Genomic DNA, 101,594 nt, shown 5'->3' on the forward strand with positions numbered 1-101,594 from the left:
GTGGTGTCCTAGGAGTGATTGCGAACAATCCAGGAAATGGGGAAATCTGGTTGCAGTAAACTACACCAGCTGGATTCCCGAGGCTGTGGGTGGGGCGGGGAACTTTCTGGGCCTTGTGCTCGCCCATCAGCCGACCCTAGAAAGAGTACTTCAAGCCCCATCCCAAACTGCAGTGCAGCCGGCACGAACTCTTGATTCATTCCCTTGCAAAAGAGAAACCAAAAAGCCGTAGCAAGGACGTTGGCGCTGGCAGAGCCACACACCTAAGTTCAAATCCCTGCTCTGCCCGTAACCATGAACCTGGGCAAGTTTCTAAGCGTCGTTCCTTCTTGGATAGGATGGGCATAATGACGCCGAACTTGGGGCGTGGTCCGAAGGGTCAAACCCGCGAACTTGGCGATAATAACCTGCCGCGGTGGGCCATTCTTGGACCCCCTCGGTTAACCCTTCTCTTTCCGTGTGACTCACGTAGCTTTCTGCACAGATGACCTTGTGGTAGGGGCCCCGGATCTGGGAGGTGTTTGGGCCACCAGTGTGTGTATTCGTGGTGAAAGGGCGCGCAATTGGGGAACAAAAAGATATTTTAGGATAATCTGGTTTGCTAGGGCACGCCCCTGGCGCGCTCAGGCCCCCAGAGCGGGTGCGGGAGTGTCAGCCCCGCTTCCAGAAGAAGCGCTGGCACAAAAAGAGGGGGGTGGGTCGGAGCCCCAGCCGCGCCAGCGCTCCGGGGAGGCGGAGGAAGGAGGGCCGGCCCCGGGCGGGCGGGAGGGAGGGAGACAGGCGAGAGGAGGAGTTTTCCAGCTTGGCCTCCGCGAGCCGCGCGCAGCCCCTCGGTCGGGTTGGTCTCCTCCCGCCCCCGGGAAGCGCGCCGCGCAGCCGAGCCGAGCGCAGCGCCGGGGGCGCCATGGGGAGCCCCGCACTCCGGCCCGCGCTCCTGCCGCTGCTGCCGCTGCTGCTGCTGCTGCTGCTGCTTCGAGTCCCGCCGAGCCGCGGCTTCCCAGGTAGGGTAGGCGGGCCAGCCTCCCCAGCTGGGCGCCGGGGGGTGGTGCGGGGCGCCCTTTGTTTGCGCGGACTTCGTCTTTCGCCGCCCGGGGGAGCGGGGGACGCGGAACGGGGCTCGCGTCCGGGCACCAGGAGGGGAGAGCCGACTGTCATCCCGTCGCCGGGCGCCGTGAGCTGGAGGACCCTCTGCGCCTGGGGTTCCAGGGGGACCAATCAAACCCCCGTTGGCGCTGGAGGCGACCAGGAGAAGTTTGGCCGCGGGTTACTTTCTCACCCCGCCGGAGTTTTGCCTCTCACACAGTTGCCTGCGGCCAGGGACCAGGTGGCTGGCAGCTCATCCTGGAAGGAGCCCCTACCCCCTCCAACTCGAGGCCCCAGGCCACCCCTTGGGGCTGCAGGGCACGAGCCACAGTAAAAGACTCTCGTGGAAGGCCCGGGCGGAGCCTCTCCCGCATCCCCCAACCCCCCCTGCTGGGGATTCCGAGAAAGTCTGCACCTCCGGGAGAGAGGTGCCAGCTGAGAGCGGTGACATGTGGCAGGCGCTTGGTTAGCCCCAGGGAAAGAGGACTACACACGCGGGCTCTGCTAGACAGGGGGTGTGGCTTCTTGTTGCTGGGGGGCGTGGTCTGTAGCATCTAAGGGGACCCTGGTACTTATTAGAACTCTTCTGGTGTGGACAAAACCTTCTTTGGAGATGCCCTTTAAAAAGGTCCAGCTGACTCTCTCATCCAAGAGTCTTAAGATAGCAAAGAGCTTCGGGGGAGCTGGGGAACATGGATGCACCCCTGTCGCCCCGGAGAGGAAATCCATGGACACATTTTAGTTTAGTGTTAATGGGAAAGTGGGTGACGTGGCGGGCAAATATCTGGCTTTACTTTCAACACTGTGGGTGGTTTAAGTCTGGGGTCTGAGAAACGAACCTACCGAGTTCTGGGTGAAGGATGGAGGGGGGAGGGTTCCCAGATGGCATGCTTGGGAGATGTAGGGATGGCTGCTGGAAATTCCTTGCACATCCCCTTATGAATGAATGAATCAAACGTGTAAAGTGAGGAACATTTGCGTTTTGAACTGTTGTAAGTGTTAAGCTTTTTGGTAGGAACTGATTCAGGGCAAAGTGGAAAGGAGACTTTATCCTCTGTGCCAGGCAAGGGCCAGCCCCCTGTTCCCCGGGCAGGTTAGTGCCCCCACCCCCCAAGCAGGAGTCGGGTTAATATGAAGGTAGAGGGGAGGGGCAAGCCAGTACTGGACAGGGTGCAGGGGGAGAAGTTGAGAAGCTAGAAGCAGCCTTTCCTGCTGAACTGAGAGGCGTCTCTAAGCCGCCTGTACATCTGTCTGGCAGAGCCTTCCTCAGTCAAGGGGCCTCTTCTCTCTTTCCATTTGACCTTCCTCCCTTCCCTCACCCTGCCCTCTGCTCTCCTTCCCTCAGCTTCTACCCTTATACAGCGTAGCTTGCTGCCAGGACCCAGCCACCCACAGAATCGTGGGTTTCCAGCTTGGGCGCTCACTACTTTTGGGAACTGGCCCTGGCTGGCCCAGCTCCCTCTGGCGCCAGCCTGCAGGCTTCCCCCAAGTTGGCACATCCCAATGAGGTCTTTCAGGAAATGTGCTCTGCTGGGGCTGTTGATTCCAACGGAGGGTATTTCAGTCCAAGCCAGAGGTTTCGGAAGGCTGGGGAGGGGAGACTCTCTAGGCCTGTGGGTCCTGAGGCGAATCATGTCAGCTGAGTTCACCCTAAGTGCTGTGTGACAGAGAGATTTTGAAGATCATTTCAGAGGCAGTCTCTCAGCAAGTGGACATTGTGTCTCTGGTAAGAGGCCTGGAATCAGGAACCTCTGAAAGAGGGAGATGGGGATCTAGGGCCCCATTGGCATCTCCCCTCCCCCACTTATATAAACATCTGAGATTTAATAGCAAATCTGTCAGAGAGAGAGTAAATCATTCCCATTCCCACTTCTAGAAGGTCTCTGGAGTTCTTCCATCTTTGAATCTGATGCAGCTTTTCTGGCTCTCTGATTTATTCTTTGTGGCCTAGCAAAGACGCAGTGTCTATAAAAACCCACATGAAATGTATGGAAAATTCATAGCAAAGTTGTCTGTGTTGGATTGCGTTTGTATGCCTATAAGATAGTATTCTTACTCTGTTCTTTGGTTTTGCTTTTATTGAGGTATAATTGACATATAACACATTAGTTTCCCGTGTATAACATAGTGATTCGATATTTGTATGCACTGCACAATGGTGACCACAGTAAGTCTAGTTGCTATCGATCACTGTACGTAGTTACAAAATTCTTTTTTCTTGGGATGACTTTTAAGATCTACTCTCAATACAGTATTATTAACGATAGTTACTATGCTGTACATTACATCCCATGACTTATTTATTTTAAAGCTGGAAGTTTGTACACTTTGATCCCCTTCACCCATTTCGCCCACTCCCCACTCCCCCTCCCCTCTGGCAACCACCAGTCTGTTCTCTGTATCTATGAGCTTAGGTTTTGCTTGTTTGTTTCATTTTTTAGATTCCACAGTATATTAAGTGAGATCATACGGTATTTGTCTTTCTCTGACTTATTTCACTTAGCATAATGCCCTCTAGGTCCATCCATGTTGTCGCAAATGGCAACGTTCCATTCTTTTTTTTATGGCTGGATAATATTCCATTGTATGTGTATACCACATCTTCTTTATCTATTCATCGGTTCATGGACACTTAGACTGTTTCCGTAACTGGGCTCTCGTGAATAATGTTGCAGTAAACATGGGGATGCAGATACCTCTTTGAGATCCTGTTTTCATTTCTTTTGGATAAATACCTAGAGGAGGGATTGCTGGATCATATGGTAGCTGTATTTTTAGTTTCTTGAGGAACCTCCATACTGTTTTCCATAGTGGCTGCACCAATTTACATTCCCACCGACAGTGCACAAGGGTTGCCTTTTTTCCGCATTCTTGCCAACACTTGCTGTTTCTTGTCTTTCGGATAATAGCCATTCTGACAGGTGTGAGGCGCTGCCTCATTGTGGTTTTGCTTTGCATTTCCGTTTTATTATGTTCTTAAATGAACTCTTTTTATTTTATTTATTTTTGGCTGCCTTGGGTCTTCATTGCTGCGCACGGGCTTTCTCTAGTTGCGGCGAGCGGGGGCTACTCTTCGTTGCAGTGTGCGGATTTCTCATTGCAGTGGCTTCTCTTGTTGTGGAGCACAGGCTCTAGGCGTGCAGGCTTCAGTACTTGTGGCACGTGGGCTCAGTAGTTGTGGCTCGCGGGCTGTAGAGTGCAGGCTCAGTAGTTGTGGCACACGGGCTTAGTTGCTCCGCGGCATGTAGGATCTTCCCGGACCAGGACTTGAACCTGTGTCCCCTGCATTGGCAGGCGGATTCTTAACCACTGCACCACCAGGGAAGCCCTGAACTCTTGAAGCCTCATTTACATCTGAGATTTTGGAGGTTCACTGCACCTCCTTCTGCAAGCAAGGCTGAAGATGGAGGATGAACGCTATGGCCAACTAAGAAAGGCTCCATGAATCTGATGCCTGGAGAAAACTGGTAAAGTAGTGTGGTTTCACCAGCCAGGAAAACCGAGTGGGGTTGGCTAAAAGCCAAACCAGAGCACACCAGCCAAAGCAGTCTTTTAAAATGCCACATTTGGAGATAAGTATTAGGAACTGAACACCTGGCTCAGGATATACAATTAAAGTCACATTAGGAGCAGGTTAGGCTAGATATTTCTATTTGGGTTTAAAACATGTAATCAGCTGACAAAATTCCTCTGCATTAAAAAGGAAAATGCTGGGGAGAGCAGGGCATTTTCAACTGGCATTTTCTTATTGATAACACTTTCAGTACGGTATCCTGCTATTACTGTTCCTCATTTCCCAGATTTGTGAGCTGAAAGAGACACCAGAAACCATCGCTAAAGCACCGTCTTCAGACCTTCTTCACACTGTAGTTGAAATATTGCCCTTTTCTTTTTGGTCATTTCTATAACATTCTCACTTTTAGTCTCTCTTATAGCAACTCATTCTACTTTTTATGGCCAGATACTGTTCTTTTAAGTACAGCTTTACTTCAGTACTGTTTTTTTTTAACATTTTATTTCTAATTTTTAAAATTGAGGCAACGTTAGTACTGTTTTGATCGCATTGCTCTACTCAAAAACATAGAGCAGGACTTCCCTGGTGGCGCAGTGGTTAAGAATCTGCCTGCCAATGCAGGGGACACAGGGTTCGAGCCCCGGTCTGGGAAGATCCCACATGCCGCGGAGCAGCTAAGCCCGTGCACCACAGCTACCGAGCCTGCGCTCTAGAGCCCACGAGCCACAACTACTGAGCCTGCGTGCCACAACTACGGAAGCCCACGCGCCTAGAGCCCGTGCTCCGCAACAAGAGAAGCCACGGCAGTGAGAAGCCCACACACCACAACGAAGAGTAGCCCCTGCTCGCCGCAACTAGAGAAAGCCCGTGCGCAGCAACGAAGACCCAACACAGCCAAAAATAAAATAAATAAATAAATTTATAAAAAAAAAACAGGGCAGCTGGCCACAGCCTAATTTTCCAGTCCTTCTCTCCTGGCTTCCTAAAATCTGGCTAAAGTAGACTACCTGTTTTTATGGACCTGGAGTCCCATTTTCCCTCTTTTTGGTGATTACTGCTTTCTGCACCTGGAATGCTTCCCCGCAGCCACATGTGTGTCTAAATTCTGCCCATTGTCCAGCGACACCCCCCAGTTCGATGAAACTTTTACTTGATCCTTTGATTGGGAAGCTTCTGCCTTCCTTTAAACACCCACGGTGTTTCATATCTCTCGTGTGATATTTATCATACATGCCATACCTTACAATGAGCTATGCATTCCTTTACGCTTGTAGATTCTGAGCTCATGAAGGAAGGGCACTGCTCTGTCTTACCCCTCTGTATTTCCCACGGTGCCTAGCCAAGACCCTGGAGCCAAGTGGATATTTGTACTTATCGAGTTAATAGTTCCTGCAATTCGGGTGACAGACCATTGGCCGGAGGAGCTGAGAGAAACACGCGTGCAGGTAAACAGGGCTTGTGCCACCATGAACCTACATACACAGGGACGATGCCTTGCTGGCTGTAGACGTTTGCTTTTAAATCCGTGAACACCCTCCCTTTGAGCAATAACCTTCTCCGCTGGGGTTTGTAAGATGAGAGACACTGCAGCCACAAGCCGGAGTTTGCATTTATTATTTTTGTTGGCCGCTTTGCTAGAGCCCCTTCCAAAGGGGTTGAATGGTTTCCTTAGTCAACGCAAATATGTGTGCTACATCAATTCCCCTTTCAGAGAATGCAACTCAAATGGGTAATTGAAAGTGAAGATCGAGTTTCACGAGAAGAAGGTTGACTTGCCAGGTTGTAACGTAGTCTGAAATTCTAGCAGCCAAATTATGATCAATACCCAGGTTAAGGATTCATTTCCAAATAGCAGTGTGAATAATCGCCTTGCCTGGGTTCCAGTTCATAAGGAATTTCTCAAGCCAGCCCTTCAGTTCTTTTTTTTTTTTAACTTTTATCGGAGTATGGTTGATTTACAATGTTGTATTAGTCCTCAGTTCTTGATTGTGTGATTTCTTGACTGTCGGCTTTTATTGGCCATTGTTTATGGCATCTTTTAAGCCTGGATCTTTCTCTTGGATATATGAATTCTGCCTGCTCTCTTGGAACCTTGGCTCTATCCAGAGACTTTCTTTTTAAAGTGGACATGGAAGGATGGAGTGCATGGGATACTAGGATGAAAACGGTAGGGAATTCCTTCTGTCAATAGCTTTCTGTCTTGTGGGGAAATAGACACCAGGTTATCCATGGGGGTAAATATTATAACACAGATGGGTCCACAAGCCCTGTGAAGCACAGAGAGGAGCCACGCAGGAACCCTGGGCCCGGAGATTGCAGAGTGATGTTGAGCGATGCTGATGCCAGTGGTAGTGACAACTACAGGCCCAAGGAAGGTTAATGCAGGGTGTCTCTGGGCTTCCTTCTCTAAGAACATTTTGAAATTGGAAACAAAAATCTGTGTGGGTGTTCTTTTTCTGGGGAGAAGGCCCTATCCCAATTCAAAATCACTCCTCACCAGATACTTTTGTGAATTCTATGAGAGAATGTGCACTTAATGGGCACAAAAGTCAACATAGAAAGTACGATGAAGTTGCCAGAGTAGGGGAACTTTGAACCAATGATCAGGTGGCCTCCGGAATTATAACCAGCGGTACAATTTCCCATTCTCCTCATTTAAAAATCGACACCAAACAAAACAGTCCTAATCATAGGTGGTAATTACCTGCAGGTCTGGGCTGGCATCTTGGCACAGCACGGTGTCACTTAGCACAGTGTCTGGGACTAGGGGCAGGATCTTTAGTGGATATTTGTGGGTTGATTGAATGATTGAGGTAATTGTGACAGGGAATCAACACATTCTGTTTCAATATCCCTGCAGGATTTAACCAGAATTTCCAAGCTGCTAATCCCCAAAGAGAAAGAAAGGCGAGGTATCAGAGGCAATTGGCAGGACTCTGAACGAAAGATCCATTTGGACAGGCAACAAGTTGGAGCATAGTTAATTGCTGAGGCTCTTGAATTTCAAATCGCCCCAGGACAATCTTCTAGGACACTTAGAAACACCAGGGACTTTGGGGGGAGGGGGCAGGATTTTTCAGATAAAAGATTTAAGGATAAAGCTTCTTTGAGAGAAAAGTCGCTGGTAGCTTTGCTGAGCTCCCAAGTTGCCCAGATGATAATTGGTTGCACGTGGGTCTTACGGGCACACTCTAGGCTCAGAAACTTCTGGAGTCATCATTCCCGAGCTGAGTGATTCACTGCCCCGTAATCCTTAGCTCATACTGCATGCCTCTTTATACGTTGTTCTCCAGGGAGAAGATAAATGGGTTTGGACATAGTGGCTTGGATTATCCCAGAGGTTTGGTGTTGTAAATTGAGTATATTGGTTTTAAAGCTTTTTTTTTTAAATGAGTAATAGATCCAATTATAGAATTTGGGGGTGGACTTTCTGCCTTGGCCTTGGAAGATCCTTGCCCTGTTTCTTCTGCCCTGCTCTTACAGTGACCTGTTGTGTGATGGGTTCCATGCTGTTCCCCCTGTTGTCACTGGCTCTTTGCAGCGTCTGCCCAGTTAGGGCTGATGAACATCTATCTCTTCCATACCGAGCGCAGCCCAGGACCCTCTGCTGAATGCCTCTGGCCTGCCGCTAGCTGTGTGGGTGGCTGAGCTGATGACCCTACCAGTCCCAGGGATTCAAGAATGTTCCAAAACACTGGTTCAATGAGGGCCACGGGGCGAGCGAGAATTGAGCCGAGCTTTGGCAGGCCCCTGGTGGAGGGGTGAGGAAGCGGTGGCCTGGCCACGTCCCCGGCCTTCTGAGACTCTGCCCCCAGTGTGGCCGTTCCCTCTAGGAACTCTGACAGACTTGTTGCCACTGACTCAGCATTTGCCACACAAAGTCTCCGGTTCCTTTAAATATCTGAGGTTGAAATCCTGTTTCCACTTCGACTCGAAGTCCGCTTTTCAAAGAGGAGGGTCATACTATTTCACCAGGAGCTACTCACGGACCCGACGGCCTCAGCCACGTGGGCAGGCACTGGGGTCTTGTTCATTCTGTGCCCTTGTGGCCGAGCAGGGAGCCTGGCCCCCGGGGGACTCTCGGTGGGTCTCGGTGAAATCTGTAAGGGAGCACACCTCTGGCCGGGACTGACCTGCTGATTGGGTGTCTCGGGCTCTATCTAGATGCCCACAGGAGCTTCTCATCCACATCCAGGCTCCCCTGCATGGGCCACCTAATTCATGTGGCATCTCAGCCTGGGAGGGCGCCCGAGACGGAACTCCCCACGTCTCAGTGATGAGTCCCTGAGGTTCAGTGAGTGGAAGGGATTTGTCTGGGGTCACACGGGGAGTTAGAAGCAGAGCTGGCCTTAGAACTCAGTCCCCCGACTCCAGGATTCCCTTTCCTCCACAGGCAGGGACAGAGTTCAGTTTCTGAGCAGCCACTACACATTAGGCATCGGGCCGGGCACCAGGGATAGGCAGGCAAGGATCAGTGGCACCTCGGGCACTCCCAGAGCCGCGCCCTGGTGTATTTCCGCGTGGTTGTTCATACCAACACTTGGCCGCAATCTCAGAGTCTCACACCCGGGGCTGCTTGGGTGTTCCTCAGGGCTCTGAGAAGTTGCTGCCCCAGAGCTAGCCCTTGCCCCGTCTTGTCGAGGTCCCAAAGGATCCCTCTCTATGCCACTTGCTTTGAGCACCCCAGCTGATAGGTCATGCTGTTTTTAACAGCATTATTGTGATATTATCCACATACCATTTCCCCATTTAAACCACTTCAGTGACTTGTAGTATATTCAGAGTTGTGTATCCATCACAGTTTTAGAACATTTTCATTACCCTCCAAAGAAACTCCACACCCTTTAGCCATTGCTCCCCACGCCCTCTCCGTAGCCCTAGGCAACTGCGGAAGTACTTTCCGTCTCTCGATTTTCCTATTTTTAACGTTCCATATAAATGGAATCACACAGTATCCTTTCGTGTCTGGCTTCTTTTGCTTAGCATAATGTTTTTAAGATTGATCCATATTGTAGCAGGTATCAGTACTTGACTCCTTTTTTATGGCTGAATTATATTCCATTGTATGGACAGACCACATTTTATCTGTTCATCAGTTGATGGACATTTGAGTTGCTTCCATTTTTGGGTTATTACGAGTAATGCTGCAGTGAATATTCATATACAAGTTTCTGTGTGGACTATGTTTTCATCTCTCTTGGGTAGATCCTTAGGAGTGGAATGGCTGGGTCATATGGTAACTCTGTGTTTAGCCATTTGGGGACCGGCCAGTCTGTTTTCCAAAGTGACTGTACCCTTTTACATTCCCACCAGCAGTGTGTGATGGTTTTGATTTCTCTACATTTTTATCAGCTCTTGAGATTATCTGTCTTTTTGGTTAAGTGATGTCATGAAAGCTCAGTTCATTAACAGCATCCACTCAAGGGTTGAGTGACAAAGCAGTGTCTGTGCTGCCAGCTGTGGCAGGATATTGGCGAGAGTCATCTAAGGATGCCTGCCACCCTCTCACTGCTGGCTGCAGGGCGCGGCTAGTCCATAAGGTGCCTTTGGGTGGATTAGAAAAAGATGCCTTGTCTAGGCACGTGTAATGCGTGGGCACAGGGCTTGGTCAGGGGACAGACTTTGTGCTGAGTAGGAAAAGGATAGAGAGGCAGGCCCAGAACTCAAGACTTAAAGAGTGGAGGGCAGCACGGTGTGAGACCCCGCCTGCTCTTTGGACGGGTGTGATGGTGGGTGCTGTGGTGTAGACAACTCCCTGGACACCCATCTATGCTGCAGTCCTGGGTGTCCGTAGCTCAGCCCCAGGTGGGAAAGAGCTATGGGCGCCATGTGCTTTGACAGTTTGCTTCTATTAAAAAGAAAAACAAAACAAAAAGCTGTGCTTGTGTGTCAGCGGCATCCTCGCGAGCTTGAATCCTTGGGTCACCTGGGAGCCTAGCAAGCGAGTCAGAAGCTCAGGCCCCACCCGAGACCTAGTGAATCAGCGTATGCATTTCAACAAGGTCCCGCAGATGATTCTTATACACAGTGAAATTTGAGAAGGACTGGTCCGCTGGGTGAATTCAGCCCTTTGCCAAGACGGAGTGGCTGGCCTGTTTATAAGGGCCTCCAAATAGCTGTCCTCCCTCCTCTCTCCCTTCTTCCCTTGGCTTTGCCGTCATCATGGCATCTTCTAGACTTCCTTTCCTAAGTCCCCGACATTCCTGAGATAAGCGTGTACAGACTTTCGTTTTCTGCTCCCTCTTCTAACTCAAAAACAAACCCAACTCTTCGGGGTGCACTCGACTTCATCTCCTTTGAAGTCCTCCTGCCTGGAGTGCGGCCAGCAGTAGCAAAGCACATCTTCGGTGATGGGTAACAGGGTCCTCACGTGCCTTTGCCCAGCAGCTCAGCTGCAGCTTAGAAATAACTGCAGCTCTTTAAGAAAGGCCACACAGGGCTTCCCAGGTGGCACAGTGGTTGAGAGTCCGCCTGCCGATGCAGGGGACGCGGGTTCGTGCCCCGGTCCGGGAAGATCCCACATGCCGCGGAGCGGCTGTGCCCGTGAGCCATGGCCGCTGAGCCTGCGCGTCCGGAGCCTGTGCTCCGCAACGGGAGAGGCCACAGCAGTGAGAGGCCCGCGTACCGCAAAAAAAAAAAAAAAAAGGCCACACGAGTGTGATTAGGGCGGTCCCTGCCTCTCTAGCAAAACCCTGTCCTGGGATTGAGAATTTCTGCAACTGACCAACCCTTAAAGACACAGGGGCTACACATCTTTGTGCCAGAGACCGACGCCGCCGGGCTTAGGGAGAAGGCAGCCCCTTGGAGGATGGGTGAGATTGACACCAATGGGGAAGTCAGGACAGCACACCCCACCCCTCATGTGAAGCCCCCCAACCCCCCCTGAACTGGGCAAGTCAGGAAGGCTGAACTGTTAGCACTAAAAGGGGGGCCCTCCCACCGTTTCAGGGCTTTGAGTGAATAAGTAGTTCCCAGCCCAGCAGTGGTATTGGCTTGGCCCAAAAGTTTGTTCGGGTTTTTCCGTAAGATGGTATGGAATAACCCAAACGAACTTTTGGGCCAACCCAATATCTGGACAGGCTTCATCGGGATTACCCAGGGAGTCTGGTGAGATGAGGTTTCCCTGATCCCCCCTCCTCTGTGTGTCTTGCTTTGGCAGACCTGGGGTGGGGAGAGTCTGCAAACTAAGTCTTGCCAAGCCACAGCACCCCAACTCCTGGCTTTGTATGACCAGTGAGCTAAGAATGGTGTTAAAATTTTCAAGTGGTTGAAAAAAATCAAAAGGAGCCTACTTCGTAACACGTGACAGTTATCTGAAATTTAGATATCAGTGCCACTGGAACCCAGCCACACTCATTTGTTTGGGTGTTGTCTGTGGCTACTTGGTGATAAGTGGCTGAGTTGAGTAGTTGTGACAGAGAACATATGGCCTGCAAAGCTGAAAGTATCTGCTCTCTGGCTCTTGACAGAAATAGTTTGCCAACCCCTTAATTAGGGCCTTGCTACTCAGAGTATAGACTGAGACCTGCTTGGCCAGGGAGCTCTACAGTCATGTAGAAACCAGACCTATGAAATCAGAGCCTCCCTTTAACAAGATCCCTAAGTGTTTGTGGCTCCTGCGCCTTCACCATGATGCTCAGCTCAGGACTCGTCTCGGCCTTAGTCAGGGGGTCTTTTAAGATGCCTAGGCCCGCATGCTATAACTAACCCTGAACACATTTATCTGACAGATAACTGGGTGTTTCATTCTCTCTGTTTGAGGCTTGGTAACCTCCTGATAGCCTCTAGAAACTGGGACCGTTTATTCTCACCAATTCTTGGCCAAGGCCTAGGGTCCTGATCCAAAGCTGTAGGCAGACTGGCCTTGGCTACCTCCTGAGACGTCCTGGATGCTGCATGGGTTTCTGGACCGCAGGCTCGGGGCTCTCCAGACCTGCTGCCCTGCCACAGTCCTGCTCTATGGTGTGGCCTGAAGCCCTTCACTGCCCCTTACCCCGATCGCTGCTGAGGCTTTGACTTGGCCGTCTGCCTCTTGCTGGTGGCTGTTCCTTCAGGAGCCTGTGATCTTTCTGCTGGTCAGGACCATCCCTAGTAGAACATTTTCCCAAAGTGGCTTCCTTGAAGCGCTGCTTCCCAGAGAGATTCCTAGATGTTCTATGGGCAGCAGAATGCATGGTAAATAAGTTCCGTAGGTTTCTTTACTGCAGGATGGCTCCGGGTCATCGATATGCTAACGTAATTGTTCCCCTCTGGGAGAGAACAAATAACAAGGACCACAGAATCTGAAAGTGTGGTCCTCAGACCACCGGCAACAGCAGTACCTACAAACTTAATAGATGCATAAATTCTCATGCCCCACCCCAGAGCTGTTGAATCAGAAGCTGGGCCTGGGGGAAGGTAGGCCAGCAACCGTGTTGTAACAAACTCTCTAGGTGCTTTTGATGCCCGCTCGAGTGTGAGAACCACTGGTGTGGACATTTCCAAGTTATTTTCTCACAGCATCTTAATAGACTAGTGTTTCTTATTTGTTGTTTTTAAAGGGAACTGTGTTTTGGGTTTCAGCACAGGTCCTTTGGGAAGATGACATTGAATTGCCTGGAGCATTTACTGGTGGCAGTGAGCACTGCAGGCTATAAAGAGGGGAAAGAACGAAAAAAAAAAAATCTTTGGGTAACACCATCTGTCCCACTTCTGGCCTGCTAGGCAGTTCTGTGCCTACTTGGTTAACAGAAGTTTACTCCAGTTGAAAGCTGCCAACGTTTGGCTGTTGTAAACGTTGTGTTCTTTGCAACATTTTTGTGTATTAAAATGTGAAGAAAGCTGGGAGCAGCCATTGGGATGTATTTCTCTCCTCCTCTAAACATTGTCTCCTTTCAGAATACTCTTCTTTCCTCTTCTGCAGAATTTCCTCGTGCAAATCCCAAACCCATCTTTCCAAGTCAGTGAGGTCCAAGTGGCTTTTGCTGGTGCCCTTGCCCACAGTGAGTGGCCCTCTTTCTGTCCATGGAAAGTCTCAGGAAGCTTTCAGATCTGAGGAAGTGGTTTGTCCCCAGACAGAGCCTCTTAGCCCAGGGTAGCTGTGCGTTCCTTCTCAGAGCTCAGCTCCCTCCCTTTCATTCTAGAACTTTCTCCGTTGCTATCAGGGCCAGTGGTGTTACAGCCTTGGACCTGCAGGTGAACGCTTTTCATTTCTTTGCCATCAGAGAGTTTGTCAATGCTGTACTGTCACTTAGTTTGAAAATCCCAGTGGCAGTGAGGCTCGAGCTTGAAGGTGAGAGGAATCCCCCGAGTTCTGCTGCCCAGATCTTTTCTGTATCTTTGTTTAAATGGAGGTGAGGCAGCTTCTCGATGTGGTTTCGCCTTCTGAGCAGAATTGTAAAGAAGCAGAAGCACCACGTTTGCCAGGAAACAGAGGTGATGTGATGGCCCCCCCAGTGTGAATATGGAGCAAGAGAGAGCTCGAATCCAGCCTCAGAGTCTCCCTCAGCCAGTGCCTCGATCAGGAACCTTCTGCTGAAGGCCTCGCTGCAGCCTCGCTCCCTTCTTGGATTTTGACTGTGTCTCAGTTGACCTCTGTGGAGGACAGTTGAGCCTTTGGAAGACCACATACGCTGTTGCTTTTGTTCCGCTGTCTGGTTTTACTTTAAAGGCTAGACCTTTTTTGGTTCTGACTGTGTTGAATGCCAACAGTCAGCCTCCAGGGCTTCGGGAATGCCCTTGGTGGGAACCGGAGTTGGCATTTGCTGAGGGCCTTTGCTTTGTGCTGATCTCCACAGAGTTAGGTGCCTTTTTCCTGTTTTGCCTCTTTTCCAGCTTTAGACAATGAGCCGAAAATTAAATAATAGAAGGAGACTAAACTGGGAAAAAAAAAATTTCCCTTGGACAAGGGTAATGCCTTCATTTATAAAAGTTATCCTTTTAACTTTCTTTTTGTTAGCCGTGTAAAATATGACCAAAATTAAAATGGCGCAAGCCACATGCTGTCTTAATTGTCTCTGCTAATTCAAGGCGGAGGGCCTGGGGACGGTGGGTACCACCAACTCTGCCTAAAGTTGTCCCTATGGGGTCTTGTGCAAAAGAGCTTGAATGGAGGATGGAGCATCCTCTCAGGTGAAGCAGCTGTAGAAGCAGGGACATCTCTGAGACCTCATGCCTGGCGGGGGTCACTCTCTTACCAGTCCCCCACCTTACCACTATTATTTTCTTTTCCTGGATGAAATAAAGTTAAAAGTGGAGGAGTAGCCTTAATGGGGAAAGAAATTACATAAAGCTGAGGTTTGGATGCAAAAGAGGGAGGAAGAGTCCCCAGTAGGATGGAGCCACGGTTGCCCAGCCAGCGGTACGTTTATTGAGTTTCCTCCCTTCCCTGCCTCTCTTCCCCAGTCTGTCATTGTGAGTGTGCCTCCCGGGATGCCTCCCAAATGAACCACCTGCACCTTATCTTAGAGTCTTCTGGGGGCATTCACACAAATAATGGCTCAGCTGGAACTTAACCCAAGATTCAGAGTTCTTTCTACTGCTGAATTGATGCCTGCTGAATAGAGCTGTCTAGGTTAGGAAGCGAACTGTAAGGCAGACTTCTACGAGGAAGCTTGAGGAGTGTTTCAGTTAGCTATTGCTGTGTAAGAAACCATCCTAAAACTTAGTGACTTATAACAGCAACCACCATTTATTTGTCCATGGTTCTGCAGTTTGGGCAGGGCTCAGTGGGGATGGTTCATCTCTGCTTAATGTGATGTTGGCCGGGCCAGCTCATATGGGGCTGGCAAATCCAAGATGGCTCCCCTCCCGTGTCTGGCTCTTCATCTGGGATGACCGGAATGGCTGGGCCGGCTGGGCCTCTCTCTCTACCTCTTTACAGTCTCCTATTCTCTATGTTCTCTCTCTCTCTTCCCCCCCCACAGTTGCCTTTCTCCCCAGCAGAGTAAATGGACTTTTTAACATGCAGATGGCTTCCCAGGGGATGAAAGCCAAAGCTGCCAGGACACTTAAGGCCTAGGCACGTCAGTCACTCCCGTCACGTTCTATTCATCAAAGCAAATTGCTAAGCACAGCTGCTTTCAGGGTGGTGGTGGTAGTGCATAGATTCCACCTCTTAAGATGGGAAGAGTGGTATACATGTGCAGGGTGGGAGGAATTGTTGGTGGCCAACCTTGCAAGCAATCTACTACAGAGCTGGTTTGGAAGAGTGTATTGGAAATGTGAGCTTAATTTCCCAGGATGTTTCCTGGGAGCATTCTGATTAATTGCTGGACCCCAGGTTAGCTATCCAAATGTATTAGGCTGTTTAGCTACAGAATGTGGCATGCCCAGATTCATTGCAGGTCCATAGAACGGAATAAATGCGGAGTCCTGGGAATATCCAAGGTCCATTTCCCAATGCTGACTGGTACTGGCGTCACCTTTGTTCTTTACTCCCTAGTACTTCTCTCCTTTATTTTCATCAAAGGCACACTTTATTAAAGAAGAGGTAACTCAAAATAGGTCATAGATTTAAATATAACACTACAGCTATAAAACTTCTTGATGATAATGTGGGAGAAAATCCTTACAAACTTGAGTTAGACAAGGCTTTCTTAGTTATGACACCAAAAGCATGAGCTATAAAAAGTAAAAAAAAAAAAGAAAAAGGGGGGCTTCCCTGGTGGCGCAGTGGTTGAGGGTCCGCCTGCCGATGCAGGGGACGTGGGTTTGTGCCCCGGTCCGGGAAGATCCCACATGCCACGGAGCGGCTGGGCCCGTGAGCCATGGCCGCTGAGCCTGCGCGTCCGGAGCCTGTGCTCTGCAACGGGAGAGGCCACAGCAGTGAGAGGCCCGTGTACTGCAAAAAAAAAAAAGTACTTCATCCAAATTTAAAACTTCTGTTCTTTGATAGACAAAGTTAAGAGAATGAAAAGACAAGCCACAGACTGGAGAAAATATTTGCAAAGACATATCTGATAAAGAATTTTTATCCAGAATATATAAAGAGCTCTCTAAACTCAATAAGAAAACAGGTAACCCAGTTTAAAGAGTGGGGGAAATATTTTAACAGACACTTCACCAAAGAAGATATATGAAAAGATGCTCAACATCATTATTCACCTACTAGCTGGATAAACTTGACCAACCCCGTTCCTGCTTTTATCTGCCAAATGTGAACAATGCCACCTGCTCTCCTAGGGGAGTGATCTGTAATGCACTGTGCAAATATAAGTTATGGTTAGAACTCCCAAAAAACAACTTGCATACATTTCTGTTCCTTGTAGAGGGCTGACTAGCCATTTTCTCTCTCTCCCTCACTGGACTTTATGTGACAGACACCCACAGATTGCTGACCATGACTGTTAGGTAACCACTGGCCACTAGCAATTTGAGGCAGGTCATTTACTGTAAGCTCAAGTGGACGTGGGTGTCTCCCACCATGCTTTTCCAAGCCAGCCTGGTTTTTAGGTCTCCCTAAAAAATCTCCCACTACCTACTTTTTTCTGCCCTCAAGTGTTCTTATGTCCTTTCATTTCAAGGAACTTGCATCATTTGTGCCCCTTAACAAAGAGCTTTAGTTGTTCCTTGGCACTATCAATATCTAAGAGATTTACTTTGACCTTAATTTTTTCTTTGAATTCATTTGTAATCTGAAATGGATTATTTTACATTTTCATATATTATTTTTTCTCCAGGACCTAATGTTAAATTCAATGCTGAATGCTTAATAAGGACACTGATTACATAAGGAGTAAGTAACAGAATATTTTTCACCTAGTTTCTAAATTTGGATAAAGAAGCTTGGATGAACAGCTGCAGTATCAAAAATAATTTTCCATTTCTATGAATCCCAAAGGCCCCCTTCATGCATTTAACATTCCTGAAATTCCTAAAATGAAAAAAAAAAAACAGTGAGAGGAATACACAGGTTTGGTTTTGTTTGAATTTATTTATTTATTTATTTGGCTGCGCCGGGTCTCAGTTGCAGCACGCGGGATCTTCGTTGCCGTGTACGGGATCTTTGTGGCGTGCGGGATCTTTAGTTGCAGCATGCAGGATCTTTAGTTGCGGCATGCAGGACTGGATCTAGTTCCGAGACCAGGGATCAAACCTGGGGCCCCTGCATTGGGAGCGCAGAGTCTTAGCCACTGAACCACCAGGGAAGTCCCTACACAGGTTGTTTTTTTTTGTTTGTTTGTTTTTTTAAAGCAGCTTTATTGAGGTATACTTGACATATAATAAATTCCATTGAATTCACTTTGCACATTTTTCAAAAATTAATTGGCAGGTTTTTTGCTGATTGTTTGTTCTTTATTCTGGTCCATTGATCTGTGTGCCTATTGCTTCAGCAATACCACGTTATTTTGATTACTGTAGCTTCGTAAATAGTCTTAAAATTGGGTAGTGTGCTTCCTCCAGCTTTATTCTTCTTTTTCAAAATTGTTTTGGTTAAAAATTCCATATAAACTTTAGAATAAGCTTGTCTACATCTACCCAAAAAGCCCACTGGGATTCTGATTGGAATTATGTTAAATCTATTAATCAGTTTGGGGAGATATAACATCCTTACTATTTTGAATCTTCTAATCCACCAACACGGTTATCTCTCCATTTATATAGATCATTTTTTATTTCTTTCATCAGCATTTTGAGGTTTTTTGTATACAGGTCTGGCATATGCTTTTTTAGATTTATATAGTCATCCTTTGGTATCTGCAAGGGATTAGTTTCTAGGACCTGCCGCTGATACCAAAATCTGTGGATGCTCAGGTCCCATAGTAGGCCCTCCATATCCACAGAATCCGTATCCATAGATTAAACCAACCACAGTTCAGAAACATAGTACATGATATGGAGTTGGTTGAATCAGCCAATGCGGAACCTACAGATATGGAGGGCTGACCATATATTTATTGAAAACAATCTGCATAAGTGGACCCACACAGTTCAAACCCGTGTTGTTTAAGAGTCAACTATACTTAAGTATTTTGTTTTCTGGAGCTATTGGAAATGATATTTTTAAAAAATTCATTTTCTAACTATTCTTTGTTAGTATATAGAAATACAAGTGATTTTTGTGTTTTGACTTTGTATACTGCAACCTTGCTAACCTCAGGAGTTATTTCATAGATTCTTTAGGATTTTCTTTATAAATAATCATGCCACCTGTGGATAGGGACAAGTTTACTTCTTCCTTTCCAATCTATGTGCCTGCCTGCCTGCCTGCCTGCCTTCCTTCCTTCCTTCCTTCCTTCCTTCCTTCCTTCCTTCCTTCCTCTTGTTGCACTGGCTAGGACAACCAATATAATGTTAAATAAGAGTGGTGAGGGTGGATTATTATTTGCATTTATTTTTGCATTATTCCCAGTCACAGGGGGAAAGCACTCAATCTTTCACCATGAAGTATAATGTTAATTGTAGGCTTTTTGTAGATTTTCTTCATCAGGTTGAGGAAGTTCTCATCTCTTCCTGGTTTGCTGGGAGTTTTTGTCATGATGTTAAAATTTGACAGATGTTTCTTCTGTGTCAATTATATGATCATGTGAATTTTCTTCTTTAGTCTGTTAATGTGGTAGATTACATTGATTGATTTCTTTTATTGTTTGATTTTTTTTTTTTAATTTTGCGGTACGCGGGCCTCTCCTGCTGTGGCCTCTCCCGTTGCGGAGCACAGGCTCCGGATGCGCAGGCTCAGCGGCCATGGCTCACGGGCCCAGCCGCTCCGTGGCATGTGGGATCTTCCCGGACCAGTACACGAACCCGCGTCCCCTGCATCGGCAGGCGGACTCTCAACCACTGCGCCACCAGGAAAGCCCATGATTGATTTTTTTAAACTATTAAGCCAGCCTTACGTTCACAGTGTATATGACACTTGATGTTGGTATATTATCCTTTTTATGTACTGCTGAGTTTTATCTGGTAATATTATATTGGGGACTTTTGTATCTATGTTGATGACAGATATTGTCCTGTAGTTTTATTTTCTTGTAATTTCTTTATCTGGTTTTGGCATCAGAATAATGCTGGCCTTGTAAAATGAATTTGGACATGTTTTCTCCTCTTCTACTTTCTGGAAGAGATTCTGCAGAATTGGTGTTATTTCTTCTATACGTGTTTGGTAGAATTCACCAGTGAAATCACCTGGACCTGGAGACTTCAACTACAAATTTAATTTCTTTAATATTTGGAGACTATTCAGGTTATTGATTTCATCCTGGGTGATTCGTGGTAGTTGGTGATTTCCGAGGAATTGGTCCACTTCATCTAAGTTGTCAAAGTTATGTGTAGAGTTGTACATAGTATCTGAAGTGATATCCCCTGCTTTATTCCTGATATTGGTAATTTCTTTCTTTCTTTTTCTTTGTCAGTCTTGCTAGAGTTGTATCAATTATATGAATATTTTCAAAGGATCGACTTTTGGTTTGATTGATTTTTCTCTATTGTGTTCATTGATTTCTGCTTTTACCTTTATTATTTCCTTCTTCCTTTGTATTTATTTTGTTCTTCTTTATCTAATTTGTTAAGGTGGAAGCTGCGATTATTGTTTTGAGACCTTTCCTTTTTTCTAATATGAGTGCCTAGTGCTCTAAATTTCCCTCTAAGTACCGCTTTAGCTGCATCCTACTGCACTTTCTTCTCTCCTTCTTGAACTCTGATGCCTTGAATGTTAGACCTTTTGATCTTGTCCTACAGTCCCCTGAACAATAGAGAAAAAAGCTTGAGAAAAATAAACCAAGCAAGGGGAAGACAGAGAAGGGCAAAAAGCCATGGGTGATCTCCCCACCCTCTTGAGACCACAGCTTCTCCAATAAGAAAAGTTCCCCTTACCCAGAGTCTTAGGTGCCTACAGATCTATGTTGCTATTGCTATAGCTGCCCATTGCCACCACAAGATTACCTGGGGACTGGGACACAAGAAAACAAAGACAGCAAACAAGCAAAAACTGGAGAATTTTCCCCACTTTCTCTGAGCATTAGGAATCCTCTTTCCCACTCTTTGAACCAGAGCTAGAGAGATTCTTCTGGAACCCTCTCAGCATCCAGTGTCTACTTCTGTATTTGGGCTGACTTGAGTTCTTCCCAGGGGAACGTCACCACCAATTCAGTGGTACTTCAAATTCTGCCTTCTTCTCCACGTTTACTTTTCAGAGTCCTCAGATAGCTGTTCAATGCACTTTGTTCAGGTTTTTTAGTTGCATTTGGTAGGAAGGACGAGTTGGAGTGTGATTACTCCATCTTACCCGAAATTGGAATCTTGTGACCTGTTTTTCTAAAGTTACATGATCATTTTCATGGTGGTCAAATAGATCATTTCCTTCCTTCTTTCTGTCTCTCTTTTGTTTCTTCTTTTCTTTCTTTCCTACATTTTCTTGACTGTGGTACCAAGTAGATTATTAGACCGTGATAAATAACTTTTGATTCGACTTTGTTGCAGATGGTGAAAATTCTTTTGCATGAGGTTTTATAAATATTACGATTTAGAGAAATGATTGGAATGCTTATCACTGGAAAACACTTTCTGCTTTCCAAAGATATATCTACTAGGATGAGAGAATAAAAGAATCATAATTTAAAAAGTGGAGAATACTGCTCTTATGGAGTCACACTGAAAGTGCAAAAGGATCATGTATCTGTATCTGACACAGGTATAAGTTACTTTTGTTCCTTTAAGCAAACCCAGTTCCATCCAAAGCTTTTTTTCTCATGAGGTAATGCCAACAAATATATGTTAATAATTAAAGGAACATAACCATGCAGACTGATTATGCATCCAATGCTGTGTGTCCTATAGTAGCGATTGAACAATCCTGCCTTCAGTCTGAGAAATGGAAATTGTGGAATTGGGAGAGAGTCAGTAAAACATAATCTTTCATGCAGATGAGGCTTCGGGTAAACTTTTCAATTAATTGCTTTTCTTTGGGCACTAGTATTGGTAAGCAGCTTTAAAACACAACTGAAAGTATAGACACTTATCTATAAGAGTGACGTATGAGGAAGGGTGTGGCTTCTCTGCGCAGGTCATGTACGAGGTGGCCCTAGCACAGTAATTAGCTCAGCTTCCTACACCACCCAAGCTATTTCTAATCACAGATGAACCAGTCACACATCCTTATTTTGAGCAGATGTCTGAAAATGACTGTAGCATAATTCCTCAGTGATAGCTGAGGTTCAGAAAACAACATTAGTGTTAACATCCAAGTTCTGTTGAAAACATCCACAAAGCCAAATCCCCCAATTTAATAGGCTCTTTTGAAGTCTTGTCTTGTGAACCAACAATGTTGACATGTAATTCATCATTAGCTTAGAAAAACACTTTCGGACTATAAATCAGGCTTGAAGTCTAAGATGGAACGATGCTCCTTTCAACTAGAGCATCCAACACTGTTATCTGAGACCCTCTCTCCTTTTCTCCAGCAACTGTCATTTATCAGTCCCATCTCCCTCTTCATCTGTATCCTTTTGCCCACACTCTTTTTTTGTTTTCTTTTTAAAAATTTATTTATTTTTGGCTGCATTGGGTCTTTGTTGCTGCGCACGGGCTTTCTCTAGTTGCGGCGAGCGGTGGCTCCTCTTCGTTGCAGTGCGCGGCCTTCTCACTGTGGTGGCTTCTCTTGTTGCAGAGCACGGGCTCTAGGCGTGCAGGCTTCAGTAGTTGTGGCACGCAGGCTCATTAGTTGTGGCACATGGGCTCAGTAGTTGTGGCTCACGGGCTCTAGAGCGCAGGCTCCGTAGCTGTGGCGCACGGGCTTAGTGGCTCCGTGGCATGTGGGATCTTCCCGGACCAGAGCTCAAACCCATGTCCCCTGCATTGGCAGGCGGATTCTTAACCACTGTGCCACCAGGGAAGTCATGCCCACACTCTTGAAATCAAGTCTTTCCCTCTGATACAATGCCTGTGTCTTACTTTGAAAATCTTCAATAGAACGCACCGACCCCACGTTTAAACAGGAAGAACCCAAAGCTCTGAGGGGTGGTGGGGCTGGCCACAGGCACACAACTGGGTGGTCGCAGAGGTGGATGAGGCTTCCTAACATCCCACTCCATTGTTTTACTCCAAGTCTTCTAGAAAGGCACTGTGCTGTTCGCAGAACCTCACCTCTCAGGACACCACATTGGATTTTTAATCCACTCACAACCAAAGATACCACACTGAGTTTTTCGTCTGCTCTCAACTTTCTTTCCACACTTTTCTTTTTTTTCTTTTTTCTTTGTTGGCCGCGCCACATGGCTTGCAGGATCTTTTTTTTTTAATTAATTAATTAATTTATTTTTGGCTGCATTGGGTCTTTGTTGCTGCACGCGGGCTTTCTCTAGTTGCGGTGAGCGGGGGCTACTCTTCGTTGCGGTGCGTGGGCTTCTCATTGCGGTGGCTTCTCGTTGTGGAGCACGGGCTCTAGGGGTGCGGGCTTCCGTAGTTGTGGCTCGCGGGCTCTAGAGCGCAGGCTCAGTAGTTGTGGCGCATGGGCATAGTTGCTCCGCGGCCTGTGGGATCTTCCCGGACCAGGGCTCGAACCTGTGTCCCCTGCATTGGCGGGCGGATTCTTAACCACTGCGCCACCAGGGAAGTCAGGCTTGCAGAATCTTAGTTCCCCAACCAGGGATCGAGCCCATGCCCTCTGCAGTGGAAGTGCGGAGTCCTAACCACTGGACCACCAAGGAAGTCCCTCTTTTCTGCACTTTTTAAGTATATGAAAGGAAGTCACCTTGTAATGGTGTCAGAAGTTAGGACAGTGGCGTGATCCATTCCTTGATCTGAGCGCTTTGACCTGGGTGTGTTCAGTTTGGGACAAGTCATTGAACTATGCGCTTTTCTTTAAATAAAACATTTATAAAAAGTCTACAGAATAGGGATGACTGGTGGTGGACAGGTTGGGAAAAGCATAAGAGGAGACCAGTAGCATAGGGCATGAGCCCTGATTTCGTGCCTGGGCTTCCAAACTTAATATTCTACTAATACCCTTTATTGTGCAACAAGTCACCTCTCTCATCCATCTTAAAAATTCATTTCCCTGGGCTTCCCTGGTGGCGCAGTGGTTGAGAGTCCGCCTGCCGATGCAGGGGACACGGGTTCGTGCCCTGGTCCGGGAAGATCCCACATGCCGCGGAGCGGCTGGGCCCGTGAGCCATGGCCGCTGAGCCTGCGCGTCCGGAGCCTGTGCTCCGCAACGGGAGAGGCCACAACAGTGAGAGGCCCGCATACCGCAAAAAAAAAAAAAAATTCATTTCCCTCTTAAAGCCCTTTTATCCTGTTCTCCAGGGTACTTTTGCTTCCTGGCACCTGCATAATCTTTGTACCATCAGCGCTGCTGAATCCTACTTAAAAAGAGGCATTTGCTGTAGCCAAAAATCAGACCGATAATCATGCAGGGATCTTAGCCCCACCCTGGGGTTCTTGCTTGTTTAATATTTGCTGTGCACGCTGCTAACAAGCCAGGGCACATCTGGATTTATAGTTTTCCTGCACATTGTGCTCTGAGGCTCCAACAATATAATATGTGTGAGAGGCTGTAGCTTATTTTTAAAATGGCAGCGCTGACACCTCTTGTTTCTCTGCTTTTACTTTGAATCTGAGGTATAGGAAATGCTTACTTGTTGAGGCTTCTGTCTCCCCCCCTTCCCCACCTTTCTTTTACAGGAGCAGGAGCCCAAGTGTGTAACCAACGGTGGATTGAAAGCCATAGATCTATCCCTCCTCCCCAGAGCTGATGGAATGATCTTTTGTAGGTGTTCAGCACTCTGCCTTTTAGTATTCCTCTCTCTTATGTTTAGAGTCTTTTTTTGTCCCTTCCTCCATCTTTCTGCCCATCCCTCCCTCCCCAAAGGTTGTTCTTCAATGACATAGGTTGGTCCGGGGATCTGTGTGGGAGACATCATTGCTGCGCGTGGGCTTTCTCTAGTTGCGGCGAGCGGGGGCTACTCTTCGTTGCGGTGCTCGGGCTTCTCAATGCGGTGGCTTCTTTTGTTGCAGAGCACAGGCTCTAGGCGCGCGGGCTTCAGTAGTTGTGGCACGTGGGCTCAGTAGTTGTGGCTCGCGGGCTCTAGAGCGCAGACTCAGTAGTTGTGGCGCACGGGCTTAGTTGCTCTGCGGCATGTGCGATCCTCCCGGACCGGGGCTTGAAGCCGTGTCCCCTGCATTGGCAGGCGGATTCTTAACCACTGCGCCACCCGGGAAGCCCAGAGAACCATAGACTTTAACCTTGGAAAGGGCCTTAGACCTCCAGCCTAATCCCCAGAGTAGGAACCCCCATCTCACTTGCCCCCCCAGCATCCTCCAGCTTTGTGGGAACATGTCCAGGCTCAGTGAGCTTTGACGGTGTCCCAAGATGGTCTCGAAGCCTTAGAAAGTCCTGCCTCAAATGGAGGTGAAACCAGCCTCTGGATAACTTCCAGACACTGTCCCTGGTTTGCACTTTTGGAATTATACAGAGTGAGTCTCCTTGTCTCTATTTTTATCCAGGAGAAATCAAATCAAAACACAAGGATTCTATTTCCCTTAAGTTTAATTTTCTTCAGGCTATAAATCTAAAGTTTCCTCACCATTCAACAAACTTTATTCCTTTTTTTTTTCTTCTTTTTTTACTTATTTACTTGCTATGAAAGGTAGCCCACCTTGGTCATTTTTTCGGTTCTTCTTTCTAGCATCTTCCAGCACATCTGTGTCATTCTCAAGTGGCCCCAAGAGTGAACCTAATTGGTATTCCCAGTGCAGTTGGTTCGGTGTAGGATAAACTAGTCTTTTGTGGTTTAGTGTCTGTCTTCTTCCTGGTCACTGTTGCTTTCTCTTTTGTTTTAGAAGCGGCTTCACCTGCTAGCTCACAATCTGGGCAACTAGCTGACCATTCTCTCCCAAGTCTGCCAGTTCCCCCCATACTGGGTATGTAGAGCTTAAAGTGGGAAGAGGAATACAAGACTTCATGTTTATAATCTCCTTGTAGGTGTCCAACCGGCTACTGCCTCTGATGATGTCTTCATCTGTCCTTTTTGCCCACCCGTATCCAATGCACCACCACCCCCGCCCCGCTCAGCCCACCTGTCTGTCTTCCTGCAGCCCAGGTGGACGGTTCCCACTCTTGGGGACGGCTCTTCGCCTCAGATGTCCTTGTGTCTGAGAGGCTCTGCCTGCATGCTTTCTCCAGGGTTGTGGGAACTGGCTCAGCAGGAGGTTCTGGAAGAGTAGGAGGTTTAACAGCCCTGGGGCCAGCCCTCAGTCAAGGCAGGGCAGGAGTCAGTGGATAAGTGCCCGAGCTGCCAAGTCCCATTGGTTGCAGTTCCCCAGAGGGTCCCCCATGGGAATGCATCCCGGTTGTCCCCGGAAACAGCCTGCTCTGTAACGCATCATCATGGACTTTTCTCTTTTATTCTCCTTTGTCACTTTCCCTGCTTCTGCATCGGGCTTCCTGGGATCACCTCCCCAGTGACCTACCCACGTCCTTGTCTTAGGGCCTGTTTTGGGGGGAACACAACTAAGATCCTGTCCTCTGCAGCTTTGTATCTTCTCCAAACTGTTGACTGAAAAAAAGTGCACAACCTAAAAGTTGAGAATTATGTTTTATTTGGCCGATTTTTTTGAGGAGTTAAGCCCCGAAGACAGCCTATTAGATCGCTCTGAGGGACTGTTTCCAAGAGGTAAGGGAGCAACAAGGATATACAGGAGTTTTGCAACAAAAACCAGGTAGTTTGAACATCAACATTAACATTACTGTTAATGAAGGAAAACGAGACATCTCAAGTTACTGAATTTAGCGCTTTTCTATGTATGGGAAGATGCAAGGGTCTAGGCTCATGGAAATCATTCCTTAGATATGCACCTTAACTATCTAGGGCCAGTATCCTGCTTTTCTCCATCCTGAGGACCCTCAGGGTGCACCATTGGGGGCGGCTGCAGTGGCTGAGGGCTTGAGGGCTGCACCATCCTTTGTTTACTGATATGGCAGGTGACATTTTTCATCCACAAAATCTATTCTTCTTAATTCTTCTTTCCCTCGTAGTCTACACAGAGCCCTACAGCACATCTCCTGAGTGTTACGCATTTGTGGCTTATGAAGTCCATTTAGTGGGTCATGCCAGCACTTTTGCAAAACTTAAATGGAATAGAGTAGAAAATACAAGAGGGCATCACACCTTAAGCATTGCTCTGAAGAACTTATTTTTCAGTCATACGAATGTATGTGTGTACTGACATAACATTTATTTCTTACTGTGGGTTGTGGTCAAAAAAGCTGAAAAGTCCCTGCTTTTACAAACACAGTTTATAAATGAATATTTCTTTAGGGTATTTACAGCCACTGAACATATTACCATCCAGTCACAGGGATGTAAAATGAGGGTGTATGTGTCTTGATGCAAATGAGATGCCTTATATCAGAGGAGACATTCTCTTGAGTAAACGAAGGAAATGAGGCTAACCAAACCTCATTCCAAAGTATCACCATTTAAAAGAATTTAAGAAGATACATGCACCCCAGTGTTCATAGCAGCACTATTTACAGTAGCCAAGACATGGAAGCTACGTAAGTGTCCATCAACAGAGGAGTGGTTAAAGAAGATGTGGTACGTATATACAGTGGAATATTACTCAGCCATAAAAAAGAAGGAAATAATGCCATTTGCAGCAAGATGGATGGACCTAGAGATTATCATACTAGGTGAAGTAAGACAGAGAAAGACAAATATCATATGATATCATTTATATGTGGAATCTAAAAAAAAGATACAAATGTACTTACTTACAAAACAGAAATAGACCCACAGGCATAGAAAACAAGCATATGGTTACCAAAGAGGAAAGGGGAGGGGAGGGGTGAATTAGGAGTTTGGGATTAGCAGATACAAACTATTATATATAAAATAGATAAACAAAAAGGACCTACTGTATAGCACTCAGTCTTTTGTAATAACCTATAAGGGAAAAGAATCTGAAAAAGAAAAAAATATGTATGTGTGTGTATATATATACACACACACACACACACACACACATATATATATTATATAACTGAACCACTGTGCTGTACATCTGAAACTAACACAACGTTGTAAATCAAGTATACTTCAATAAAAAAAACAAAAACAAAAACCCCAAAAAATTCTTCCTATTTTTCTGTTTAGTAATATGTTCTAAAATAAAGCCTAGGGTAGAATTGAAATTTTTCATGCCTATAGTTTCCACACTCCATATTTTTACCTGTTTGAAAATTGCCCATCCTTAGTTTTTGATACTTCTTTGGTTTTCTTTATTATTTCTGTGATTGTGAGGGATAATTCCAGTCTGTCCACTACATTCTTTCAGGCCCTGAGATGTAGTTTCCCTGGATCGGGACATTTGAGTTCAGGTAAAGCACCAGTTGGGGTCTCACTGCTCTTGTTTCAAGACCCTCGTCCTAATGTGGGGCTTTTCCTAGTCTGGCGATGGTTCATCTGCATAGAGGTGACATGCACAGCAGGAGTTGAGAATATCTGGTTTTAGTCTGCTAATCAGTACATGTTTCCACCGCTTCTCAAGTAGTGTCAAATTCATCTTGATATTCTCATCACTTTAAAACTCCTCATTTGCACGAAAATATATGGAATCTGGGCAGTTTGCGTCCTAACAGGATGAACAAGATATTGCCCTGGTCTCGTGACTCATTCGGCAATTCTGTCACATGGCTGTGGGAATCGCAGGAGAGGTGGGAAGCTGCCAGATTCCTTGGAGGCGTGACTGCGTTTAGGACTGGGGTCCTGAGAGCGCCTCAGCATCAGCAGAGGGTCCGGACCACCCACCTGGGCTCTGGGCTTGCTTGCTCTCTGCCTCACTCCCAAACTAATCCCCTTCCTGCCTTCCATTCTTGATACTCTCTAGTTCTTTTCTCTATTGTTTTTTTTGGAAATAACTTTATGAAATAATTGTAAAAGTAATACTGGGCCATAGAAAAACATCTGAAAAGACTGAAAAGCATAAAATACAAAAAGAAAAGCTGATCGCCTTAATCTACCACGTGAAGATAACCACTTTTGTTTGTTTTGTTTTTGTTTGTTTTTTTGGCCGCCTGGCCTGTGGGATCTTAGCTCCCTGACCAGGGATTGAACCCACACCCCCTGCAGTGGAAGTGGGGAGTCTTAACCCCTGGACCACCATTGAAGTCCCAGAAGATAACCACTTTGAATATAGTTGTTTATAGGCTCTTCCACATACACGTTCACACAATTAAAATGATGTTATTTATCCATCTATTTTGGAGTCTTTTTGTAAACTTAAAATTCTTGGTGGACATCTTTTCATTCCAATTAATAGTGTCAACAAAATTTATTGACAGAAATTTCAAACACACTGAGAAGTTGAAAGCATTTTTATGGTGAACCATCATATGGTACCAACTAGATTCTACAGAGAACATTTTACTGTACACGCTGCGTTGCATATGTATCTATCCCTCCACCCATCTAGTCTTTTTTTTTTTGCTTTGCTTTTTTTTTTTTTTTTGGCCACACCGCATGGCTTTCAGGATCTTAGTTCCCTGACCAGGGATCGAACCTATACCCCCGGCAGTGAAAGCACCGAGTCCTAACCACTGGACCGCCAGGGAATTCCCTCAATACATCTAGTTTTTAAATACACTTCAAACTTATAGACATTAGCACCCCCATGCTTTAGTCTGCAGACCAGTATCATCTCAATTACTATTTGTGTCATTGCTTTTAATAGCTATATCACAATTTATTTAACTAGTCCCCTTTTAATGGACTAGTACAGTATTTTCAACATTTTGTTAGTATTAAACACCATCACAACAAGCATCCTTGTTTATGCACACTCACCTGATTGTCTCCTTAGGATGAATTCTGGAAGTGGCTGCCTTAAGGTACATGTGTATTTTTAAGGATTTTCACGTGTATTGCCAGTTTGCTTTCCGGAAAGACCATTCCCAATTGTCCATCTGTAAGCAATATATGAGACTATGTCCCCATACTCTAACGGACACTAGATATTACGAATCTTTTAAAGTTTTCCTAATCTCTTTGGGAAAATATAGTTTCTGGATTTAATTTGTTCTTTCCCAGACTTCAAATCCCTTCTCATCCGGCTGTGGCGGTCAGTGCTTGTTGGTCCTCCTCCCTTGGTCAGTCTAGACTCAGAGGCCCGTCTTCCCATTGCAGAGATGGGAAGTTCCATTGTCTGCTTGGGTGACTTTATGGATTAGACCCTGCCTCCATCTGACTCAGTTTTGTTGCCTGAGCCCCAAGAGGGCCGTTCTTTCCACTCTGATATAGTGTCATCCCCCCTTTCCCAGGTTTATCTGACCCACACAGAAAGCTTCTCCTGAGCTCTGATCGTGGCAATGGTAGGATATTGGCATACGTAGCAAAGCAAGAAAAATTTTAAGTGGACTTTAAGGAAGAACTTTAGACCATCATAGAGATAAAAGTTGAGAGCTTCTTGATACTAGGCTGGGATGTCTACGTCTCTGAACTTTGAGTTTTCATTGGGACGCTATCAGTCCTTGAGGCTGCTCTCTGCATCAGATTGTCTTCCGAGGGCATTTCCAGATCTAAGGTTCTCTAATTTTATTGGCAAAGCATGCCTTTTAGTTGAGGCCGAAACAGTCATTCTTAACTTCAAGGACAGACAAGTTCTTATCATTGCAAACAAATGAGAAGCCAATGTAATAGAACAAACTTTTTACATCATAGACATTATAATTGCTCTGGTTTAAAAAATGTTTTAAAAATTAAACATTGAGTAGAACAAAAGAATATTTATATAATATAGATAAAGTAATAAAAAACCAAATACTTCTGTGCTTACCAGCCAGTTAAATAAGAAGAACATTACCAAAAAAGAATATAAGGGGACTTCCCTTGTGGCCCAGTGGTTAAGACTCTAGGCTCCCAATGCAGGGGGCCCAGGTTCCATCCCTGGTCAGGGAACTAAATCCTGTATGCCGCAACTAAGAGTCCACATGCCGCAACTAAAAGATCCCACATGCGGCAACGAAGATCCCATGTGTTGCAACTAAGACCTGGCATAGCCAAACAAACAAACTAACAAATTAATTAATTATAAAAAACCAAAAAACATAAGTGTTACCTTGAAGTCCTTGTTATGCTACTCCTGGATTCTAACCCTCCTATCTCTTCAAAGTAACCAATATCCTAACTTTGGGTTTATCATTCCTCTGGTGTTCTTTATAGTATTACTGGAATATGTTTGTATCTATAAAATATATTATTTACATTTGCATGGTTTTGACCTTTGTACAAATGGACTCATACTGAATGTATTCTTCTGTAACTTGCTTTTTTCACTCAATATTAGATTCTTGAGATTTGTTCGTGTTGTTGCATGTAGTTATAGTTTAGTCACATTACTATATGAAATCCCATTATATAAATATGCCATAGTTTATTGATGCTACTTTTTTTTTTTTTGCGTGGTACGCGGGCCTCTCACTGTTGTGGCCTCTCCCGCCGCGGAGCACAGGCTCTGGACGCGCAGGCCCAGCGGCCATGGCCCACGAGCCCAGCCGCACCGCGGCACGTGAGATCCCCCCGGACCGGGGCACGAACCCACGTCCCCTGCATCGGCAGGCGGACTCTCAACCACTGCGCCACCAGGGAAGCCCTGATGCTACTCTTGATGTGCATTTGGGTTATTGCTAGTTTTATGTTATAAGAAACAGTGCTGTTGGGACGATCCTTGTTCATTTCTCTGGAGCGATGTGCAGGAATTTCTCTAGGATAAATACTTAGGAGTGGAATGGCTGGATCATAGTACATATATAACTTTGACTTTCTTCAGTAATACCAAATGATTTACTAAAGAGATTGTACCCATTTAAAGCACCAATGTGTGTTTCTACTGCTCAACACCCTTATCAGCACTTGATCTTGTCAGATTTTCAAATGTTTGCCAACTTGGTTTGGTGTGAAATGGTTATCACTGTGGTTTTCACCATTATTATTGAGATTTTAGTAATAATATAATAGTCATCATAATGTGGCTATGAATTCTCATGGGAAAGTTTTTTCTTCCTCCACTCAGTGCCCATGTACAAGACAAGAACTTATCTTTGTAACCCTGGTACACAGGATGGATTTATTTCTAGTTCATTATTTACACTGAGTGTGTAGACATTTGGAATATCAGCTTTGTGTAGGGAGATGGTGAGGGGAGTTGGGACATCTTTTTTTTTTTTTTTTAAGAAGACAATCATAGCCGCCATTTATTGAGAACTCTTTAAGAGGAGGTCTTGGCAGTCTCTCTATATAAATAAGTTTAGTTTTCATAGTTTTTATTTCTTTTAATTTTTTCTTTTATTTATTTCTTTTATACAGCAGGTTCTTATTCGTTATCTATTTTATACATATTAGTGTATACATGTCAATCCCAATCTCCCAATTCATCACACCACCCCCACCCCCGACCCCTGCTTTCCCTCCTTGGTGTCCATACGTTTGTTCTCTACATCTGTGTCTCTACTTCTGCCCTGAAAACTGCTTCATCTGTACCATTTGTCTAGGTTCCACATATATGCGTTAACATACGATATTTGTTTGTCTCTTTCTGACTTACTTCACTCTGTATGACAGTCTCTAGGTCTATCCACGTCTCTACAAGTGACCCAATTTCGTTCCTTTTTATGGCTGAGTAATATTCCATTGTATATATGTACCACATCTTCTTTATCCATTCATCTGTCGATGGACACTTAGGTTGCTTCCATGACCTGGCTATTGTAAATAGTGCTGCAATGAACATTGGGGTGCATGTGTCTTTTTGAATTATGGTTTTCTCTGGGAATATACCCAGGAGTGGGATTGCTGGGTCATATGGTAATTCTATTTTTAGTTTTTTAAGGAACCTCCATACTGTTCTCCATAGTGGCTGTATCAATTTACATTCCCACCAACAGTGCAAGAGTGTTCCCTTTTCTCCGCACCCTCTCCAGCATTTATTGTTTGTAGATTTTTTGATGATGGCCATTCTGACCAGTGTGAGGTGATACCTTATTGTAGTTTCGATTTGCATTTCTCTAATTATTAGTGATGTTGAGCTAACGACTCTCTGCGGCCTGGGGGTTGGGGACCCCTGTGTTAAGGCATTATGTAAGTATGAGAGTGGATAAATGCCTTAGTTGATAGGTATTACTTTATCAAAGATTACTTTAGCAAAGATTACTTTATCAATTTTTAAAAAAATTCCTTTATTAAATCAAAGTTGATTATCAATTTGGAATCCCTAGGTAAGTCATGTAATGCACTTATTTTCAAATTCTTTCTATTGCTACCAGCAGTAAGAAATATATTTTACATCACAGTCCAGAGCACACAGTTGCATGTGCACACACACTAACACACACACACAGTATGTCATCACACCTAAGACTCCAGTGGTTGTCAAAGGCATCGTTATTTTAAATACCACTAAGAAAGAAAGAAGTGATGCCAATTAAATTACGCCATTCCATCGATTATAAAGGTCATCGTGAGTTCAGAGAAATTAAAATGTAAAAAAATGCTTTTTTAGAATCAGTGAAATATTATATATATAATATACATAATTATATTACTGAGCCAGAAGTTTCATAAACCTTTAGTATATATAGTGACTGTTTATCCTCATTCTGATCTAATGTATTTTATTAAAAATAAAGCTGATCTCCCATAAAAAGGAATGAAATAATGTCATTTGCAGCAACATGGTTGGACCTAGAGATTGTCATACTGAGTGAAGTAAGTCAGACAGAGAAAGACAAGTATCATATGATGTCACTTATATGTGGAATCTAAAAAAAAAAAGGATACAGGGACTTCCCTGGTGGTCCAGTGGTTAAGAATCCTCCTTCCAATGCAGGGGACACGGGTTTGATCCCTGGTCGGGGAACTAAGATCCCACATGCCGCGGGGCAACTAAGCCTGTGCGCCACAGCTACTGAGCCCGTGTGCTGCAAACTACAGAGCCCGTGTGCCACAAAACACAGAGCCTACAGGCTCTGGAGCCCACCCGCAGCAACTAGAGAGAAGCCCGCACGCCGCAACGAAAGAGCCCACATGCTGCAACGAAGATCCCGCAGCTAAGACCTGATGCAGCCAAAAATGAAATGAAAAATTTTTTTTAAAAAAAGGATACAAATGAACTTATCTACAAAAGAGAAATGAGAGTTACAGATGTAGAAAACAAACTTATGGTTACCAGGGGGTAAGGGGGGTAAGGGATAAATTAGGAGATTGGGAGTGACATATACACACTACTATATATAAAATAGATAATTAGTAAGGACCTACTGTTATAGCACAGGGAACTTTACTCAATACTCTGTAATGGCCTATGTGGGAAAAGAACCTAAAAAAGAGTGGATATATGTATACGTATAACTGATTCACTTTGCTGTACACCTGAAACTAACACATTATAAATCAACTATACTCCAATAAAAATTTAAAAAAAAAGCTGATCCCACTAAATTTGTTGAACAGCACACGAAGCTGTTTTAAATATGAGCTACACTATTGTTTTGAAATAAGGAATTGGAGGTTATGTTCTGAGACTGATTTCTTATCCCAAATCAGAGGTCGTACCATATCCTTTGGTCATTCATTTCATTCAAATGTGAACCGATGGCCTGCTATTTAAGTCAGACCTCTTGATGGTAAGTGACAGAAACCCATCTTGAACCAGCTTTGGCCAAAGGGAGGTTTTGTTTTCTGTAAGGGCAGGGGTATGCTGGTGGGCCCAAGGCATAATGGAACCAAGGGCTCAAATACCGTGAGATCGCTCTTTCTCTCCCTCTATCTCTGTTTTGTCCCTGCTTTTCTGCGATGATTTCATTCTCTTGGATTCGCATTCTCTACGAGACTTAACCTTTGTCATTGGCATATACAGGGATCATAGCTTCTTTTTACCACTGTATTTTCCTTTTACCATATTTTACGACCAGAGAAAAATCCTCTGAAGGATCTGATCGTTCCAGCTTGATTCCCGTGATTGTCCGTGTGGTCAGGGGTTAGGAAAAAGCCATCTCCGCTAGAAGCATGTGGGTAGCATGGGGGAATGGTACAGTTCTCGAGAAGGAGGGGTCCTGTTTCCCTCAGAAGAACACAGTGGATGCCCAGCACACCTAGAAAGGGGTGGCATCAGGCATTGTGCATTGGCGTTTAGCCACTCCCACGAGGTAGTACACGAGGCTTGCTGATTAGCATGTTGAAACCCAGAATTGCCATCAGTTCAGGTCCACCTTCTTTTCTCCCCAGAGTTTGAGCCTCCCAGTGAAGGTAATAATAACTGACAGCAGCCAGTGTGTGACTGTCAGTTCAAGGACACTGGGTGGAAAATCATGCTTTCAAAATCCAAGAGAGAAACTACCCGGGAAAGAAACCATTCTACTTCTCATCACAGCAGAGCACGAAAGGCTTCAAGTGAAGTCCAGGTTTTCATCCTTGGGTGATGGTGTTCCATCCTCTGTCAGGGAGCCAGAGAATGTTCCAGAAGGATGAAGCCTCAGGTTTCAGCTGAACAGGCTGCAGCCTGTCACAGACAATCCTATGATGTTTATTTAAGGGATGTTTTCTGGCAGTGTCTTTCCTCACTTCTCTCTTTCTCTCTCTCTCCCTACCCCCGTCCAGTCTGTCTGCCTGTCTCTCTCCCTTTAATCTACATTTTGTCATTCTACAGCCATGCAGTTAGATGCTTGCCCTACTGCCCTCAGTACACACTGCTGCAGTTTTATTTTATTTTCTTAGTATCTCTCTTTCCTGAATCCTGTTCTTCTCAGTTTTGCTACAATGTTCCAGAATTTTGTAAATTATACCACTGGTTTACTGCCAAGAACGATGTGCCAATTGCAGCTTTATTTGGGCAGCTTTTTTGAATCTTAAATACGGTATCTGTTTCTGTAAGTATAGCCTTCACTCGGGGAGATGGTGTCTCGCTTTGATGCTGGTGGAACAGCTCCAGCAGATCAGGGGTATGTAGACGAAAGTCTCGAGGGGAAGAAGCCTTTTGAGGAACTCTGGGTGGAGCGGTGCTTTGTTCACTGAAGCTCTAAGAGAGCAAGGATGTGTCTCCCAGATCCTCTCGATCAAACAACAGACAAGAGTTTATGAGATTTGTGGATGTGGCTTTTGTCTAATGGAGTGAACTCCAAGAGATTCACAGGAGACCCACAAAGCTCTTAATGAGTTATATATTCAGAAATATTATCAACATAACTTCCCTGAGAAGTTTTCTGTCTACCTGGGAAGACAGAACCTACACACATCTGAAACAACTTCTGAAAAATCCAAACCCGTATAAGATCAGTGCTAATCCAAAAATAGGACAGAGCATGTGATTGTGAATAGACTTTAAAGTGAAGATTAGAAAAGACCAACTTAGAGGAGCTAGGCTTTGAAATAGCTTTTAAATCAGCAAAGGGGCTGAGAGGAGGGGAAGGGCTTTTCAGGTGGGTTGTGTAAAGGCAGAGAGACAGAAACAAGAAGTTGTGAAACGGCACAGGATTTATGATCAGAAGAGTTCAATCCTTGTTTGCCTTGTACTTGATATTCATTTCATTCTCTGAGCTGACATCAGAGCATGAACAAGGTTGCAAAGGGTTGCTGCCCTCCCCACCTATACATGCTAGTCCCTGAATGATACCTCCCTCATGGGATTGCCCTAGGCCTTACTTATAGAGGCAATGAAAATGAAGGAATCTGGTGAAGGTGTCATGCACCATGCTCATGGTTTATTACCAGTTGGAGGAGAACTACCATGATCCCAACTAGAGGTTGACTATAGCAATGTTCAGAGGGGACATAATTTGAAAACATGTACTGCACTCTTCTCCCCGTTACTGTCACTCCCTTTTACAGATGAGCAAACTGAGGCTCAGGAAAGGAAAGTGGCTTCCTCAGTCAATACCATAGAATTAGTGGAGGAGCTGGAACTTAATCCCAGGTCTCTTTCAATTGCATCCTACCAGAGAGGATGGCCAAGCGCGACTGAGGAAGCTCAGTCCCTGCTTGGCGTCTCATGGGCTATAGAACATCCAGGTCCTGAACAAATCAGGGTGAAGCAAAGGCTTCCCTTACTGCCCCCAGAAGCCTTTCTCGGATAGTCAGGTATCTTCCTTTGGAGGGAAGAAACAGAATTAACTAGACAAGGCTCTTATTACCTATGGGTGTTTCAAAATATTCTAAATCACTGTTTTTCCAATTATTTTGACTAAGACCCATAAGAAGAAATATATACCGTGACCTATTATTTGGGTTAATATAGTATTTATTGTCCAATCAGAACACTTTTGAGTGTGAGGGCGTGCTAGTGATAATAATGCCGGGACAACAGACACAAAATCAGACTGTCTCATGCAAACTGGGGATGCCCTACTGCACGTGCACCTATATAATTAAAACATAAGTTGCACAAAGTAGTATTTATCTTTAATATGTGCAATGAACCCTGACATTTTCAATTCTGTTCTATTTCCCTCTGAAAATACTAGTTACGACATTAAATTGGGTCAAAAGTTTGAAACGCTACTCTAGTTGATTGTTGGTACATGTGAGGGCTTTGGGATGGTGATGGGGAGGGGAAAAGAGGAGGGTGTATAGTGAAGTGAATGTCCGAGATGTACTGTAAACTTGTCCCATCTGAATATTTTCGTGGATGTTCTCCTCCAAGAAAAATACTGGTAATAAACATTGCCTTCAGTCTACTCCCCACGATTAGCAAAAGGTTTATTTAGATCCATCTTTCTGGATCCCCTTGTTCCACTTGGGACGGGCATCGTCTCTGTGTACTTCCGCCACCCCCTTTTCTTACCCTTGGGCTTTTATCTGTTAGTCTGCCCCTGATTTAGAGGTGTAAAGCTTCCAAGGAAGAGGGTCTCATTTACAGTATCTGGCCCTCTGTGTACTCGCTCCTATATCTTGGAGTTGAAGCGGATGCTCTTGAAAAGCTAAATTGTCTTCTCTGCTCCACTCCTTCAAACACACACATTTATACACAACTCCTGGACACCTCTCCTCTGTCTCAAAACTTTGCCAAGACATAACAGAGCAAGTCTTGCCTGCCAGTCGGGCACGTGAGACTCACATCTGGGCTTCTTCAATCAATGGTCCCCCGTATATTAGGACTAGCTAAGAAGCCCTTGCAAATTTACCCACGGAGGAGAGAAGGGTTACCACTCTACCCTCTGTCCACCCTTCCTCAGGCTCTCCCAAAATGTTGGAACGCTTGTAAGTGTTAGCAAAAGCCACAGAATGCGAGAGACTCAGAAGTAATGCTTCACAGCAGTAAAATAAGGCTCCCATTTTGTAAAGATCTTTAGGACGTGAAGACATATAGAGAAACACAGGGGTTTTCCTGCCTCAAAGGATAAACTATGTAATATCTTGAGACTGAAAGTCACTTATTCCTAAAGCAGATTTTATCACCCAGTCATACGAATTCACGGACTAAACTTGACAACAGTTCATTTTACTAGAGAGGATTGAGTATGTGGCTTTTCCTGGTGGTTATTAAATTGAATGTATATATATATTTTTTCCTAAATCGTAACTCATACAAGATGGTTTAGACAGAGGAATTTAAAAACACACAGAGAAAAATTTGGTGGCACTAAGATTCCTGACTATGCTTAATGGTTTAATGCTGTTCCCTAGAAGCAGAGTCTGTGATTTGCAGGGGGACTGCTCTCAGGGAAAAGATGTCAGTGAAGAGGGGAAGGGAAAAAGACCCAAGGAAGGATACAGTCTCAGGTAAAATCTATCACCGTAAGGTCCTCAGCCACATAAATCCTGCAGGCTTGTACTTCCACCCACACCCCCTTTTTTGTTTTTAAAACAAATGCTGCTTCTTATATCAGAATTTGTGTACATTACAGTCTGGTCATGGCTTAGCTGGCTCAGGGTTTCTCATGAGGTTGCAGTCAAGTTGTTGCCTTGGCCTGAGGTTTAATCTGAAGGCTCGACGTGTGTGTATGTGTGTGTGTGTAGATCTTCTTCCAACCTTATTCACATGATTATTGGCAGGCTTTGGTTCCTCACCACATGCGCTTCTCCATATGGGACTCCATCAAGACTTGGCAGTTGGCATGCCCCAGGATGCGTGATCCAAGAAAGACAGTGAGAGAATGTCCAAGATGGAAACCACAGTCCTTTTATATCTCAGAAGAGATATAACATCCCTTCTGCTATATTCTTTTCATTAGAAGCAAAGTCAATAAGTCCATCCCAATACGGGAGAGTTATACAAAGGTATGAATTCTGGGAGAAAGGGATCACGGGGGGCTGCGTATCACAGTCTACCCTCTGGCACCCAGTGATCCATGTCCTTCCCACATGCAAAATACACTCATGCCCTCCCAAGGTCCCTAAAAGTCTTATCCCATTGTAGCATCAGCTGGAAGTCCAGAATCTCATCATCTCAATCAGGGCCAGGCGGGGATGAGGCGCCTTCTATGTACTTCCTTAACTGTAACTGCTTGAATACAGTTCTCCTCTATCTGTAGACTTGTAAAACCAAAGAGGTATCTTCTCCCCACATACCCAACCTACGATGGTTGAATAGCCGTAATATAACTGCTGTAGAGATTCCTGTTAAAAATGGGGTTAAATGGGAGGCATAAAGGAGTCACTGTTCCATAGAAGTCCTGAAATCTAGCTGGCCAAGTTTTGGTAGTTCTTTCTTCAGGCCTCACAGTCTGGAAAGAATTCTTTATGGTTCTCTGCTCTATTCTCTACGCTCTTGATTCCACCCTCTAAGCAATCTTTCCTTTTCCAGGAAGGGTAACACCTATTTACAGCTAAGCAGCTCTATGAGCCTGTTTCCTGACAGTAGAATTCTGGGAGTTCAAAGGGCTCTCCTCACTCTATAATGTCTCTGTCCCCCTCAGTCATGTTGGTAATATTTCTGAATATATACCTCATTAAGCACTTTGTGGGTCTCCTGTCCATTAGACATTCTGTCCATTAGACAGAAGCCACGTCCACAAATCTCACAGACAAACTCTTCTCCGTTGTTTCTTTGAGAGGATCTGGGAGACACACCTTTACTCTCTAAAGGGACTCTTGTATGGCTGAAAGTACTCTGAAGCACCACCTTGACTTAACAAAGGATTTGACGGTCATATCCTTGGCTTTATCTGTAGGCTGTGTTTTCCTGGCAGTGCCCTGGATTTGATCTTTGTTCAGAAGCCATTCAAATGTCCTTTTGACTTTACTACAGTTGCGGTGTAGCCCCTTTGGCAAATCATTTGCTAGCACTAAATCATCTGGTTCCCGTAAATGAATACCCTGTGGCTTCCAACAGTGCAAAATACCTTTTCCTTTTTCTTAAAATTTATTTATTTATTTTAATTTATTTATTTTTGGCTGTGTTGGGTCTTCATTGCTGCGTGCAGGCGTTCTCTAGTTGCGGCCAGCTGAGCTGGGGCTACTCTTCATTGCAGTGCGTGGCCTTCTCATTGCGGTGGCTTCTCTTGTTGCGGAGCACAGGTTCTAGGCACGTGGGCTTCAGTAGTTGTGGCACGCAGGCTCAGTAGTTGTGGCTCGCGGGCTTAGTTGCTCCGCAGCATGTGGGATCTTCCCAGACCAGGGATCGAACCCGTGTCCCCTGCATTGGCAGGCGGATTCTTAACCACTGTGCTGCCAGGGAAGTGCGCAAAATACCTTTTTCTAAACATCCAAATCTCCAGTATTGTCACCGTTCAAATTTATATCCTGAAGCTATACTGTGTGGGATAAAACCATTCCAGACATACGAGCATAATGGCACATGATTTATATGTCATAAGAAACATGAGGCAGATTTTTCTCTTTTTTTCCAACATTTGTCAGCTACCAATTCTGAATCATATGCTAGGTATACAAGGCAAATTAGACATGGTTCTCACCATTGAGCAATTTAGAGACATGATTTATCTCCACAAAATATATATTTTTAAATTAAGTCTAGACCTATGCTGTCTAGTATGGTAACCACTAGCCACATGGCTGTAAAAATTTAAATTAATTAAAGTTCAATGAAATAAAAAATGTATCCCCCCAGTTGTACTAGCCATATTTCAAGTGCTTAATGATCACACGTGGCTAGTGGCTATCCTATTGTACGGCATAGATATAGAGCATGTCCATCATTGCAGAAAGTTCCATTGGATAACAATAAACTAGAGAAGAAAGCAGTAAGATCTAATAAAGATAAGCACTCATCCTTGTTTTAAATATATTTGTCCCTCCTCTCCCATACTAAAAAGTTTCAGATGTCAAGGAGATACTGCATACTTCTTTAGTAAATACTCTAACATGCTTCATAATAAAGAATGCTGTAAAACCATGATTCTTAATAATTTTTTGGATCACAGACCCTTATTAAAATCTACTAAAAGTTAGCAAGTTTTTCCCCAGGAAAGTATATTCATGTACCAAAAAGCATGTCCAATTGCAAGGGGTTCATGGACTCCCCCAAAGCGCTTCCATTGTTCCTCTAGGAGGCCAGGGACTCAAGTTAAGAATCTTTACTGCGAAGTGAGTTTGATTTTCCCATTGACTTTCAGTATAAAATTGATGATGCAGTTTACTATTAAATATGATGACTCCTGATAGTAATAAAATTATTATTAGAATAAGGATGATGAGGGGGAAAAACAAAAATTTCTGACAAAAGTTAAGAATGTATAGCTATCTTCAGAATAATTAAAAAATAAACCCAACCCTTTGAGCTAAAACTTTAACACAGAACCAGCAAACCTGTCAACTTGCATCATGTATCACAGTCAATACAGGAATGTAGTTTAGCAAATTGGCTACATCTTCCATTAGTTTCAAATGCTCCCTCTACCCACCACCGTCACAATGAAAAAACTTTTAGGGTGATGAAAAGAGCAGTCTAGCCTTCTAAATCTAAATCCCTGGTGTAATTCTAATACATTTAATAGATATTTCTTAAGAGTGTGTTGGTTGCCTCAATGGTGTTAACTACCTGGACATACTGGATGAAAGGGTGGGATTCAATGGACCAGGAAGACCCTTCTTTGAACTTTGGAAAAAAAGGAGTGACTATTTCTTTGCAAATCTGTTGATTTAGATGAAGTTTCTGCAAGGAGAGCAGAATTATAAATGGAATTGGCTCCAGGTATGGCTGAGGGACAGAATCCTACATGGCACTGAGTTTCTGATTTCTGAGCCAATGTAGAATTTGTATTTGTGTAGAAGAAGCACTGAAGCATTCTTTCCAAAGAGTGGTAATCTGAACCACATGAGGACTGATTAATTGTTTTCATGATAAAACCTCAATTAACCAGAATTCTAAAGGGACAGCCTTTTGTAAATAAAGAAGAGTTTGTTAGGAAACCTCCCTCTCTCCTTCCCTGCCAACTTCTCTCTCTCTTTTTATTCCTTTCTTTCTATTTTAACCCTGTGGAAAATCTTCCTCTAATATGTGTGAATTTCCTTTGCTGCTTTAGTGAGCTTTAATACGTACAGTCTGCTGAACATAAGTTAGTCAGTGGTCTTTGATCTTATTGTATCCTTCATGATGTCCATTTTGTAGACTAGTCATCATTTTTTATAGAAGTGGATATATGAGTTTAGGCTGAATATAAACTGGGATTCTGGGGGAAGGGGTAGCTAATATCCGTTTATTTTGTATTCTCTTATCTCCTGTCAGTAATAGGCAGTAAATTTCCTGTTCATTTGTGAATCAGTTTGAATGCATTAAGCTGCAAGTGACAGTGCTATTCACAATGGCTTAAATTGAAAGGACATTTATTATTGACCTAGCAAGAAGTATGGAGGTAGGATGTCTAGGGTTGATTTAGTAGCCCAATAAAGTCATCACAGACCCCAGGTTCTTTTAATAGTTCCACTCTACCATCCTCAGCCAAAAACCTTTTGTCCTGAGACATCTTACCTCATGGTTGCAAAATGGCTGCTGTAGCTTCAGGCATTTATCCTTACACCATAGCTTCCAAAGCAGGAAGGGAGAAAAGAGGGCAAAAGAGTTTTCTTGTGCACTTTTCTCTTTTATCAGGGGGAAAGTCTTTTCCATAAGCCCTGTTCCCCCAAAGCAGACATATTTTTCCTTGTCACTGGCCAATACTGGGTTTCATGCCTACCCCTGGAACAATCATTGGCAAAGGGGAATTTATGACTTAGAGTCATCACAGTGCAAGATAGGCAGAGAGAGATAATGAGTGGTTGTGATCTAAGTGGAGGTGGATGGACCAATATAAGTGTGCTACTAATCAAGTTGCTAATCAAGGTAACCTCTTGAGATCATCTGAACTGTCTGCCTTGCAGGCTCTAATTTAAGTAAAGGCAGTAGTGAGAATGCCTGGTTTGGGGTTTCAATGGGCTTTCCAAAGAAACAACTGAGGGCTTCCCTGGTGGCACAGTGGTTGAGAATCCGCCTGCCAATGCAGGGGACACGGGTTTGAGCCCTGGTCCGGGAAGGTCCCACCTGCCGCGGAGCAACTAAGCCTGTGCTCCACAACTACTGAGCCTGTGCTCTAGAGCCCGTGAGCCACAACTACTGAGCCCATGTGCCACAACTACTGAAGCCCGCACGCCTAGAGCCCATGCTCCGCAACAAGAGAAGCCACCGCAGTGAGAAGCCCGCGCACCACAACAAAGAGTAGCTCCCGCTCGCCTCAACTAGAGAAACCCACGCGCAGCAACAAAGACCCAACACAGCCAAAAATAAAAAAAACAAAGAACTGAGCAAGCCAAAACAAGATGGAGCAATAGTTAAAAAAAAAAAAGAAACAAATGAACAGAAGAGCTGCTTTACTCTGCCAGGGACGCTGCTACCTTGGGGGTGGTGACGCGAACCATCTTTATATCTCCTTTTGACTCATTGTAAAGACTTGTCTCATGGTGTAACCAGGAGGGTTCCTCTCTTTAGGCAAACATTTACCACTCTTCAAATGACACCAGAGTTGAGCTTGTGGTCTTGAATCTGTGGTTTAACAATGCATGTAGTTTATTCCTGACGTGCCTGGTGAAGGCAAATGGAGAAAACTCAGAACCCAGAGTATAGAAATCCAGTTTCTGACAGTCGGCCCTGAACTTGTTTGTGTAACAATCCTCTTAGATGTGTAACAAGGCTTTGGCATGTGAGGACTTGCAATAACCTCGTAAAAGAGAATGTTCTTATCTGTGATGGTTGCGGTCCCTGCTGGTAAATGTGTGATCAAGATGGTGTTAACTCAACAGTCAGTGATCAGACTAGGAAGCCTAGGAGGAAAGATCTCTAAATGTAAGATTATCGCTTTGAAGTTTGGGGCCTGGTACTGCTTTAAAGATTAAGTATCTACCATTTACTGGAATTCAATATTTAACAGGTTAAAAATGAGTCAGTTCCAACTTCCAAATGAGTTTAAATTTTGAAATTAAGCACAGACTTTCTCTATGAGGCTGTTGTTTTCAAGGGTAGCAAGACTCATCACGCAATTTGACTTTAGCCATGCCTCGGTGAGAGGTTTTGAATAAACAGCCACATCATCAGTTTCAACACTCATCTCCTACAGATATACCAAGACAGCTTTATATTTCTTTGTCATTAAGATAAGACATTTGATTTTCCTCCTTATCCTCCACCCAAGTTCATTTCATACAATGGACTGATTCTCAGGTAACATAAACGCCCACTTCTACCAGGTTTTCCTTGATTGCTGGAGAAAGTCTGGGCCGTATCTGAGTTATACACATTTTACTGCGTCTCCTCTGGCATGAGACTCATAGCCATCGGCCTCTTCTCAGAGTGAAGTTGACTTTCTTTCAATTCCGAGTCGAGAATTTCAGTTGGCACGTGGTGATTCCAAAACCATTTGAGGCTCATCTTGATTGGCTCTGGTGATCTCAGCCCAGCCAGGTTCACTCTGAGAGGTCCCCTGTCCCTTCACGAATGGCCACAAAAGCTTTTACTCTTGGCTGTGCGTTCTAATAGCCCCTCTTGCATGGACTGTGCCAAAGCAGTGCTTCAAAAATATTCGTCCGTATCATGTGGCTTTTCTTGCTGCAGTTTCTGTTCTTTTTTATTGTAGGATCTGGAGACTCACCACTAGAAGACGATGAAGTCGCGTATTCACACGCTAGATATAAAGGTGAATGCTTTGCTTATGTGCTAATGAAGACCTGCTGATGCCAGGAGGACTTTCCTTTTTGCCCTGCAGAGCAGACTATAATAAAGTGACCAGACAACACATTTTAAGTTCTAATTACCTGTCGAGAAAACAAAATGTTTTAAAATTAATATGCATACGCTCCCATTTGAAAGAAAATACAGAAAAACAAATGAAAGAAAACAAAAAGCATTTGGAAATATCTGAAGTGCTGTCCTTCAGCACCCCAGTGGTCATTTTATTCTCATCAGTGTCTTTACTGTCCTTACTTCTGCAAAGCCAAGCTCTAGCTGATTAAAGTGAAAATCAAGCCATGAGTTCTACCTGATTCATACATTACAGCCAGAATCGTCCAGAGTAAACCATCCAAGGTCAAATCTGGACCCAGTGCTGCTAATGTACTGAGATGAATGAGGAATGAGAAAACTTGATTTTCATAAGCTCATTTCATTGTGCTCTTTCTGAGTCTGGCTTGGCTCCTGAAATGATGAGTAAAGTGTGTTGCCCAATGAAACTTTAATGATAAAGAACTCCACCTGTACACATTTCCAGCAATCCACCCCCTCCAGCAGGTGTAAAAAGCCTAAACAAGAACCTTCTATGCAGGCTCAGGTAAGTATGTCCATAAATATTTTCTAATGGTGAGTCGTTTCTCTGAAGCTTTGGGAGCCCTGAGAAAAGTGAGGGTAAATTTAGATGATTTCTCTCTGAATTCAGTTCCTTTTACAGTTGAGAAATAATTTGAAGACCATTGATTAATAAAGTTCTATTGTGGCATTTTGCCCAGGAAATGTATCTGCGTTCCGGCAGGAGGACACTCCCCTGCTCTGTCGTGATATGTCTGAGTTATAAGAGAATCAGGGTAGTACTGGTCAGCCTTTGGTTGGAGAGAGTCCGTTGTTTTCCACACAAGTGAACAACCTTTGCTAATATAATGACTGGTGTCTATGTCCAGGTGTTTCCCACCATGTTCCACGCTTGCTTATGACCTGTGAATACAGATACTCATTCCTATCCACAGCTCCTATATTACTGCCTCAGGAATTAACCAATCCAGCAAAGCACAAACTTGGTAATTAGATGTTTGGGGTAAGGTGGTAGTCTGATTCCTAACACTTTTTTTTTTAACATCTTTATTGGAGTATAATTGCTTTGCAACGGCGTGTTAGTTTCTGCTTTATAACAAAGTGAATCAGCTATACATATACATACCTAACACTTCTTAATTGAGAGTTTTGAAAAATCTTTTTTTTTTCGAGTCCCTTATTGAAAAATCTTCCTAAAACACACGCGTGCACGTGTGACCCTTCACATGTCCAAGAGGGGTTATATAGTGCCCTCAGATTATTGTTCTCAATGTTCATCCTTGCTTCGCAGCACTGCAAGTGTGGAAGGTAAACCAGATGTAGGAAAATATGTGCCTGGCCTAGAGCTTACCTGGAATGTTTAAGAATAAATACTTCTTAGGAAATTGTTTTCATTGTCATTTTTTTTTAGTTTTAAAACTTAGAGGCAAACCATTGTCCGTTGGGAGATTAGTTCTAGATCCTTAGGCCCCTATACAGTGTCTGGCACATACTCAGTAAATGTTTTTTTTGAATTAAATTGATAATTTATAAAATTTATCAAAGAAAAAAGAAAGTGAAGTGTAACCAACATTTAATGTGGCAAGCATTGCTTTTGATTCTTTTACTTGGAATGCCATCCTGTCTTCACACTAATTGAGGGAAGGAGGAAGGAGCGTAGAGATATGTTGTTATTATTTACAGATGAAGGAACCGCAGAGTAGAGAGGGGAGGTGACTTGCGCAGACTCACACAGCTAGCAAACGTTATGTTTGAGTCTGAAATCCAGATGTTTTAGCTCAACATTTAGAGTTCACTCCTTGGTCTGCTACGTGACACTGCTTACCCCAGGAGCTCCACAATGGCCCAGGGAGATGAAAAATTTTTCCTGAATAATCGATTTAGATGTCTCCCTAAATAAACCCTGTCTTAATTAAAGCAGCATAAGAGCTTCCTTTCTCTAAACCTCTATGTTAAATGTTTCGCTAATTCACTTTTAACTCATGCTATTTGCATGCACTTCAAATTCAAGTCACTCACTGAATTTTTAATTCTTATCACTGCAGAGCTGTTAAAATGTCAAAATATCTTCCAAAGGTTTGTCTTGGAAAGTAATCCAAAAGAAATTCCTTTTGCAAATAAATAAAAACAAGATTTTTTTCCCTCCACATGTTGACAACAGCACAGCTCTTGGATGCGTAGGCAGCTCCGCTGGAAGGATTTGAAGACTCAAAATAGCTGAGTAAAAAAAGTCTGCTAATTGCATGGTTGTACTGAAATATGCGAATTTGTAATATATGTATATGCAGGTCATTCTCTAATGGACCTGCTGCCTTAAATATTTGTCCTGGGCACATTTGTGGAAAAGACAACCATAATGTGTGTGTGCTAAGAATCGCAGGTCTGCTGCCTCATATTAGTTTACTCTAAAATCGTGCCCCTCGGGCTTCCCTGGTGGCACAGTGGTTAAGAATCCGCCTGCCAATGCTGGGGACACAGGTTCGAGCCCTGGTCCAGGAAGATCCCACATGCCGCAGAGCAACTAAGCCCGTGCACCACAACTACTGAGCCTGTGCTCTAGAGCCCGCAAGCCACAACTGCTGAGCCCGTGTGCCACAACTACTGAAGCCCGCGCACCTAGAGCCCGTGCTCCGCAACAAGAGAAGCCACCGCACTGAGAAGCCTGCGCACCCCAACGAAGACCCAACGCAGCCAAAAATAAATAAATTTAAAAATGAAAAAATAAAATCGTGCCCCTCCTAAACTCACGCCAAAGTCCAGAAGCTGGAGGATGTGTTTTCAACATTTGAGCGAAAAACAAGTAGAGAATTGGACGCTCTTCCAGTTTGTACATCTGTGGAATTGTGATCAGGACCCAGAATGTAAAAAGGATTTGCCTTTAGCTGAAAGGTTTACAAGAGACTATCCAAAGTTATCAGTCAGAAGAAGGATTAAGGAAGTAGGCATGGGTGTGAGAGGGGTAGGAGATCAGAGAGGAATAAGAATTTGAATCATACAACTTCAAAGCTAGATGGGACCTTTTTTATTTTGACATTTTAGCACCTATATAAATATAAAATTTAATCAGAATAAAAATAACCATTGTAGATGGGACTTTGAAAATAATCTCATCCATTCCTCTCTTGTATAGACTATGAATATGGGTCCCTGAAAATTTTTTTGAATTGTCCAGGTTACTAGGAGATGATAGATAATATCTGCCCAGGCCTCTTGACTCTGCCCAGTATCCACCATACTCCGCTAGCTCACTGTTTTCATTGTCTCCCTCTGGGTCTCCCATATTCATTCTCACCTCATCACCCTTCTGCCCTCTCCAATGGGGATTTCATTTTCTCTCTCTGGAGCCCAGTTCTCAATCAAGGATTTCACAGTTTGGCCTGTGAGATGGTGACAAAAGGGTAGTGAAGGGGACCAGTTGGCAAGAGAAGAAGAGGCTAGAGCTGGGGAAGCACAGAAGCCTTGCAGTCCAGCAGGGGAATAGGGCAGACAGGGAAACTAAGAGGAAGTGAGGCAGTGGGGAAGTTAGGAGGAAGGGGTGGGGGAGAGGACAAAGACAAAGAGGTCAGGCGACAGATGACTTTTAAGATTTAACACCGTGAGGGCTTCCCTGGTGGCGCAGTGGTTGAGAGTCCGCCTGCCGATGCAGGGGACGCGGGTTCGTGCCCCGGTCCGGGAAGATCCCACATGCCGCGGAGCGGCTGGGCCCGTGAGCCATGGCCGCTGAGCCTGTGCGTCCGGAGCCTGTGCTCCGCAGCGGGGGAGGCCACAGTGGTGAGAGGCCCTCGTACCGCAAAAAAAAAAAAAAAAAAAAAAAAAGTGCTTCTTTGAGCTTGAAAACACCAAGTGCATTTTGGAGTTTCCTTGTGGGTGGTCTTTCCTATTACAGTTGGAAAAGAGGCAGAAAGAGAGAGGGGGAGAGAAATATACCTCACTTCTAGTAGTCATAGAAGCCAGTAGGTTCCAAATGTTAGTCTAATTTGAGTGGTAGGCATCTATGGATTTTTCCAGAATTTATCTTAAGGACTTTTGATTATAGAAGAAATATCCACAACTTGGCAGTGCTAAGCAAACATACCCCAAACTGTGATCTTGAAATCTCTTAGCTTCATGGCTTACCTGGAGCCATCACCAAAGAAAGAACTGAAACATTTAAAATTAGTTCAATAATTCTTTATAGGACTTCCCTGGTGGCGCAGTGGTTAAGAATCCGCCTGCCAATGCAGGGGACACAGGTTCGAGCCCTGCTCCGGGAAGATCCCACATGCCCGGAGCAACTAAGCCCGTGCGCCACAACTACTGAGCCTGTGCTCTAGAGCCCGTGAGCCACAATTACTGAAACCCGCGAGCCACAACTACTGAAGCCCGTGCGCCTAGAGCCCTTGCTCCGCAACAAGAGAAACCACCGCAATGAGAAGCCCGCGCACCGCAACGAAGAGTAGCCCCCGCTTGCCACAACTAGAGAAAGCCCGCGTGTAGCAACGAAGACCCAACACAGCCAAAAATAAATAAATAAATTTTAAAAAATTCTTTTATACTTAGAGGAAAATAATGGAGATATGTATGCTGTTTTGTACTTTACTTCAGGGTCCAGATTTTTTCTCATTTAAAAATGTTAGCATATACAGACTAGATGTATAAACCCAAGAGGAAGGAAACTTTGTTCAAGGAAGGCCTGGAGGCTTAGCGTAAGCTCTTGCAAGACTGCATCCAAGAGATCAAACTTAATCAGCTGTAGGCTAAGCGTGGGGCATCACTTCTCCCCAGAAAGTCCAGGAAATACTGCTTGAGTCCTGACGGTAGCACCCACTTGAAGCTGTCTGCAAAACATTATATGATGAAAATATTAGGCAAAGGAGATGTCAAAGCACATAAGTAAAAAAAAAAAAAAAAAAAAACAGTCCATGCACGAGACCTGGACAGAACTGTTGGTTTTCATGGCTGAGAAGCAGCCAGAAACACATCATCAGAAGAGAATTCCTGGCAAAGTCAAACAGGGGATTTCCTCCTTCTTGGCCACATGATGGCGCACGAACTTCACTCACTGTCAGCTCAGGTGCTGGGGTGCAGGGAGAAGCTGGCAGCCCTAGGGAGGGGGCTCCTGTTCAAGGCGTGGAGAGCCTGACGGGCTTGAGGGAGCCAGTCTCTGTTCCCCATTGACTGTACGGTGGCCACTGTGGGAGCTTTCGAGGAGCTAGTCTTGCCCTACTAATTTTATGGCCCTCAGCGACACCTTCCAAAGGCCCAGGGGAGAGGTTCTGCTTTAATAGTGTCATCCTAAGCTGTGCTCTGGGCAACTACGAGACCAAAATCAAAACACCCTGGAACTTTGCCATTGGAGAAGGGTGTCATCTCTTACCTAAATGGGGCTTAACTGGGGACATCTGAAAAAGGAGGTCGCTTCCCAATGGGGAGAAATTGTTCTGTGACGTTAAGCCCAAATTATATCCTGTGGCAAAACCCTGGAAATTGTTGCTTCGTTCACATTGATTAGGATCGTATTAAATGCTTTTACAGTGAATATGATACAGACTTGGAAAAAAATCTAAATTAACCAATTATTGACTCCCCCGCCACTCTGTATGGATGGCTGGGGTTAAGGTTCACAATGGTAACAGTTGCTCTCAAGGGAATTACGTATCTAGTTAAGGGAAATATTCAAAAGAACAAGCATTCATTGAACGTTCACTATGTGCTAGGCACTCTGCTAGATGCTTGATATGCATTGTTTTTTCAGTCCTTGTAAGAGGACTTGTAAGAGTCCTATGACATAGGTAGAGGTATTGACTCAGAGAGGTTAAGTAACTTGTCCAAGATCACACAGCTACTAATGGAGGAACCTGGACCCATATTCGTATATGTCTGACACCTACTCCCATGATCATAACCTCCCCACCCAGAGACAACTTAAAAGACATGGGGCACTATTTGGAGGTCCAAAATCTGGAATGCAGCCAGCCAGGGGCTTCGAGAGTGAAGAGACACATTTTCTGAAGATGTCACTTGCTAGTTCTCCTCTCCTTTGTTTCTGCTACCTGTAGATACCCCGTGGTGCTCCCCCATCAAGGTGAAGTACGGGGATGTGTACTGCAGGGCCCCTCAGGGAGGATACTACAAAACAGCCCTGGGAACCAGGTGTGACATTCGCTGCCAGAAGGGCTACGAGCTGCATGGCTCTTCCCAGCTGATCTGCCAGTCAAACAGACGGTGGTCGGACAAGGTCATCTGCAAGCGTGAGTAGCCCGGCCCCATGTTGGGGCCTCGGGGCCATTCGGGGCCAAAGTTCTTTTGCTCTGAGATCAGGGATTTTTACTGAATGCTTTGTGGTCTTTGATGAGAAAAACTCCCCTTGTGAGCAGAAGCCATGCGTTAGTTCCTAAGATATGGCGGAAGTAAGATGACACATTTCAGACAGAGGGGTGCGATCAGCTGTTTGGAAAGGGGGAGAGAACAGAGGTCTGTTTAGCAAAGTGCTGGCCCCAGCAAAGGGTTTGGGGATTGAAAAACAAACAAGACACACAGGTAAAGACACACTCTGCCATCAGGGGTCCCACAGAATAGCATTAGAGACAGACGTGTAAAACCGACCATAAGAATGGTGCTCTGCCATGGACTCCTGGTAGTAGACACAAGCGTCCTCCCAAGGAGTGGAACTTAGGGAGGCAAGGAGAGAATTACCGCGGAAGGATGCTGATTCCATGAAAGGCGCTGTGCCTCGGGGGAGAAGGTTGGAAGCACATTTCAGGGGCTGACTTTTAGCTTCCTGGAAAGTCATCTCATGTGGGAAACTGCAAGTGACACAGCATCGTTGAAGTGCATTTTAGAGGCCATTGCCGTTCAAAAACGCTATGATGGAGCGCCTGCTGCGTGCCAAGCGTTTCACATATGTGCAATTTTTGCAACAGTGCTGTTGATATGGGTGCCATTACTTTATTGTTGGGAAACTGAGGTTGGGGTCTGCAGCCGTGTGATCCAGTCTAGGCAGACTACGCCTCTGGGTGACTATAGTGAACACTTTCAGTGCTTCCCCCACATGTCCCTGGATGCCCTGCTACCAGTTCCGTGTGTCCATCCCCCAGCTTCTGGGCGCTTTGCTCTTAATGACTTGCACCTTCGGTTGATCTTCTACCAAGGAAGAAGAGGCTCTGCGCCTTCAGAGGACTGCTTTCTTCGTTCTGACAGGGAGAGCATTCCCCATGGGCAGCCTGTAGCTGCCCAGTACTGACTGGTAAAGGATTAGGAAAGCCCAGCTGCCCTGCCTGGAGGCAGGGCAGACTCAGGCATCACTCACGCTCCAGATCTTCCCTGCGGAATCAGGCTGAGGCTGACTTTGCCTGAGTTGCTACCTTGCCCCGCTACCTCCCCTCCCCCGTCCTGCCTCCCCCACCCTTCACTGGTCTCCCCTGGGAGCACTTTCTTAATCACTTGCACACAAATCCTGGTCTCAGCGTCTCTTTCTGAGGAGCCCAGCATAAGACCGTGGTTTAGCTGGGATGCCAACCCAAGCCAGTCTGGTGTAAAACTTTGTGTCCCTTCTGTGTGACATGCAACCATTGTTACCAAATGCAAGTTCATGTGCCTGTTGCACAGTGAGGCCAAACAAATCGAAACATCGGAGTTTGGAGCAGAGAAAGGTTATTGCAGGACCAAGCAAGGAGAACGAGTGGCTCGAGCCCAAACCCACCGCCCCACCAACTCCTTGAAAGGGTTCAGCACAGCATTTTTAAAGGCCAGGTGAGGGAGGGGTGTTGCAGGGTCCACAATTCAGCTTGTACACAATTCTCTGATTGGCTGACGGTGAGGAAACGGAGGTTAACATTCTAGGCGCCAGAAGGTCTGGGGGCTACGTGCTCATGATCATCAAGTAGTTAATTCCTTCCATTTGGTGGTGGTTTTAGCATCTGAAAAACTCAGGGAATATGCATCAGATGCTATTATCTGGGTCTTCAGAGAGGAGCTACAGCAGAGGGTATGGGGGAGGGGTCTGCCCCAGGAAGGGCCCATAGGGTCCCGCTCGGTTACACTATCTATCATTTCTCTACTTCTATCAGTTATATTTCAATTAACTTCACCCTATGCTTTCAGAGCTTCCGGACTCTGAAACTCCATGAACAAAATCTAAGTAATGCTGAATCTCTGGTTTTCTCTTTCTCAGAAAAGCGATGTCCTACCCTTGCCATGCCAGCAAATGGAGGGTTTAAGTGCGTCGACGGTGCCTACTTTAACTCCCGGTGTGAGTACTATTGCTCGCCAGGATACACATTGAAAGGGGAGCAGACAGTCACGTGTATGGACAACAAGGCGTGGAGTGGCCGACCAGCCTCCTGTGTTGGTAAGAGAATATCGCCAGCCCTCAGGAGGCGCCTGCTTTGGGAGGAGCAGGGGGTGTCCGTACAGTGGATTTTTAAGGAAGCATCCGTGTCCCGAATGTAAAGCATAAGCACCCCGTTTTGCTTTCAGTGGTTCTCTTCATCCCTATTTCTCTGGCTCATTGCAGACCTAGCCTCAGTCTCTACGCTAGAGTTGACTTCACGGCTCATGGCTTTCCTCTGACTTTTGTCTCTCTCTTGGATTGCCGTTGAGGCAGCTGGAGGCTGGCAGAGGTACGGGGTAATCCCGCTGCTTTAGTTCAGGGATCTGCCCTGTAGCACTGAGCAGAGTTTTTGACATTGGCCGGACATTCCCGCAGAGAGCATCTCTGTGTCTTTCAGCGGGCAGACGTAGTTCCGTTGTCATCGACTCCGGTAGTCAGCAAACACTCAGTTTGTAAACTGGAAAGGATTTGGCTATTTTACCTTAGTCTGGATTTGTTGGGCAAATAGTAGTTCTTAGTTCTTTTTTTTTTTTAACATCTTTATTGGGGTACAATTGCTTTACAATGGTGTGTCAGTTTCTGCTCTACAACAAAGTGAATCAGTTATACATATACACATGTTCCCATATCCCCTCCCTCTTGCGTCTCCCTCCCTCCCACCCTCCCTATCCCACCCCTCTAGGTGGTCACAAAGCACGGAGCTGATCTCCCTGTGCTATGCGGCTGCTTCCCACTAGCTGTCTACCTTACGTTTGGTAGTGTATATATGTTCTTAGTTCTTAGTTGTGGTTCGGGGAGCTGGAAATCTTTACAAATGCAGATTCATGGCTCCACCCCAGACCTGCTGAATCAGAAACTCTGGGGATGGGCCCCAGCACTTGGTGCTTTCATGAGCCTCGCAGGGCATTTCAAAGTGCTTTAAGAGAGAGCCGCTGATCTGAGGCAGTGCTTCTCCAACTTGGGAATCACCTGGGAAACTTGGTAAAAATGCAGCTTCTGATTCAGTAGATCTGGGGTGTAGCCTGGGATTCTCTAGGGCAAGGTTTCTGAATCTTGAAACAAGGGACATTTGGGGTCAGATAATTATCCGTCCTGGGGTCCCGTCTTTTGTACTCCAGGATGCTTAGCAGAGCCGTGGCTTTTACCCACTAGATGCCAGTAACATCTCCCCCCAACTCCCACTTGTGACAACCAAAAATGTCTTCAGACGTTGTCAAATGTCCCCTGGAGAGAGGAGAGGAAGGAGAAAAATCACTCCCCCCAACTCCTTGAGAATCACCCATCTAGGGGCAGTGGGTCCCTTCTCCCCACCCCCGCCCCTGCTACTTATTAGAATCACCTGAGTATCTTTTCGAACCTAGCCATGCCTTGGTCCAACCCTAGAGATTCTGATTCAATTAGTCTGATGTGGGACAGCTGGAGGAGGTGAGGGGCATTCTAAAAGCTTCCCAGGTGGTTTTCATATGCAGCCAGGCTCCAGGACCATTGTCTGAGAGCAGTAGATCTGGTCCCCTGATCAGAAACATCAACATCAGAAATGCAGATTTCTGGACATGCAGGATTGCTGGATTCTGATGCTCTAAAGGTTGAGAACCTGCCTTAGAAGATCAAATTTGGGAAGAACTTTAGTACCTTTTTACTCAAAATAGTGCCCAGCAGTTTCAGCACCAGCAGGAAGCCTGTTGGAAATGGAGAATCTTGGGACCCATCCGAAGCTGGCAGGTCAAAATCCATATTTTAAGAAGATCCCCAGGGGATTCCTATGTCCTTTAAACGTTGGGGCAGACTGCTCTGGGACAGTGGTTTTCAACTTTGGCTGCCATTTAAATCTGAATATCTGGGGCCCTGGTATTTTTCCAAAACTCCCCCAAGTAGTTGAAAACCGCTGTCCCAGGAGACTATTTACTCATAAAGCGTTAGAGCTGCCAGGACCCACCGCAGCAGAACATTCTAGTCCAATCCCCCGTCTACGGATGAGGCCTGAGAGGTCACCTGACTGGCTTGACGTTGTGTAGAGCCAAGCCTATGTCTCCAGGCTTTCAGGCTCAAAGTCCCTGGATCCGGAGACAGCTCTGGCACTGAGGTGCCGAGGCAGCTGGCCACAGGAGCCTGGCTCCTGCCCTGCTTGGGTCTGCCCATCCTCCAGAGAGTCCTTCAGCTCAGTCTGCCCGTGTGCTTTACCCCAAGGACTCCTTCCTGACTGCTCAGAGCCTGGAGCAGATACTTCAGGAATGAGACTGAAACTGGATGCTACCCTCTGGGGGCAGTTGTACACCAACTCCTCTGGCCTTGGTCCCCAGGGTGTGTTCATGATGGTACCACTGTCCACTGTATCCCCTGGCAGCATCAGCCGTTCTTACTCTGCAGTTATGTGGTTAATGAGCTATAGCCAGGGGACCTGGCCAAGATATTCTTGCAGGAAGGGGGACCCCTTCCAGGGCCCGAGCGTGGGCTCTTGTCTAACACCCGGAAATGAGTTGTCCGAGGAGATACACGTGCTGACAAAGCAGAAGAATTTATTGGGAAGGGGCGCCTGGGAGGAGAGCAGGAGGGTAAAGGAACCCAGGAGAACGGCTCTGCCACGTGGCTCGCAGTCTCAGGTTTCATGGTGGTGATGTTAGCTTTCTGGGTTGTCTCTGGCCAATCATCTTGCTCGTGCTTGGTCTGACTCAGGGTCCTGCCTGGTGGCGCACGCATCTCTCAGCCAAGATGGATTCCAGCGTGAGGGTTTCTGGGAGGTTAGGGCAGGACATATCGTCTCCTCCCTCCTCCTTTCAGCCCCTCCCGAATTCTTCCAGGTTAGTTGTTTTTTTTTTTTTTTTGGCTGCGTTTGGGTCTTTGTTGCTGCGCGTGGGCTTTCTCTAGTTGTGGCAAGCGGGGCTACTCTTCGTTGTGGTGTGCAGGCTTCTCATTGTGGTGGCTTCTCTTGTTGTGGAGCACGGGCTCTAGGCTCGAGGGCTTCAGTAGTTGTGGCACGTGGGCTCAGTAGTTGTGGCTCCTGAGCTCTAGAGCGCAGGCTCAGTAGTTGTGGTGCACGGGCTTCATTGCTCGGCGGCATGCGGGATCTTCCCGGACCAGGGCTCGAACCCACGTCCCCTACGTTGGCAGATGGATTCCTAACCACTGTACCACCAGGGAAGTACCCAGTTTAGTTTTACAAACATACTATGGGCTGGCATGTCTTGTCCTCCCTCCTTTTGGCCCCTCCCGAATTCGCCCGGTTAGTTTTCAGCAGCAGCGCTGCGTTCTTTGTCGGGACCTCCTGCTGTGAGACAACCCAGGCAAGCGGTTGTCATCGTGCCTGGCCAAGGCAGGCAGTTTTGGTCAATGGTTCCCTACCAATGCGAGCAAAAACCTTCTACATCAGAATCACAGCCTGGACCTTACCTTGTATCCATCTGACAAGAGCACCAGGTCCAGATAATTACTCAGATAACCGACTCAGATTTATTCCGAGCTTCTCTTTTTCTAGGATTTAGGTAGGAGTTTGAATTGATCGGTAACTGGGAAGACAGAAACCATTCTAGGTATTTCCAGCAGAGGAGAATTTAATAAGGGGCATTGGTTACAAAAACATAGGAAGAGCTGGAGGAGCAAAAGAGGAAAAACATTGTTACGAGGGATTAGTTACAGCAGAAACCCATAGCAACCGAGGGCTAGGGGAGCAAAAGTGGCCTGGTAGTGTTACCCCAAATCCAGAAGCTCATGCTGATGTTGACATGTCTGTACCTGACACCATCATGGATGGGAATGAAGCCAGGGGCCCAGGAAGCCCTCACTGAAGCCCCTACCAGAGCATAATGGCTTCCATCTTCTTCCTGCCTTCTATTCTCATGAGAGTGCCTCCCATTGGCAAACCTAGCTGGTACCCAGCTGGCAGAAGGAGTCCAAGAAATGTCATTTCGTGACTTTTAGCACAGGCAGTAAAAGGGAGATGATAGAAACACTGAGCACCAACAGAATCTTCGGCACAGCAACCATTTGCTGAGGTCTTAGACATCTCCCCGTGAATCGCTGTACTTCTCGGCAAGGAGAAGAACGCAGAGCAGCCCCGCTCAGCCAGTGCAGGTAGGATAGCGCCCAGGCTGTGAGCTCTGGACACGCTCCTTTGGAAGGACATGACTTCAGGCCAGATGTTCAGGTCAGAAGAGCCCATCGCAGATGTTGCTTTCACTCTCTCCCCTATGACTTGGTATGTGCAAGCTAGCTCTTCGAAACAAGCCCTCCCCCCCATTTTGGACTCTCTCTTTCCTCACATTGGAAGGGCCAGAGGTGATGGGATGGGAGGAGATACACATCTTCATGCTGAGCAAGCTTTGGCAGAATCTTCTAGGGATCACACTGTTCAGATGTCCAGATTGTGTGCAACAGTGCAAAGAAAATGCTGATTATTCGCAAAAAGCAACAAGCATGTCTTAAGCCAGACCAGATGTGCCTGGAACCTTCCCAGAGGGAGAGAGAAAGAACTAAGAAATGAACCGCAGTTTCAGGGCATTTATCTTAGAGCGGGCCGGGGCAAGGTTCAGGCATCTTTGGGGGAAGGGGAATTTGTGCGTGCAGTGAGGGGGGGGTGGGTAATGGTGAAAAGGGGACCCGTGAGCCACAAGAGAGCAATGAGCTCCCAGGAAAAGGAGAGAAATGGACAAAGCAAGCAGGCAATTCTTTCTTAGATTTTGTGACAGATAAGCTGGAGCTTGTCCCCGGTGAATTTTACTGCAGGGCTGTCATGGATACTTTTGGCTTTAAATGTATTATTAAATTCGTTTAATGACTTTGTTTGTGTGTTGGCAAGGCTCAGGGGTCCTTGAGCACAGCTCAGAGCCTCAGCCTAGTTTAGGAGCTGACACATGGTGGCCGAGCGTTTCCCAGATTTCCACACAGCCTTGAACAGTGCCTCTGGGCCAGAGCTGTACTGAGTGCTGAGGAAATCGTCTCAGTTCTCCTCCAGATCTGGAGGGAAGAGAGAACACTGGGCTTCCTTTTCACTCTGAGGTGGTGGTCTTTTCACTTTTCACTCTGTGGTCTGGCTAATTTGAAAGGACCGCAAGTTAAAACTCATTCTCTTAGGCAGCCCACACTCTGGCAGTGGGCTCAAATCCATGGTTATTTCAGAAACAGATATAGATAGAAAGCAGTCAGTGTGGGAGAGACAACATACTGCAAATTGCAGGAGGGTAAAATATTTAGAGAGCCGCAACTTCCATTGATATAAAAAAAAGTAAACCATAGAATGTAATAACTATTGTTTGGGGGGATTTTTTTTTCTTTTTTCCATTTTTAGTTCATTTCGGTTACATTGGCATTTAGATAGAACAATGGACAGTTAGAATTACAAGGCCCCATCTAGAGACCAGATTTTGAGTAGACACACGATTTCTCCTTTAGACCAACGGTTTTTCCTAGGCCAAAAGAGAAAGAGACCAAAATTCAAGTAAGTTTAAAATCCATGGGCAATGAAAACCGAGCAGGTATCTTTGGACGTGAAGGGAGCCCCATTTCGTTTTTTTAACAGAGGTCCACATACAAACCAACTTGGTTTTTGGAATTACTCTTTGCTTGTTTTATATTTCCTACAGAATAGAATAGTTGGAGAGTTAACACAAATGGAAGTCTGGAATAAAAAAAAATCGGTGATTTTAGTTATGAAAATTGATGGAATACGTTTCTGGCCTCCCAATCATCTGACAGCTGGGTTGACCCAGTGACCCACAAGGAAGTTTGCTGGGCTGAATGGTATTATTTCCCGAGATTCAGTTGAGGATACAGATATCATGGGGCTAAGAATAAATGTGTCAGTGCGTTGTTGTAGATGCTCTTAACTCATATGGAATTTTTCCTGGGTTGACAAATACACATTTTCTTGCAAACTTTCAGGAAGCTAGTTTCAGCTTTGCAACAAGTTGCAATTTTTAGTTTGGTATCTTGCTTCTGGTGATAGTGACTTCTAATTGTGGAGTTCTTTGCTTCTCTTCTAGACTCTTCTGTCCATTGGGGAAAGTTTTCTAATACCTCATGGTGCCAAAGAAATGGAACCACATTCCAGAGACATCCGCAAGGATCACACTCTAGCTGGGGGAGGCAAGCAATGGGGCAAGTTTTCCGTGTGCAGGTTTGTTCTGCCTCTGCTCTTTCTTCCTGTGCCCCAGGAAATGACCGCCTCCTTCCTCCATCACCAACCTGCCAAAATTCCCCATCCAAACAACCGTGAAGAATACTTGTTTGAAACCACTAAGTTTTGTGTGGTCAGTTGTTTGGATGGGGAATTTCGGCAGGGCTCGGTGGCTCACCTCTGTTCCACATAGTAATGGCTGAAGTGCCTGACTGGGGCTGGAGGATCCAAGTTGGCTTCACTCCCATGTCTGGCATCTCACTCAGAGGCGGCTGGACTGGCTGGCATTTGACTGAGTCTCTTTCTCTCTCCCTTCATAATTTCTCAGTTTCTCCACATGGCCTGTCCAGTCAGATAGTTGGACTTCCTTAGATGGCAGCTGGCTTCTGAGATAGTGAACAGCCGAAGGTGCCAGACTCTTTAAGGGCCTACACCTGGGACTGGCGTACGGTCACTTTCCCTGCATTCTATTAGTCAAAGCAAGTCACAAGCCTGGCACAGATTCAGAGGGAGGGGAAACAGACTCCACCTCTTGCTAGGAGGAGCTGCATGGATATAAGGGGATTATGGGTGGCCATCTTTGCAGGAAATTCACCAGAGTATCCTTTGTTAGAAATCAGAGCTTAGAAATCATTAGTGATATACATCTTGGAAGATGCTATACCAAATTTGAAAAAAAAAAAGTGTGATTTCTTGTATCCCAGTTCACGTACTGTTAACAAGGCCAAAGTCATAATGCCTTAAACAAGATAGAAGTTCTGTTCTCGTATAAATGTTTGTCCGGGGCAGCGTCCTAGACCCAAACTCCTTCTCATTTGTCCTTCCATCCTCAACTTGCAGCTTTCATCCTACAGTCGAAGATGCTGTCCCGGCTCCCCACCCCATGGACATTCAAACCAGGGTGGAAGCGGGGGTAGCCACACATACTTTTTGAAAAGCACATCACTTCTTCTGACGACCCACTGGTGGAAGCCATCCCATGGCCACACCTAACTTCAGACAAGCCTGGGAAATATAGTCTTTATTCTGGAGGGCCACAGGCCCGGGGAAACTTCTTTTGTGCTAAAAAAGGAAGGGAGATGGGAGAGCAGGTGAACACATCGACTGTACAGATTGAGAAGAAGTTGGTGTAAAAGATCAAGGGAGAAAAGAAGGGAGAAAAAGATTAGTTAAAAAGCCAGTTGGTGTAAATCAACTATACTTCAATAAAATAAAATTTAAAATTCAACAAAAAATCATATTATATACCGTAGAGGTAAAAGTATTTATAGAAACAATTTGCATAAAAATTGAGGTTCTCATTGCAATAATCAGTTGTATTTAATAAAGAAAATGTATAAGATAGTTCCCAAACGTAAATCCAGTTGGAATGAGTTATGGAGGACATCAGAGAGGAAAGGAGCATTAAATGGAGTCTGCTTGCTGTGAGCAGCTGTGATGATCCTTTACATTCTTGAGATAAGAATATCACCTTGGGCTTCCCTGGTGGTGCAGTGGTTGAGAGTCTGCCTGCCGATGCAGGGGACACGGGTTCGTGCCCCGGTCCGGGAAGATCCCATGTGCCGCGGAGCGGCTGGGCCCGTGAGCCATGGCCGCTGAGCCTGCACGTCCTGAGCCTGTGCTCCGCAGCGGGAGAGGCCACAATAGTGAGGAAAAAAAAAAAAAAGAATATCACCTTGCCTTAGAATGAGGTGGAGGGAGTGAAGAACGCGCATCCCCACCCCAGGTCAGGCAGTCCCAGACACAAGTTACTGTTATGTTCTGAAGCACCTATTCTTCATACCTCTAACAGTCATGTTCAAACACAGGTCTCCACTGGAAAACATTATTTAAGCAAACATTTTAGGATGCAGTTAATTTATAACCTTAGTTTAAAGGGGTTTTTTCCCTTGTTATCTGTTGGCCAGAACATTGCCCTTTTCACCCTCTTTCTTATTTCCACTACCTACCACCTACCACCTACCTGGTTAGACGTGTTCAATATTCCCAGGTATATAGTTAAGCTTCTCAGATAAACAGTAGTTGATAGAGTGCAGTATATTTGTTTCTGATATTTTTGTATGCAGAGAAGAAACTAGAGCACAGAGGAGGGAGACAGTTTGTCAAATGTCTCCAGTGAGTGGGGCAGAGGCCAGGCTTTTCTGTGCAGAGTTGCACAGTTGCCACACAATAACTGGCTCTGTGGGCATCCTGACTCAACAAGGAATCATGATTATGTTTCTATAGTAACTTCGTTTATTTCATTCATGGAAATTTATAATAACTTAGAAAAAGCAATGATGGCCATGGCTGTATAATAATAGGCTTCAGTCCTGGAGCATCTGGGGAAGGGCAGGCCAGCTGGTCTCTTGAGCTGAAAGAGAGGCCATGACGCTGGAGGATGCAACAGAGTTCAGTCCTGCTGCCGCTCTTAAAGGATGTAAGGGGAAGCTGGAGCCGGCAACCGTGGAAGAATGTGTGTGCAGAGGATGGAGGAAAACGCTAGGTCAGCAGCAGGCAGACATACAGAAGTGTTCGGCTGATTAAAATAATTGAAAAAGATGCGATCATGGCTTAGAATCTCAGACCACAAAGAAATTCCAAAAGAGAGGAGATGCTTCCCAGTCTATAAATGGGGATGATAATAACAGTACTTAGTCTAGTAGGTGGTGGCGAGAATTCAATGAAATAATGCAGGGATAGTACTCCGCCTGGGGTGGACAGGTAGGAGGGTTCAGTAAATATTAGCTATTATTTTTAGTGCTTTATTTCTTCTTGTTTCTGGCTTGGAGGAACACCACTTCTGAAAAATTAGGCCAGTTTCAGCAGATCATTGTTAGCTGTCAGAAGCTGGCTTTCAGAAGCTCTGAGACTCTTTACCCAGATAACCTAATTTGGGGTGCTGTTTGCTCAGTGACAATGTCAAGTTTATAGGGAAAACAACCCAGCCTATCATCTAGCTGTTTAGTTTACATGACACAGAGGGTAAGAGTATCTCTTCACTCTGACAATGTCACTCCAAGAAAATCTGGTAACACTAAGTAATTTTACAGTGAAATCTATCTCCTCTCCTCAGGCCCTCCCTTTCGGCTTTAAATTTTTAAAAAATAAGTATGCCTTCTATTATGAGGTTGCCAACTGTATTTGGCCAGCAGGGGGCAGGTATTGTACACTTGTCTTCCTGATTCAGCCAAAGCTGTGAAATGTTCATCTGAATTGTAAAGTATGTCTTCTATTACCTATCATAGTAAAACCAGAAAAAGGGGGATTATTTTTAAAAACGTATCAACTGAAAATAGACACCTCTAATGTATTTAAAGCAGCTTCCATTGCACCATCACATTTATAAACTTTATCAATTCTAAGAAGCATATTTCTTTTTCACATTTTACTATCCCTGAAATTAGGATGCATCTCACAATCGATAGTGACTTAGATTCAGTAAAATATGGTTGTTATTCAATTTAGGATTAGTGTATTAGGGCTGTAAATTCACACTCCATTGAAGCATGCCATAGAATGAAAATGAATTTGGATAGCTGAAGGCAAAATTGTTTAATGAATTATTCATAATTTCTTACCCTAAATAAAATGAGAAGTTATTGGACAAGACACAGGAGAAAGTATATGAAGACTTTACTTGGTGCATTTAGTCTCTCAAAGATGTTTGTAATTCAGAATCGAATGACATTTCATTTTCATTCAGGCTGTAGTAGCATGTAAATAATTACCAGCTGACATGTAAAGCAATGCAAATCTACATGTCGTTAATTTACTCTGCCCTCTTTAAATACATTTCTCTACCTGTTCAGAATCATCCAGTAGAATTTGCCAAAGTTTGAATTCCCCCTTCTTCTGATTTCACTTTAGCTATAATAAGATGAAATCTAAGGGAGTAAGAAATTGACATCTCATTTATTTCTAGCCCTCATTATCAACACAGCCTTGATAGTGAGGGGGCAGAAATTCTATTACCAGGTAGGGAAACTATTTGGGAGGTCTTTGGAGGGTCAGAACCAAGGTAAAACTGCTGTCCCGAAATACAAAACCATAGGTGTGGTCCAGTGGCCGTTGGAGGGGAGAGTGGACCCAGACAGATCATTGTTTAAGATATTGAGGAGTATGTTGGGGATAGACATAGCCAGGAGAGAGAGAGCTGGTTCCAGGGGTAAGTGCTCTAATTTGGGCTATAATTCACATTATCATTATTTACATGCCTGGCCTTAAATAAATCGCTCTGAGCCTCAGTTTCCATATCTGTAAAATGAGAGCATTGGGTAATTCTTTTAAGCCTCCATAGCATTTACTTTTTTTTAAATAAGTAAATAAATAAATTTATTTATTTTTTGGCTGCGTTGGGTCTTCGTTGCTGTGCACAGGCTTTCTCTAGTTGCGGTGAGCGGGGGCTACTTTTCATTGTGGTGCGTGGGCTTCTCATTGCGGTGGCTTCTCTTGTTGTGGAGCACGGGCTCTAGGCGCGCGGGCTTCAGTAGTTGTGGCGCATGGGCTTCAGTAGTTGTGGCGCATGGGCTTAGTTGCTCTGCAGCATGTGGGATCTTCCCCGACTAGGGCTCGAACCCGTGTCTCCTGCATTGGCAGGCGGATTCTTAACCACTGCGCCACCAGAGAAGTCCCTATAGCATTTACTTTTATGTAGCCTGGGGCAGTGTCATTTTATACCTCGTGTCATATTTCACATATGGTAACATAATCCCCCAACAGACTGTAGACTCTGAGAAGTACATGGTTCTCTTGCCTTTGTGCCTGCCCAAACCCAGCAGTTGGAATGATGCCTTGGGGAAGGCAGGTACTCACTAAAGATTTGTTGCCTTGAATTGAATGGAACTAGATGATACCTAAGGCACCTTTCTCTAGTCTCTTATGACGCTGTCTTTAAAGCGGGAGGGACTCACAATGGCTGAATGACTTCTAGTTGAGTAACTGCCATATTGCCAAGTCAGCAGGCAGAGTTTGGAAGTCTGGGGAAGAAGTTGCTGTAGCTAATAAATTACCCCACGAGACACCTAGCAAGGCCAGCTGATTGCAGGTTTAGCAGTGCACAGGTGAGTACTCAATCTTTAAAACTCAGCAGGCAAGAAGGGGCAAGATGAAGGGAGGGAAGAGAAATACAGAGGGGTGAAGAAACCCTTCAAAAGTGGGGAGCACCTAGACCTTTGGGCATGTCAAATGCTGGGTGTTGAACCCCAGGTTGATGAGATATTCCCTGCTGATGGCGAGAATATTCTGGTTCTGTTTGCAGATATAGAACCTCCTAGAATCAAGTGCCCAAGTGTGAAGGAACGCATTGCGGAACCCAATAAATTGACAGTCCGGGTGTCCTGGGAGACCCCTGAGGGAAGAGACACAGCAGATGGCATTCTCACTGAGTAAGTGCAACTTGGCAGCTGGAATGATGCGGCCTCTTTTATGTGAGACATTCACTACCCAGAGTCAGGAAGTGTATCTATGCTGGTCAATTTATGCTTTCAGACTCAGTACAGCACTCTTTCAGCCATTCCTCATTCATTTCTTTATTTTTCTTCACCGTCCGACATACTATATTTTTCACTTTCGTATTTGTTTATTGCCTGTCTCCACTACAATATGTTCGCTGCCATATCCCTAATGCCCAGAACCATGCCTAGCACATAGTTGGTACTCAGTAAATATCTGTTAAAGGAAAGAAAGGAAGTAAGACGATGGGGTGGTGGGAAGAAGGGAGGAGAAGAGACGGAAGGAGGAAGAGGAAGCCAACTGGTAAATTCAGGGATAGACTCACCCCCATTGCCTGCCAGGGGCCCCTCCCCAGACCTTCCTAAGCCACCACCTCACTGGGAACCTCTGTGTCTCCCAGGTGGAGCCCGATTTTGCCCCCCTTGTGCTCTGTGAGTCTATCCCTTGTGTTTTGGCACCTGCTTCTTTCAAAACATTTGATTTTTATTTTTTAAAACTTGCAACCACATTAAACACTTAAAGAAGCAGCTTAAAAAAAAAAAAGAGACGGGGGCTTCCCTGGTGGCGCAGTGGTTGAGAGTCCACCTGCCGATGCAGGGGACACAGGTTCGTGTCCCGGTCTGGGAGGATCCCACATGCCGCGGAGCGGCTGGGCCCGTGGGCCATGGCCGCTGAGCCTGCACGTCCGGAGCCTGTGCTCCGCAACGGGAGAGGCCACAACAGTGAGAGGCCCGCGTACTGCAAAAAAAAGAAAGAAAGAAAGAAAAAAGAGACGGGGTCTTCTGCCTTCTTCCTTTCCCCCATTCTCCAGGACCAACTGCATGAGTAGTTTGAGATACATCCCAAATGTTTTTAAAAATGGGTGGTTCCCTTCGGTGAAGTTCAGCCACATGTTGTTCTAATCTAGCATATGGGCCTATGCCCCTGCGGCTATTTGCTGGGCCCCCACCTTCCCTGAAGGCCACTACTTCATGTCAGCACGTTCACATCCATGCTTTAAAGTTCACCGTCCTGCTAGACCTCCTTACCGAGTTTCCATCTGTGGGCAAAGAATACCTCTGACTTACCCCCTGGTGAGCCATACAGCAGGGAAAGACTTTCTAGAATCCTGTCAACCCAGGCTGGGCAAGAGGAAATGTTTTAAAGCAATTATTAGCCATAATAGAACATCTTCTACTAGCAAGAGCCTGAGTCTCTCACCCGTAGCAGGACATTTTGTTCCTGCAGCCTGATAATGATCTCCCTGTGCACCATCTAGCTTAGATCATAATTGTTATGTTTCCCCTTGTAACTCCTCAAAGATAAACTTTGAGTATTAAGAAAAGTATTTATTTGTTGTTGTATACACATGTCACAAACCCCTAAGGAGAAACTTTAGGCAATTGGGATGAAAAAATAAATCACAGTTGATAGAATCAGGGATTGGGTTTTAACTATTGTTGAATCTTTTGGGACCCAGCACAATGCCTGGCTAACCCCTAGCCCATAATAGGTTCTTACATTTTTTTCACAACTGTGATCGCTATTGAAATCTGGTATAATAAACACACAATATCAGGTCATCAGATGACTCTATCAAACAAGGATATTCACCTTGGCATGTCTGTGGGTAACCTGTGTGTTATGGTTAGAAATGTGACTTTTTTTTTTTTGCGGTACACGGGCCTCTCACTGTTGTGGCCTCTCCCGTTGCGGAGCACAGGCTCCGGACGCGCAGGCTCAGCGGCCATGGCTCACGAGCCCAGCCGCTCTGCGGCATGTGGGATCTTCCCGGACCGGGGCACGAACCCAGGTCCCCTGCATCGGCAGGCAGACTCTCAACCACTGCACCACCAGGGAAGCCCAGAAATGTGACATTTTGAAGGCGCGTCTTAGTAGCCCCGACGCCTCTGTTCAGAGCAGCTGTCGGCTTCCTGAGCTCTACAGCTCAGAGCCGGCGGAGGCGTGGAGCAGGACGCTTCCTTGGGCAGAAGGAGGGGTTCAGAGAAGGCCGTCTTGTCCCCTTTTCAGCTCTTGCTTGGCCTCCTTGCTTCTCTGACATTTCTCTTCCCCATGTGTTTTGGAAGCTCCTGTTATATAGTCCCCTTCTAGGAGGGAAGGTTCTAGTGTCAGGCACTGAGACAAGTGCTTCCTGTGAGCTCCCTTAGTTACTCCTTATGACTGTTATTTGCATGTCAGATGAAAGAGTGTCTCTAAGAGGTGAGCAGCCACTCACATTGGAAGTCTGATTCCTTTCAGGTTCATCTGCTTTTAAATTGTGCTTCTTGAGGACCTTAAAGCATCTAAGGTTCAAAGTGACGCGTCTCTAATGGTGGGATTTCTGGCACTTTCCTAACACCCCTCACTTCACCCTTTTACAAGTAAACAGCTACCTTGTCCACCTATGTGGAAGGTTCTCCTCAATGGTGACAGTGATAATTTCACATGCCTGTTATTAGCCAATATTTCTCATTATTTCTAAGAAGTATAGAGAGAAGGGAAATTATCTATTGAAAAACAAACAAAACCTGGCATTTGATCATGTTGTACCTACTGATGTTCTTATCAGACAACCAAGAAGAAAGATGCAGGAGTCACCCATGCTGTGTGACCTTGGGCAAGTTCCTTGATCTTTTGGTGCCTCAATTTCCTCATCTGTGAAATGGGGATAATAATGCCTACCTCATGGGGTTGTTGTGAGGATTAAATAAACTAATATATGTAAAATGCCTAGAACCATGCCTGACATGTATAAGGTTTATGTACGTGCAAAGAACAATAATAATAATAACTTATTATTAATAATAATAACTTAAGTTATTATTATTATTAGGATCACCAAGGAATCACAGTGAACTTGCCTTTTGCTCAGGAAAGGTCTCCACCCAGATAGAAAAAGCAGAGAAAGTTCTAGCGCCCCCTGCAGGCCCAAGTTGCCAATGAGTGCTTGGACTTCCCTCTCAAATGATTTTCCTCACAGAAAATTCCTTCATTCTCCCAACAGGGAGGCAATGCAGGTCCCCCTTGGAACAAAGGAAGGAAGAGTTGGGCCCTGGGTTCTGAGCATCCCCCATCCTCTGTTCTACATTCCAACGAGAAAAATAAATCTGAACTTCCCAGGAATTGGGGACTTCCATTTTTCTGGTCTCAAACCGCTCTTCCAAAACAGAGTAAAGCTCAGGAAATTCTATTCTTTGAGAATTCAAATAGTAAAACTGGTCTAATGGCTGTCCCTTGGAGTCTCTGTATCTTGGGCAGAATGGGTACTCAACAAATGCCCGTGATGCCCCTCTTTGATCATTACGCCCATCACGGCCCAGTTGTTGTTAGGCCTACAATGATCATCTTTGGTGTTTCTGATTTTTTTTCCCCCTTTAAGTGTTATCCTAAAAGGCCTACCCCCAGGCTCACATTTTCCAGAAGGAGACCACAAGATACAATACACAGTGTATGACAGAGCTGAGAACAAGGGCATTTGCAAATTTCGAGTTAAAGTAAGAGGTAAGATGACTGGTTCTTGGCTTTTTTCTCTCTTTATAAGAACAAAGGGAAACAGAGCCTTAAGCAAGAACCCTCTGTGAGTGGCCACTGCCAGAGGGAGACTAGCCAGCTCTGGATTCGCCTCTGATCATGAGGCTAGGGGAAGGGTGCTATCTTAATGCCTGAATTTCACAATTCCGATCCGGATGAGGTCCAGTGCTGGCAGATTGAAGGAGTCCGAGAGAGCAGTGAGTTTGTCTCACGTGAGCCCACAGCTGGCTGTCCCAGAAGAGTATTATTCAATAACTTTTCCACCCCTGGGCTTCGGTGACCAGCTAAAGCCTGTAAGTCCTTCTACTGATATGAAGGACGTTAGGAGAACCCCCCGCCCCAGCTGGGGTCACCAGGAGACCATGTTCTTGGTGTTCTAGAACTCTTGGTCTACCTGAAAAAAAAGGTTTATTTTATGCCTCAATGGGCAGTTACTTAACTAACCATCCTTCCTCCTTATTCTTCTGAGTTCAACCTCCTCATCTGGAACACAGGGGGCTAAATCAGTTCATCTCAGTGGTCTTGTTAGTATGAACAATGACCATCCCAAGGCCCACCCACTGGCCAGAGAGCTATGCCTGCCCCCATGCCTGCCCCCTCGCTCGTTTTCTGGTGCTTCTGAACCCTCCCCTTCCCTGGTTACTTTGTGGCGGGGAGCTCAGCACTGAGCCCCCTCTGGGCTTGTGTCCCACACAGTCAGACGCTGCGGCAAACTCAACGCCCCAGAGAATGGCTACATGAAGTGCTCCAGCGACGGCGATAATTACGGGGCCACCTGTGAATTCTCCTGCATCGGAGGCTACGAGCTCCAGGGGAGCCCTGCCCGAGTGTGTCAGTCCAACCTGGCCTGGTCTGGCACAGAGCCCACCTGTGCAGGTACGAGGGCAGCCCTCTCTCCAGCCAGCAGCAGACCCTGAAGACCCTTTGGCCCAGATTTCCAGTACAGGGAGGAGGGAGGGCTTCGTTCTGTATACCGTGAAAGGTTCGGTGCCAGCCCTCTTCATCGGATGGGTGAAAACAGTCCTCGGATCCCCGGGCAGCCCACCTCACCTGCCCTCCTCCTGTGCCTCTGCCTATCTTCTGATTCCTCGCTCATGTCCTGTAAGGAGGAAGCTGGAGGTGGGAGCCCAGAGCCCATTATGAATCAGCGGCATTATGAATCAGCACAGTCTGTACGCTTGTTCCTCCCTTCTACAAATGTAAGGATCTTTTTTACAAAGCCAGTACACTGCTGCGCACAGATGATAGAATGCCTGCTTTGCAGCACTGGCTGGAAAGTCCCGCAGACCTTGGGCATTTGGAATCTTTCCTCCTAATGTCAAAGGAGGAGGATAATACTTTGCCCACTCCTGGAGTGGTTGTAAGTATTAAATGAGGTCATCTATTCAACAGTGGAATTGAGCGGGGCCTGGCACAGGGTAAACGCTCAATACCTGTCAGTTATTACTGAGGAACACAAATTGGGCTGGGTAGTGATCATAGTGTGAAATTTGGGCCAGAAAATTCCAGACATGTCTTTTATTTCTATACTTCACTGTTTTCTCGTTTCCTGGTACTTTCTCATCTTTATGCTTTCCCTTTAATCCCAGCCATTCAGAGTTAGCTGACAGACAGAGACAGAGAGACACAGACACATACTTCAGCTAAATGCCTGAGGCTCTTCAATTTCATACATCAAAGTACAAAGAACATCCCTCTTTCCTTCCCTGTCTCATTTCCTGAGGCAGAAGAGGAATGCCCACCCCCCAGGCCTAGCACAAATACCCACATCCTCATCCCCAGAACCTGTGAATATATTAGGTTACGTAGCAGAAGGCACTTTGAAGATGTAATTAAGTTAAGGATTTTGAGATGGGGAGAAGAGCGTGGATTATCCAGGTGGGATCAATGGAATCACAAGCGTCCTTATAAGAGGGAGGCAGACGTGCTCTCAGAGTCAGAGAAAACGACGAGGGGAGCAGAGGTCGGAGGGGAGAGAGGCTGGAAGATGCTATGCTGCTGGCTTTGAAGGTGGGGGAAAGGCTACGAGCCAACAACCTCGCCTTTACCCCAGTGAAACCCGTCCCAAACTTCGGACCGCCAGGATTGTAAGAGAATGTGTGTTTGTTAAGCCACGGGGTTTGTGGTGACGGGTGATAGCAGCGAGAGGAAACTAACACACTTCCCCACTCCCTAGCCCAGTGCTCCTTGGGAACCACCTCCCGAATAAACTAATATTTCCAGTTGAATCTTTATCCCAGGGTTTACTTCTGACACATATGGTTCTGTGTCTCATCACAGGCTGTGTTGAGTCAGAACCAGTAGAGAGTTTCTGACCTGTCTGGCCATTTCTGATTACAGCCATGAACGTCAATGTCGGCGTCAGAACAGCCGCTGCGCTTCTGGATCAGTTTTATGAGAAAAGAAGACTGCTCATCGTGTCCACGCCCACAGCCCGAAACCTCCTCTACCGGCTGCAGCTGGGGATGTTGCAGGTGAGTCCTTGCAGCAGGGCCAAGGCGGGAGGGAGACCTCTGCACAGGAAGGGCCCAGTCATTTCATTAAAAGCAAAGGCCAGATTCAGTGCCTCAGCCATTTCCCGGGAGCTTCAGGAACCGGCACTTCAGAACTCCCCCGTTCATTTCTGGCTCTGGGCGTAACCTAATTAACATTGACTCCCCAGAGCTAACCCAATCGTTTTCCAACTAATGAGGTTTGGTCGTCTTCACTAATAAGCCTAATTGACATGCTGTCTAGGTTCAGCCAAAGAGCAAATTGTCTTTGCTGAACCCGACCAGGATATGATCTGCGAGGGAGGCGATCGAGCAGTTGTTGGCCCTAAAGGCTGGCTCGAGGGATGAGAGGGGTCTAGGAGCCCTCGGGCCCCACATCCTGCTGCAGGGAGCTTCCCCAGCTCTCACGGAGCTCCTCAGAGAGGGATAACCATCCTTTAGAGAAGCGGTTCTCCAGGTGTGCTCTGTGAGCCAGCAGCGTCAGTATGACCTGGGAGCTTGTTAGAAATGCAAATTCTCGACCCCCATCCCAGACCTGCTGGATCAGAAACTACATTTTAACAAGACCTTCAGGTGATTCCTAAGAACTTCAAAGTTTGATGGGGGGGCGCTTTGCTAGGGAATGTGCCCTTTTTAGCTGTGTAAGTTTTGTAGCTACAGAATGAGGCAACCAGTGTCTTTTGGGGAAAAAACCAAACAAGCTAGAAACTGAAAGGATTGAATTAGAACTTGTTTGATTTCTGTCCTGAAGCGTGTTGTCAATAAGAGTGGCCAGTCTGATTGAATGCTAAAGAGGTAGGATGTTATGCTGGGTCATGGACACGGTGCTGCACATTTTGGGAGGAGTGTTTAATTCATGTATTACAGTGAATAGAACTAGGTTTTTAGAACAATCTTGGTTTAATCAAAGGCTACAATGTAACTTCTCGTTTCAGCCTTAAGACAATGCATAATGATAAAACTTTGTTTATTCTCCCCACGTACTTGGACTTCCCATGAACTCTGAAGAGCCATATAAAACATTTTGGGCTCCTTTGATAGGAACCCAATTCATCTCATCTTTAACCCCAATCCCTGCCACCTGACGTCCACCTTGTGTCGCCTCATCCCGGCTAGGGAGTTGCTCTTTGGTTAGCACAAGCCCACACCACTCCATTGTGTGGGAAATTGGCCTTGCAGGCTCTATTTCACAACCATACGTTTCCTGACCTTTTCTTTCCCTCTCTCTTTTTTTTTTTTCTTTTGGCTGCATTGGAAATTCGTTGCTGCATGCGGGCTTTTCTCTAGTTGTGGTGAGCAGGGGCTACTCTTTGTTGCAGTGCGCAGGCTTCCCACTGTGGTAGCTTCTCTTCTTGCGGAACACAGGCTTTAGGCACGCAGGCTTCAGTAGTTGCAGCATGCAGGCTCAGTAGTTGCGGCACGCGGGCCCTAGAGCATGTGGGCTTCAGTAGTTGCAGTGCGTGGGCTCAGTAGTTGTGGTGCGTGGGCTCTAGGGCACACGGGCTTCAGCAGTTGTGGCTCGAGGGCTCTAGAGCGCAGGCTCACTAGTTGTGGTGCACAGGCTTAGTTGCTCTGCGGCATGTGGGATCTTCCTGGCCCAGGGATCTAACCTGTGTCGCCTGCAATGGCAGGCGGATTCCCAACCACTCTGCCACCAGAGAAGTCCCCTGACCTCTTCTTAGTTCCATGGAAAAATGAAAAAGCCAGACAACTTGCTTTTCCTCTGTTTGGCAAACTATGGCTTTTGTAAGTAAAATTTTATTGAAGCACAGCCGAGGCTCATGCGTTTGTGCATTCTCTATGGCTGCTTTAGCACCACAAAGGCGCCGCTGAGTAGTTAGGACAGAGACCATCCAGCCCCATGAAACCTAAAACCTTTACTATCTGGCCCTTTACAGAAAATGTTGGCTGACCCCTGCCCTAGTCTGTCCTATTCCTTCAGGTACTTGCTAAATTACTAATCAACTAGTTGGATAAGATATTTGCTACCAAGGTGTTTATATATGACCCCCTCAACATATTTACATTGGCATTTTAAGCAGAGCCTTCAAGGAAAGGTTTGATTGGCTTATGTGATTCAGTTAGAATAATAAAAATGTATATTTCTACCTTTTCTAACTTGTCTACCAATTCTGTCACCCCAGAGATATTTCAGTGGAACTGTAATAAAAACTTGGTGTTCTAATAATTCAGCAATTTAAATTTTCTTTTCCCATTTAGTCATATTAATCTTAAATTACTTTTTTGTTCCCTTACTGCCATTGGCATTCCCGATGAGATTTTCTGGCATATGGTTGAGTGGGTCACGTTCCCGAGGCTCTTGCCAAGAGCCAGCTCTGGGGGCTGGAACTTTTTTTTTTTTGCGGTACGCGGGCTTCTCACTGTTGCGGCCTCTCCCGTTGCGGAGCACAGGCTCCGGACGCACAGGCCCAGCGGCCATGGCTCACGGGCCCAGCCGCTCCGCGGCATGTGGGATCTTCCTGGACCGGGGCACGAACCCATGTCCCCTGCATCGGCAGGCGGACTCTCAACCACTGCACCACCAGGGAAGCCCCATTTTCTTTCTTTTAAAATTGAGGTATGATGGACATATAACATTAGTTTCAGGTGTACAACATAACGATTCAATACTTGTATATATTGCAAAACGATCACCACAGTAGTCCATTTAACACCCATCACCATACCTAGTGGCGAAAATTTTTTTCTCATGATGAGAACTTTCAGGATCCACTCCCCTAGCTACTTTCAAATATACAGTACAGTATTATTAACTAGAGTCACCAAGCTGTATATTGCGTCCCCATGATTTTTTCATTTTATCACTGTAAATTGTACCTTTTGACCCTCTTCACCCATTTTTGCCCAACCCCCAGCCCCCACCTCAGGAAAACACCAATCTATTCTCTATATCCGTGAGCTCAGTGTTTTTTCTTTTTTTATTTTAAGATTCTACACATAAGAGAGATCATATGATATTTACCTTTTCCTCTTTTACTTCACTTAACATAATGCCCTCAAGGTCCATCCATGTTGCAGATGGCAAGATTTCACTCTTCTGTGGCTAAATAATGTTCCATTCTACCTATCACATGTTCCTCGTCCATTCATCCATCAGTGCACATTGAGGTTGTTTGCATAGCTTGGCTATTGTAAATAATGCTGCAGAGAACATGGGGATGCTTATATCTTTTCAAGTTAGTGTTTTTCTTTGGATAAATACCCAGCAGTGGAATTGCTGGATCATATGGTAGTTGTATTTTTAATTTTCTGAGCACCCTCCATACTGTTCTCCATAGTGTCTGCACCAATTTACATTCCCACCAACAGCACACAAGCTCCATCCATGTAGAGCAGCAGTGCTGTTATGTGTCTTTTTGACGATGGCCATCCTAATAGGCATGAGGTGATACCTCATGATTTTGATTTGCATTTTTCTAATTACTAGTGATATTGAGCATCTTTTCTTGTATCTGTTGGCCTTTCATATATCTTCTTTGGAGAAATGTCTATTAAGGTCTTTTGCCCATTTTTAAATTAGAGTATGTATTTATTTGCTATTGAGTTGTATGAGTTCTTTAGATATTTTGGATATTAACCCCTTATCAGATACATGGTTTGCAGTTTTTTCCCCCCATTTTGTAGGTTGTCTTTTCACGTGTTGATAGTTTCTTTTACTGTGCAGAAGCTTCTTAGTTTGATGTAATCCCACTTGTTTGTTTTCTTCATTTTGTTGCTAGTGCTTAAGGTGTCATATCCAAAAATCATTGCCAAGACCTATATCAAGGAGCTCTTTTTCCTGTTTTTTCATCTAGGAATTTCATGGTTTCAGATCTTACATTTAAGTCTCTAATCCACTTGAAGTTCCTTTTTATAAGTAGTATAAGATAGGGGCTTTTTTTCATTTTTTTTACATGTAAATATCCAGTTTTTCCAGCACCAGTTATTAAAGAGACTGTCTTTTCTCCATTGAATATTCCTGGCTCTTTTGTCAAATATTAGTTGACTGTGTATGCTTGGGTTTATTTCTTGGCTCTCAATTCTGTTCCATTTGATTTTTTGGTTTGTTTTTAGGCCAGTACCATACTGTTTGAATTACCATAGCTTTATAGTATAGCTTGAAATTAGAAAGTGTGAGGCCTCCTGCTTTGTTCTATTCTCTAAGGATGGCTAGGTTATTTAGGGGTCTTTTGTGGTTCTCTACAAACTTTAGGATTGTTCTTTTTTTCCCTACTTATGTAAAAATGCCATTAGAATCTTTTGGCTTTTCACCACTGAGTATGATGTAAACTGTGGGAGGTACCTTCTTTGTCTACCAGAGTTTTTTTTAGTCATGAACAGAAGTTGTATTTTGTCAAATACTTTTTCTCCATATATTGAGATGATTTTTTTCATTCTATTAATCTGATGTATCACATTGATTTGTGTATGTTGAGCCATCAATGCATCCTAAGTATAATTCCACTTGGTCGTGCTGAATTATCCTTTTAATATGCTGTTGAATTCAGTTTGCTAGTATTTTGAGAGTTTTTGCTTCTATATTAATCAGGGTTATGGATCTGTATTTTTCTGATAGTGTCCTTTTCTGACATTGGTGTCAAGGTAATGCTGACCTCATAAAATGAGTTTGGAAGTGTTTCCTCCTTTTCTATTTTTTTGGCAGAGTTTGAGGATTAGTGTTAATTCTTCTTTAAATGTTTGGCAAAATTCACTAGTGAAGCTATCTGGTCCTGGGCTTTTCTTCACTGGGAGATTTTTGATTACTTATTTAATCACCTTACTAGTAGTTGGTCTATTTAGACTTTCTATTCCTTCATGATTCACTCTTGATAGTTTGTATGTTTCTAAGAATTTTTCCACTTCTTCTAGGTTGTCCAGTTTACTGGTGTAGAGCTCTTCACAATACCTTCTTATAAACTTTGTATTTCTGTTGTATCAGTTGTAATGTCTTCTTTGTCATGTATAATTTTGTTGATTTGAGTTCTTTTTTCCTTGGTTAGTCTAGCTAAAGGATTGTCAAATTTGTTTATCTTTTCAAAGAACCAACTCTTAGTTTGGTTAATGTTTTCTATTGTTTTTCTGTTCTCAATTTCATTCATTTCTTCTCTAATCATTATTTCCTTCCTCTTGCTAATAACTTTGGGCTCAGTTTCTTTTTCTAGCTCCTTAAGGCATAGTTAGGTTGTTTATTTGGGAAATTTCTTGCTTTTTAATGTTTTTATTGTTGTGCACTTCCCTCTTATAATTACTTTTGCTGCATCCCATAAGTTTTGGTATGTTGTTTCTCCACTTTTTGTCTCAAGATACTTTATTGCCCCTTTAATTTCTTTGATCCATATGTTATTCAGGAGAATGTTGTTTAATTTCCATGTATTCGTGAATTTCCAGTTTCCTCTTGTTACTGATTTCTAGTTTCATACCAATGTGGTCAGAGAAGATACTTGGTATGATTTCAGTCTTCTTGAATTTTCTAAGAATTATTTTGTGACCTAACATATGGTCTATCCTAGAAAATGTTTTGTGTGCACTTGAGAAGAATGTGTTTTCTGCTGATGTTGGATAGGATATTCTGTGATTATATTTGGTCTATAGTGTTGTTCAAATTTGCTCTTACCTTATTGATTTCTCTGTCTGGATGATCTATCCATCGTTGAAAGTAGGGTGTTAAAGTCCCCAACTATTACTGTATTGCTGTTTACTTCTCCTTTTATTTAGCTCTATTAGTTTTTGCTTCATGTATTGATATTTCAGTTTTCCAATGTTGGGCACATCAATAATTATAATCTTTATAACTTCATGATATATTGATCCCTTTATCATTATAAAATCACCTTCTTTGTCTTCTTTTACCGTTTTAAAAATTAAAGCCTATTTTGTCTGATTTAACTACCCCTGACTTTTTAGTTATTTGCTTAAAATATTTTTCCATCCATTTACTCTGCCTATGTGTGTCTTGAAGGCTAAAGTCATTCCTGTAGGCAGCATATCATTGAATCTTTTTTAAAAAAATCCATTTAGCTATTCTGTTTCTCGTTTGGAGAACTGAATCTGTTTACATTTAAAGTAATTATTGGTAAATAAGGACTTAGGCCATTTTGTTAATTGTTTTCTGGTTGTTTTCTAGATCCATTTTTCCTTCTTACCCTGCTTTCTTTTATTGTGTTTTGATGTTGTGAGGTACTAGTATGCTTTGACTTTAGCATATTCTTTGTAATTCAGATGTATCACTTGTTACCATGAGGCTTACATTCTAAAAAATCTTAAAATTAAAACACACTATTTTAAACTAATACCACCTTAACTTCAATAAAGTCTTAAGCTTTATACTTTAACTTCTCCTCCCTTCACATTTTAGGTTATTGATGTTACAATTTTTAATATTGTGTACCTAATAAATTACTGTAGTTTTAGTTATTTTTACCATTTTTTTTACTAAGTTACCTTTTAAAAAATTTTTATTTTATATTGGAATAAAGTTGATTAAAAATGTTGTCCTACTTTCAGGTGTACAGCGAAGTAATTCAGTTATACATGTTTCTATTCATTTTCAAATTCTTTTCCCATTTATGTCATTATAGAATATTGAGCAGAGTTTCCTGTGCTATACAGTAGGTCCTTGTTGGTTATCTACTTTAAATATATCAGTGTGTACCTGTCAATCCCAAACTTCTACTCTATCCCTCCCCCCTACTGTTCCTCCCTGGTAACCATAAGTTCATTCTCTAAGTCTGTGAGTCTATATCTGTTTGGTAAATAAGTTCATTTGTATCATTTTTTTTAGATCCCGTATGTTAGCAATATCATATGATATGTCTTTCTCTGACTTACTTTACTTAGTATGATAATCTCCAGCTCCCTCCATGTTAGTGCAAATGGCATTATTTCTTTCTTTTTAATGGCTGAGTAATATTCCATTGTATATATGTACCTCATCTTCTTAATCCATTCATCTGTCGATGGACATTTAGGTTCCTTCCATGTCTTGGCTATTGTAAACAGAGCTGCAATGAACATTGGGGTGCATGTATCCTTTTGAACCATGTTTTTCTCCAGTTATATGCCCAGGAGTGGGATTGCGGGATCATATGCTAGCTCTGTTTTTAGGGGTTTTTTGCCTTATAAATTTATTTATTTATTTATTTATTTATTTATGGCTGTGTTGGGTCTTCGTTGCTCTGTGCAGGCTTTCTCTAGTTGTGGTGAGTGGGGGCTATTCTTTGTTGCGGTGCACGGGCTTCTCATTGTTGTGGCTTCTCTTGTTGCAGAGCACAGGCTCTGGGCATGAGGGCTTCAGTAGTTGTGGCATGTAGGCTCACTATTTGTGGCTCACGGGCTCTAGAGTGCAGGCTCAGTAGTTGTGGTGCACAGGCTTAGTTGCTCCGCAGCATGTGGGATCTTCCTGGGCCAGGGCTCGAAGCCGTGTCCCCTGCATTGACAGGCGGATTCTTAACCACTGTGCCACCAGGGAAGGCCCTACTTTTAGTTTTCTAAGGAACCTCCATACTTTAAGTTCTCCATAGTGGCTGTACCAATTTTACATTCCCACCAACAGTGTAGGAGGGTTCCCTTTTCTCCACACCCTCTCTAGCATTTATTGTTTGTAAACTTTTTGATAATGGCTATTCTGACTGGTGTGAGGTGATATCTCATTGTAGTTTTGATTTGCATTTCTCTAATAGTTAGTGATGTTGAGCATCTTTTCATATGCTTCTTGGCCATCTGTATGTCTTCTTTGGGGAAATGTCTATTTAGGTCTGTCTTCTGCCCGTTTTTTGATTGGGTTGTTTGTTTGATATTGAGCCGCACGAACTGTTCATAAATTTTGGAGATTAATCCCTTGCAGGTTGCATTGCTTGCAAATGTTTTCTCCAATTCTGTGGGTTGTCTTTTTGTTTACTGTTTCCTTTGCTGTGCAGAAGCTTTTGAATTTAACTAGGTTCCATTTGTTTATTTTTATTTCTATTACTGTGGGAGACAGATAGAAAAAAATATTGCTGCAATTTATGTCAAAGAGTGTTCTTCCTGTTTTCCTGTAAGATTTTTATGGTATCTGGTCTTACATTTAGGTCTTTAGTCCTTTTTAATTTTATTTTTGTGTATGGTATTAGATAATGTTCTAATTTCATTTTTTTTTACATGTAGCTGTCCAGTTTTCCCAGCACCATTTATTGAACAGACTGTCTTTTCTCCATTGTATACTCTTGCCTCCTTTGTCATAGATTAATTGACCATAGATGCATGGGTTTATTTCTGGGCTTTCTATACTGTTCGATTTATCTATATGTCTGTTTTTGTGCCAGTACCATACTATTTTGATGACTGTAGCCATGTAGTATATAGTCTGAACTTAGGGAGCCTGATTCCTCCAGCTCCATTTTTCTTTCTCAAGATTGCTTTGGCTATTCAGGGTCTTTTGTGTCTCCACACAAATTTTAAGATTTTTTTTGGTTCTAATTCTGTGAAAAATGCCATTGGTAATTTGATAGGGATTGCACTGAATCTGTAGATTGCTTTCGTTAGTATAGTAAAATTTTTTTGAATTATTGCTTTCTTTCTTTATTTTTGGCTGCATTGGGCTTTCATTGCTGCCCGCGGGCTTTCTCTAGTTGCGGTGAGCTGAGGCTACTCTTCATTGCGGTGCACGGGCTTCTCATTGCGGTGGCTTCTCTTGTTGCGGAGCACAGGCTCTAGGCACGTGGGCTTCAGTAGTTGTGGCACACAACTCGAACCCGTTGTGGTTAGTTGCTCTGTGGCATGTGGGATCTTCCTGGACCAGGGCTCGAACCCATGTCCCCTGCACTGGCAGGTCGATTCTTAACCAGCGCGCCACCAGGGAAGCCCTAGTATAGTAATTTTGACAATATTATTTTTTCCAATCCAAGTACATGGTACATCTTTCCAACTGTTTGTGTCATCTTTAATTTCTTCCATCAGCATCTTATAGTTTCCAGAGTACAGGTCTTCTGCCTCCTTAGGTAGGTTTATTCCTAGGTATTTTATTCTTCTTGATGTAATGATAAGTGGGATTGTTGCTTTAATTTCTCTTTCTGATATTTCATTGTTAGTGTATAGAAATGCAACAGACTTCTGTGTATTAATTTTGTATCCTGCAACTTTACTGAATTCATTGATGAGCTCTAGTAGTTTTCTGGTAGAATCTTTAGGATTCTCTCTCTATATATATCATGTCATCTGCAAACAGTGACAGTCTTCTTTTCCAGTTTGGATTGTTTTTATTTTTCTTCTCTTATTGCTGTGACTAGGACTTCCAAGTCTATTTTGAATAAAAGTGGCAAGAGTGTGGGCATCCTTGTCTTGTTCCTGATCTTAGAGGAAATGCTTTCAGCTTTTCATCATTAAGTATGATGTTAGCTATAGGTTTGTCATATATGGCCTTTATTATGTTGAGGTAGGTTCCCTCTATGCCCACTTTCTGGAGAGTTTTTTATCATAAATGGTGTTGAATTTTGTCAGAAGCTTTTCCTGCATCTATTGAGATGATCTTATGATTTTTAATTCTTCAAATTGTTGATGTGGTGTATCACACTGATTGATTTGCAGATATTGAAAAATCCTTGCATCCCTGGGATAAATCCCACTTGATCATTGTGCATGATCCTTTTAATGTATTGTTGGATTTGGTTTGCTAGTATTTTATTGAGGATTTTTGTGTCTATGTTCATCAGTGATACTGGCCTGTTATTTTGTGTGTGTGTATGTTATCTTTGTCTAGTTTTGGTATCAGTGTGATGGTGGCCTCATAGAATGAGTTTGGGAGTGTTCCTACTTCTGCAGTTTTTTGGGAGTAGTTTCAGAAGGATAGGTGTTAACTCTTCTCTAAATGTTTGATAAATTCATCTGTGAAGCCAGCTGGTCCTATACTTTGGTTGTTGGGAGTTTTTAAATCACAGTTACAATTTCATTACTTGTGGTTGGTCTCTTCATATTTTCTGTTTCTTCCTGATTCAGTCTTGGGAGGTTGTCCGTTTCTTCCAGGTTGTCCATTTTATTGGCATATAGTTGCTTGTAGTAGTCTCTTATGATCCTTTGTATTTCTGTGGGGTCCATTGTAACTTCTTTTTCATTTCTGATTGTATTGATTTGGGCCCTCTCCCTTTTTTACATGATGAGTCTGGCTAAAGGCTTATCAATTTTGTTTGTCTTTTCAAAGAACCAGTTTTTAGTTTCATTGAACTTTTCTTCATCTCTGTTTTATTTATTTCTGCTCTGATTTTTTCTTTCCTTCTGCTAACTTTGGGTTTTGTTTGTTCTTCTTTCTCTGTAGTGGCTTTAGGTGTAAGCTTAGGTTGTTTATTTGAGATGTTTCTTCTTTCCTGAGGTAAGATTGTATTGCTATAAACTTCCCTCTTAGAACTGCTTTTGCTGAGTCCTATAGGTTTTGGATCATTGTGCTTTCATGTGTCTCTAGGTGTTTTTTCATTTCCTCTTTGATTTCTTCAGTGATCCATTGGTTGTTTAGTAGCATATTGTTTAGCCTCCATGTGTTTGTTTCTTTATAGTATTTCCTCACATTGTGGTTAGAAAATATGCTTGTTGTCAATTGTTGTCAGTATGTTGTCAATTTTCTTTAAATTTACCGAGGCTTGCTTTGTGGCCCAGCATGTGATCAATCCTGGAGATTGTTCCATGTGCACTTGAGAAGAACATGTATTCTGCTGCTTTTGTATGGAATGCTCTATAAATATCAATAAAGTCCATCTGGTCTAATATGTCATTTAAGGCCTGTGTACCTTATTGATTTTCCGTCTGGATGATCTGTCCATTGGTGAAAATGGTATGTTAAAGTCCCCCATGATTATTGTTACTGTCAATTTCTCCTTTTATGACTGTTAGTATTTGCCTTATATATGAGGTGCTCCTATGTTGGGTGCATATATATTTATAATTCTTGTATCTTTTTCTTGGATTGATCCCTTGATCATTATGTAGTGTCCTTCTTTGTCTCTTGTTACAGTCTTTATTTTAAAGTGTATTTTGTCTGATATGAGCATTGCTACTCCAGCTTTCTTTTGATTTGCATTTGCATGGAATACCTTTTTCCATCCTCTCACTTTCAGTCTGTATGTGTCCCTAGATCTGAAGGGGGTCTCTTGTAGACAGCATATATGCGGGTCTTGGTTTTGGATCCATTCAACTAGTCTGTCTTTTGGTTGGAGCATTTAATCTCTTTATGTGTAAGGTAATTATTGATATGTATGTTCCTTATTGCCATTTTCTTAATTGTTTTGGATTTGTTTTCGTGGGTCTTTTTTCTTTTCTTCTTTTGTTCTATTCTCTTGTGATCTGTAGATTTTCAGTTTGTGGTTCCCATGGAGTTTTGATACAGCAGTCTATATATAAACAAGGTTGTTTTAAGTTGCTCCTCTTAATTTCAAATGCATTTCCAGTATCCTGCATTTGTGCTCTCCTCTTCTCACAATTGCTGGTTTTGATATATTTGTGTGTATGATTTCCTACCTTTACTGTATGCTTGCCTTTACCAGTGAGCTTCTCCATTTGTAGTTTTCTTGTTTCTAATTGTGGGCTTTTCTTTTCTGCCTAGAGAAGTTCCTTTAGCATTTGTTGCAAACCTGGTCTGGTGGTGCTGAATTCTCGTAGCTTTTGCTTGTTTGTAAAGCTTTTGATTTCTCCAAATCTGAATGAGATCCATGCTGGGTAGAGTAATCTTGGTTGTAGGTTCTTCCCTTTCAGCACTTTAAATATATCATGCCACTCACTTCTGGCCTGCAGAATTTCTGTTGAAAAATCAGCTGATAACCTTATGGGGATTCCCTTGTATGTTATTTGTTGCTCTTCCCTTGTTGCTTTTAATGTTCTTTCTTTGTCTTTACTTTTTGTCAATTTGATTACTGTGTGTCTTGGCATGTTCCTCCTTGGGTTTATCCTGCCTGGGACTCTCTTCACTTCCTGGACTTGGGTGACTGTTTCCTTTCCCACGTTAGGGAAGTTTTCAGCTATTATCTCCTTTCTTTTTTTTTTAAGAAGATGTTGGGGGTAGGAGTTTATTAATTAATTTATTTTTGCTGTGTTGGGTCTTCGTTTCTGTGCGAGGGCTTTCTCTAGTTGTGGCAAGCGGGGGCCACTCTTCATCATGGTGCACAGGCCTCACTATCGCGGCCTCTCGTTGCGGAGCACAGGATCCAGACGCACAGGCTCAGTAGTTGTGGCTCACGGGTCTAGTTGCTCCAAGGCATGTGGGATCCTCCCAGAGCAGGGCTTGAACCCATGTCCCCTGCATTAGCAGGCAGATTCTCAACCACTGCACCACCAGGGAAACCCCAGCTATTATCTCTTTAAATATTTTTCTCAGGTCCTTTCTCTCTCTCTTCTCCTTCTCGGACTTCAATAATGCTAATGTTGGAGCGTTTAATGTTGTTTGGGCTGAGGTGTCCCAGCACTGGAGCCTACAGCCTGTTGTGTGGGGCCAGCTGTTGATGAGAAAATGGCGTCCTCCATGAGGGCTCACGCCAATGAGTACATCCCAGAACTACTGCTACCAGTGTCTTTGTCCTCGCAGTGAGCCACAGCCGCCCCCTCCCGCCCCCGCCTCTGCAGGAGACCCTGCAATACTAGCAGGTACATCTGGCCCAGTCTCTTATGAGGTCACTGCTTTTCCCCCTGTGTCCTGGTGAGCATGAGACCTCATGTGTGCCTTCCAAGAGTGGAGTTTCTGTTTCCCCCCAGTCCTGTGGAATCCCTGTGATCAAACCCCACTGGCCTTCAAATCTAGATTCTCTGGGGGCTCCTCCTCCCATTGTCAGACCCCCCAGCTGGAAGCCTGATGTGGGACTCAGAACTTTCACTCCTGTGGGAGAACTTCTGTTGTATAATTATTTTCCTGTTTGTGGTTCACCCATCCAGTGGGTATAGGATTTCATTGTGCCCCTCCTACCATCTTGTGGCTTTGTCTTTGGATGTAGGGTATCTTTTTGGGTAGGTTCCAGTGTTTGTTTGTTTTTTTAATTTATTTTTGCTGTGTTTGGTCTTCGTTGCTGCGTGTGGGCTTTCTCTAGTTGCAGGCGGGGGTTACTCTTCCCTGCGGTGTGCAGGCTTCTCATTGCGGTGGCTTCTCGTTGTGGAGCACAGGCTTTAGTAGTTGCGGCATGTAGTTGTGGGCTCAGTAGTTGTAGCTCATGGGCTCTAGAGCACAGGCTCAGTAGTTGTGGCACACGGTCTTAGTTGCTCTGTGGCATGTGGGATCTTCCCGGACCAGGGCTTGAACCCCTGTCCCCTGCATTGGCAGGCAGATTCTTAACCACTGCGCCACCAGCGAAGTCCCTCCAGCATATTTTTTGTTGATGGTTGTTCAGTAGTTAGTTGAGATTTTGGTGTTTTTGTAAGAAGGGGTGAGCTCATGTTCCCCTACTCTGCCATCTTGTCTCCATTGACCATGTTTGTTTTGTAACTTTTAAACTAGAGCTGTAAGTGAATTACATACCACTATTACCATATTACAGAATCCAAGTTTGACTATATTTTCCATAGCAGTGAGTTTTACACTGCCTTATGTTTTTATGATGTTAATTATCATCCTTTTATATTTAGCCCTCAGTATCTGCAGGGAACTGGTTGCAAGACTTGCTGGGGACACCAGAATCTGTGGATGCTCATGTCCCATTGTCAGCCCTCTGTATCTGTGGGTTCCACATCCAAGGATCCTCCAGTTGTACACATAGTACATGGTCCACGGTTGGTTGAATTTGTGGATGCAGAACCCGTGGATATGGAGGGCTGACTGTACTTCCACTCCAAGAACTTCCTATAACGTTTCTCGTAAAGCATGTCTAGTGATGATGAATTTTCTCAGCTTTCGTTATTTAGGGAAAGTATTTATCCCTCCTTTATTTCTGAAGGGGAGCTTCACTGGGTGTAGAATTTCTTGGTTGACAGTTTTCCCCCCAATATTTTTCTTTAAGATTTTTTTTTCATGTACACCATTTTTAAAGTCTTTATTGAATTTGTTACAATATTGCTTCTGTTTTATGTTTTGGTTTTATGGCTGTGAGGTATGCAGAATCTTAGCTCCCTAACCAGGGATCGAACCCACACCCCCTGCATTGGAAGGCAAAGTCTTAACCACTGGACTGCCAGGGAAATCCCCCTCCCCCCTCTCCCGAGTATTTTGAATATGTCCTACCATTCTCTAGTCTGAAAAATTTCCATTACGAAATCCACTGATAGTCTTATGGAGGTTCCCTTGTATGTAACTTCTCTCTTTTCTCTTGCTGCTTTTAAAATTCTTTGACTTTGACTTTTGAAAATTTAATTATAATACGTCCTGGTGTAGCCCTATTTGGGTTCACCCTATTTGGGATCTTTTGGGCCTTTTGAATCTGGATGTCTAGTTCTCTCCCCAGGTTTGGGAAGTTTTCAGCCATTATTGACTTAAATACACTTTTTGTCCTTTTTCTCCTTCTGGAATTCCAAAAATTTGAATATTTTTCTTTGTGTACCATAAGTCCCTTAGGCTCCCTTCCATCTTTTTTCATTATTTTTCCTTTTTGTTCCTCTGACTGGATAATTTCAAATGGCCTGTTTTCCAGGATTTGTTTCTTCTGCATGGTTGAGTCTGCTTTTGAAGCTCTCTCTTTTTTTCTTCTTAATTTATTTCAGGCTGCATTGGGTCTTTGTTGCTGTGCGCAGACTTTCTCTAGCTGTGGCGAGTGGGGGCTACTCTTTGATGTGGTGCGTGGGCTTCTCATCGCGGTGGCTTCTTTGCTGGGGAGCACGGGCTGTAGGTGCGCGGGCTTCAGTAGTTGTGGCACATGGGCTTCAGTAGTTGTGGCTCGTGGGCTCTAGAGCACAGGCTCAGTAGTTGTGGCTCATGGGCTTAGTTGCTCCACGGCATGTGGGATCTTTCCGGACCAGGGCTCGAACCTGTGTCCCCTGCATTGGCAGGCGGATTCTCAACCACTGCACCACCAGGGAAGTCCAAAGCGCTCTATTGAATTCTTTGGTTCAGTTATTCTATTCTTCAGCTCTATGATTTTTTTCATGGTTTATATTTCTTTGTTGAACTCATTTTGTTTACTTCTCTAATTTCATTTAGTTGTCTGTTCTTGTAGCTCACAAAACCTCTTGAAGATGATTATTCTGAATTCTTTGAAACGTCATAGCTCTCCATTTCCTTAGGGTCAGTTATTGGCCCTTTATTACTTACCTTTGGTGGTATCATACATACTTGCTTTTTCACGATCCTTGATTCTTTATACCAGTGTCTGTTCATTTGAATAAGTGATCTCTTTTTCCAGACTTTCAGGTTTACTTTGGCAGAGACAATTCTTCACCAGTCAGCTCTGTTTAGGTTTCTGGACATGTCTGCTGGTAACATCCTTGGGCAGGTGGAGCCCGTTATTAGGGTCAGTTTGGTCAAGGCATCTGTTAGAGCTCTGAGGTTAGCGGTGGGGGCGTGCCACTGGCTGAGAGCAGCTGAATAGGTCTGCTATCTTGGTTCCCTGCCCAAATGCAGCTGTAGGATGGGCTTCATGACTGTGTGGATTCTGGTCAGGCTTACTAAATGCTTTGTACTGGGTACTACTATTCCCAGCAGTAGGTGGGGCTATGAACTAGCTTCCCTGCCCTGGCAAAGCAGCAGGACGGGACCCAGGGCCTGCGTGGCTCATTGTCTGGGGACTCAAATCAGGCAAGAGTGTGCACTGAATATTTTGGTTAGGTGAGGCTACCAATTTTCCTTTGCAGACAGAGAAAGCCATGGGCTGTACTCTATTCAAGCGCCACCGTAAGCATGGCTGTTAGATGGGCGAGGCAGCTTCCTGTGTGTTAGGGTTAGGTTCCTTGGTCAGGTGGTCTGAAGGTATAGTATTCAGTAATAAGTGAGGTTGTGAATCAGTTTCCCTTCCTGGGCACAGCAGGAAAAACACCTCAAATGCCACTAATGCTCTTTGTTGGCGGCCTTGAGTCAAGCCAACTCGTGCCGCAAGTTCCCTGGCTGAACAGGGCCAGTTTGTTTGCCCTGGCAGCCATCAGTTCTGCCCACCCTCCTCTCAGCTTAAGAGTTGCTGGGTTACACAGCTTCCAGGTGTTCTCACAAACCCTTCCTATCAGATGTGGGCCACACTCCACAGTGCCTAGGGCTATAACTTGGGCTCCTGCCTGGGTGGCACTGGGAGGGCCCACTTCAGGTAGCTCTCAAATTTTCCCAAACAGGCTTTCTGGTCTGGAAGGGCCAGGAGCCTCAGTCTGTAGTGGGTGGGACCATGTATCACCTCCCCTGCCTGGGTGTAACAGGGAAAATCTCTAGAGGGAGAACACAAAGATGGCATCCCTGGCCTGCATTCCCCGAGGGCCTCTCTATAGGCCTCTAGATGTACGCCAAGCCTGAAACCTGCCCTTAAGTTTGATGATCCAGGACAAAAACATGAGGCCTCTTCCACAGACACTGGGGGTGTGTTTCAGTCTGCTGTCTGTGCAATGCCCCAGGGGTGGTAGCCCACCAAGAACTGTTAGAGTCGCATGGGACCCAGGAATTCCAGCCCCTCTGGTCACCAGAGCCAGGCCGTCAAGGGCTCCAGATGTAAAAATCCAGGGCATCAGATGAGGGTTGGAATCGCTTATCCTTATTTCTTCACCATGCTCATGTTGCGGGGGGCTTCGGGAAGGCGGGTGTGAGGGGTGAAAACAAGGGCAGATAGTGGGACACTGGAAATATTCTTTTGTCCTTGCAAAGACAAATTAGAATCCTCTGGGGGTGGTCTTGGACACTTTTTAGGAAATTTGCCTCATGCAAAGTCTCAGCCCATCTGGAGATACATACATTGCCATTTTGCTTAGGTTTTCAAAATCTCACTGCCAAGCCATTTCTGAATGATTCCTCTAGGAAGCTATTTAGGTTTTATAGCCACTAGTTGAACTCGAATTTCTCAGCTATCTTCAGGACAGTTTGGAGTGGGCAAATAAACTTCCCCAAACAGAACAGTGCTGCTCCTGTGGGTCTGTAGTTTGACATGGAATTTTCTTTAGCCATGCTCACACCTCCCTGCTTGGGTTTTTTTTGTTTGTTTATTTTGTTTTGTTTTTTTCCAGCAAGCACAATGTGGCCTGGATCTTCGACACATCACCGTAGTGGAGCTGGTAGGTGTGTTCCCGACCCTCATCGGCAGGATAGGAGCAAAGATTATGCCTCCAGCCCTAGCTCTGCAGCTCAGGTAGGGGGAAGTTCTGTTCTTAAGTGTTATTACCTATAAAAGTGCTTTTCTCTGATCAGGTTCCCTGATTTCTCTCTATTCAGTCTTGATTCCAGGCAACCTTCAACCTTTAATTACTTTTATTCTGGGAGTATTATAACTATTAATTGGCATGTGGCTCCTTGTCCGAATACATGATGCAGTGGATAATTACCAGGGTTCCTTCCCCTTCCAGGTGTTTTTGCTTTGTCTTTGTTTTTTTTCCCTTGGTGGGAGTGGGACGGGAAGGGGACAGAATGCAAAAAGGACTTAAGCAATCCTTGGTCTTCTTAAGAGGGCAGGCCTCCAATTTAGCCTTTCCAGGCTTGGCCTCTTTTTCCCCCATGCTTCCAGGGCACTGGTACATAGTCCCATTTTAACAACTTTTGGTAACACTTATAAAGCCAGAATCATGGTGTTCAGACTCTGAGTAATGGTGCATTAAAAAAGCAGAATTCAACAGCCAAAAGGTAATTTCAGAGCAACCCAAATTTTTTTTTTTTTTTTGCGCGGTACGCAGGCCTCCTACTGTTGTGGCCTCTCCCGTTGCGGAGCACAGGCTCCGGACGCGCAGGCTCAGCGGCCATGGCTCACGGGCCTAGCCGCTCTGCGGCATGTGGGATCTTCCCGGACAGGGGCATGAACCCGTGTCCCCTGCATCGGCAGGCGGACTCTCAACCACTGCACCACCAGGGAAGCCCATAGTCTTTGTTTTAAAGTCTATTTTGTCTGATATAAGAACAGTGATCCAGCTTACTTTTGGTTTCCATTTGCATAGAATATATTTTTCCATTCCTTCACTTTGTGTGTGTCTTTACATCTGACGTGAGTCCCTTGTAGGCAGCATATAGATAGGTGTTTGGTTTTTTCTTATCCATTCAGCTACTCTTTCTTTTGATTAGAGGATTTAGTCCACTTAAATTATTGATAGGTAGATACTTACAGCCATCTTGTTAATTGTTTTTTGGCTGTTTTATAGGTCCTCTGTTACATTCTTCTCTCTTCTCTTCCTGTGTGATTTGATGAATTTAGTGGTATGCTTAGATTCCTTTCTCATTATCTTTTGTGTATCTATTATAGGTTTCTGGTTTGTGGTTACCATGAAGCTTACATTTATCAACTTAAAATGGACCATTATAAATATAACAACTTAAGTTTGAAGGCATTCTAAAGCTCCACACACGTTTTGTTTTTGATGTCACATTTTATATCTTTTAATCCTGTGTATCCCTTAAGCAGTTATTGTAGTTATCTTACCACTTCTGTCTTTTAACCTTTATATTAGCTTTATAAATCCACTACTTTTACTAATATATCTACCTTTAAAATTAAAAATCTTTATGTTAACCATTTTTAAATTGAAGTAGTTAATTGACAATTTTGTTAGTTTGAGGTGTACAACAAAGTCATACAGTTATACACATATGTATTCTTTTTCAGATTCTTTTCCATTATAGGTTATTATGAGATATTGAGTATGGTACCCTGTGCTGTACAGTAGGTCCTTGTTGTTTCTATCTGTTTTATATATAGTAGTGTGTATGTGTTGATCCAAAACTCCTAATTTTCCCCCCTCCTTTCCACCCCCTACTATCCCCTTTGGTAACCATAAGTTTGTTTTCTATGTCTGTGAGTCTATTTCTGTTTTGTAAAAATAAGTTCATTTATATCATTTTTTAAGATTCTACATATAAGTGATGTCATATATTTGTCCACCTTTGTCTTTCTTCACTTAATATGATAATTTCTAAGTCCATCCATGTTGCTGCAAATGGCATTATTTCATTCTTTTTTATGGCTGAGTAATATTCCATTGTATACGTGTACCACATCTTCTTTATCCATTTATCTGTCAATGGACACTTAGGTTGCTTCCATGTCTTGGCTATTGTAAATAGTGCTGCTTTGTACACTGGGATGCATGCATGTTTTTTTTTTGTTTGTTTTATTGGAATATAGTTGATTTACAATGTCATGTTAGTTTCAGGTGTACAGTAAACTGATTCACTTATACATATCCATATATTCATTCTTTTTAAGATTCTTTTCTCATAGAGGTTATCTCAGAATATTGAGTAGAGTTCCCTGTGTTATACAGTAGGTCCTTGTTGATTATATATCTTATATATAGGAGTGTGTATATATTGATCCCAAGCTCCTGATTTATCCCTCCCCCCACACTTCGCCTTTGGTAACAATAAGTTTGTTTTCAATATCTGTAAGTCTGTTTCACTTGTAAATAAGTTCATTTGTATCATTTTTTAAAAAATTAGATTCCACATGAGTGATATCATATGATATTAGTCTTTCTCTGTCTTACTTCACTTAGTATAATAATCTGTAGGTCCATCCATGTTGCTGCAAATGGCACTATTTCATTCTTTTTTATGGCTGAGTAATATTCCATTGTATATATGTACCACATCTTCTTTATCCATTCCTCTGTTCATGGACACTTAGGTTGCTTCCATGTCTTGGCTATTGTAAATAGTGCTGCAGTGAACATTGGGGCGCATGTATCTTTTTGAATTATGGTTTCCTCTGGGTATATGCCCAGGAGTGGGATTGCTGGGTCATATGGTAGTTCTGTTTTTAGCTTTTTAAGGAACTTCCATACTGTTCTCCATAGTGGCTGTACCAGTTTACATTCCCACCAACAGTGCAAGAGGGTTCCCTTTTCTCTACACCCTCTCCAGCATTTATTGTTCGTAGATTTTTGATGATGGCCTTTTTGACTGATGTGAGGTGATATCTCAATGTAGTTTTGATTTGCACTTCTCTGATAATTAGTGATGGTGATTATCTTTTCAGGTACTTTTTGGCCATTTATATGTTTCTTTGGAGAAATGTCTATTTAGATCTTCTGCCCATTTTTTGATTGAGCTGTTTGGGTTTTTTTGATATAGAGCTTCATGAGATATTTGTATATTTTGGAAGTTAAGCCCTTGTTGGTCACTTCTTTTGCAAATATTTTCTCCCATTTTGTGGGTTGTCTTTTCATTTTGTTTATGGTTTCCTTTGCTGTGCAGAAACTTTTAAGTTTAATTAGGTCCCATTCGTTTGTTTTTGTTTTTATTCTCATTACTCCAGGAGGTGGATCATAAAAGATATTGCTGTGATTTATGTCAAAGAGTGAGTGTTCTACCTATATGTTAGTCTAAGAGTTTTAAAGTGTCTGGCCTTACATTTAGGTCTTTGATCCATTTTGAGTTTATTTCTGTGTATGGTGTTACAGAATGTTCTAATTTCATTCTCTTGCATGTGGCTGACCAGTTTTCCCACCACCACTGTTGAAGAGACTGTATTTTCTCCATTGTATATTCTTGCCTCCTTTGTCATATATTAACTGACCATAGGTGCATGGGTTTATCTCTGGACTCTCTATCCTGTTCCATTGATCTATATTTCTGTTTTTGCGCCAGTACCATACTGTTTTGATGACCACAGCTTTATATTGTAGTCTGAAGTCAGGGAGCCTGACTCCTCCAGCTCCGTTTTTCTTTCTCAAGATTGCTTTGGCTGTTTGGAGTCTTTTGTGTCTCCATACAAATTTTAAGATTTTTTTTTGGTTCTAATTCTGTGAAAAATGCCACTGGTAATTTGATAGGGATTGCATTGAATCTGTAGATTGCCTTGGGTAGTATAGTCATTTTGACAATATCGATTCTTCTAATCCAAGAACATGGTATGTCCTTCCATCCATTTGTGTCATCTCCAGTTTCTTTCATCAGCGTCTTAAGTTTTCGGAGTACAGGTCTATTTATTCCTAGGTATTTTATTCTTCTTGATGTGATGGTAAATGGGATTGTTTCCTTAATTTCTCTTTCTGATCTTTCACTGTTACTGTATAGGGATGTAAGAGATTTCTGTGTATTCAGTATCCTGCAACTTTACTGAATTCATTGATGAGCTCTAGTAGTTTTCTGGTAGAATCTTTAGGATTCTCTCTCTATATATATCATGTCATCTGCAAACAGTGACAGTTTTACTTCTTCTTTACCAGTTTGGACTCCTTGTATTTCTTCTCTGATTGCTGTGGCTAGGACCTCCAAAACTGTTGAATAAAAGTGGCGACATTGCACATCCTTGTCTTGTTCCTGATCTTAGAGGAAACGTTTTCAGCTTTTCACTGTTGAGAATGATGTTAACTGTAGGTTTGTCATATATGGCCTTTTATAATGTTGAAGTGTGTTTCCTCTGTGCCCCCTTTCTGGAGAGATTTTATCATAAGTGGGTGTTGAATTTTGCCAAAAGCTTTTTCTGCATCTATTGAGATGATCATATGGTTTTTATTTTTGAGTTTGTCAGTGTGGTGTATCACACTGATTTGCAGATGTGAAAGAATCCTTGCATCCCTGAGATAAACCCCACTTGATCATGGTGTATGATCATTTTAATGTATTGTTGGATTCAGTTTGCTAGTATTTTGTTGATGATTTTTCCGTCCATGTTCATCAGTGATACTGGCTTGTAACTTTCTTTTTTTGTGGTATCTTTGTCTAGTTTTACTATCAGGGTGATGGTGGCCTCATAGAATGGGCTTGGGAGTGTTCCTTCCTCTGCAATCTTTGGAATAGTTTCAGAAGAATAGGTAACAGAATTCGCCTGTGAAGCCATCTGGTCCTGGACTTTTGTTTGGAAGTTTTTAAATCACTGTTTCGATTTCAGTACTGGTGATTGCTCTATTCATATTTTCTATTTCTTCTTGGTTCAGTCTTGGAAGGTTGTACCTTTCTAAGAAATTGTCCATTTCTTCTAGGTTGTCCATTTTATTGGCATATAGTTGCTTGTAGTAGTCTCCTATGATCCTTTGTATTTCTGTGGTGTCCATTGTAACTTCTCCATTTTCATTTCTAATTTTATTGATTCCAGTCCTCTCGCTTTTGTCCTTCATGAGTTTTGCTAAAGGTTTATCAATTTTGTTTATGTTTTCAGAGTCAGCTTTTTAGTTTTATCTTTTCTATTGTTTTCTTCATCTCTATTTCATTGATTTCTGCTGGTCTTTCTTTCCTTCTACTAATTTTGCGTTTTGTTTGTTCTTCTTCTTCTAGTTGCTTTAGTCTCTTAGACTGTCCTCATTTCTTTTCATTTTTTATTCTGTTCCACGACAGTGATTTCCACCATTCTGTCTTCCATCTCACTTATTCGTTCTTCTGCCTCAATTATTCTGCTGTTGATTCTTCCAGTATATTTTTCATTCCAGTTATTGTATTGTTCATCTGTTTGTTCTTTAAATCTTCTAGCTCTTTGTTAAACATCTCTTGTATCTTCTTGATCTGTGCCTCCATTCTTCTTCCGAGATCTTGGATCATCTTTACTATCATTTTCTTTTTCAGGTAGGTTGCCAATCTACAGTTATTTACTTGTTCTTGTGGGTTTTTATCTTGTTCCTTCATCGGGAACATTTCTCTGCCATCTCATTTTTTATAACTTTCTGTGTTTGTGGTCTCCTTTCCACCGGCTGCAGGATCGTAGCTCCGTTTTGCTTCTGGTGCCTGCTCCCTTTGCTTCTGGTGGGTGAGTTTGGTCCTGGGGCTTATACAGGCTTCCTGCTGTGAGGAACTGATGCCTGCACACTAGGGGGGGCGGGGAGCCGGGTCTTGTCCCTCTGGGGGGCAGAGCCATGTCAAGGGGTGTGTTTATTGGTGGCTGTTGGCTGAGGACTTTAGGCAGCCTCTCTGCTGATGGGTAGCACTGTATTCCCCCTCTGCTGGTTTGTTTGGCCTGAGGCGTCCCAGCACTGGAGCCTGAAGGCTGTTGAAAGGGGCCAGGTCCTTATGCCAAAATTGCGACCTCTAGGAGAGCTCATTCTGACAGTATTCTCTGGAGCCTCTGCCACCAGTATCCTTGGTCCCCCCCCCCGCCCCCGCAGTGAGCCACAGCCGATTCCTGCCTCCCCAGGAGACCCTCCAAGACTTGTAGGTAGGTACAGCCCAGGCTTATATGGAGTTCCTGCTTTCTGCTGGGTCGCAGTGTACGTGAAACATTGTGTGTGCCCTCCAAGGGTGGAGTCTGTTTTCCCCAGTCCTGTGGAGCTACTGCACTCAAGCCCCACTGGCCTTCAAAGCCAAATGCACTGGGGCTTCTTCCTCCTGATGTCAGACCCTCAAGCTGGGGAGCCTGATGTAGGGCTTGGGACACACGTTTTTTTGGAGAAACTCTGCAATATAATTATTTTCCAGTTTGTGGGTCACCCACCTGGCGGGTATGGGATTTGATTGTTGCAAAACCACCCCTGTTACTGTTCAGTTGTCATTTCTTCATTGTCTTTGAATGTAAAATATCTTTTTTGGTAGGTTCCATTGTTTTTTTGTTGATGGTTGTTCAGCAGTTGTGATTTTGGTGTTTTCATGAGATGAGGTGAGCTTAAAGTTTTCTCCAGTTATGCCTAGGAGTGGGATTGTAAGATCATATGGTAACTCTATTTTTAGCTTTTTACGGAACCTCTGTACTGTTTTACATAGTGGCTGCACCAACTTACATTCCCACCAACAGTGTAGCAGGGTTCCTTTTTCTCCATACCCTCTCTCCAGCATTTATTATTTGTAGACTTTTTTTTGAGAAAATAATATTCATATTTATTTTACTTAGTATAACTGGAGAATACTGGCCATTATCATTTGCATTTCTTCATACTGTTCATCTTCAATACATTTGATATTTTAAGAACTTTGCTAAGTCATGGCCTAAGAGTTTTATAGATTATAAGGTACAATTGACATACAATGAACTGTACATACTTAAAGCATAGTGTGATAAGATTTGACATATGTAAACACCCATAAAACCATCGCCACAATTAGAGAATGAATGTGTCTACACTTTCCCCAAAATCTGTAGACTTTTAATATAAATTTATTTATTTATGTATTTATTTTTGGCTGTGTTGGGTCTTCGTTTCTGTGCGAGGGCTTTCTCTAGTTGCGGCGAGCGGGGGCCACTCTTCATCGCGGTGCGCGGGCCTCTCACTATTGAGGCCTCTCTTGTTGCGGAGCACAGGCTCCAGACGTGCAGGCTCAGTAGTTATGGCTCACGGGCCCAGTTGCTCCGTGGCATGTGGGATCTTCCCAGACCAGAGCTCGAACCTGTGTCCCCTGCATTGGTAGGCAGATTCTCAACCACTGCGCCACCAGGGAAGCCCTGTAGACTTTTTGATGATGGCTATTCTGACTGGTGTGAGAACTCCTTTGTAGATTTGATTTGCATTTCTCTAATAATTAGCGATCCTGATCATCTTTTCATGTGTCTGTTGGCCATCTGTATGTCATCTTTGGAGAACTGTCTATTTAGGTATCCTGCCCATTGGGTAGGGATATTGGGTTGTCTTTTTTGATAATGTGTTGTATGAGGTGTTTGTATATTTTGGATATTAACCTTTCGTCACATTGTTTGTAAATATTTTCTCCCAGTCCATAAGTTGTCTTTTCATTTTGTCTGCAGTTTTCATTGCTGTGCAAAAGGTTTTAAGTTTAATTAGGTCCTATTTGGTTATGTTTATTTCCATTATTCTAGGAGACAAATCCAAAAACGTATTGCTGTGATTTATGTCACAGTGTTTTCCCTAGGAGTATTCTCCCTAGTGTTCTCCTCTAGGAGGTTTATAGGATTTGTTCTTACCTTTCAGTCTTTAATCCATTTTATTTTTGTAGATGGTGTTAGAAAATGTTCTAATTTTCCTGTCTTACGTGTAGCAGTACAGTTTTCCCAGCACCATTTATTAAAGAGCCTGTCTTTGCTCCATTGTATATTCTTGCCTCCTTTATCATAGTATACCTACCTTTTAACAGTGAGATTTATACTGTGATATTTTTTCTTATTACTAATGAGTGCCCTTTTCGGCTTAAAGAAGTCCCTTTAACATTTCTTATAAGGCTGGTTTATTGGTGGCCTTCCCCTTAGCTTTTGCTTCTCTAGAAAACTCTTCATCTCTCCAATTCTGAATGATTTTGTTGGGTAGTATAATATATTCTTGGTTATAAGCTTTTATCTTTCAGGAGAATAAACGGTTTCACTCCCTCTGGCCTGCTACATTACTGCTGAAAAATCTGATATTTTTATGGGATTCTCTTGTGTGTAACATGCTGTTTTTTCTCATTAGATTCTCTCCATGACTTTAAGCTTTTTATATTTTAATTATAATGGGTCTTGGTATGGGTTTATTTAGGTTCCTCTTTTTTGGAACTCTCTTGGCTTCCTGGATCTGTGTTTTTCTCCCCAGGTTAGGGAAGGTTTCAGCTGTTCCTTATTAAAATAAGTTTTCTGCTGCTTTGTCTGTTCTCCTGCTAGGATCCCTATACTGTTAGTGTGCTTGATAGTGTCCCATAAATCTCTTAAGTTATCTTAATGAAAAAACAAATTCTTTTTTCGTTTAGTTCTCTGGGTGAGTTCCACTGCCTTGTCTTTGAGTTTGCCAGTACTTTCCACTGCTTCACCTGCCCTTGAACCCCTCTAGTGTATTTTTCACTATAGTTACTGTGTTCTTCAGCTCTGTGACTTCTCTTTGGTACTTTTTTATATTTTCTCTCTCTTTGAAGTTCACCATGTTCACTCATTCTTCTGAGTTTGGTGAGCATCTTTATAACCATTACTTTTAACTCTTTATCAGGTAAATTACCTATCTTTGTTTCGTTAAGTTTTTTTCCTGAGGTTTTTCTGTTCTTTCATCTCCTTTTCCATTATAGGTCACTACAAGATATTCAATATAGTTCCTTGTGCTATACAGTAGGTCCCTTTTTATCTATTTTACTTCAGATGCATTTATTTTGCTGAGAGTGAACTGGTAATAGAAAGACATCTCATAGCATTAGGAATTGTAATTAGCTATTCCTTGACTGTCATATCCTGGAACTTGAGGTTGGCTTAGCATGGTTGCATTGTTTGGAAAGATTTGGTGGACTTACAGACCCAGGGCCAGTTTCATGGGTGTGTGACCTGTGCAAGCACACAGGTCCCACACTGAAAAGGGTCTTGTGTTTGGTTTAGTGGTGTGCTGTCACCATCTTGACCTTCTTAATTTTTTTTTTTGGGGGGGGGGGCTTGAATTTTGGCCTGAGTTTTTATTTAGCTTAAGTTTTGACAATCGCCTTATCTTTTTACATTTTAATTTTATTGGAGTATAGTTGATTTACAATGTTATGTTTCAGGTGTACAGCAAAGTGATTCAGTTATATATATATGTGTGTATGTGTGTGTGTGTGTGTATATATATATATATATATATATACACATTCTTTTTTAGATTCTTCTCTCATAGAGGTTATCAGAGAATATTGAGTAGAGTTCCCTGTGCTATACAGTAGGTCCTTGTTGGTTATCTTACCTGTTTATCTATTTTATATATAGAAGAACATATTCATCTGTTTCTTCATTTTACTTGGCTCTCTGTTGGTTTCTATGCATTAGAATATGCAACAGCCGCTTCTGGTCTTGAAGGAGTGGCCTCAGGTAGGAGATGAAACTTATTATCCAACCCTGCCCTAACTCTTGTCTCTCAGATCTTTGTGATTGTCTAGATAGCTTATTTTATTTGTAATAGCTCCCAGAGTTTCAGGGTGTGCCAAGACCTGTTAGTGCTCCAATGGAGAGGATCAGTCAGCACCTAGATTCAGGCTGATTGGAAGGCAGACCCTCAGGCAGCAGCTTAGCAAGTAGATGCAGTCCTGAGGGTCTGCAAGCATAAGGCCTGTTGGCCACTGGAGCCAGGCAAGAGAGAGAGAGATGTAAGGTGCTGCTGGATTTAGCAAGGCAGGAGGAATGCAAGAAGATGTCTCTGCTAGATGGAACGTAAAGGTGGCAACCTGCTGGAAAAGAAGAGATGGTTTCTGCTGGCTTTTAGCAAGGTGGAGGGAGAGTTTGAAAACTGCTTCCACTGGCACATCCCTGCCCCACTCTGATGCTTTAAGGTTATTGAATGAGCCTATTCACATAAAGTGTGGGTACTTTTCAAACGGATGCTTCTGCACTGTGTCTTGGGGTGTTTCTGAGTTTGCGACAGCCCAGCAGATCTTGTGGGTGTGAGCCCTGTTGGTTTTCAAAGAGCTATCTTGGGGTTTGTCTCTCAGGCGTGGGTCTTAAAAGCTGGAGTGCCTGATGTGGGATTGGAACCTTTTGCTCCTCAGGGAGAAACTCCAGGTTTCCAGTTCCCTCCACATGGGTGGGGGCAGTGACTGGGGCTGGATGTATTGCTAGGTTTTTGGACAAGATTGTGTCTCAGCCTCTTCTACCCACTTTGGTGTGATTTCCTTCTCGCTTGCCTGATATGCAAGAGTCCTAGTTTTTCGCTTTCTGGCAGAGAATATTGTTCCATATGTAGTTGTAGATTTGGTGTGTCCGTGGGAGGAGGAGGAGGAGGGTTGTATTTTTTTTTTTGTCTAGTTCTCTAGAAGATTCTCCAGGAGTTCATTTCAGTCTGACATTTGTGTAACTCTGAACTGTGGCTGGTACCACCCCTCATCCATCGGGTGTCTATCCATCCCCTGAATTTCTGTGGTCTCTTAGCCATGGCGGATGCATTTCTGTACCTGTTGGTAGCCTGCTGCCCTGACCACTCATCTCCTCTCGTGGCAGTTTTCCCTCATAATATTCTGTTAGTCAGGGCACAAAGCTCACAGGAGGAATGCGTGTGGTAGATGGTAGCACCATTGCGGGGGGGGGGTTCTATCCTGACTTAAGTACTGGACCACCCCATGCTCCAGGTCCTTTCCCACAGGTTCCAGCCACCACAAAGTTGCGTAGCCTTTTTTTCCCTACAGACTTTCCTATTTCTCTGTTTTCCTGGGTCACCCCTGCCCTAGGACTTCCCCCTTCTCCCCCTGCCTCCAAACTCTAAATATTCCTCTTCTTAACAAACATTCTCACCTCACTTTCATGCTTTACGTTTACATGTTCAAAAACTCATTAATGCACTTCTTGAGGTCCCCTCTTCTTACCACAAGAAACCAGTGCAGACACTGTAACGCTTTTATCTCTACTCACTAGAAGTGGATTAGCAATTTAGTTTCCCATGGGGATAAGATAGAAAGTATTCCCATCTTCCTTGAAAGTCCCTCATAAAAGGCATAAGAAAGTGTCTTCTCCAGATTTTGTTGTTCAGTTTAGCTGAGTGTGCTCTTTTTTCCCTTGGTCTCAGCTTATCTGTTTGCTTTCTCTGGCTTTTTTCATCTAAACATGGTACTGAAGTACATTCTTTTTTACAGTTTCAATTCTAATGGGGGTAGAATAGAAAAAAACAGGCCCTTGAAATCACTTCAAATGCTTTTTGAAATTGAGGTATAAAAAAAATTCTAATTAACCAAGTCCTTCAGCCCAGGGTGAAGAGCCAGTTCGATTCCCTCTATGCAGTTGTGAGCTCCATGGGCCAGAGCTACAATGTTTGGAACGTCATCTCAATCAGCTTCACCTGGGCCAGGGTTTCTCAACCTTGGCACTATGGACATTTGGGGCCTGATCATTCTTTGCTGGGGAGAGGGCTGGTCTGTGCATTGTAGGATGTTAGGCAGCAGCCCTGGCCTCCAACCACTAGAGGACAGTAGCACGCCCCCTGCCATTGTGAACACCAAAACTTGTGTTGATAACCAGTGATAACCAATGACTCTAGTGGGTATGTGGTTGTGCAAACCTAGTCTGCGAATGGGGGTTGACTCCAGTTTAATACAGAAAAATTTTGTTAGCATTGTCATACATGCCTTGGAGCACCTATTGGTACATAGCACCACTGCAGGTCTAAAGTCTTCCTGGCCGCTAGACTCTAAAGCCATGCTACTCAACCTGTCACGTGCACACCAGTCTTCAGTGGCTCTTACTCATCATATAGATTCTAATCCAGTAGGTTTGAGTAGCAAGGGTCTAAAGGGTAATTCAGTCCTTTGTGGTATTAAGCCTTTCTCTGCACACAGTGTCATTCTAGGACTCTAGTGGGTCCACCAGAAGCCTCGGGGAGCCAGTTTTGACCTAGGCTTCTCTTTTCTTTGCCCTAGGCTGTTGCTGAGAATCCCACTCTACTCCTTCAGTATGGTGCTAGTGGATAAGCACGGCATGGACAGGGAGCGCTATGTCTCCCTGGTGACGCCTGTGGCCCTCTTCACCTTGATCGACACTTTCCCCTTGAGAAAAGAGGAGATGGTCCTGCAAGCTGAAATGGGCCAGACCTGCAACACCTGATGTGACGGGTCCTCTCTCGGCAGTTCCCCTTCTCTTTCTATATCCGTGCTATGCACACAGGAAGGCCTGGAAAGTATCCTTGATGTACAGATTTTTATTTGTAATTTTTAAAGTCTATTTTATTATAAACTTTCTTTGCACTTAAAATATTAACACTGCTTTTTGTACTTTGAAGTATTCCAAAAAATATGAATGATACTCTCTTAACTCCATCATGGCTGGTTAATTTGGCAGAGAAAATAGAACCTACAACCATACACATGCTTTCAATGCCTTTTCTACAGTGTGACACATCTCTATCTATCTTTTTTATATAAAACTTATTAATAAAATATTTGGGAGCAAATTTACTAAAACTCATTTTCTTTTTCAAGCACTAGCCATACTTGCTCACTGTGGTCACAGGTTTTAGGACTGTGATTCTTGGCGTTTGTTTTAGGAATGGAAAAATGAGTCTTGTCAGGAGGAGCTCAGTTGAGCTGGGAGAGCTGAACATGGAAGGGTCAGAGAAGCCAGTTAAAGCAACAAGCCGAAAATGAAAGAGGTAAGAATTTAATCACTTACTGTGATGGCATAACCAAGAAGCTAAAACTGGAAGTTCCGTTGTATATTTCTCCATCTTCTGTTTTCTCCAGTGGACCAGTGCACCAGTTGAAGGTCACGTGGCTCACCAAAGACATGGGGTTGTTACACTGTTGAGGGAGACCCAGCTGTGGCAGTTTGATGCACCCTGGGGTCATGGAAGGGCGAGGGTCTAGGAGTGGAAAAGTACTGGATACTGAATCAGTGGGGAAAAGTGTCTTCAGATTCCCCTCTTCCTCCTATAAGGTCCCAGCACAGGAGCGTGAAGACCTCTGCCCAAGGCCTCAGAGACCTAAGAATAAACGTCACGTGGGCTAGGAATGCAAATATGTGAAAGGACATGAACAGTCCTTGGCTACAGTTGCAGCCAGTGACTGACTGTGATTCATTGACTGTATACCAGTCTGTGTTGGGAGAGCAGCTTTTCCTTATGAGACCTTCCAGGCGAAGCCTTTGTAACTGCCTAAGGTTGGGCCTGAAAAATCATAGTTTTATAACCAGGAGTTGGACTCTTTTAGCTTTGCCAGCCAAACATTGAGGGGAACTTTCCATCTATTCCTGAACAAATAACAAAATCAATGATGGAAAGTCCAAATTCCAACAGGAAGGTTTAAAAACGAGAAGCAGATTTGCTACTTCTGAACATTAGGCAGTGACTGCTATCCTGTGAATAGGGTTATATTTCATTTACAAATATGTTTTTTTCCCCCACAAAGCACACTAGTAGGTGCTTTGACCTCTGTCTCCCTCAGATGTATCAGATAAAAGGTCACTGACATGGTTGGGAGAGGAATGTTAACCAATGACTAGTTTGTTTCAAAAGATCATTTGTCACACAATTAAGTAAACATATCAGCCCACATTAAAGCTTCCTGTCTGTGAAAAGCCAGCTTGTGCCCTTTGGCCCATAACCTGGAAGCTTCAAGCCTTGAGGATGAGCTTATGTTTAAGGACCGCCCTGATTTCTTCAAACAGGTCTTCCTGATGAGCTTAGAATATTACAGACACTTTGCCTAATGAGATACAGACTATTTGAAGAATAAGTGTACTGTGGTATTTTAAAAAA

At 44.0% G+C, this 101,594-nt stretch overlaps 1 protein-coding gene across 2 annotated transcripts; it reads left to right on the forward strand.

The window, feature by feature from the left end:
* Positions 1 to 872: 872 nt before the first annotated feature.
* Positions 873 to 100,296, forward strand: SRPX (sushi repeat containing protein X-linked). Of its 2 annotated transcripts, XM_030834892.2 has the most exons (10): positions 873 to 1,001; positions 44,565 to 44,624; positions 50,767 to 50,958; positions 52,881 to 53,057; positions 64,388 to 64,514; positions 67,940 to 68,061; positions 68,788 to 68,967; positions 70,432 to 70,565; positions 87,648 to 87,769; positions 99,763 to 100,296. In XM_030834892.2, the coding sequence occupies exons 1-10, from the start codon at positions 905 to 907 to the stop codon at positions 99,944 to 99,946; spliced, it is 1,395 nt and encodes a 464-aa protein (XP_030690752.1). In that variant the 5' UTR covers positions 873 to 904; the 3' UTR covers positions 99,947 to 100,296. The 2 variants fall into 2 exon arrangements, with proteins under 2 accessions (XP_030690752.1, XP_030690753.1); XM_030834893.2 differs by lacking the exon at positions 44,565 to 44,624 and having other exon boundaries at positions 905 to 1,001.
* The last annotated feature ends 1,298 nt before the right edge of the window (positions 100,297 to 101,594 follow it).

Source organism: Globicephala melas, chromosome X, assembly GCF_963455315.2.
Source record: "Globicephala melas chromosome X, mGloMel1.2, whole genome shotgun sequence".
Lineage (NCBI taxonomy): Eukaryota > Metazoa > Chordata > Mammalia > Artiodactyla > Delphinidae > Globicephala > Globicephala melas.

Coding starts and splice junctions, on each gene's coding strand:
- SRPX (XM_030834892.2), top strand. CDS start 905: ATGGGGAGCCCCGCACTCCGGCCCGCGCTCCTGCCGCTGCTGCCGCTG. Junction 68,062..68,787: donor ATTTCGAGTTAAAGTAAGAG/GTAAGATGACTG, acceptor TGTCCCACACAG/TCAGACGCTGCGGCAAACTC. Junction 68,968..70,431: donor CACAGAGCCCACCTGTGCAG/GTACGAGGGCAG, acceptor TTCTGATTACAG/CCATGAACGTCAATGTCGGC.